We start from the raw sequence: 142,619 nt of genomic DNA, 5'->3' as shown, positions 1-142,619 counted from the left end.
TGTCCTGGCTGGTGGCCTGGTGGTGGCCTGGTGGTGGCCTGGTGGTGGCCTGGTGGTGGCCTGGTTGGTGGCCTGGTTGGTGGCCTGGGGGTGGCCTGGTTGGTGGCCTGGTTGGTGGCCTGGTGGTGGCCTGGTGGTGGCCTGGTTGGTGTCCTGGCTGGTGGCCTGGTGGTGGCCTGGGGGTGGCCTGGTTGGTGTCCTGGCTGGTGGCCTGGTGGTGGCCTGGTGGTGGCCTGGTTGGTGTCCTGGCTGGTGGCCTGGTGGTGGCCTGGTGGTGGCCTGGTTGGTGGCCTGGTGGTGGCCTGGTGGTGGCCTGGTGGTGGCCTGGTGGTGGCCTGGTGGTGGCCTGGTGGTGGCCTGGTGGTGGCCTGGTGGTGGCCTGGTTGGTGGCCTGGTTGGTGGCCTGGTGGTGGCCTGGTGGTGGCCTGGTTGGTGTCCTGGCTGGTGGCCTGGTGGTGGCCTGGTGGTGCTCAGTTGGTGGCCTGGTGGTGGCCTGGTGGTGGCCTGGTGGTGGCCTGGTGGTGGCCTGGTTGGTGGCCTGGTGGTGGCCTGGTGGTGGCCTGGTGGTGGCCTGGTTGGTGTCCTGGCTGGTGGCCTGGTGGTGGCCTGGTGGTGGCCTGGTGGTGGCCTGGTTGGTGGCCTGGTTGGTGGCCTGGTGGTGGCCTGGTGGTGGCCTGGTTGGTGTCCTGGCTGGTGGCCTGGTGGTGGCCTGGTGGTGGCCTGGTTGGTGGCCTGGTGGTGCTCAGTTGGTGGCCTGGTGGTGGCCTGGTGGTGGCCTGGTGGTGGCCTGGTGGTGGCCTGGTGGTGGCCTGGTTGGTGTCCTGGTGGTGGCCTGGTGGTGGCCTGGTGGTGGCCTGGTGGTGGCCTGGTGGTGGCCTGGTGGTGGCCTGGTTGGTGGCCTGGTTGGTGGCCTGGTGGTGGCCTGGCTGGTGGCCTGGTGGTGGCCTGGTGGTGGCCTGGTGGTGGCCTGGTGGTGGCCTGGTTGGTGGCCTGGTGGTGGCCTGGTGGTGGCCTGGTGGTGGCCTGGTTGGTGTCCTGGCTGGTGGCCTGGTGGTGGCCTGGTGGTGGCCTGGTGGTGGCCTGGTTGGTGGCCTGGTTGGTGGCCTGGTTGGTGGCCTGGTTGGTGTCCTGGCTGGTGGCCTGGTGGTGGCCTGGTGGTGGCCTGGTTGGTGGCCTGGTGGTGGCCTGGTTGGTGTCCTGGCTGGTGGCCTGGTGGTGGCCTGGTGGTGGCCTGGTGGTGGCCTGGTGGTGGCTTGGTGGTGGCCTGGTGGTGGCCTGGTGGTGGCCTGGTGGTGGCCTGGTTGGTGGCCTGGTGGTGGCCTGGTGGTGGCCTGGTGGTGGCCTGGTTGGTGGCCTGGTGGTGGCCTGGTTGGTGTCCTGGCTGGTGGCCTGGTGGTGGCCTGGTGGTGGCCTGGTGGTGGCCTGGCTGGTGGCCTGGCTGGTGGCCTGGTGGTGGCCTGGTGGTGGCCTGGTGGTGGCCTGGTGGTGGCCTGGTGGTGGCCTGGTTGGTGGCCTGGTTGGTGGCCTGGTTGGTGGCCTGGTGGTGGCCTGGTTGGTGGCCTGGTGGTGGCCTGGTGGTGGCCTGGTTGGTGGCCTGGTGGTGGCCTGGTGGTGGCCTGGTGGTGGCCTGGCTGGTGGCCTGGTGGTGGCCTGGTGGTGGCCTGGTGGTGGCCTGGTGGTGGCCTGGTGGTGGCCTGGTGGTGGCCTGGTTGGTGGCCTGGTGGTGTCCTGGCTGGTGGCCTGGTGGTGGCCTGGTGGTGGCCTGGCTGGTGGCCTGGTGGTGGCCTGGTTGGTGGCCTGGTGGTGGCCTGGTGGTGGCCTGGCTGGTGGCCTGGTGGTGGCCTGGTGGTGGCCTGGTGGTGGCCTGGTGGTGGCCTGGTTGGTGGCCTGGTGGTGGCCTGGTGGTGGCCTGGTGGTGGCCTGGTGGTGGCCTGGTTGGTGGCCTGGTGGTGGCCTGGTGGTGGCCTGGTGGTGGCCTGGCTGGTGGCCTGGTGGTGGCCTGGTGGTGGCTTGGTGGTGGCCTGGTGGTGGCCTGGTGGTGGCCTGGTGGTGGCCTGGTTGGTGGCCTGGTGGTGGCCTGGTGGTGGCCTGGTGGTGGCCTGGTTGGTGGCCTGGTGGTGGCCTGGTTGGTGTCCTGGCTGGTGGCCTGGTGGTGGCCTGGTGGTGGCCTGGTGGTGGCCTGGCTGGTGGCCTGGCTGGTGGCCTGGTGGTGGCCTGGTGGTGGCCTGGTGGTGGCCTGGTGGTGGCCTGGTGGTGGCCTGGTTGGTGGCCTGGTTGGTGGCCTGGTTGGTGGCCTGGTGGTGGCCTGGTTGGTGGCCTGGTGGTGGCCTGGTGGTGGCCTGGTTGGTGGCCTGGTGGTGGCTTGGTTGGTGGCCTGGTGGTGGCCTGGTTGGTGTCCTGGCTGGTGGCCTGGTGGTGGCCTGGTGGTGGCCTGGTGGTGGCCTGGTTGGTGGCCTGGTTGGTGGCCTGGTGGTGGCCTGGTGGTGGCCTGGTGGTGGCCTGGTGGTGGCCTGGTGGTGGCCTGGTGGTGGCCTGGTTGGTGTCCTGGCTGGTGGCCTGGTGGTGGCCTGGTGGTGGCCTGGTTGGTGGCCTGGTGGTGGCCTGGTGGTGGCCTGGTTGGTGTCCTGGCTGGTGGCCTGGTGGTGGCCTGGTGGTGGCCTGGTGGTGGCCTGGTGGTGGCCTGGTTGGTGGCCTGGTTGGTGGCCTGGGGGTGGCCTGGTTGGTGGCCTGGTTGGTGGCCTGGTGGTGGCCTGGTGGTGGCCTGGTTGGTGTCCTGGCTGGTGGCCTGGTGGTGGCCTGGGGGTGGCCTGGTTGGTGTCCTGGCTGGTGGCCTGGTGGTGGCCTGGTGGTGGCCTGGTTGGTGTCCTGGCTGGTGGCCTGGTGGTGGCCTGGTGGTGGCCTGGTTGGTGGCCTGGTGGTGGCCTGGTGGTGGCCTGGTGGTGGCCTGGTGGTGGCCTGGTGGTGGCCTGGTGGTGGCCTGGTGGTGGCCTGGTGGTGGCCTGGTTGGTGGCCTGGTTGGTGGCCTGGTGGTGGCCTGGTGGTGGCCTGGTTGGTGTCCTGGCTGGTGGCCTGGTGGTGGCCTGGTGGTGCTCAGTTGGTGGCCTGGTGGTGGCCTGGTGGTGGCCTGGTGGTGGCCTGGTGGTGGCCTGGTTGGTGGCCTGGTGGTGGCCTGGTGGTGGCCTGGTGGTGGCCTGGTTGGTGTCCTGGCTGGTGGCCTGGTGGTGGCCTGGTGGTGGCCTGGTGGTGGCCTGGTTGGTGGCCTGGTTGGTGGCCTGGTGGTGGCCTGGTGGTGGCCTGGTTGGTGTCCTGGCTGGTGGCCTGGTGGTGGCCTGGTGGTGGCCTGGTTGGTGGCCTGGTGGTGCTCAGTTGGTGGCCTGGTGGTGGCCTGGTGGTGGCCTGGTGGTGGCCTGGTGGTGGCCTGGTGGTGGCCTGGTTGGTGTCCTGGTGGTGGCCTGGTGGTGGCCTGGTGGTGGCCTGGTGGTGGCCTGGTGGTGGCCTGGTGGTGGCCTGGTTGGTGGCCTGGTTGGTGGCCTGGTGGTGGCCTGGCTGGTGGCCTGGTGGTGGCCTGGTGGTGGCCTGGTGGTGGCCTGGTGGTGGCCTGGTTGGTGGCCTGGTGGTGGCCTGGTGGTGGCCTGGTGGTGGCCTGGTTGGTGTCCTGGCTGGTGGCCTGGTGGTGGCCTGGTGGTGGCCTGGTGGTGGCCTGGTTGGTGGCCTGGTTGGTGGCCTGGTTGGTGGCCTGGTTGGTGTCCTGGCTGGTGGCCTGGTGGTGGCCTGGTGGTGGCCTGGTTGGTGGCCTGGTGGTGGCCTGGTTGGTGTCCTGGCTGGTGGCCTGGTGGTGGCCTGGTGGTGGCCTGGTGGTGGCCTGGTGGTGGCTTGGTGGTGGCCTGGTGGTGGCCTGGTGGTGGCCTGGTGGTGGCCTGGTTGGTGGCCTGGTGGTGGCCTGGTGGTGGCCTGGTGGTGGCCTGGTTGGTGGCCTGGTGGTGGCCTGGTTGGTGTCCTGGCTGGTGGCCTGGTGGTGGCCTGGTGGTGGCCTGGTGGTGGCCTGGCTGGTGGCCTGGCTGGTGGCCTGGTGGTGGCCTGGTGGTGGCCTGGTGGTGGCCTGGTGGTGGCCTGGTGGTGGCCTGGTTGGTGGCCTGGTTGGTGGCCTGGTTGGTGGCCTGGTGGTGGCCTGGTTGGTGGCCTGGTGGTGGCCTGGTGGTGGCCTGGTTGGTGGCCTGGTGGTGGCTTGGTTGGTGGCCTGGTGGTGGCCTGGTTGGTGTCCTGGCTGGTGGCCTGGTGGTGGCCTGGTGGTGGCCTGGTGGTGGCCTGGTTGGTGGCCTGGTTGGTGGCCTGGTGGTGGCCTGGTGGTGGCCTGGTGGTGGCCTGGTGGTGGCCTGGTGGTGGCCTGGTGGTGGCCTGGTTGGTGTCCTGGCTGGTGGCCTGGTGGTGGCCTGGTGGTGGCCTGGTTGGTGGCCTGGTGGTGGCCTGGTGGTGGCCTGGTTGGTGTCCTGGCTGGTGGCCTGGTGGTGGCCTGGTGGTGGCCTGGTGGTGGCCTGGTGGTGGCCTGGTTGGTGGCCTGGTTGGTGGCCTGGGGGTGGCCTGGTTGGTGGCCTGGTTGGTGGCCTGGTGGTGGCCTGGTGGTGGCCTGGTTGGTGTCCTGGCTGGTGGCCTGGTGGTGGCCTGGGGGTGGCCTGGTTGGTGTCCTGGCTGGTGGCCTGGTGGTGGCCTGGTGGTGGCCTGGTTGGTGTCCTGGCTGGTGGCCTGGTGGTGGCCTGGTGGTGGCCTGGTTGGTGGCCTGGTGGTGGCCTGGTGGTGGCCTGGTGGTGGCCTGGTGGTGGCCTGGTGGTGGCCTGGTGGTGGCCTGGTGGTGGCCTGGTGGTGGCCTGGTTGGTGGCCTGGTTGGTGGCCTGGTGGTGGCCTGGTGGTGGCCTGGTTGGTGTCCTGGCTGGTGGCCTGGTGGTGGCCTGGTGGTGCTCAGTTGGTGGCCTGGTGGTGGCCTGGTGGTGGCCTGGTGGTGGCCTGGTGGTGGCCTGGTTGGTGGCCTGGTGGTGGCCTGGTGGTGGCCTGGTGGTGGCCTGGTTGGTGTCCTGGCTGGTGGCCTGGTGGTGGCCTGGTGGTGGCCTGGTGGTGGCCTGGTTGGTGGCCTGGTTGGTGGCCTGGTGGTGGCCTGGTGGTGGCCTGGTTGGTGTCCTGGCTGGTGGCCTGGTGGTGGCCTGGTGGTGGCCTGGTTGGTGGCCTGGTGGTGCTCAGTTGGTGGCCTGGTGGTGGCCTGGTGGTGGCCTGGTGGTGGCCTGGTGGTGGCCTGGTGGTGGCCTGGTTGGTGTCCTGGTGGTGGCCTGGTGGTGGCCTGGTGGTGGCCTGGTGGTGGCCTGGTGGTGGCCTGGTGGTGGCCTGGTTGGTGGCCTGGTTGGTGGCCTGGTGGTGGCCTGGCTGGTGGCCTGGTGGTGGCCTGGTGGTGGCCTGGTGGTGGCCTGGTGGTGGCCTGGTTGGTGGCCTGGTGGTGGCCTGGTGGTGGCCTGGTGGTGGCCTGGTTGGTGTCCTGGCTGGTGGCCTGGTGGTGGCCTGGTGGTGGCCTGGCTGGTGGCCTGGTGGTGGCCTGGTTGGTGGCCTGGCTGGTGGCCTGGTGGTGGCCTGGTGGTGGCCTGGTGGTGGCCTGGCTGGTGGCCTGGTGGTGGCCTGGCTGGTGGCCTGGTGGTGGCCTGGTGGTGGCCTGGTGGTGGCCTGGTTGGTGTCCTGGCTGGTGGCCTGGTTGGTGGCCTGGCTGGTGGCCTGGCTGGTGGCCAGGTGGTGGCCAGTACCGGGGCTCGGCCGTGTGGATGTGTCAATTCAATTTCTTTCTTTATTATGCACCCTATACCCATCCCGTGGGCGGTGGTGTAAAGGGTTACAGAGACACATAATCGCTTTAGGAACTGAACCCTCTAGTTCGTTCAGCTAAGCAAATAACAATCTTTTGACGCTAGTTACACAATTATTAATGTTATATATATACAAGTACATATATTTACATGTGTGTGAAGTGTGTGTTTTACCCGTAGTGAGCGGTGTGTGTGTGTGTCGGCTCTCCCGGTATGTGTTTTTGTGGTGTGTGTGAGCGTGGGAGGACATATTGTGTTGCTCGGTGTCTGTGTGGCGGAGTTTGTGTAAATAATTAATGTGCTTCACGCGGCGCTACGCAGCCTCCCGTGCTATCTTGTCTTCTTGTAATGACTACTTAATGTATCTCATCATTGTACTGAGAACTACAGTTATTCCCCAGGTGTCCAATACACTTTGTTTCTGAATGTGTACTCACCTAGTTGTGCTTGCGGGGGTTGAGCTCTGGCTCTTTGGTCCCGCCTCTCAACCGTCAATCAACAGTTGTACAGATTTCTGAGCCTATTGGGCTCTATCAAATGTGTGTACTCGTGCCAGTGCTGGGAAGAGGTAGGTACGGAGGGTAAGACTGCTCGCGGCACCTTCAGGAAGCACCTGTCATCTGAGTGTCAGTTCGAACTGCGTTCATTTATTATGCACCCTATACCCGTGGCGTGGGCGGTGGTGAGCGAGACAACGGACTCTACACTTACACAACAAACTTACTCATCAGATGACTCCGCAAGATAATCTCATTATCTCTTGTCTTGACTGTTTAGTAACACAAGTATATCTCTTCACTACAGCTGAGGTGAGTATCTTTATATACACTTTATATATCCCTTATATGGTTGATATAGTGGTGTAGAGCAGTGTGGGCGTGATGGTGGTGTAGAGCAGTGTGGGCGTGATGGTGGTGTAGAGCAGTGTGGGCGTGATGGTGGTGTAGAGCAGTGTGGGCGTGATGGTGGTGTAGAGCAGTGTGGGCGTGATGGTGGTGTAGAGCAGTGTGGGCGTGATGGTGGTGTAGAGCAGTGTGGGCGTGATGGTGGTGTAGAGCAGTGTGGGCGTGATGGTGGTGTAGAGCAGTGTGGGCGTGATGGTGGTGTTGAGCAGTGTGGGCGTGATGGTGGTGTAGAGCAGTGTGGGCGTGATGGTGGTGTAGAGCAGTGTGGGCGTGATGGTGGTGTTGAGCAGTGTGGGCGTGATGGTGGTGTAGAGCAGTGTGGGCGTGATGGTGGTGTTGAGCAGTGTGGGCGTGATGGTGGTGTAGAGCAGTGTGGGCGTGATGGTGGTGTAGAGCAGTGTGGGCGTGATGGTGGTGTTGAGCAGTGTGGGCGTGATGGTGGTGTAGAGCAGTGTGGGCGTGATGGTGGTGTTGAGCAGTGTGGGCGTGATGGTGGTGTAGAGCAGTGTGGGCGTGATGGTGGTGTTGAGCAGTGTGGGCGTGATGGTGGTGTAGAGCAGTGTGGGCGTGATGGTGGTGTTGAGCAGTGTGGGCGTGATGGTGGTGTAGAGCAGTGTGGGCGTGATGGTGGTGTTGAGCAGTGTGGGCGTGATGGTGGTGTTGAGCAGTGTGGGCGTGATGGTGGTGTTGAGCAGTGTGGGCGTGATGGTGGTGTTGAGCAGTGTGGGCGTGATGGTGGTGTAGAGCAGTGTGGGCGTGGTGTTGAGCAGTGTGGGCGTGGTGTTGAGCAGTGTGGGCGTGATGGTGTTGAGCAGTGTGGGCGTGATGGTGGTGTTGAGCAGTGTGGGCGTGATGGTGGTGTAGAGCAGTGTGGGCGTGATGGTGGTGTAGAGCAGTGTGGGCGTGATGGTGGTGTAGAGCAGTGTGGGCGTGGTGTTGAGCAGTGTGGGCGTGGTGTTGAGCAGTGTGGGCGTGATGGTGTTGAGCAGTGTGGGCGTGATGGTGGTGTTGAGCAGTGTGGGCGTGATGGTGTTGTTGAGCAGTGTGGGCGTGGTGTTGAGCAGTGTGGGCGTGATGGTGGAGTAGAGCAGTGTGGGCGTGATGGTGGTGTTGAGCAGTGTGAGCGTGGTGTTGAGCAGTGTGGGCGTGGTGTTGAGCAGTGTGGGCGTGGTGTTGAGCAGTGTGGGCATGATGGTGGTGTTGAGCAGTGTGGGCGTGGTGTTGAGCAGTGTGGGCGTGGAGTTGAGCAGTGTGGGCGTGATGGTGGAGTAGAGCAGTGTGGGCGTGATGGTGGTGTTGAGCAGTGTGGGCGTGATGGTGGTGTTGAGCAGTGTGGGCGTGGTGTTGAGCAGTGTGGGCGTGATGGTGGTGTTGAGCAGTGTGGGCGTGGTGTTGAGCAGTGTGGGCGTGATGGTGGAGTAGAGCAGTGTGGGCGTGATGGTGGTGTTGAGCAGTGTGGGCGTGGTGTTGAGCAGTGTGGGCGTGGTGTTGAGCAGTGTGGGCGTGGTGTTGAGCAGTGTGGGCGTGGTGTTGAGCAGTGTGGGCGTGATGGTGGAGTAGAGCAGTGTGGGCGTGATGGTGGTGTTGAGCAGTGTGGGCGTGGTGTTGAGCAGTGTGGGCGTGGTGTTGAGCAGTGTGGGCGTGGTGTTGAGCAGTGTGGGCGTGGTGTTGAGCAGTGTGGGCGTGGTGTTGAGCAGTGTGGGCGTGGTGTTGAGCAGTGTGGGCGTGGTGTTGAGCAGTGTGGGCGTGGTGTTGAGCAGTGTGGGCGTGGTGTAGAGGAGTGGTATAACAGGGGTGTATGATAAGCGAGAGGATATGATGGGTTTAACACCTGCAGCCAACACCTCATAAAACACCCGCGTCGTAAACCATGATGAATGAAACACCCCCAAATGGGAGGTGGGTGGGTGGGCGTGTGGATGAGTGGGCGGGTGTAGGTGGGTGGGCGTGTGGATGTGAGTGGGCGGGTGTAGGTGGGTGGGCGTGTGGATGAGTGGGCGGGTGTAGGTGGGTGGGCGTGTGGATGTGAGTGGGCGGGTGTAGGTGGGTGGGCGTGTGGATGTTAGTGGGCGGGTGTAGGTGGGTGGGCGTGCGGATGTGAGTGGGCGGGTGTAGGTGGGTGGGCGTGTGGATGTGAGTGTGCGGGTGTAGGTGGGTGGGCGTGTGGATGTGAGTGGGCGGGTGTAAGTGGGTGGGCGTGTGGATGTGAGTGGGCGGATGTAGGTGGGTGGGCGTACGGATGTGAGTGGGCGGGTGTAGGTGGGTGGGCGTGTGGATGTGAGTGTGCGGGTGTAGGTGGGTGGGCGTGTGGATGTGAGTGGGCGGGTGTAGGTGGGTGGGCGTGTGGATGTTAGTGTGCGGGTGTAGGTGGGTGGGCCTGTGGATGTGAGTGGGCGGGTGTAGGTGGGTGGGCGTGTGGATGTGAGTGGGCGGGTGTAGGTGGGTGGGCGTGTGGATGAGTGGGCGGGTGTAGGTGGGTGGGCGTGTGGATGTGAGTTGGCGGGTGCAGGTGGGTGGGCGTGTGGATGTGAGTGGGCGGGTGTAGGTGGGTGGGCGTGTGGATGAGTGGGCGGGTGTAGGTGGGTGGGCGTGTGGATGTGAGTGGGCGGGTGTAGGTGGGTGGGCGTGTGGATGTTAGTGGGCGGGTGTAGGTGGGTGGGCGTGTGGATGTTAGTGGGCGGGTGTAGGTGGGTGGGCGTGTGGATGTTAGTGGGCGGGTGTAGGTGGGTGGGCGTGTGGATGAGTGGGCAGGTGTAGGTGGGTGGGCGTGTGGATGTGAGTGGGCGGGTGTAGGTGGGTGGGCGTGTGGATGTGAGTGGGCGGGTGTAGGTGGGTGGGCGTGTGGATGTGAGTGGGCGGGTGTAGGTGGGTGGGCGTGTGGATGTGAGTGGGCGGGTGTAGGTGGGTGGGCGTGTGGATGTGAGTGGGCGGGTGTAGGTGGGTGGGCGTGTGGATGTGAGTGGGCGGGTGTAGGTGGGTGGGCGTGTGGATGTGAGTGGGCGGGTGTAGGTGGGTGGGCGTGTGGATGAGTGGGCAGGTGTAGGTGGGTGGGCGTGTGGATGTGAGTGGGCGGGTGTAGGTGGGTGGGCGTGTGGATGTGAGTGGGCGGGTGTAGGTGGGTGGGCGTGTGGATGTGAGTGGGCGGGTGACGGTGGGTGGGCGTGTGGATGTGAGTGGGCGGGTGTAGGTGGGTGGGCGTGTGGATGTGAGTGGGCGGGTGTAGGTGGGTGGGCGTGTGGATGTGAGTGGGCGGGTGTAGGTGGGTGGGCGTGTGGATGTGAGTGGGCGGGTGTAGGTGGGTGGGCGTGTGGATGTGAGTGGGAAGGTGGAGAAGATGAATGCATAGAACTTAAAGGAAGATGGTGTGAACAAGCAACGTGATTGGCTACCCTCCTTATAGCAGCAAACAAACAAGCAACGTGATTGGCTACCCTCCTTATAGCAGCAGACAATCGAGCAACGTGATTGGTTAACCTCCTTATAGCAGCAAACAAACAAGCAACGTGATTGGCTAACCTTCTTATAGCAGCAAACAAACGAGGAACGTGATTGGTTAACCTCCTTATAGCAGCAAACAAACAAGCAACGTGATTGGCTAACCTTATAGCAGCAGACACTCGAGGGACGTAATTGGCTGGTGTGAATCATGCAGTTAACCTCACGGATAGGCTAGCGCCCAGCTCGGGTTATCCTCCTCGGCCAATTAAAATCGAGCATAGAGAGTGTGCTCGGGCGTGAGGCTAGGACACCTGATTGTCAATTACGCGAAACACGCGTTTCAGATATGTGTCAAAGGTATTGGAGACCTCAAGTAGTGAGACAACACTGTGTTGAACTCCCGGCCAATCAGCCCAGGAGCTGAGACCCGACAATGGTAGCTCATGTAATAATAATAATAATGATTATAATATTATTAATAATAATAACAATGGTAATTACAATAACACTGATATTAACACTAATAATATTGAGAAAATCCACTAGGGATAGCACCTCCAAAGGATACCTGATCAACCAGGCTGTGACTCATACGTCAGGCTGCGAGCAGCCGCGTCTAACAGCCTGGTTGATCAGTCCAGCAACCAGGAGGCCTGGTCGACGACCGGGCCGCGGGGACACTAAGCCCCGGAAGCACCTCAAGGTAGCCTCAAGGTAGGTAGGGCTATGAGGTGGGGCGCGAACCTGGGACCCAAGTATTGCCAGTCGCGTACGCTACCACTGGACCAACAGGAATCAATAGGAAACAAACCGGAGTCCTACTGAAATCACAGGAATGTTGTTGTTTAAGATTCGCTACTTGGAACAGAAAAGTTCCAAGTAGCACGGGCTATGGTGACCCCGTAGACAGGAAGTCTGGAGCCCCATACTGAAGTCAGTCCAGGTCTTGACGGATGACCCACATGTACGTATTACATCATGTCGTGGTGTAGTGGGGTAAGGCGTGTGCTTGCGAGTACCCAGAGCTCCGGGTGGGGATGTATAAGGTGTAGGGACACTTCCCCCCGAGCTCTGAATACTCTCATGCACACGCCTTACCCCATTACACCACGACATGGTCAAGAGCACTGTAACCTGCGATTATCTGATTCCTCTAGGGGTTCCCGAGGCTTCAACTGAAGCCAAAGGCATTGCGTTAAAAATCTAACAGCGCTTCAGTTGTTAAAGGGAAGGGAACTATCAACGGTAAAGCGCCAAGCCATTACGACTATATAGCACTTGGATGGGGTCAGGATAAGGATTTGGGATAGGACGGGCGGGAAGGAATGGTGCCCAACCATTTGGACGGTCGGGGATTGAACGCCGACCTGCATGAAGCGAGACCGTCGCTCTACCGTCCAGTCCAGTTTAAAAAATAAACTAGATCATTAAAATATGTTTCTGGATTCCTATTTCTGAGCGTAATTCAACGTTTGAATTGCATGTTTGAAAACATGTAAGTTTCAAACACACGTTTGAAGTTTTAATGTTAGTTTTTTTTAATAAAGAAATTTGGCCATAAGGAAAACCAGTGATTTTTCACATTTTACCCAAACTGACCTCCAGTTGGAAAAATAAGATAGATAGTTACAATATTATGTTTGACTTCTATTTTTGAGCATATTTAAAAGTGATTGCACGTATATGAAGCTTAAAATTTAGTCATTGATAAGGAAATTTGAACAGACGGAAAAAGTAAATTTTTTTAGCGTCATTCTAAAAGTGATTTCCCAATTTGAAGCTTAAAATTGAACCATTTATTGCACCTTTTTGATTGCCCCTTTCGACCTTAAGGGTCAACAACAGCAACTTTAAAGATACTTGCTTCTGACTATCGACAGTCGGAAAGACGTAGACCAGGAGCTAAAGTCCGGTCCTGCAGTTGTAAGTTCGAACTACGAGGAAGAGTTTGGGTTGTAGCAGCACATGTAGGTGAGCAGACAAGCACAGATCAAGAGGTCCCGCCCCCACCACACTTGGTTAGCTCGTTACTCTGGTCAAGGGGGGGGGGGGGAGGGGGAGGGGTGAGGGAAGGGGGGGAAGGGAGAGATGAGAGGGAGTGAGGGTAGGAAGGTGACAGGAAAGAGGGGAACAGAAGGGTCGGAGGGAATGAGAGGGGAGGTATGGAAAGTGATGAGGGAATGTGTGAGTAGGAGAGGATTTTTATAATAATAATAATACACAGAAAAATCCCACTAACGTGATATATATCAATCACAAAATCCCACTAACGTGATATACATCAACGAGATAATCCACTGGGGCTGTGAGGTGGGCTCGAACCTGCGACCAAGGCATTGTCAACCGCATACTCTCCCACTAAACCATCGCAACTCGCTAAAACTCATACAACCGAGATTCTACTGAAATCACAGGACGTGCAAGCCTGACTCGTGTGGCACATTAGGCCTAGCTCGTGAGGCAGGCAGTATAGACCTGACTCGTGAGGCAGGCAGTGTAGACCTGACTCGTGAGGCAGACAGTATAGACCTGACTCGTGAGGCAGGCAGTATAGACCTGACTCGTGAGGCAGACAGTGTAGACCTGACTCGTGAGGCAGACAGTGTAGACCTGACTCGTGAGGCAGGCAGTATAGACCTGACTCGTGAGGCAGGCAGTGTAGGCCTGACTCGTGAGGCAGACAGTATAGACCTGACTCATGAGGCAGACAGTATAGACCTGACTCATGAGGCAGACAGTATAGACCTGACTCATGAGGCAGACAGTATAGACCTGACTCGTGAGGCAGACAGTATAGACCTGACTCGTGAGGCAGACAGTGTAGACCTGACTCGTGAGGCAGACAGTATAGACCTGACTCGTGAGGCAGACAGTGTAGGCTTATCATCTGAGGCAGGCAGAGGCAGATAGAGGACCCGCAATTGAGAGGAAAGATAGACAGCGATAGACAAATAGAACAATATAATAAGGATAACAGGTAGCAGAATGAAATACGATGGTAGTAAATTAGACACTGGGATAGGTGATAGGGGACGTGAAAACATGCCTGGGTGACAGTCAAGTGGAATGAATTAACGAAGGCAGTTTAAGGTAACTGATCTCACAGGAACAGTCACTATACATCAAGTCCCTCATCTCACAGGGACGGTCACTACATCAAGTCCCTCATCTCACAGGGACAGTCACTATACATCAAGTCCCTCATCTCACAGGGACGGTCACTACATCAAGTCCTTCATCTCACAGGGACGGTCACTATACATCAAGTCCCTCATCTCACAGGGACAGTCACTATACATCAAGTCCCTCATCTCACAGGGACAGTCACTATACATCAAGTCCCTCATCTCACAGGGACAGTCACTATACATCAAGTCCCTCATCTCACAGGGACAGTCACTATACATCAAGTCCCTCAATAGGCTTCCGACAGTCACTATACATCAAGTCCCTCAATAGGCTTCCGGGACTTGAACCTCGTACCATGTTTAGCCAGGAACCTCCACATTACCGACGAATGCAACAAACACTAAAAGTAACGTTGTGACTACGTTGTATTTCTAACCCAAGCGCTATCTTCGTTATAAGAGAAATTCATATTAACAACTCAGCCACGCGCATCAAATCATACAAACAGAGATCTCACACTACTAAACAAACAACTTTAAACGACTCTCAAAACATCGCTTAATTGCAGAACCAGCCAAGCGGCCGTCCGTCAGCTGGGAGTCGACCAGACGGAGGTAGAGTCGCCCCCTTGTCTCGCCCAGAACAATGTGTCGTAGAGGCCTCCTCCCGCCACCCGGTAATAGACTCCGGGGATTATCTGACCTGATTGATACAAGTGTCAGGATCTAATACGATAAGTTAGGATCAGAACGTTTATATCCGATGCTCCTTTCCGGTCGCGGGAGGAGAAGAGAGTGCTACGCCTCCTGGGGTGCTCAAGAGCTGTTATCCTATCGCATAGGGGATGGTTATCGCCCTTAGAAGCCTGGAGGATAAGGGCTCTGATCCTCCCCTGACACACAGTGTGTGTGGCGGGGAGTGATTTAATAGTGGTGCCGGGGCGAGTGGTCAGCTTAGGTCGGAAATCACACAGGCGCAGACCCCAGCCTGAACCCTAATGAGATGAGGTGCTACGTCCATTTTATGTGGAAATCGATTACGAATGGGGATAAAGGAAAATGAAATCAAATATTCATTCCTTCTACACAATTGCACACATGTTCTGCCTCACCGCAGTGGTGAAGGCTGCCACCGTCAGTGTTGGTGGTCACCGTCAGTGTTGGTGGCCACCGTCAGTGTTGGCGGCCACCGTCAGTGTTGGTGGCCACCGTCAGTGTTGGTGGTCACCGTCAGTGTTGGTGGCTACCGTCAGTGTTGGTGGTCACCGTCAGTGTTGGTGGCCACCGTCAGTGTTGGTGGTCACCGTGTAACAAACTAGGCTGTTGTAAGAATTATCCAGAGTGGTTTATCGACAAAAGAGAATGGGAAGCTGAGCCGCATGGTGACCTGACCCCCAGGGGAATTCGCGGTGGAAATAACCAACGCTTTGTTCATAGCTGCGTATAATGAATCATCCTATAGTATTCAGTAATTTAGAGAAAATTAGCCTTTATTCATTTTGCATTAAAATTGTATTGTATAATAGTACTGGATACAATATCAAGAGTATTCTAATTATTGAGTTAAGTCACCATCAGTGACGTCACGAATCAGATCTAACTTTTAAGGCGGAGTGACCGGCGGTCATAGGTCAGCAGGGTTGACATGTCTAATATTTCTCAAAGTTTTAATAACCATTTTTGTGATCGGGAACAGCTTTGCCGTTAGATGTTTGTGTAATCTAATTAAAGTAAAATAATTCAACCAGTCTGGATCAATTCAGTACAAACAGAGGTTAATTGTTATAACTTAAACCTTGCTAGTAACTGGGTAGAACTTTGACTAGGCGGAAGGATACAATACTCTTGTCTGGGGTAGACCAGACAAGAGAGAGATCAGTGTGAATACGGGAGCAGCTGGGAGAGGTCAACCATCTTACCTCTCCCCAAGACCAGCACAACATCTTAGCTGGAAAATATAGAGGTATAGTTGCTATGGTTATGTATAGAAATAGTCTTCTCATTTGCCATTCAGGTCAAGTAGGGAGTGTTAAAGTGATAGGGAGTGAACACATTTAGATTTTGTTTTAGTTTTCTTTTAATAAATTAAATTTGTTATTAATTTGCATTTTATTGTTTCCATTTGGTTATGTGTAAACTTGTCCTGGTCACGTGGTCCACACGAGGCAGAGTTGCATTGGGCGCCGATTCTAACATCGGATCGGAATTCATCATCCCCATCTAATTAATTCCACACTCAAGTTTCCGAGGTTATAAACTACTAGTGGGGATCAAGCCCCAAGGTTGATTAATTAGCGTGATCGATCCAGACCTCGATCATTGCTCTGTAGAGCTGGTCTGGTGGTGGCAGCAGAGGTGACTCTAGGGTTTTGTTCAGAGCTTAGGTCACGTCATACTGGGTGTAGAATCCTAAGTCGGTCAATCGTCTTAGGACCACGTGGCGTGGAGTTGGCTTTGTTAAAAGTTTTGGAGTCCCTTGGTTTAGAAATAAAAGTAAGAATACGGGTAGAGGGAGTAGAAGGTAGGGAAGTAAAGAGAGAGAAACCCAAACCCGTGTTACAACCGTCAGTGTTGGCGGCCACCGTCAGTGTTGGTGGTCACCGTCAGTGTTGGCGGCCACCGTCAGTGTTGGTGGTCACCGTCAGTGTTGGCGGCCACCGTCAGTGTTGGTGGTCACCGTCAGTGTTGGTGGCCACCGTCAGTGTTGGTGGCCACCGTCAGTGTTGGTGGCCACCGTCAGTGTTGGCGGTCACCGTCAGTGTTGGTGGCCACCGTCAGTGTTGGTAGCCACCGTCAGTGTTGGTGGTCACCGTCAGTGTTGGTGGCCACCGTCAGTGTTGGTGGCCACCGTCAGTGTTGGCGGTCACCGTCAGTGTTGGTGGCCACCGTCAGTGTTGGTGGCCACCGTCAGTGTTGGTGGTCACCGTCAGTGTTGGTGGCCACCGTCAGTGTTGGTGGTCACCGTCAGTGTTGGCGGTCACCGTCAGTGTTGGTGGTCACCGTCAGTGTTGGCGGTCACCGTCAGTGTTGGTGGTCACCGTCAGTGTTGGCGGCCACCGTCAGTGTTGGTGGTCACCGTCAGTGTTGGTGGTCACCGTCAGTGTTGGTGGCCACCGTCAGTGTTGGCGGCCACCGTCAGTGTTGGTGGCCACCGTCAGTGTTGGTGGTCACCGTCAGTGTTGGCGGCCACCGTCAGTGTTGGTGGTCACCGTCAGTGTTGGCGGTCACCGTCAGTGTTGGCGGCCACCGTCAGTGTTGGTGGCCACCATCAGTGTTGGTGGTCACCATCAGTGTTGGCGGTCACCGTCAGTGTTGGCGGCCACCGTCAGTGTTGGCTGCCACCATCAGTGTTGGTGGTCACCGTCAGTGTTGGCGGTCACCGTCAGTGTTGGCGGCCACCGTCAGTGTTGGTGGCCACCGTCAGTGTTGGTGGCCACCGTCAGTGTTGGCTGCCACCGTCAGTGTTGGTGGCCACCGTCAGTGTTGGTGGCCACCGTCAGTGTTGGTGGTCACCGTCAGTGTTGGCGGCCACCGTCAGTGTTGGCGGCCACCATCAGTGTTGGCGGCCACCGTCAGTGTTTGTGGCCACCGTCAGTGTTGGCTGCCACCGTCAGTGTTGGCTGCCACCGTCAGTGTTGGCTGCCACCGTCAGTGTTGGCTGCCACCGTCAGTGTTGGCTGCCACCGTCAGTGTTGGTGGCCACCGTCAGTGTTGGTGGCCACCGTCAGTGTTGGTGGCCACCATCAGTGTTGGCTGCCACCGTCAGTGTTGGCTGCCACCGTCAGTGTTGGCGGCCACCGTCAGTGTTGGTGGCCACCGTCAGTGTTGGCTGCCACCGTCAGTGTTGGCTGCCACCGTCAGTGTTGGCGGCCACCGTCAGTGTTGGTGGCCACCGTCAGTGTTGGCGGCCACCGTCAGTGTTGGTGGCCACCATCAGTGTTGGTGGTCACCGTCAGTGTTGGTGGCCACCGTCAGTGTTGGTGGTCACCGTCAGTGTTGGTGGCCACCGTCAGTGTTGGTGGTCACCGTCAGTGTTGGCTGCCACCGTCAGTGTTGGCGGCCACCGTCAGTGTTGGTGGCCACCATCAGTGTTGGTGGTCACCGTCAGTGTTGGTGGCCACCGTCAGTGTTGGCGGCCACCGTCAGTGTTGGTGGCCACCATCAGTGTTGGTGGCCACCATCAGTGTTGGTGGCCACCGTCAGTGTTGGTGGCCACCATCAGTGTTGGCGGCCACCGTCAGTGTTCGCTGCCACCGTCAGTGTTGGTGGCCACCGTCAGGGTTTGGTGGCCACTGTCAGTGTTGGGGTTCCGTCAGTGTTGGCTGCCACCGTCAGTGTTGGCGGCCACCGTCAGTGTTGGCGGCCACCGTCAGTGTTGGCTGCCACCGTCAGTGTTGGCGGCCACCGTCAGTGTTGGTGGCCACCGTCAGTGTTGGTGGCCACCGTCAGTGTTGGTGGCCACCGTCAGTGTTGGTGGCCACCGTCAGTGTTGGTGGCCACCGTCAGTGTTGGTGGCCACCGTCAGTGTTGGTGGCCACCGTCAGTGTTGCCGGCCACCATCAGTGTTGGGGGCCACCGTCAGTGTTGGTGGCCACCGTCAGTGTTGGTGGCCACCGTCAGTGTTGATGGTGGCCACCGTCAGTGTTGGTGGTCACCGTCACCTCCACGTCTGGTGTCAGTATACGCCAGCTTCTGCTAACGTTCCTACCACTACCATTACCACTAATACTACAACCTTCGCTCTCACTACACTACACAGGCGGGAGAAAATGGTTCAACCTGTCCTCAGGGCGGAGACCCGCTCAAAGTAATGGATTGGGAACGATATCAATATTTGTACTATTATCTAATCGCTATCCATGGTTAGGTTAGGTTAAGGTTACTTTAAGTTAAGATTTGGTTAGGTTTAGTTTGGTTAAGTTAGGTTTCATTAAGTTTGGTCACGTTAATGTGGTGTATTATTGACGAGAATGAGAAATATGGAATTCGAAAACTATTTCAGAGAGACTGTGAGAGTGACTCTGTACAGAAAACCAAATTTTTCACAGAAAACGTTTTCAACATACACTTTTTTCAATTTTAAACCATCGCTTTATAGTACAACAAAGTTACAATTTGAGAATAATCTCTGTTTACAACAAAGTTTTACTTACCAATTTACATGTGGACTATTACTGGAACCCTAATATGCTTTCAGACTATCACATATATCTAAGATAACTATCCTGGTGGTTTAATGCGGGGGGGGGGGGGGGGGGGGGGGGGCTCATGGTAATAGATTTGCTCTGAGGCCGGTATGTTGTCATTGTTATTTGTTGTCACATCATTGTTGTTTAATTGTTACGTTTGTCTTTGTTATTTTATTGTCATATTTGTCTGTTATTTTATTGTCATATTCGTCTGTTATTTTATTGTCATATTTGTTTATTTTATTGTCATGTTTGTCTTTGTTTGTTGTTGTTGCATTTACCTTTCTCATTTTATTATTACATGTGTCTGTGATTTTATTGTTCTCGTGTGTCTGTTATTTGTTGGTACATCTTTGTTATTTAATTGTTATATCTGAAATATTTTCATCAGTTTTGTTCACATCATTTTGGGGCCTCGTAGCCTGGTGGATAGCGCGCAGGACTCGTAATTCTGTGGCGCGGGTTCGATTCCCGCACGAGGCAGAAACAAATGGGCAAAGTTTCTTTCACCCTGAATGCCCCTGTTACCTAGCAGTAAATAGGTACCTGGGAGTTAGTCAGCTGTCACGGGCTGCTTCCTGGGGGTGGAGGCCTGGTCTAGGACCGGGCCGCGGGGACACTAAAGCCCCGAAATCATCTCAAGATAACCTCAAGATAACCAGTGAGGATATGTGATAATATGTACAGTCACAGGAAATATAAGTAATAATATGGCATTATATACTTCAAAGTAAGGGTGGAAGCCAATATTATTCTACTATATACTGTCAGTTCAAGGAAAATGGGAACATAATAATGAACAGGAAGGATAGCTGCAAATATAGGAAGGATAGCTGCAAATAGAGGAAGGATAGCTGCAAATATAGGAAGGATAGCTGCAAATATAGGAAGGATAGCTGCAAATATAGGAAGGATAGCTGCAAATATAGGAAGGATAGCTGCAAATATAGGAAAGAGAGCTGCAAATACAGGAAGGATAGCTGCAAATATAGGAAGGATAGCTGCAAATAGAGGAAGGATAGCTGCAAATAGAGGAAGGATAACTGCATATATAGGAAGGATAGCTGCAAATATAGGAAGGATAGCTGCAAATATAGGAAGGATAGCTGCAAATATAGGAAGGATAGCTGCAAATATAGGAAGGATAGCTGCAAATATAGGAAGGATAGCTGCAAATATAGGAAAGAGAGCTGCAAATACAGGAAGGATAGCTGCAAATATAGGAAGGATAGCTGCAAATAGAGGAAGGATAGCTGCAAATAGAGGAAGGATAACTGCATATATAGGAAGGATAGCTGCAAATATAGGAAGGATAGCTGCAAATATAGGAAGGATAGCTGCAAATATAGGAAGGATAGCTGCAAATATAGGAAGGATAGCTGCAAATATAGGAAGGATAGCTGCAGCTATAGATTGATTGATGGTGAAGACTAAGCCACCCAGTGGTGGCATGGGCATGAGTAGCCCATAAAAAAAACAAATATAGGAAATATAGCTGCAATAAAAAAAATCACTGGGTCAAACCATGTTAATAAAAAAAAAAATAATATTACAAAATACAGCATTAGGATTTATGATACAACTCGCCCTCCTAATAGAACGTCGCATTTTGACGTACACCCCTAGGCCAAAACTCGTCATACTAGAAAATGGTAACGGCTGGCGGAAATTGACATACTGTCCCGTTTTCTGTTTTGGGTCCTCTGGTAGGTTAGGATAAGGGCACTTTAATACGACAGTTTCTTGACGTTGGGAAAACCTTTGGAGGACGGGCTGCATGATGCATTTATACAACCACTTATCAACATCTTTTCTCAATTATGGCGACTTTATTGATATTTAGTAAACAGTCTTCGAGCTTCTAAACGAGGCAGCCCGAGGTCATTATTGCTGTAAACAGCCTCGTACAGCATCGGGGGCTAATAAATATAAACAGATTAATATTACTAATTTATTATTGTTAATAAATATTAAAAAGAGTTTAACATTACTACTTTATTATTATTAATACATATTAAACAGAATTTAATATTACTAATTTATTATTATTGATAAATATTAAACAAAGTTTAATATTACTAATAATTATATTAGTAATATTATTAATTATTATTATTAATAAATATTAAAACAAAGTTAAATAAACAAAGCCACAATGACTGAGAAAAGATGTAAATGTTTCGTTAGTTGCTGCGTTAATGTTCGCTGAATCCTTTCAGCCAGGGAAGGGAGGGGGGGGGATATACAATTATATAACAGGAAATAACCCTAAATATCTTGGTAAAGGTTTACAAGTAAACCCTGGATCTCTATACACAGGTAAACCCTGGATCACTCTATACACAGGTAAACCTTGGATCTCTATACACAGGTAAACCTTGGATCTCTATACACAGGTAAACCTTGGATCTCTATACACAGGTAAACCCTGGATCTATCTATACACAGGTAAACCCTGGATCTCTATACACAGGTAAACCCCTGGATCTATCTATACACAGGTAAACCATGGATCTCTCTATACACAAGTAAACTCTGGATCTCTATACACTAGTAAACCCTGGATCTCTCTATACACAGGTAAACCTTGGATCTCTCGATACACAGGTAAACAGTGGATCTCTCTATACACAGGTAAACCCTGGATCTATACACAGGTAAATCCTGGATCTATACACAGGTAAACCCTGGATCTCTATACACACGTAAACCCTGGATCTCTACACAGGTAAACCCTGGATCTCTATACACAGGTAAACCCTGGATCTCTTTATACACAGGTAAACCCTGGATATATCTATACACAGGTAAACCCTGGATATATCTATACACAGGTAAACCCTGGATATATCTATACACAGGTAAACCCTGGATCTATCTATACATAGGTAAACCCTGGATCTATACACAGATAAACCCTGAATCTCTATATACACAGGTAAACCCTGTAACTCTATTCACAGGTAAACCCTGGCTCTATACACAGGTAAACCTTGTATCTCTATTCACAGGTAAACCCTGGCTCTATACACAGGTAAACCTTGGATCTCTATACACAGGTAAACCCTGGATCTCTCTATACACAGGTAAACCCTGGATCTCTCTATACACAGGTAAACCCTGGATCTCTCTATACACAGGTAAACCCTGGATCTCTCTATACACAGGTAAACCCTGGATCTCTATATACGCAAGGTAAACCCTGGATCTTTCTATACACAGGTAAACCCTGGATATTTATACAAAGGTAAACCCTGGATGTCTATATACACAGGTAAACCCTGGATCTCTATACACAGGTAAACCCTGGATCTCTATACACAGGTAAATCCTGGACCTCTCTATACACAGGTAAACCCTGGATCTCTATACACAGGTAAACCCTGGATCTCTATTCATAGGTAAACCCTGGATCTCAATACACAGGTAAACCCTTGATCTCTATTTACACAGGTAAACCCCAAATATTAGGCTACATCGTTAATACCAGCAAAATAGTTATTTTTAATGGGCTATAGCTAATTGATTAATTACAGCTGCTGCCTTGGTCTCAGTGTGTCACTCCGTCCAAAATTCAACTGTTTAGCCTTGTCAGAAGCGTACGAACCCAACCAACCCACCCAACGGGGACCGATGTATGGAATACGTCAATAATACGGTATACTTTAGCTTTTTCTCTCAGTAATACGTTGTATTTGTAACGATTTGATCGAATCCGTAGAAAATGGAAAAGCATTAAGAGGACTGATTGTTGAGAGGGTAGAGACAGTTATAGCAGTGAAATATATATTTATATATTACAGTCTAAGAGGCAACAGATGATGTAGATGTGTAAACTGTATATTAATCACTTACTAGGCACTTCTGAGCAGTGTAGCTGTGAGCCAAGTCTTCCACTGCTCGGCTCAATCAACCTCGGGTCCTAACAAGTCAACCAGCAAGTTTACTTCAGTCCTGAGAGCCTGGTAAACTAGCCTCTCGGTGTACACCTCTAGGAGTATACCCCCTAGCGTGTTAGGGGGGGTCCATTACTTGCTGGAGACGACCTGACCAACACTAGCGGCGGTCCCAGGGAGCCGCCATGCCTCGTCTGTTTACAAGTAGGCTCCAAAACCTGTGCTACACATGACACTTGTCACGTCATGCAAACCATATATATATAAATACAATATTTGCTCTCCTTTTGTAATATTTGGTTAAGTTAGGTTTGATGATGTATAGATGGGTTATATTTGGTTGGGTTAGGCTATGGTTAAGTGTGTTTAGAGACCAGCAATGACGTAAATGGATACGTATATTTCTCCGATTTTGAACCCTACACGCTCACGCGACACAACATATTCCAATACTTATTTTTCTAACATTTTCTAATATTTTATTTAACTATTTTATGATCTAAGATTCAGAATTAAAGAATAGCATTTTCTGTATTTATTTTACATTTTTTTCATCACAGGATGTCTTTATGTAAGTATAAATGTAATTTTCTGAAGCCTCGCGAGATATATACAAAACGGGTAAAACACACTACAGCTGCTGGAAATTTCAAGGACGAAAACTAAAAAAATTACCCCGCTTTTTTTTTTTACAATATATATATATATATATATATATATATATATATATATATATATATATATATATATATATATATATATATATATATATATATATTGGTAGAAATTTGTAAATGATTTATAGGGGTAAAACAAAGTGTCAACAATAGGGAGGAGGAGGTGCCAAGTGTCGCCGGAGAGCGAGCACCTGCATCGACAATATACTCCTGAAACGGTAAACAAAGTGGCTATTCTGTTCTGCTGCTTTGACACAAACATTCATAAAGGCGTTTCAGAAGCCATTCTTCGCGATCAGAATACAATGGGAGGTTTTAAAAGTTCCATGACGGCATTTCATTTACGCCGCTTGGGGGGAAGTGGGAGCAGGGGAAGGGGTAAACAAAGAAATATATAAAGGATTAAACCTCAACCCTCGGGTTCGACAGCTGAGGGTCACCCGCATTAAGCTAGATGGTATTTAATTCCAACCAGTTCATAAAGGGGGGATTGGATCCTCTCTTTATCGTCTCTGTCATGACCAGAGAGGCGGCTCTGAATACTAATGTGACGTCGCTGGTACAAGTGTTGGTAAACTCTTCCACTCCACGTCCGGGTGTTGAAGCTGACTTAATGACAGTTATGTTTTCTTTTATTCATCAATTAATCATATATTTATGTATAAGTTATTAGTATTAAACCCCCATAAGAGTGAATTGTGTTGCAGGTAACGGCTCTCCTCTTGAGTAAGGTAGAAATAGCCTAAGAAACTCTATCCTTTTGAGATAGTTTCTTTTCTCAATAAACTTACTTGAACTTAAAGTACTGATGCTCGTGAACACTTTGGGACACTAGTCTCAAGGCGTCTATATTCTTCGCCACTGTTGTACCACAGTAGGCTGCGTTCTAGGCTTACAATCGAGGGACTTGTCAGACTCAGGTACGACAGAAATGGTTATGTTTCTTTTCACCTGATGCCTCGGTTCACTTAGCAGGAAAATAGGAGTTAGGCAACTGTTGTGGGGCTGCATCTTTAGAAAGGTCAGTAGACAGTATTGGGGAGAGAAGGTGAGATAAGCCCTAACTATAGGCTTTCTGTCCTCGATAACGGGAAATTATATAAATCAAGTTAGTCTTCAATCAAAAATGTTTTATATAAAATACATATATGGGTATTTATTGTATGTATATAAGTTTAACGTGTCGTAAATAATTGTCAATAAACAACAAAAAATCAATTCTACTAATTCTTCTAAATTTGTATCAAAGCTACAATTCTACTAAATTCTCATATTTTTAATTCTACTAAACTTGTATCAAAGCTCAGGAGATAAGGCACAGTCTTTACCCTTATACTGAAGGTGTTTTCATTGATATATTTAAATGGGAAATCTTCATGTTACAAGTCTGAAGGGTTACGTGTTGATGTGACACACGACCCAAGTTGAGGGTCGTGTTGATGTGACACACGACCCAAGTTGAGGGTCGTGTTGGTCAAGACATAACCAAGCACTATAATACGCAGTTAGCCTGCCGTAGGCTGCTGATCATGTCCACTAATACACAATCTTGGTGACGCAACTATGTCTTGATAAAATACATGTCCATGGTATTTCGTTGTTCTCTCTTTCTCCTCTCTCCTTCCCTCTCTGTCTCTCTTCCCTTTCCCTCTCTGTCCCTCTCCCTTCCCCTCCCCCCAACCCTCGGGGCCGACAGTCACTCCTAAACTTTAACCTAAACTTCTGTCAGACTGTTGAAGGCTTCCTTAAAACTCCCAAGTCCTTAAGAACTCTAAAGGCTTTTGTCTGTTTATTCAAAGTAGAAAAATTATTGAAACAAAAGAGTAACTGAGAGAGAAAGAGATAGAAAGAGAGAGAGAGAGAGAGAGAGAGAGAGAGAGAGAGAGAGAGAGAGAGAGAGAGAGAGAGAGAGAGAGACAGAGAGAGACAGAGAGAGACAGAGAGAGACAGAGAGAGACAGAGAGAGAGAGAGAGAGAGAGAGAGAGAGAGAGAGAGAGAGAGAGAGACTAACAGAGAGAAACAGACAGACAAACAAAGACGTAAGGTAATTATCAGGAAGTCGGGGTCCAAGAGCTAATAACTCGATCCTGCAGGCAAAAATAATAAATGCAGACACACACACACACACACACACACACACACACACACACTGACGTGGGAAGACGGGACACCACGAGCGTAGCTCTCATCCTGTAACTACACTTAAGTAATTACACACACACACGTATAGTCTAGTAGTCTCGAGGAGAGACTACGGGAATTTAACCTCACGTCGCTGGAAGACCGAAGTGTTAGGTGGGACATTATCACCACATACAAGATTCTCAAAGGCATCGATAGGGTAGATAAAGACAGGCTATTTAACTCAAGGGCCACACGCACTAGGGGACACAGGTAGAAATTGAGTGCCTGAATGACCCATAGAGTCATTAGAAATAATTTTTTTAGTGTCAGAGTGGTTGACAAATGGAATGCATTAGGAACTGAAGTGGTGGAGGCTGACTCCATACACAGTTTTAAGTGTAGATATGATAGAGCCCAGTAGGCTCAGGAACCTGTACATCAGTTGATTGACAGTTGAGAGGCGGGAGCAAAGAGCCAAAGCTCAACCCTCGCAATCACAACTAGGTGAGTACAATGAGGTGAGTACAAACACACACACAGAATGAGAGCTAAACTTCTAGTCATGGGGGACCTAAACCATGGAGAGATTGACTGGGATACCAGAAATCCTCATGGGGAAAAAACGTGGGGACCGAAATTAGTAAAAGTTGTGGAAAGAAACTTCTTAACATATAAAGGAGAACACAAGAGAAAGGGGAGGAGATACACCAAGTCTACTGGACTTGATCTTCACCCAGCATGAGGAAGACATTGAGAACTTAGAGCATGAAATACCACCAGGAGCAAGTGACCATTGTGTCCTGGTGCTCCACTACATGATGGATCTCACAACAGTGCCCATAAGACAAGGAGTCAGGGAAGGGAGAGCAGACTATACACAAGGAGACCACATGAAAGTAAGAGAGTATCTGGGAAGTGTGTAATGAGAGGAGGAACTAAGAGGGAAGACGGTCCAGGAAATGATGGACCAAGTAAAACTGAGGTGCAAAGAGCCAGAAGAGAGATTCATGCCACCATTAAGGGCAAAAAGTAGGAGGACATATAATAACCCGGGGTTCAATAGACAGTGTCAGGAAGCAAAATAAAAAAGCAGGAGGGAGTGGAGGAAATACAGACGACAAAGGACATAGGTAAACCGGAATAGATGCAACAGGGTCAAGAATGACTACATAAACATAAGAAAATTGTCAAAAAGAAACTATGAAAATTGTATTGCCTCCAAAGCAAAGAGCCAACCGGAACCCCAACAAAGCCATACAAGAAGGAAAATGACAGTGAATGACCAAGTGACCAGGATACGTAAAAGGGGGGAGGACAGTATACAGAAAATGATTAAGAAATTTGTGAGGGCTCAATTTCAGCTTTCATGGAGTGTTCACTACTGAGCCTGAACAGCTCCCAGAGCTAGATGAGGAAGCAGCCTCTGATGAGAAACTTCTAAATATTGAGGTAACAGCAGAGGAAGTAAGACTACAGGTAGCATCACTGGATGTAACTAAAGCTACCGGGCCTGGTAGAGTATTACCATGGCTGATAAAAGAAGCAGCACAGGCCCTCAGCATACCTCTAGCGATAATCTTTAATGAGTCACTTACACATGGGGTATTGCCCAGCAGCTGGAAGAAGGTCAATGTGGTGCCAATCAACAAGAAAAGAGATAGAGAAGAGGCACTTAACTACAGACCAGTGTCACTCACAAGCATCCCTTGCAAGGTACTTGAAAAAATTATAAGTTAAGACTAGTTACACAATTAGAAAGAATTGGGTTTTTAAATAAACAACAACATGGCTTTAAAGAAGGAAAGTCATGCCTGACGAATATCCTGGAGTTTTATGATAAGGTAACGAAAAATATGGCAAGACAGAGAAGGATAGGCAGATTGCATATTTCTGGACTGCCAAAAAGTCTTTGATACAGTACCACACAGGAGGTTACTATACAAACTTGAGAGACAGGCGGGAGTAGGCGGTAACGCATTAACATGGGTAAGGAATTACCTGACAGACAGGTGTCAGAGAGTGACAGGGAGGGTCGAGGAGTCGGACTGGCGTAGAGTAACAAGCGGGGTGTCTCAAGGATCACTCCTGGGTCCCATACTTTTCCTCAGTTATGTAAACGACTTGACTGCAGGAGTTGAGTCTTATATGTCAACGTTTGCATATGGTATAAAACTAATGAGGAGGATTGATGATGATAGTAAGATTCTCCAGGATGACTTGAACAGGTTGCAGAGCTGGTCCGAGAAATGGCTGCAAGAGTTCAACACCATTAAGAGTAAGGTGATGGAAATGGGATCAGGAGCCAGAAGACCGAAAGCCAATACATGATGAAGGGAAACTACCTCCCTATAACAACTAGAGAAAAGGATCTGGGAGTGGATATAACACCGAACCTGACTCCAGAGGCTCATATAAATAGAATAACATCAGCGGCATACTCTACTCTGGCAAAAGTCAGAACATCCTTCAGGAACCTGAATAAGGAGGCTTTTAGATCACTGTATACCGCCTGTGTGAGGCCAGTCTTAGAGTATGCCGCCTCATCTTGGAGCCCTCATCTAAAAAAAAGATGAATTGATAGTGGTAGATTAAGACAATTTAACACAAAGGGACGCAGGTCGAAACTGAGTATCCAGATGAGCCATAGAGATATTAGAAAGAATTTGTTTAGGGTCAGAATAGTTAACAAATGGAATGCATTAAACAGTGATGTGGTGGAGGCTGACTCCATACACAGTTTCAAATGTAGATATGATAGAGCCTAATAAGCTCAGGAATGTGTACACCAGTTGTTTGACAGTTGAGAGGCGGGACCAAAGAGCCGGAACTCAACCCCCGCAAGCACAACTAGGTGAGTACACACACACAATTTATCACAAAACGTTCATTGCTGCCAAACCGCAGCTCATGAGTAACGAGTCTCAACCATGACGTCCAAAGGTCTAAAAATAGGTGCCACCCAGAGTCCCGGATGAGCGCATAGTGTTCAAGTACATAATTTGTCCCGTCAGTGGGGCGGGGGGAGGGGGTGTGTGGGGAGGAGGTGTGGGGGAGAGTGTTTAGGGGGGAGGAAATGGTGAGGGGAGAGGAAAGGGAGTGGGGAGAGTTTTTTTTTGGGGCAGGGATATTCTGCGGGTGACGGGGGGGGGGGGGGGGTCCATATGAGGTAGGGGCCCCCCTGGTGAAAGGGGCCTCCGGGGTGAAGGAGTGCTCCCACTTGAGGGGAGGGGGCCCCCAGGTGATGAAGGGGGCCCCCAGGTGATGAAGGGGGGCCCAGGTGAGGGGAGGAGGGCCCAGGTGAGGGGAGGGGCCCCCAGATGAGGAGCCCCAGGTGAGGGGAGGGGCCCCCAGATGAGGAGCCCCAGGTGATGGGAGGGGCCCCCAGATGAGGAGCCCCAGGTGTTGGGAGGGGCCCCCCAGATGAGGAGCCCCAGGTGAGGGGAGGGGCCCCCCAGATGATGAGCCCCAGGTGAGGGGAGGGGCCCCCCAGATGAGGAGCCCCAGGTGAGGGGAGGGGCCCCCCAAATGAGGAGCCCCAGGTGAGGGGAAGGGCCCCCAGGTGAGGGAGGGGCCCCCAGGTGAGGGGAGGGGCCCCCAGATGAGGAGCCCCAGGTGAGGGGAGGGGCCCCCAGATGAGGAGCCCCAGGTGATGGGAGGGGCCCCCAGATGAGGAGCCCCAGGTGTGGGGAGGGGCCCCCCAGATGAGGAGCCCCAGGTGAGGGGAGGGGCCCCCCAGATGATGAGCCCCAGGTGAGGGGAGGGGCCCCCCAGATGAGGAGCCCCAGGTGAGGGGAGGGGCCCCCCAGATGAGGAGCCCCAGGTGAGGGGAAGGGCCCCCAGGTGAGGGAGGGGCCCCCAGGTGAGGGGAGGGGACCCCAGGTGAGGGGAGGGGACCCCAGGTGAGGGGAGGGGGCCCCAGGTGAGGGAGGGGGCCCCAGGTGAAGAGAGGGGTCCCAGATGAGGGGAGGGGGCCCCCAGGTGAGGGGAGGGGCCCCAGGTGAGGGGAGGGGCCCCCAGGTGAGGGAAGGGCTCCCAGGTGAGGGAGGGGCCCCCAGGTGAGGGGAGGGGACCCCAGGTGAGGGGAGGGGGCCCCCAGGTGAGGGGAGGGGCCCCAGGTGAGGGGAGGGGCCCCCAGGTGAGGGTAGGGGCCCCCAGGTGAGGGGAGGGAGCCCCAGGTGAGGGGAGGGGCCCCAGGTGAGGGGAGGGGCCCCAGGTGAGGGGAGGGGCCCCAGGTGAGGGGAGGGGCCCCCAGGTGAGGGTAGGGTCCCCCCAGGTGAGGGGAGGGGGCCCCAGGTGAGGGGAGGGGGGCCCAGGTGAGGGGAGGGGCCCCAGGTGAGGGGAAGGGCCCCAGGTGAGGGGAAGGGGCTTAGCTCAAGTGGTGATCACCGTCCACCTTCTGTCACCCACAGAGACTTGACAGGATTTACACACTCGACAGTTGCCCTCACGAGACACTCAGCGGGTCGTCTCGAGGCCCTCTCAGGCTTAGCTTCCTTCACCTCTCACTATATACCACCAAAAAACTTCCTGTTCATATACACTAAGCTATCTTGGGTTTGCCATAAACCAAGTTATCTTTACGTCCGTATATAACCAGCTACAGTATCTTTACGTCCGTATATAACCAGCTACAGTATCTTTACGTCCGTATATAACCAGCTACAGTATCTTTACGTCCGTATATAACCAGCTACAGTCTCTTTACGTCCGTATAAACCAAGCCTCTTTGAGATTCGTATATACAAAACCGACCCGACGTTTGTATATCGCGATGTAACTTGAAGTTGGTCTATGCCTGCTCCTGAGTTACGGAACAACCACGTCTGCCAAAGTTTGCCAACACACTGAGGGGCTCCCGCTGGCCATCTCTAAGTTGTATCATAAAGTCTCTCCCGGAGATACGAGATGTTTGGCCGGCAGACAGATAGGCAGCAAATATCGCTCCCTTGTCCCCTCTACTCAGCTTCGGGATAGGAATCTATCCAAATATTTACGTGTTCACATATGAAACCAGAACACCTATCCTCATTCATGACGGCTTAGTCTAATTTTTAACCGGTTTACCGGCTTGGGAGCTTCACAGGCCGATATTATTGGTGTTATAGAAGTCGTCATTCCGGTCCTCCGGTCCTAGACTGTTCAATATAAATGTAGGAATCAAACCCCAGCGATTAAATAAAGATGTACAGACTTCGTAAGTATAGGCAGGTAAATGCTTGATATATTGTGGCCCCCTGAAGACCGTTACTTTGTGTTCATATCCCAGCTCCTTGTCCTCATATCCCAGCTGCTTGTCCTCATATCCCAGTTTCTTGTCCTCATATCCCAGTTTCTTGTTCTCATATCCCAGCTCCTTGTCCTCATATCATAGCTCCTTGTCCTCATATCCCAGCTCCTTGTCCTCATATCTCAGCTTCTTGTCCTCATATCCCAGCTCCTTGTCCTCATATCCCAGCTCCTTGTCCTCATATCCCAGCTCCTTGTCCTCATATCCCAGCTCCTTGTCCTCACATCCTAGCTTCTTGTCCTCATATCCCAGTTTCTTGTCCTCATATCCCAGCTCCTTGTCCCCACATCCTAGCTTCTTGTCCTCATATCCCAGCTTCTTGTCTTCATATCCCAGCTCCTTGTCCTCGTATCCCAGCTCCTTGTCCTCACATCCCAGCTCCTTGTCCTCACATCCCTTCCAAGTGCTACATAGTCATACAGGCTGAGACACTTCCTCGTCACAATGCCTCATCTTTACCTCACACAAAGGGGGTAACTGCATGCCGTTACTGGTTATAGAAAACGAAGAACAATAAACACATTAGTGACTTGTCTCAACAAACTAGTCCCCCCCCCCCTGCAGACGCCGGAAGTAATAGTCGAGAACAAGGGGGTACAAGACTAGTGGAGGCCCTCGTACCCACGTGCCCACGCCAAGGAAAACACCTGATGCCCACCTCCTCCCTAATTGCCCTCTCCAAGCCCTCGTTCAACGCCCCCTTAACCCTCAACGTCATATGAAGGGGAAATTAATCCCTAATCTGCTCCGCGTTGCACTTGCGAGGGTCATCCATTGCAAATATATTGCAAGTACCGTTGATAGAACTCTTGCCGTCCCCGTGAGCATCGTTCAGGCCCTAGGTGACTGTGGCCCCACATGAACGTAACATTCTGAAACGTACGCTGAATGCCCGACCAAAGTCCAGTCTCGGGAAACACTTAGAAAATATATTTAGATAATTTTCGCACTGAGAGTAAATATTGGGAGGAGGTGTGTGGACCTGTGGCCCCCAGGAGGCTGTGTTTGGCCAGCTCTGGCGCCCCCCTCGTCTGGGCACCCAGGGGCGTGCGCCCCCCTCGTCTGGGCACCCAGGGGCGTGCGCCCCCCTCGTCTGGGCACCCAGGGGCGTGTGCCCCCCTCGTCCGGGCACCTAGGGGCGTGTGCCCCCCTCGTCTGGGCACCCAGGGGCGTGCGCCCCCCTCGTCTGGGCACCCAGGGGCGTGTGCCCCCCTCGTCTGGGCACCCAGGGGCGTGCGCCCCCCTCGTCTGGGCACCCAGGGGCGTGTGCCCCCCTCGTCTGGGCACCCAGGGGCGTGCGCCCCCCTCGTCTGGGCACCCAGGGGCGTGTGCCCCCCTCGTCTGGGCACCCAGGGGCGTGCGCCCCCCCTCGTCCGGGCACCGAGAAGAGGGGGTAAAAGGGCTGCTAAGGAAACGGGGGGAAAAAATGGGTTATAAATGAGAGTGGTGGCGAGCGAAGGGGAATTATATCATATATACCCAGTTATGTCATTATGTTGAGTAGATCAGGTATATCCACTGACCTTGGGAGAGGGCGAAGTTCGAAGTATTATTTTCGTTATATGAATTCCGCATTTTTTTATTTTAAAATTATACGTTTAATGATACACAAAAGTATATGTTTGTTAAGGACTCGGCTTTTTTATATACATCTGATGGATTTTTTGGTTTTGTTTTTCAAGATTTCAAATGTTTTGAACCGATGGTCAATTTTTCTTGAATACAAGACTTTCGAGAATGGAAGATGAATGTGAGAGAGAAGGAAGGGGGGGGGGGAGATGGGATGGAGGGAGGAAGGGGAGAGGTGGGGAGGATGAAGGTGAGGGGAGAGAGAGAGAGAAAACTACATATCTGGGCTCATTGGACCCCCTCTTAACTAGGTACTTAACCCGCACGCGCGTGACCCCGGGAGAGAGGCTGGGGTCGCGCGTGACCCCGGGAGAGAGGCTGGGGTCGCGCGTGACCCCGGGAGGGAGGCTGGGGTCGCGCGTGACCCCGGGAGAGAGGCTGGGGTCGCGCGTGACCCTGGGAGGGAGGCTGGGGTCGCGCGTGACCCCGGGAGAGAGGCTGGGGTCGCGCGTGACCCCGGGAGGGAGGCTGGGGTCGCGCGTGACCCCGGGAGAGAGGCTGGGGTCGCGCGTGACCCTGGGAGGGAGGCTGGGGTCGCGCGTGACCCCGGGAGGGAGGCTGGGGTCGCGTGCTGTGTGTCGTGGTTAAGATGCTGACTCTTCTCCTGGCCTGCCAGCATCCAAGGGGAAGAATGATCCATAGTTACCTTGCACTCCAGAGGTACAGGAATGCTTCTCCAGCCGTGTGTGTGTGTGTGTGTGTGTGTGTGTATGTGTGTGTGTGTGTGTGTGTGTGTGTGTGTGTGTGTGTGTGTGTGTGTGTGTGTGTGTGTGTGTGTGTGTGTGTGTGTGTGTGTGTGTGTGTGACTTTCCTTACCTTGGTGTGCTTGCAGGCTTTGAACCTTAGCTTCTGACGGGTTTAGGACCATTAGAAGTTCACTTTTCCCCTCTTTGTATTCCTTCGTCCTGGTCCCACTCCTTCTGTTCCCTCGCCCACGTTTGAACCATCTTGTCAGTATCACCGAGAATCTTGTATGTAGTAATCATATGCATTTATTCTTTCAGCGGTTTTTAAGTGCAATTCAAGTCTTCGCTCTTCTGATAATTTAGTGGTGAGACTGATCTTGTGGTGTTTGTCCTCTCCTTTATTCATTTTCCTCCCTTCTCTGTTCCTTCTCTCTCTCTCTCTCTTCTTCTCATCCTCACTCCTTATTTTTCTCTGCCCGAGCCGGTCTCTCCCGTCTCCTCTTCCCCTTGTCGTTTTTCATTACCATCCTCCCTCTCTCCCTCCCTCTCCCCCTCTCTCCCTCCCTCTCCCCCTCTCTCCCTCCCTCTCTCCCTCCCTCCCTCTCCCCCTCCCTCTCTCCCTCCCTCCCTCCCTCCCTCCCTCCCTCCCTCCCTCTCTCCCTCTCTCTCTCTCCCTCCCTCCCTCTCTCCCTCCCTCCCTCTCTCCCTCTCCGCGAACATCGTCATCGTGCTCTCATCAACAAGCTCCAACACCAATAACACCACCTTTAAAGGGGTTTCCCACGGCATTACCCCTTCCCATTACCCCTGACCCCTCAGAGCAGCACGTGACTTACCCCTGCAGGCCGCCAGGGGGCGTGTGGCCCCTGGGGGGGGGGAGGGTGTTTGATCACACACCAACCTTACACCTCTCAAACGGTGGTGTGCTGAGAGCAGTGTTTTGATACGTCTCCCTGTGTGTGTGTGCGTGTGTGTGTGTGTGTGTGTGTGTGTGTGTGTGTGTGTGTGTGTGTGTGTGTGTGTGTGTGTGTGTGTGTGTGTGTGTGTGTGTGTACTCACCTAGTTGTACTCACCTAGTTGTGCTTGCGGGGGTTGAGCTCTGGCTCTTTGGTCCCGCCTCTCAACCGTCAATCAACAGGTGTACAGGTTCCTGAGCCTATTGGGCTCTATCATATCTACACTTGAAACTGTGTATGGAGTCAGCCTCCACCACATTGCTTCCTAATGCATTCCATTTGTCAACCACTCTGACACTAAAAAAGTTCTTTCTAATATCTCTGTGGCTCATTTGGGCACTCAGTTTCCACCTGTGTCCCCTAGTGCGTGTGCCCCTTGTGTTAAATAGCCTGTCTTTATCAACCCTGTCAATTCCCTTGAGGATCTTGAATGTGGTGATCATGTCCCCCTAACTCTTCTGTCTTCCAACGAAGTGAGGTTCAATTCCCGTAGTCTCTCCTCGTAGCTCATACCTCTCAGCTCGGGTACTAGTCTGGTGGCAAACCTTTGAACCTTTTCCAGTTTAGTCTTATGCTTGACTAGATATGGACTCCATGCTGGAGCCGCATACTCCAGGATTGGTCTGACATATGTGGTATATAATGTTCTGAAAGATTCCTTACACAAGTTTCTAAAGACCGTTCTTATGTTAGCCAACCTGGCATATGCTGCTGATGTTATCCTCTTGATATGAGCTTCAGGGGACAGGTCTGGCGTGATATCAACCCCCAGGTCTTTCTCTCTCTCTGACTCTTAAAGTATTTCATCTCCCAAGTGATACCTTGTATCTGGTCTCCTGCTTCCTACCCCTATCTTCATTACATTACATTTGCTTGGGTTAAACTCTAACATCCATTTGTTCGACCATTCCTGCAGCTTGTCCAGGTCTTCTTGAAGCCTCAAGCTGTCCTCCTCTGTCTTAATCCTTCTCATAATTTTGGCGTCGTCAGCAAACATTGAGAGGAATGAGTCTATACCCTCTGGGAGATCATTTACGTATATCAGAAACAGGATAGGTCCAAGCACAGAGCCCTGTGGGACTCCACTGGTGACTTCACGCCATTCTGAGGTCTCACCCCTCACTATAACTCTCTGCTTCCTATTGCTTAGGTACTCCCTTATCCACTGGAGCGCCCTACCAGTTACTCCTGCCTGTTTCTCCAGCTTATGCATCAACCTTTTATGGGGTACTGTGTCAAAGGCTTTCCGACAGTCCAAAAAAATGCAGTCCGCCCATCCTTCTCTTTCTTGCTTAATCTTTGTCACCTGATCATAGAATTCTATCAAGCCTGTAAGGCAAGATTTACCCTCCCTGAACCCATGTTGATGGGTTGTCACGAAGTCTCTTCTTTCCAGATGTGTTACTAGGTTTTTTCTCACAATCTTCTCCATCACCTTGCATGGTATACAAGTTAAGGACACTGGCCTGTAGTTCAGTGCCTCTTGTCTGTCACCCTTTTTAAATATTGGTACTACATTAGCAGTCTTCCATACTTCTGGTAGGTCTCCCGTTTTCAGTGACCTACTATACACTATGGAGAGTGGCAAGCAAAGTGCTCCTGCACACTCTTTCAATACCCATGGTGAGATTCCATCCAGCGAAACAGCTTTTCTCACATCCAGCTCCAATAGGTGCTTCTTGACCTCATCTCTTGTAATTTCGAACCTTTCCAAGGTCACATGGTTTGCTGCCACCTCTCCTATCGCCGTGACTTCTCCCTGTTCTATTGTAAAGACCTCCTGGAACCTTTTGTTGAGTTCTTCACACACCTCTTTGTCATTCTCTGTGTACCTGTCCTCGCCCACCCTAAGTTTTATCACCTGTTCCTTCACTGTTGTCTTCCTCCTGATGTGACTGTGTAGTAGCTTTGGTTCGGTCTTGGCTTTATTAGCTATATCATTTTCATACCTTTTCTCAGCTGCTCTTCTCACACTAACATACTCGTTCCTGGTTCTCTGGTATCTCTCTCTACTTTCTGGTGTTCTGTTATTACGGAAGTTCCTCCATGCCCTTTTGTTCAGCTCCTTTGCTTTCATACATTCCCTATTAAACTACGGATTCTTCCTTTGCTTCTCTGTTTTTTCCTGTTGGGCTGGGACAAACCTGCTTACAGCCTCCTGACATTTTTGGGTGACATAGTCCATCATGTCTTGTACGGACTTGGTTCCGAGTTCTGTGTCTCAATGTATATCCCATAGGAATTTATTCATCTCCATTTTTCCAGCTTCGTCTTGTGCTTGACAAGGTACGGGCTCCATGCTGGGGCCGCATACTCCTGGATTGGTCTTACATATGTGGTATACAAGATTCTGAATGATTCCTTACACAGGTTCCTGAAGGCTGTTCTGATGTTCAACTCCTAGATCTTTCTCTCTGTCCGTTTCATTAAGTACTTCATCTCCTATTCTGTATCCTGTGTCTGGCCTCCTGTTTCCACTGCCTAGTTTCATTACTTTGCATTTACTCGGTTTGAACTTCAACAGCCATTTGTTGGACCATTCACTCAGTCTGTCTAGGTCATCCTGTAGCCTCCTACTATCATCCTCTGTTTCAATCCTCCTCATAAGTTTTGCATCATCAGCAAACATTGAGAGAAACGAGTTTATACTCTCTGGGAGATCATTTACATATACCAGAAACAGTATAGGTCCAAGGACTAACCCCTGCGGGACTCCACTTGTAACGTCTCGCCAATCTGAGACCTCACCCCTCACACTGACTCGTTGTCTCCTGTTGCTTAGGTACTCCTTCTCTCTTCCTGAAGAGAGATCCTTTTCTCTTTCTGATTCCTGCAGCTGCCTTCCCCCATATGCTGCAGCTGCCCTCCCCTTATGCTGTAGCTGCCTTCCCCTTATGCTGCAGCTGCCTTCCCCTTATGCTGTAGCTGCCTTCCCCTTATGCTGTAGCTGCCTTCCCCATATGCTGCAGCTGCCTTCCCACTTATGCTGCAGCTGCCTTCCCCTTATGCTGTAGCTGCCTTCCCCTTATGCTGTAGCTGCCTTCCCCTTATGCTGTAGCTGCCTTCCCCTTATGATGTAGCTGCCTTCCCCTTATGCTGTAGCTGCCCCTCCCCTTATGCTGTAGCAGCCTTCCCCTTATGCTGTAGCAGCCTTCCCCTTATGCTGTAGCTGCCTTCCCCTTATGCTGTAGCTGCCTTCCCCCATTTTCTGCAGCTGCCCTCCCCTTATGCTGTAGCTGCCTTCCCTTTATGCTGTAGCTGCCTTCCCCTTATGCTGTAGCTGCCTTCCCCTTATGCTGTAGCTGCCTTCCCCTTATGCTGTAACTGCCTTCCCCTTATGCTGTAGCTGCCTTCCCCCATATGCTGCAGCTGCCTTCCCCTTATGCTGCAGCTGCCTTCCCCCTTATGTTGTAGCTGCCTTCCCCTTATGCTGTAGCTGCCTTCTCTTTATGCTGTAGCTGCTTTCCCCTTATGCTGTAGCTGCCTTCCCCTTATGCTGTAGCTGCCTTCTCTTTATGCTGTAGCTGCCTTCCCCTTATGCTGTAGCTGCCTTCCCCTTATGCTGTAGCTGCCTTTCCCCTTATGCTGCAGCTGCCTTTCCCCATATGCTGCAACTGCCTTCCCCTTATGCTGTAGCTGCCTTCCCCTTATGCTGTAGCTGCCTTCCCCTTATGCTGCAGCTGCCTTCCCCCATATGCTGCAGCTGCCTTCCCTTTATGCTGCAGCTGCCTTCCCCCTTATGTTGTAGCTGCCTTCCCCTTATGCTGTAGCTGCCTTCTCTTTATGCTGTAGCTGCTTTCCCCTTATGCTGCAGCTGCCTTCCCCTTATGCTGTAGCTGCCTTCTCTTTATGCTGTAGCTGCCTTCCCCTTATGCTGTAGCTGCCTTCCCCTTATGCTGCAGCTGCCTTCCCACTTATGCTGCAGCTGCCTTCCCCTTATGCTGCAGCTGCCTTCCCCTTATCCTGCAGCTGCCTCTGGTCTCCTCTCTGTTTTTCCCATCATCATTACCTTACACTTGGTGGTATTGAATTCCAGCAACCATTCGCTTGGCCACTCCTGAAGCTCATCTAGGTCCTTGCACTCACCGGATGATGAACACCGTGCAAATATAGCGTATAGGCGCTCCGACGCTGCTTCCTCCGCGCCGCCCCGGAGCCGGCAGTATCGTCACTACGCCAGCACGACAAGACACGCGTCTTGGACTTTCTTGGGAAAACCTTTGCGTCACGGCCCGGACGCACGTCGGTGTAAGCATCCGGAGGAGCGGGTGTAGCCTGTCAGTCCGTCTCCTTCTCCCGTCTCCTGAGCACTGCTCTAGTTCTGTCCTCGACCGTCGACTGTGGCATACAGTGATCCGTGCAGTCACTCGCAGTGATTCACAGTGATCCACAATAGCCCTCCCCTGGTGGCCTGCTGTCACTTACAGTGACGTATAGTGACTGAGAGAACCTTCAGAGATCAGCTGGGGAATCGCAAGATAAAAAAATTGAAAAGGGACAGTGACACCAACAGTGACACCTGGGTGACGCAAGTGACACCGACAGTGACGTCTGGGTGACGCAAGTGACACCGACAGTGACGTCTGGGTGACAAGTGACACCGACAGTGACGTCTGGGTGACAAGTGACACCGAGGAAGACAAGAGTGAAGGTGCCACAGGAAGTATGAAGGTGACCCGACCTTTGACCTTCCTCACTCTACTGGTCATTCCTCGCCACACGTCTGCACAAGGTAATGATAATGATGATGCAATTAATACTATACTAATGATTACAATATTAATAAAATATAATGACACGTAATGATAATAATATTGGTAGGATTATTAATGAGATGCAGGTGTGTACTCATGAGGCAGGTGTGTACTCATAAGGCAGGTCTGTACTCATAAGGCAGGTCTGTACTCATGAGGCAGGTGTGTACTCATAAGGTAGGTGTGTACTCATAAGGCAGGTCTGTACTCATGAGGCAGGTGTGTACTCATAAGGCAGGTCTGTACTCATGAGGCAGGTGTGTACTCATGAGGCAGGTGTGTACGGATGAGGCAGGTGTGTACTCATGAGGCAGGTGTGTACTCATGAGGCAGGTGTGTACTCATGAGGCAGGTCTGTACTCATAAGGCAGGTCTGTACTCATGAGGCAGGTGTGTACTCATAAGGTAGGTGTGTACTCATAAGGCAGGTCTGTACTCATGAGGCAGGTGTGTACTCATAAGGCAGGTCTGTACTCATGAGGCAGGTGTGTACTCATGAGGCAGGTGTGTACGGATGAGGCAGGTGTGTACTCATGAGGCAGGTGTGTACTCATGAGGCAGGTGTGTACTCATGAGGCAGATGTGTACTCATGAGGCAGGTCTGTACTCATGAGGCAGGTGTGTACTCATGAGGCAGGTGTGTACTCATGAGGCAGATGTGTACTCATGAGGCAGGTCTGTACTCATGAGGCAGGTGTGTACTCATGAGGCAGGTGTGTACTCATGAGGCAGGTGTGTACTCATGAGGTAGGTGTGTACTCATGAGGCAGGTGTGTACTCATGAGGCAGGTGTGTACTCATGAGGCAGGTCTGTACTCATGAGGCAGGTGTGTACTCATGAGGCAGATGTGTACTCATGAGGCAGGTCTGTACTCATGAGGCAGGTGTGTACTCATGAGGCAGGTGTGTACTCATGAGGCAGGTGTGTACTCATGAGGTAGGTGTGTACTCATGAGGCAGGTCTGTACTCATGAGGCAGGTGTGTACTCATGAGGCAGGTCTGTACTCATGAGGCAGGTGTGTACTCATGAGGCAGATGTGTACTCATGAGGCAGGTCTGTACTCATGAGGCAGGTGTGTACTCATGAGGCAGGTGTGTACTCATGAGGCAGGTGTGTACTCATGAGGCAGGTCTGTACTCATGATGCAGGTGTGTACTCATGAGGCAGGTGTGTACTCATGAGGTAGGTGTGTACTCATGAGGCAGGTCTGTACTCATGAGGCAGGTGTGTACTCATGAGGCAGGTGTGTACTCATGAGGCAGGTCTGTACTCATGATGCAGGTGTGTACTCATGAGGCAGGTGTGTACTCATGAGGCAGGTGTGTACTCATGAGGCAGGTCTGTACTCATGAGGCAGGTGTGTACTCATGAGGCAGGTGTGTACTCATGAGGCAGGTCTGTACTCATAAGGTAGGTGTGTACTCATGAGGCAGGTCTGTACTCATAAGGTAGGTGTGTACTCATGAGGCAGGTCTGTACTCATAAGGTAGGTGTGTACTCATAAGGCAGGTCTGTACTCATGAGGCAGGTCTGTACTCATAAGGCAGGTCTGTACTCATGAGGCAGGTGTGTACTCATGAGGCAGGTCTGTACTCATGAGGAAGGTGTGTGTGTATATTAGGCAGCCAATCAGAGCCGTCCTCTTCACACCCTTGGTGAACTGCAGCCAATCAGAGCCCTTGGACTCATACGGCTGAATGTTTGGAAGGAAAATACTTAGGAAGGTGTAATGTAAATATTACTTTGTGACAATGATGGTGACAATAATGATGGTGATGACGACTTTGGCGATGATGAATGTTACGGCCTCTTCAAGCCAGTAGTAACCGGGGGGGGGGGGGGCAGATTCACGAAAGCACTTACGAACCTGTACATCTTTTCTCAATCTTTGGCGGCTTTGTTTCCGTTAAACAGTTAAACATTAATCAGTTAATGAGCTCCGCAGCACCAGGAGGCTGTTTGTAACAATAACAACGGACTCCTGGTTCAACCTTGACGCCAAGCGGACGTCTGGACTCCTCCTCCGCCTGGCAGCCGCCGGATCACGTCCTGTTTTCGCGTTTTGGCTTTGCTACTGCTGTTTGGCATCCCTCTTCAGCGGTCTGATTGTACGACGCCTGGCGCACTTATCGCCTTGGGTCACGGGATTGTTGATAGATTTTTTTTTGGCGTGTTCTGGCTGGTTCTCCCGACGGGGTGACGGTGTTCGGGGGGCCGGCTTGGCCGAGAGGTGCCGGGGGTTGGCGGGTCTTGGTGGGCTCCTGGTGTGCCCTCAGCCGTGGTGGGCGGCCGGCTTCTGCTCTGCCGGGGAACACTGGAGGACTTTTTGCGTTTTAGTTGGGGCCGAGTTTTTGGTTTTACTACGTGGTGTTCTCTGTGTGGGGCGGGTGTTCTCTCCACACAGAGAACACCACGTAGCAAAACCAAAAACTCGGCCCCAACTAAAACGCAAAAAGTCCTCCAGTGTTCCCCGGCAGAGCAGAAGCCGGCCGCCCACCACGGCTGAGGGCACACCAGGAGCCCACCAAGACCCGCCAACCCCCGGCACCTCTCGGCCAAGCCCGCCCCCCGAACACCGTCACCCCGCCGGGAGAACCAGTCAGAACACGTAAAAAAAAAAAAGCTATCAACAACCTGGTGACCCAAGGCAATATGTGAACCAGGCGTCGTACAAACCGAACCGTTGAAGAGGAATGCCAAACGAAAGTATCAAATCCAAAATCGCAAAACCGAACGTGAACCGGCGGCTCGCCAACCTGTCCTCTTAAAAATAACGTCGCTTTTCGCTCGTATGCGCGCTATGGCCAAAAATAGACGTAATATGAAATGAAATCGGCTCACAAAAGTGATGTAGTGTCCCGTTTTCTGTTTGAGTCCTCTGGCTTACTCGGAAAGGTTAGGAGAGGAAACTTTCAATTAACATTCTTCATGACGTTTTAAAATTTAAGGCGAATTTCCTGCCCACCTAACCTACCAGAGGACCCTTAACTTACTGTTTTGGAAAAAAGAGTATATTTTCAATTTTTCTTTTCATTTTCAAATTACGTCCATTTTCGGCCATACGGCAAACGACCAATTCAGCCGTAATTTGTAAGAAGACAAGTCCCTTCGTTGTCGTCGACCCACCTCCGAAACGAATTGTGGTCGGTAGTGCTCCACAGATGGCGTGAATACCGTCACAGTGATGATGTTGTTGATGGTGACAATAGCGATGGTGATGATGGTGACTCTAATAATAATAAGATCATTCTCTTAACAATAGATGCCCAATATGTTCCCATCTTGCAGGTACGCATGAGGTCGAGACCCACAGCGGATGTTACCTGCCCCTGGAGCTCTTCGAGAGCCGCGAGGTCACACTGAGGCCCAGCGTGACCTCTGTCACCATGGCAGAGGTCACGCTGACCGCTCAGGTCAACCTCACTAACAGCGCCCTCGCCCTCGCAATGAAGGTAACTCATTAAAGATGAGTTGTGTAGTTGGTTTTAGAAGTTGGTTTAAACCGGAGGGGATGTATCTCATAGGACGGACTTGGGCAATTGTGGTCGTAGCGGATCAGACTCAGCTCCTGGGCCCGCCTCTTAATCTACGGAATCTACCGCATGTTAAGTTTAGTTTGTTAATGGAATGAAGTAGACAGGAAATAGATGGCAGGATCCTTCCACCTATTTCAAGGTAGATAGGATAAAATAGAGGTCAGGAGCCATAGCAGTAGACGAATGGCGGCTGCTGCATGAACAGTCGGGGTCCAAGAGCTGGAACTCAATACTGTGAGCACAAATAGTCAAGAACATACTTTTCTCTTAACACACCTCCATTATATCTAACCCTGCCTTCATAAACCTCAATGTAGACACAACCCCAATCACCACTAACCCAATCACCACCTAACCCAATCACCACTAACCCAGTCACTACCTAATCCAATCACCGCCTAACCCAGTCACCACCTAACCCAATCACCGCCTAACCCAGTCACCACCTAACCCAGTCACCGCCTAACCCAGTCACCGCCTAACCCAATCACCACCTAACCCAGTCACCGCCTAACCCAATCACCACCTAACCCAGTCACCACCTAACCCAATCACCGCCTAACCCAGTCACCGCCTAACCCAATCACCACCTAACCCAATCACCACCTAACCCAATCACCACTAACCCAGTCACCACCTAATCCAATCACCGCCTAACCCAGTCACCACCTAACCCAATCACCGCCTAACCCAGTCACCACCTAACCCAATCACCGCCTAACCCAGTCACCGCCTAACCCAATCACCACCTAACCCAGTCACCACCTAACCCAGTCACCACCTAACCCAATCACCGCCTAACCCAATCACCACCTAACCCAGTCACCACCTAACCCAATCACCGCCTAACCCAGTCACCGCCTAACCCAATCACCACCTAACCCAATCACCACCTAACCCAGTCACCGCCTAACCCAGTCACCGCCTAACCCAATCACCGCCTAACCCAGTCACCACCTAACCCAATCACCGCCTAACCCAGTCACCACCTAACCCAATCACCGCCTAACCCAGTCACCGCCTAACCCAATCACCACCTAATCCAGTCACCAACTAACCCAATCACCGCCTAACCCAGTCACCGCCTAACCCAATCACCACCTAACCCAGTCACCACCTAACCCAATCACCGTCTAACCCAGTCACCGCCTAACCCAATCACCACCTAACCCAATCACCACCTAACCCAGTCACCGCCTAACCCAGTCACCGCCTAACCCAGTCACCAGCTAACCCAATCACCGCCTAACCCAGTCACCGCCTAACCCAGTCACCAGCTAACCTAATCACCAGCTAACATACCACGCTCTTCACCTAAGCCAACAGTGTGACGCTGGCCAATAACAAGGGCGCACACTAACACTCTCAGTGTTCCAGAACGCAGCGGTGGTGACGGGGCCGCTTGGGAACGCGGTCACGGCCAAGTTTAACTCTGCCAGCATCCGCACGGGCCCCAGCACCACCTGGACGGTCAACACTCCCCAGAACCTGTCAGGTAGGCAAGCCTTCCCTACCTGCTGGGTACCAACATGGGAGGGGGCCCAGAGTGCCCTACCTGCTTGGTACCAACGTGGTACCAACAAGGTAGGGCAAAACTATTAAATTGGTAAACTATTAAAATTTAATATTTTTAACAATAATTTGTGTAAATATTGGGGTGAGAGTGAGTGAACCTTCGGTGTTCCCCAGGGAGCAGCTGCCAGGAGGACTCTACACAATCCAGGGAGTTTGCTTCAATCAGACACACAGGGGACAAGGGACTCACGAAGTCCCTAGTGGTCCTGGTGACCCTGCTGGTGGTCTCCGGGGTCATCAACCTCGGCCTCCTTACATACGTCTTCGTCCTCCGGGTGGAGAAGGCTCGTCTTAAGAAGAAGACAGGTAATCTCATCTTATTTTGTTCTCATATCTCATGTTTTTTCGCATTTTACCAAAGTCGCCACGAGGCTATGTCTGGATTTCCTCAGAATGCAAACCACAACAGTTACCTAACTCCCGAGTACCTATTTATCCCTTGGTGAACATGTTTATCGGGTGAAAGGAAACGTGCAGAAACGTCTCTGTCCTGCCTACATTGATCAATCTGCGACCATTCTAGTGTGAGCCGACCGCGCTGGCTACTGTGCTACGGGTCCCCGTGCACACAAGTCTTTTAGAGATCTTGACTCGACCAATTGGTTGAGTCACCGACGGCCTCAACCTCTTACTACTCAGCGTTCGATCCCCGAAGGTCCAAGTGGTTGGTCACCGTTCCTTCCGTCCGTCGCATCCCAGCTCCCTGTCCTCAAATCCCACCTTTATGTCCTCATATACAGCTCCTTGTCCTAATATCCCAGTTCATTGTCTTCATATCCCAGCTCCTTGTGCTATATAGTCGTAATTATCTTACCTGATAAAGGTAAGGTAATTACCTTTATCAGGTAAATCCTTGTCAGCAAAGTGGATGTGGAAAGGAATACTGTCCTCTATGAACTATTATCTAAGCAGTTTTCAATCCTATATAATTTCCTCTGAATCTTGATCCCTTTTCAAAAAATTAAAATCCATAAGAGATGATTGATGCATAGCCAATATTTTGCTTTGTTAATCATTTAAGATGTATCACTTCCTTAAGATGCAATGCAGCAAAGAATTAAAATATGCGACAAATATTCGATTTCAATTTAATTCAGAATCACTGAAATAGGGTACACATATATCTATTGAGATGTTGAAGTGTGTTTAGAGTCCACCTTTCATTTCCCAGCTTTATTAAGATCACAACAGGAGATAACCAGCCCAGAGCCGTGGGTGCTCCCCATGCAGGGGACATTGGTATTAATCATGTTTGCAACAGGCACACGTCCTCAGTTCTCCCCCCCCCCCTGAGCCTCTTCATTACAGTAGCTCTACACATTGTTGCTTTTCTCAGAGACTGATTACAGGTGTACATGCTAGAAGTTCGTAGCTGACCAATATGGACGCGCCACTTGTCTCCCACATGTGACCGCAGCAGATTCCAGCATAAAATTTAAAGCGTAATGGTTTTATAATTCAATGTAAGACGTTTCAATGTTATTTTAATGTTTCATGTTTCAGAACTATTCCATGGTATCCAATCTGAGGCACACGCACGCCCCTCAACCCATGGCACCAGGCAGCCCTCAACCCATGGCACCAGGCACCCCTCAACCCATGGCACACAGGGAAATGGCATCATTCGACAACACAGTCTACTATGATAAGTCACGTGAGAGCGACAAGTATGACAACACCAGGGTTGATTCTGTTCTCTATGACGATATCACCACTCTCAAGATGGTGTAGTGGATATCATGATGAGTTGAAATGCGATCCCTTAGTGTGTTGGTTGAGATGAGCCCTCATCTCTAAGTTGCAGAATGATCCCGCAATGTACGATCTCTTCGATTTCATAAAACTTGCACAGAGGGTTGGGGTTACAGGCTATCTTTCTTAAAGCATATAATTTAGGCTTACCCCGACTTGCCTATGTCCGTCCCATACCACAGACCATTCCCCCTACAAGCCTCCAAATTCAGACAAACAAAACGTTCTCTTTTAAAGGTAAAGAGGTGAAACCTAGTGAGGCTCGTGGGAATATTTCTATCAAATATTGCTTTAAAAGTTTATTCATTTTATTTGCATGATTTATCATTGTTTATTTAATAATTATTATTGTTGTTTGATTAGTGTAAATAAATTATCAGCTAAACTTGCAGTATTTCTATCCCTGTCAATTTTCCCCAACATGATATGACCAAAATATTTTGTATAATTATATGGGGAACAGATAAGAAGATAAGAATCAAGAAATCTGCAGAAGACCTTCTGGCCTTCGAGGAAGCAGTTATTTCTAGCCACACAAACTCATTCATATAATGTCTAACCTACGCTTAAACAATCCATCACAACAACATCAGAGAAGATTTAGAGCTCCAATCTCAAATACCAAGAGTGAGAAAGTCTCAGACTTGAAGGGATTGAGTTTCATGGCCTGAGGATCTATACATAACGTTGGCGGGAAGAAGACACTGAGGCGACGCCTGGCGGCCAGACACACAGGTGAGTCACAGGACGGTCCCTCCTAGTGAGCAATTACAACGTCACTAAATTGTTGTACTAAAGTTCCCGAACCTTTCCAACCCGAGGATCCGCGAACAGAAATCGACACCACGTCAATTGTTTTCGCGAACCTCTACCATTTTTTTTTTGTACATCAGTTTTTGGCTTCATGTAACGTATACGTCAAAATACAACGTGCTATTAAGAGAGGGATTGCACAAGGATGTGGGGTGAGCCACAGTAGGAGGGTAAACACATCTTGAGTGTAAGGCCAGTCAATAAGGGGGAACGAACAAGGGAAAATTATCGTGATCGCTGAACCCGGGTTCATTTCGAACACAGCTGTAACTCTGGTGCCTCAGGAACCGTCACTACCACCGTGTAATTCCCTACACCAGAACCCTTGAGGTGTACCTCTAGGTTTATACAGGAACGCAATGAAAGAACACATGGAAGGTAATTAAAGGCCGTCGGGTTTTTCCAATTTAATTACATCAATATACTCTGATAATAATTAACACATTAATCTACTTTCTCTGGTTAAATCAGCTTCCCATACACATAACCCCACTGAACCTTCCTGGTCACCACCTGGACTGAGGTGGTGACCAGAGTCCGCCGCCAGAGTCCCCTAATACCTGGTTGACACCTGGTTGATGGGGTTCTGGGAGTTCTTCTACTCCCCAAGCCCGGCCCGAGGCCAGGCTTGACTTGTGAGAGTTTGGTCTACCAGGCTGTTGCTTGGAGCGGCCCACAGGCCCACATACCCACCACAGCCCGGTTGGTCCGGCACTCCTTGGAGGAATAAATCTAGTTTCCTCTTGAAAAATGTCCACGGTTATTCCGGCAATATTTCTTATGCTTGCTGGGAGGACGTTGAACAACCGCGGACCTCTGATGTTTATACAGTGTTCTCTGATTGTGCCTATGGCACCTCTGCTCTTCACTGGTTCTATTCTACATTTTCTTCCATATCGTTTACTCCAGTACGTTGTTATTTTACTGTGTAGATTTGGTACTTGGCCCTCCAGTATCTTCCAGGTGTATATTATTTGATATCTCTCTCGTCTTCTTTCTAGTGAGTACATTTGGAGGGCTTTGAGACGATCCCAATAATTTAGGTGCTTTATTGCGTCTATGCGTGCCGTATATGTTCTCTGTATTCCCTCTATTTCAGCAATCTCTCCTGCTCTGAAGGGGGAAGTGAGTACTGAGCAGTAATCAAGACGGGACAACACAAGTGACTTGAAGAGTACAACCATTGTGATGGGATCCCTGGATTTGAAAGTTCTCGTAATCCATCCTATCATTTTTCTGGCTGTCGCAATATTTGCTTGGTTATGCTCCTTAAACGTTAGGTCGTCAGACATTATTATCCCCAAATCCTTTACATGTTGTTTTCCTACTATGGGCACATTTGATTGTATTTTGTACTCTGTATTATGTTTAAGGTCCTCATTTTTACCGTACCTGAGTACCTGGAATTTATCACTATTAAACATCATGTTATTTTCTGATGCCCAGTCGAAAACTTTATTTATATCAGCTTGAAGTTTTTCAATGTCCTCAGCCGAGGTAATTTTCATACTGATTTTTGTGTCATCTGCAAAGGATGACACGAAGCTGTGACTTGTATTTTTGTCTATATCTGATATGAGAATAAGGAAAAGCAGCGGTGCAAGGACTGTACCCTGAGGTACAGAGCTTTTCACTGCACTTGGATTAGATTTTATATGGTTGACAGTTACTCGCTGAGTCCTGTTTGACAGAAAACTGAGTATCCAGCGTCCTATTTTACCGGTTATTCCCATTGACTTCATTTTGTGTGCTATCACGCCATGGTCACATTTATCGAAAGCCTTTGCGAAGTCCGTGTATATCACATCAGCATTCTGTTTCTCTTCTAATGCCTCAGTGACTTTGTCGTAGTGCTCAAGTAGCTGTGAGAGGCACGATCCTCCCGCTCGAAATCCATGTTGGCCTGGGTTGTGAAGGTCATTGGTCTCCATGAAATTGGTGACCTGACTCCTAATCACTCTCTCAAATACTTTTATGATGTGCGATGTTAGTGCAACTGGTCTATAATTTTTTGCCAATGCTTTGCTCCCTCCCTTGTGTAGAGGGGCTATGTCTGCTACTTTAAGTGCATCTGGTATCTCCCCTGTGTCCAAGCTCTTCCTCCACACTATACTGAGTGCCTGTGCTACCGGCACTTTGCATTTCTTTATAAATATTGAATTCCATGAGTCTGGACCTGGGGCCGAGTGCATGGGCATGTTTTCAATTTCTTTTTCAAAATTTAGTGCGCTCGTGTTTATATCAGTTATATTTACAGGGGTTTGTATATCCCGCATAAAGAAATTGTCTGGATCTTCCACCTTCATGTTGTTTATTGGAGTGCTAAACATGTCCTCATACTGCTTTTTTAGGATTTCACTAATTTCTTTGTCATCCTCCGTGTATGAACCTTCACTTGTACGAATAGGTCCAATACTGGCAGTGGTTTTTGCTTTTGATTTCGCATATGAGAAGAAATATTTTGGAATTTTCTTTAGTTCCTGAATGGCTTTCTGTTCTAACTGCCTTTCTTCAGTTTCATATGAGTGTTTCAATTTCCGCTCGATTTCTTCAATCTCCCTATTTAAATTATTCCTTCTTTGACGGGAAATTCGTGTCTGCATAAGCAGTTCCGTTATTTTTTTCCTGCGTTTATAGTGTCGCCTGCGTTCTCTTTCTACGTTAGATCTCTTTCTGGCTTTCCTCAAAGGAACATGTTTCAGACAGACTTGATACGCTTCTGAAGTCAGTTTTTCTATTCCTTCTGTAGGACTTGTATTACTTAGAACAGTTCCCCATGGAATGTTTGTAAGTTCCCTGTTTATTATCTCCCAGTCTATCCTTTTATTATTAAAATTGAATTTACTGAATAGCCCCTCTCGCTTTATCAACGTTTTTGGTCTATTCTGAGTATTGATGGTCGTTTGCACTTCAATGAGCTTGTGATCTGAATATGTGGTATCTGATATCGTAATGTCTCTGATAATGTCTTCATTGTTCGTAAAGACCAGATCTAGAATATTTTCATTTCTCGTTGGCTCCGATATCTGCTGATTGAGTGAAAATTTGTCACAGAATCTAAGTAGTTCTCTAATCTGTGGTTGGTTAGGTCCTGATAGATTTCCTGGTATAATATTATTGTTTGTTATTTTCCACCTGAGACTAGGCAAGTTGAAGTCACCTAGGAAGATAATATCAGGTATCGGGTTCTCCAAATTAACAAGGCTATTCTCTATTTTGTTTATCTGTTCTGTGAATTCCTCAGCCGTTTCATCTGGCGGTTTGTATATTAGTATAATCACTAAATTTATTTTCTCTATTTTTAATCCCAGTACCTCTACCACCTCATTTGTAACGTTTAGGAGCTCCGAGCATACAAGGTCTTCCCTAATATACAGACCCACTCCTCCATGTGACCTAATTTTCCTATCACACCTGTATAGGTTATATCCTGGAATCCAGATCTCACTGTCCAACAATTCCCCTGCATGGGTTTCTGTGAAAGCTCCAAATACTGCATTTGACTCCGTGAGGAGGCCATTTATGAACCCTATTTTGTTGTTTGTTCTTGTTTTCAGTCCTTGTATGTTGGCAAAGATGAATGAGGTTACTCTATTAGCGATAGTTTGAATGGGAGACTTTTTCGGCAAGTCCATTATTCGTGGACATAATGAGTTTGTTCTGACCAGTACTGATTGTTGTAGGGCAGTTTTCTGTCGTAGTTGTAGTTCCTTTTCGGTGGGTAATTGTATCTGTAATTCTGGAATGCAAGTGGATCTGGCATCCAGTTCCATACACTCTCCATGCTGCTCCTTTTGAATTCTCTGCCGGTCTGGTATAAAAAATTTATAGAGTTTCCTCCAAATTCATTATCCTGCTTGCCACTCTTTATGTAGCGTTCCGTGCCTTTCACGGGAAAGTGTGGGCAGCTGAGGTCATAGCATTTTCTGTCCTCCAGTGAGGTTTGGCACATGTCAGGATGGAAAAACCTACATATTGATCCAAATCGACACTCACCTTTCCTAAGCATATTTAAACATTTTTTGGGATGTTGGTAACTGCATTCTAATCCTTTCTTATTACCAGCATATCTATGTCTGCATATGCCCTTTGCATAAAATTTGCATAAGTCTGTCCTTCTGTTCTGAATTGCTCTATCGAGAACCGTCGTAGTGTCTGTACCTATCGAGCTGTCAGTGCTGTCTGGTACACTTTCTAGTTTACTGTCATCTACATCCTGGCCTACTGAGTCAGAGTTTACAACTTCCTGAGTTTCAGCCTCAGTTTCATCCCTGACTATAGCCTCCGCCCCTTGTATATTAGAATTGTTGTTCCTTTCCCACTCCTTCTGGATGGCTGGTAGGCTTCCAATGAATGTTTTCCGATCATGCGTCATGTTATCTAGAAGGTTTTTTAGGATATTCCAAGCTGGCAGGTCATTTTTACACACCCAGAGCAAGTGGCCAGCTCTCAATGCCGTAGTGTTACTCACTCCTGTACAAGCCGAATGGAATCTAGTCTTACAGATATAACATTCAATTCCCGTTACCTTCGTCTTTAAGGAGTTGTTACAGTGGCCACAAATTTGTTTATTTACTCCCATATTGCCTTGTTTTGTTGTATATATCTATATATTTATAATATTATATGTATATTGTATATTTGTAACAATATATATATATATATATTTATATGTTTAATATTTATAATATTATATGTATACCGTATATTTGTAATATTATGTATGTTATTTTGTTCAACTTTATGGCAGGTACTTAGCGTAGGTAGCGAGGCTGGTCCCCCGGTCAGTACAGGTGACCTCTTGTGGCCCAGGTTGATGTCACCAGTTTCCAGTTACCCGATTTATAACCACTGATGCCGCCTCTTGCCACTATTCTATATTTCTAGTATTCTATATTTATAATATTCACTTCCAACTTATATGTTGTTGTGATACCCGTTCCACATCACTGTTCCATGAATCACCGTTCACTATTTTTTTTGTTTTTTTTTCCTAATACACGCATGTACACAAAGCCTCGTTCACTGGCTCACACGCGGTCTCCCGTTTATTCTCTATTTAACACAAAGTTCTATTGTTAATGACTATTTTCAATTTTCCAGCGGGTCACTATGCACTTTCTTATGTCTGTAATCAGTAATCCACGGCAGTAGCCCTACGAATCCCTGTTAATGTCACGATTTTAACGGAGCGCGCACGGTACGTCTACCCCCTCCCTCGGCCCAAACACTATATACCTAATCATGACTATAACTCTCCACACCTCGTTAGTGGTCCATACAATACTCACACACTGCGGACTGGACTCGGTCACCAAGATCACTCAGCGGGTCCTAACATTTGGTCGGGTCCACTTCGTTGCTGCCACAGCCGGAGGTAAGGAGAGCTTGCTAGGACCGCTGCCACCATGAGACTGTCCACCAGCCGGTCTTAGCCTGAACCATTGTACCCAGCATCCCAAGGAGGGTGTAATCTGATTAACTGTAAATCTCCTTGTTCCCAGGAACTTAGAGGTCACCCTTTGTCATCTTGGCTGGTACATTGGTTTGTGTGAGCAACGGCTGTCTTAACCCCTTTGACCTGACCTTGATGTGTGACCAGTCTGAATACTTAAGATGTACTTCCACCCATCACTTGTTAACTGTTGTTGTGCTTGATTCACTAGCTAATATTCCCTGTTAACTTGTGGATTACAAAACAATAACAGAGGGGACATGTATCCATAGCAAATATAGCAAGAAAACAATGAGATCAGAATGACTTTCGACTCTTGCCATAAACGATCGACTACAAATTCGGGGCCCAAGAGCTGAAGCTTGGTTTGGCAATCTGTATTAGGTAAGTACACACACACACACACAACACAGGAAATGAGTTCCCTTTCTTTTCCTTAAAATCGCTTGATGATGCATTTATATAAAAAAAATAAAGTGTGAGCTGATAATTCAGTCCAGGATGCCAGTGATTAATCCGGCCAGAGGAGTGGCAGTATCCGGCCGGATTTACTCTAGAAGGCACTGTGAAGGAGGCAGCTGCGCTAGCAGGTCGTGGATCCCCTTCTGTGTTGTTACTGTCGCTGAACGACTCTGTCGCGCCTGGAGGCTGGTCGTCCCGTCAGCGACACGATGCTGGCAACACTTCCTCTGGTGGTGACGGCGCTGCTGGCCACCACGACCAGTGCTGCAGAGTCACCTGGTGAGAGCTGCTCCAGTTACTCTTCCTTAGGGTTCTACCCCACATGTGCTCATCTATATATGCATCCAGGGCAAGCGTCAGCTCTCGGGTCCCACCTTTCAGCTGCATGTCACTGATGGCTCCCTTTTTTCTTGGTTCTTATCATACTTTATTATGAAAATATTTTCAACCACTTCCTCGCCTAGGTGATGCATCTTAATCATCAGTGTTACACTGACGTGACTCCTCAGCATCCCTGCGGCATCTTGGGGTTTTGCTCTCCAAGTGTGGGTATGAAGGCCTCCCCAGCCCTCCCCCTTCCCTCCACCTGTTTTGCATCCTCCTCCTCCCCACTGCACCTTTATCCTTCTCTTTCCTCCTTTATCCTCCCGTCTTCACAATTATCCTGATCTCTCCCGCTCTATCTTTTTTTTTTCACTACGTTTATCCTTCTCGCTTCCCTGTATATTCCCCTCTCAAAGGTTATCCTCCCATCTCCATCTTTATCCTCCCCCTCTCCCCATAATTCTCCCTTTCTACCCTTAACCAGTCTTCTACCACTCCTTTACTTAGCTCAGCTGTCTCTCCCACAGGTCAGCCTCCGTGCCAGACCTATACCACCATTATCGGAGTCTGGATACCTGTACCAGAGGACCAGCATGAGCTGGACTTGTGGTTCAGTTTTCAGCAACGTGACAGTGAGGTGAACATCGCTGTTGTGACCACCAAGGGAGAACAGGCCTTATCCTTTATGCTTACCAGCAGGCGGGGACACCGCACACGTTCGAGACATAACAGTGACAGCTCCAGTAGCCACGATGAGGAGAATACCAGCTGGTGTAGAGTCCGGCTGACACAGGCAGTAGAGGTAGGTCAGTGTGACCTTCCCTCTCCTCTCTCTCACACCACCAGCGTCCCTACAGTCCTGGAGCCTCTTGGTCAACATTATCTTGCCTTAGAGTCACTAGATATTTATATATACACAATATTGACCCTCGTAGAGACTGGTGAAGAGGTCACACTGAGTGAATGTTAGTAACTTCTTGTAATGTTGTTGCAGGGAGTGAACAACTCCAGACTGTCAGCAGCGGGTCAGTGCGGGGACAACAGTAAGGAAAAGGAGTACACACGAGACGACGTGACGGCATTGTTGGTGAACATGAAATATGGCAACATTGACTTCACTGTGTGCCTCGTCCCACCACACCCAGGTCAGTATAACACTGTGACAGCCAAGTTCCACCACACCCAGGTCAGTATAACACTGTGACAGTCAAGTCCCACCACACCCAGGTCAGTATAACACTGTGACAGCCAAGTACCACCACACCCAGGTCAGTATAACACTGTGACAGCCAAGTCCCACCACACCCAGGTCAGTATAACACTGTGACAGCCAAGTACCACCACACCCAGGTCAGTATAACACTGTGACAGCCAAGTACCACCACACCCAGGTCAGTATAACACTGTAACAGTCAAGTACCACCACACCCAGGTCAGTATAACACTGTGACAGCCAAGTACCACCACACCCAGGTCAGTATAACACTGTAACAGCCAAGTCCCACCACACCCAGCGAGGTCGCTGCTTATTACTCTATGGTCTTATAGATGAAATCAAAGCAAAAACAGCAGAGCAAAAGTCTGGAAAACATCAGACAACAGGATGTGTTATATCCTATTTTCTGATGATTGTTATTGATTGTTACAGAATGTGTTGTACTGATTGTGTGATACTGGGAGCGGGTTGTCGGATACTGGGAGCGGGTTCTTGGGTATTCGGAAAGGGTAGATGGATTCTGGAAAAGAGTATAATGTAATGGATTTCAAGATGTGCTGTTGTAGCCATAAGTGACTATTACAGTTCCTCGTCTAAACTCTCAGTGTTAATATAACTTAATTCGATATTCTGTTAATAGTTCCCTGTTTTATATCCATGTTTCTGTGATTGCTATGATATTTATTGTTTCAGTGTACTCAGGAGTGCTTAAAACATCCATTTTATTTTAATTCTCCTTTAATTTGTGTAATATTTATTTAGGATTTTGTATAGACTTTTGTACCTCTCTGTAAATGAGAGAAGTTACAAAAGATAATAAAAGTGTTATAATTTTTTCTCCACTTGTGCTACACTTTCCAGGCTCAGTGGTCATGTTGACAGCTGTCCTCCGCCAGCACACAACTTGACCACTGACCTCTGTCAGTCTCACTACGTGGTGGTAATACACAAGAACCTTTGTAAAGTCTTTGGGTCTGTAATAATTCGCGACCATTATTGGAATTTTGTTAAATGTTATAAAGGAGCTAAAAATTGAATATCAAAATTACTGAAGAAAATATTTTAATTTCTAAAATTTGATAAGGCGTACTAAATTTTAGTGTAATACTTTTATGTAGCTAGAGATAACTAGTCTTGATGAGCTTTGCAAACAAGCAAATATGTTTGTTAATGGTGTAATTAACATTTCGAATATATTCAGTCTGTCCGACAGGAACTTGGAGGCCTCGGGGTAACTCCCGCCCTGTAGAACCACCTGTGTCCAACACCTCACAGTGTCCCACAGCTTGCCCTGAGCAGCAGGAGCTGCAGCAGGGGGTGACGGTGGTGTTGGGCGCTGTGCTGGCCGCCTGTCTGCTGGATGTCGTAGTAACTTCTGCTGTTCTCTGCGTCATCAGGCACATAACAGGTGACGATCTATGTTATGTGTCTGTCTGTGTGGTTGTGGGGTCTGCAAGTGACAGTTTGCATGTGACTGTCTAGAGTCACCTAGTTGTGCTTGCGGTGGTTGAGCTTTGACTCTTTGGTCCCGCCTCTCAACCGTCAATCAACTGGTGTACAGATTCCTGAGCCTACTGGGCTCTATCATATCTACATTTGAAACTGTATGGAGTCAGCCTCCACCACATCACTGCCTAATGCATTCCATTTGTTAACTACTCTGACACTGAAAAAATTCTTTCTAATGTCTCTTTGGCTCATTTGAGTACTATGTTTCCCCCTTGAGTCGCCTTGCTCGTGTTCTGCCCATGCTAAATAGTTTGTACCTATCAATTCCTGAGAATTTTGTAGGTGGTGATCATGTCCCCCCCCCCCCCCAACTCCTCTGTCTTCCAGGAATGTGTGGTTTAATTCCCGGAGCCTCTCTTCGTAACTCATACCTCTCAGTTCTGGGACTAGTCTAGTGGCATACCTCTGAATCTTCTCTAACTTGTTCCCGTTTTAAACTAGGTATGGACTACAGGCTGGAGCTGCACACCTCAGAATTGGTCTAAAATATGTGGTTCACAAGTTTCTAAAGGCAGTTCTTATGTTGGCCAATGTAACATACGCCGCTAATGATATCTGTTTGCTGGGCTTCTGGGGACAGGTTCGGTGTGATACCAAACACCCAGATGTTTCTCACTACTTGAATCTTGAAGGATTTCACCACTCAGATGGCACCTTGTGTTCGGCTCCCTTCACCTAGTTTCATTATTTTACACTTGAGATAAACTTTATTAGCCATTTTCTTGATCATTCCTCCAGTTTGTCCAAGTTGTCCTGTGGTCTCTGTCTATCTTGTTCTTAATAAGTTTGCTTCCTTACATGCCTTACTGAACCAAGTATTCTTCTGATGCTTTTCAGTTTTCTATTTTTGGACCGGAATAAACCTGTCTACAGCTTCCTGGCACTTCTGGGTGACGTAGTCGATCATATCTTGTACAGATGTTTCCTTGTTCTGTTTCCCATGGTATTCCCATTAGGAATTTTCTCATCTCATCATAGTTCCCTCTTTGCCAGCCATCCTTTTCCTTTCTGATACGTTCCTTAGACAGGTTTTCCCAACTGTCATTTTCCTAACATCTACATGACTCATCTGAGTTTCCAGCTTCAATCCCCTTGCCCCCTTGTTCCTTTGATATTCAGTGTGAACATTTCGTCTCTTTCCACTCTATCAATCCCTATGAGCATTTCATATGTCGCTATCATATCTCTCCGCTCCCTGCATTTTTTGTTAGCGTCGTCAAGTACAGTTCCTTCAGTCGCTCTTCATACCCAATTCCTCGCAATTCTAGGACGAGTCTTGTCGCAAACTTCTTAACCTTTCCCAGTTTCCTTATGTATTTCTTTAGGTAGGGGGCACCACGTTGGTGCGGCATACTCTAAGACTGGCCTCACGTAGGCAGTGTAAAGCGCCCTAAATGCCTCCTAACTTAAGTTTCTGAATGATGTTCTAACTTTTGCCAGTGTAGAGTTCGCTGTTGTCGTTATCCTAGTTATATGTGCCTCAGGAGTTAGATTAGGTCTTACGTCCACTCCCAAGTATGTCTGTCTGTGACTGTCTATCTGTGATTGTCTGTCTATTAATGTTTGACTGTGACTGTCTGTGGGTGACAACATGAGTCTCTCCGGGAGTGTGTGCTCCCTGCTCTTCAATACATCAGTTCCCATATTGTTCACCACACTATAACACTGTTCTTATATGTTCACCACACCATAACACTGTTGTTATATGTTCACCACACCATAACAACGTTGCCATATTGTTCACCACACCATAACAACGTAGCAACGACACCCCCCCTCACTCTCGGAACCTGTAGATTACCTTAAGTTGGTTTCAAGAGTTCCGATACTCACAAGTTTTGTGAAAACATTGTGTGATTATTTTTTCTGGTGATACTTTGATCGATCAGACTGTTGCTTGCAGCCGCTCGCAGGTCCACATATCCTATAAATTACATGCATAATAGAGATCTTCAATTTTTCCGCAGATTGATGTGACAGGAGAAACATCCGGCTCCAGCATCCGGCTCCAGCATCTGGCGTCAGCTTCTACAGTCACTTGGTGCCAGTCCTGGTGCCAGTCCTGGTGCCAGTCTTGGTGCCAGTCCTGGTGCCAGTCTTGGTGCCAGTCTTGGTGCCAGTCCTGGTGCCAGTCCTGGTGCCAGTCCTGGTGCCAGTCTTGGTGCCAGTCTTGATGCCAGTCCTGGTGCCAGTCCTGGTGCCAGTGTTGGTGCCAGTCCTGGTGCCAGTGTTGGTGCCAGTCCTGGTGCCAGTGTTGGTGCCAGTCCTGGTGCCATTGTTGGTGCCAGTCCTGGTGCCAGTGTTGGTGCCAGTCCTGGTGCCAGTGTTGGTGCCAGTCCTAGTGCCAGTGTTGGTGCCAGTCTTGGTGCCAGTCCTGGTGCCAGTCTTGGTGCCAGTCTTGGTGCCAGTCCTAGTGTCAGTGTTGGTGCCAGTCTTGGTGCCAGTCCTGGTGCCAGTCTTGGTGCCAGTCTTGGTGCCAGTCCTGGTGCCAGTCCTGGTGCCAGTGTTGGTGCCAGTTATGGTGCCAGTGTTGGTGCCAGTCCTGGTGCCAGTGTTGGTGCCAGTCCTGGTGCCAGTGTTGGTGCCAGTCCTGGTGCCAGTGTTGGTGCCAGTCCTGGTGCCAGTGTTAGTGCCAGTCCTGGTGCCAGTCTTGGTGCCAGTCCTGGTGCCAGTCTTGGTGCCAGTCCTGGTGCCAGTCTTGGTGCCAGTCTTGGTGCCAGTCCTGGTGCCAGTCCTGGTGTCAGCCAAAGTGCCAAATGTTACTATTAAAGCATTTAAAATAAATCATATTATATAACAATACTCTGCTTAAAAGTTAAACTACAGAGGGTTAGATTTGGAAGTCCTTTTACTATACTTGATAAACCCTTAAATGTTAAACCACAGAAGTTTAGATCTAGTAATTCTTTTTTATTCTTGTTAAAAAACTTTAAGTGTTAAACCACAGAGGTTTAAATCTGGGAATCCTTTCCCAGATTTCTAGCAGAAAGTTAGATCTGATAATGATCTTGTTATATTTGTTGAAACCTTAGATGGGGTATACCGAGAACTCGGTTGTCAGAGGTCAATTGCCACCCATGTTCACAACTGTTATGACATGGACAGAGCTAAATTATGTTCCAAACTGGTCCCATGATCTTGGGACAACAGTGAAGGAGTTTATCAGGAAAGTCAGGAGTAAATACAAGCCTGGCAATAAGCTTGTTGATTTATGAAACAAATTACTTGGTAACATAATAGACGATGGGTGGCAGGATTGTTTCAAGCGTAGGTTAGACATGTGAATGAGTAAGGCTGAATATGGAGCAGCCTTGTATAGGCCAAGAGTCCTGCAGTTACCTTAATTATTATAATCTTATGGGGTCTAAAATGGCTGAGTTTGAGAAAGATGTGTATTGTTGTAAATATGTGAAGAGAGGGAGGCGGGATCACTCCCAGGAAGGTTGCCAGTCTAGCATTATCTTCACTCTAATAAGACCTAATTGCATTCCTCAGATTAGGCAAAATTGTAATTAATTGTTGTTAGTGAAGATGTTAATAGTAATAAGTCTTCTGCTGGTTATTTGTGTCCGTCAAACTTAATATGTGGCGTCCCGATCCCTATATTTATGTCCCTATGTTTATGTGTAGCACTTATGCTAGTGTACATGTTAGGATAACAGTCAATGGGTTAGGATATCTTGTCTGTGGGGATATGTTATGCTATTCTGTAATGCTATAAACTACCAACTTGTCATATTGAAGGTTATAAGGAATCACTGGGCTAACCGCCTGACCCTTCCATTGTTCACTCCGCCACATAAACAGCTCCGTTTGGTAAAACTCACATTTCATATTTACGTCATAAACAAATGTCTAAACTGAATTGAGCAGACAGCTTGTTTCTTCTTGCATTAGTGGCATATTTATCCTCATTAAAACATTATAATAAAGAATATTACAAGTGGACTTGTAAGGGTTCTTGAAAATATCACTGCGCCACCAGACTCAGTGTGCTACGGCAACCCTCAGGGAGCAGACCTACTTCGCCGCGCTCCTAAGATTTCTCAAGTTTGCTTTTGACTCCCTGTTTAGTGAGTTGTGTCTAGTATTATATTCCTTCAGGGAGTTACAGGAGTTATTTTTTTTTAGTAATAATGCTTACTTTTCAAATATATTTTAAATGCCGGTTACTAAGTTCAAACTAGTCTTAATATTTGATTGTGGGAACCGACCTGTGAGATTTATATTTATTTAATTTATATGAATTTATATTTACGTTAATTTATATACTTCGATAGCAATTTGTATAATGATAAGTGGACTGTATTTCTGCAATAATCTCATAATCTCACAAATCGATCCTCTACACATTACGGGGGGTTTATATTAATTGTATATATATGCAGCCAATCAAACTACAGTATTAACTACACATTATTAAACATTGAAGAGGTTCCTTATCTTATTTGTACAGCAGGCCTTAGTCCACCAGGTATAACCAGGATGTAGACACCACATTTTCCCTCTTTGAGGTAGCTTCCATCACCCTGGTAACTGATGCACAAAGCATGCTTCCTCGTCTTGACCTGTCATCTCGTGCTCTAACCGGGTCACCATATCCACTGACATTAATGGCCATAAATGAAAGATAAATGGGTTTCGGAAGAACACTTAACTTGAATTTGTTGACAGCGTGTTGATGATGGTACACCTATGGTTTCCATAACACTTCGTCCAAGTAAAATTAACAGGAGCCGTATTTGCTCCCGTGAGCCTCTGGTCTTAGTACAAACAATGGCTGACCACTCCTCACCCTGACGCCACTGGCCTACATTGTCCAGATGACAGTAAGTGATAGAAGGGTCACATTTACTCTACTTTAATACTGATAATTAAGTTAATTTATATGAGATGTTTTTATGATGGTAAAGTCCAAAGACTAATGTATTTAAGAATAATTCCCACCATAATAGGTGGTGAACTTAAAATAGTATGTGGTAATGATATCCCGTTTTCTATAGACGGTAATTCCACTACAAGTTACGTTTTTCTATGGGTTAACTTGTTTATACAACACAGCTATTATCTGTCTGTATGATATTATTATTAAATGGTGTCGGATTTTCCGACATTGATGGTATATTTATGGGATCATTTGTTATATTTTATAGTACTATTTAGTATATTGGTATCCATATATGATATATATCTGATGAGGGATTTTTGTGATTGCATTCATAATGATATTTCTTAATCTTATTGTGATATTACTATGGAGTAATTTACTGTTAGTAAACTTTGCATGTGGGAGTTATTAATTGATTGTGATTAATGTAAGTGAATTTCAGCCCTACACTCTTGTCTGGTATATTTATCATTCCTGGTTTTCTTAAATATTAGCGAAATCAAATTTGTATAGTTAAATATAACTTGGTCCTTGTTAGTGAGTTTATTTGAGCCCTGTATTTTGTACCGCCAAGACACAGATTATTGTATGTCCACCATGATGGCACAGTTGTGGCACTCCCATGTGGCACTACTGACACTGAGTGTCGCCCACTACTGGCGACATCATTACCTATAATTTTGACACTATAGTACCACCAGTTGTTGAAAGATTGTGGGACTAACCAGGGTGCCAAGCCAGGTTGGCACCCTGGTTGGCACCCTGAGATATAGAAGGCCGGCAAGTTGAGATCTCTGAATGAGGAGATGTGGGTCACCTGCAGAGTGCCACATAGGTCAGTACTCTGACCTATCCTGTTTCTGATATATGTAAATGATCTTCCAGAGACAATAGATATATATCTTTTAATGACTAGATGCCATGATCAGAACAAACTAAAAGAACAGTCCAGCTAATGGCTACTAGAGTGTAATTCAAGAAAGTGCAAAGTAATGACACTACATATAGAAAACAGGAGACCGGACACAAGGTACCAAAATGGATATGAACTAAAGAACGACCTGGGGACTGGTAAAAAATGTACCATTAGGTACACTTGTCAATTAAGTTGGCCAACATAAGAATTACTTTCAGAAATCTACAAGGAGGCATTAAGGACCTTGTATATCACGTCAGAACAATCTTAGAATGTGAGACTCCAGCGTGGAGTCCATATAAAGTCAAACACAAGAGGAAGTTGGAGATAGTGCAGAAGTATGCCACCAGGCTGGCCAGGGAAGTAAGAGGTATGAGTGAAGAGGAAAGGCTACAAGACCATATCTAATATCACATCGGTGGAAGACAAAAATCTTAGGGGAGACATGATTGCTATATACAGAATTCTCAAAAGAATTGATAGGGCACGCAAGGACACTCTGTTTAACATAGTTGGTAGTCAAACAAGAAAATACATTTGAAAACTGAGTAGCCAAATGAGTCAGAGACAAATCAATGTTAGTGTTACCTTACCTTACGGTTACCTTGCGATGGTTTCGGGGTTCAACGTCCCCGCGGCCCGGTCCCCGACCAGGCCTCCTCGTTCCTGGACTGGTCAACCAAGCTGTTGGACGCGGCTGCTCGCAACCTGACGTATGAATCACAGCCTGGTTCACACAGGATAGTTAACAAATGGATGCACTTAAAAGTGACAGCGTAGTGGCAGACTCCATTCACAGTTTCAGATGTAAATATGACAGTCTAATGGGCTCAGGGACTTGTACACCAGTTGACTGACGGGACCAAAGAGCTGAACCTCAACCCTCGAAAGCACAGTTAGGTGAGTACACACTAACCTGGAACACGGAAAATATAAGACCAATCACGTTCATGCAGGCGTTCACGTTCATGTTGGCGTTCACGTTCATTTAGACGTTCACGTTCATGCAGGCGTTCACGTTCATGTTGGCGTTCACGTTCATTTAGACGTTCACGTTCATGCAAACGTTCATGTTCATGTTGGCGTTCACGTTCATGCAGGCGTTCACGTTCATGTTGGCGTTCACGTTCATGTAGACGTTCACGTTCATGTTGGCGTTCACGTTCATGTAGACGTTCACGTTCATGCAGACGTTCACGTTCATGTTGGCGTTCACGTTCAAGTAGACGTTCACGTTCATGTTGGCGTTCACGTTCATTTAGACGTTCACGTTCATGCAGACGTTCACGTTCATGTTGGCGTTCACGTTCATGTAGACGTTCACGTTCATGTTGGCGTTCACGTTCATTTAGACGTTCACGTTCATGCAGACGTTCACGTTCATGTAGACGTTCCCGTTCATGAAGACGTTCCCGTTCAAGTAGACGTTCCCGTTCATGAAGACGTTCCCGTTCATGAAGACGTTCCCGTTCATGCAGACGTTCACGTTCATGTAGACGTTCCCGTTCATGTAGACGTTCCCGTTCATGTAGACGTTCCCGTTCATGTAGACGTTCCCGTTCATGTAGACGTTCCCGTTCATGAAGACGTTCCCGTTCATGTAGACGTTCCCGTTCATGAAAACGTTCCCGTTCAAGTAGACGTTCCCGTTCATGAAGACGTTCCCGTTCATGTAGACGTTCCCGTTCATGTAGACGTTCCCGTTCATGAAGACGTTCACGTTCAAGTAGACGTTGCTGTTCATGAAGACGTTCCCGTTCATGTAGACGTTCCCGTTCATGAAAACGTTCCCGTTCAAGTAGACGTTCCCGTTCATGAAGACGTTCCCGTTCAAGTAGACGTTCCCGTTCATGAAGACGTTCCCGTTCATGAAGACGTTCCCGTTCATGAAGACGTTCCCGTTCATGTAGACGTTCCCGTTCATGAAGACGTTCCCGTTCATGTAGACGTTCCCGTTCATGAAGACGTTCCCGTTCAAGTAGACGTTCCCGTTCATGAAGACGTTCCCGTTCATGAAGACGTTCCCGTTCATGAAGACGTTCCCGTTCATGAAGACGTTCCCGTTCATGAAGACGTTCCCGTTCATGAAGACGTTCCCGTTCATGAAGACGTTCCCGTTCATGAAGACGTTCCCGTTCAAGTAGACGTTCCCGTTCATGAAGACGTTCCCGTTCATGAAGACGTTCCCGTTCATGAAGACGTTCCCGTTCATGTAGACGTTCCCGTTCATGAAGACGTTCCAGTTCATGAAGACGTTCCCGTTCATGAAGACGTTCCCGTTCATGAAGACGTTCCCGTTCATGTAGACGTTCCCGTTCATGAAGACGTTCCCGTTCATGAAGACGTTCCCGTTTATGAAGACGTTCCCGTCCAGGAAGACGTTCCCGTTCATGTAGACGTTCCCATTCATGAAGACGTTCCCGTTCATGAAGACGTTCCCGTTCATGAAGACGTTCCCGTTCAAGTAGACGTTCCCGTCCATGAAGACGTTCCCGTTCATGTAGACGTTCCCGTTCATGTAGACGTTCCCGTTCATGAAGACGTTCCCGTTCATGAAGACGTTCACGTTCATGTAGACGTACACGTTCATGTAGACGTACACGTTCATGTAGACGTTCACGTTCGTGTAGACGTTCACGTTCGTGTAGACGGACACGTTCATGAAGACGTTCACGTTCGTGTAGACGGACACGTTCATGTAGACGTACACATTCATGTAGACGTACACGTTCATGTAGGCGTTCAAGTTCATGTAGACGTTCACGTTCATGTAGACGTTCACGTTCATGTAGACGTTCACGTTCATGTAGACGTTCACGTTCATATAGACGTTCACGTTCATGTTGACGTTCACGTTCATGTAGATGTTCACGTTCATGTAGACGTTCACGTTCATGCAGACGTTCACGTTCATGCAGACGTTCACGTTCATGTAGGCGTTCACGTTCATGTAGGCGTTCATGTTCATGTAGACGTTCACGCTCATGTAAACGTTCACGTTCAAGTAGACGTTCCCGTTCATGAAGACGTTCCCGTTCATGAAGACGTTCCCGTTCATGAAGACGTTCCCGTTCATGTAGACGTTCCCGTTCATGAAGACGTTCCCGTTCATGAAGACGTTCCCGTTCATGAAGACGTTCCCGTTCATGAAGACGTTCCCGTTCATGAAGACGTTCACGTTCATGAAGACGTTCCCGTTCAAGTAGACGTTCCCGTTCATGAAGACGTTCCCGTTCATGAAGACGTTCCCGTTCATGAAGACGTTCCCGTTCAAGTAGACGTTCCCGTTCATGAAGACGTTCCCGTTCATGAAGACGTTCCCGTTCATGAAGACGTACCCGTTCATGTAGACGTTCCCGTTCATGAAGACGTTCCAGTTCATGAAGACGTTCCCGTTCATGAAGACGTTCCCGTTCATGAAGACGTTCCCGTTCATGAAGACGTTCCCGTTCATGAAGACGTTCCCGTTCATGTAGACGTTCCCGTCCATGAAGACGTTCCCGTTCATGTAGACGTTCCCGTTCATGAAGACGTTCCCGTTCATGAAGACGTTCCCGTTCATGAAGACGTTCCCGTTCAAGTAGACGTTCCCGTCCATGAAGACGTTCCCGTTCATGTAGACGTTCCCGTTCATGTAGACGTTCCCGTTCATGAAGACGTTCCCGTTCATGAAGACGTTCACGTTCATGTAGACGTACACGTTCATGTAGACGTACACGTTCATGTAGACGTTCACGTTCGTGTAGACGTTCACGTTCGTGTAGACGGACACGTTCATGAAGACGTTCACGTTCGTGTAGACGGACACGTTCATGTAGACGTACACGTTCATGTAGACGTACACGTTCATGTAGGCGTTCACGTTCATGTAGACGTTCACGTTCATGTAGACGTTCACGTTCATGTAGACGTTCACGTTCATGTAGACGTTCACGTTCATGTTGACGTTCACGTTCATGTAGATGTTCACGTTCATGTAGACGTTCACGTTCATGCAGACGTTCACGTTCATGCAGACGTTCACGTTCATGTAGGCGTTCACGTTCATGTAGGCGTTCACGTTCATGTAGACGTTCACGCTCATGTAAACGTTCACGTTCATGTAGATGTTCACGTTCATGAAGACGTTCACGTTCATGCAGACGTTCACGTTCATATAGACGTTCACAGTCATGAAGACGTTCACGTTCATGTAGATGTTCACGTTCATGTAGATGTTCACGTTCATGTAGACGTTCACGTTCATGTAGACGTTCACGGTCATGTAGACGTTCACGTTCATGTAGACGTTCACGTTCATGTAGACGTTCACGGTCATGTAGACGTTCACGTTCATGTAGACGTTCACGTTCATGTAGACGTTCTCGGTCATGTAGACGTTCACGGTCATGTCTACGTTCACGGTCATGAAGACGTACATATGTGTTGTGAATTTTATATTAGGATGTGTACCCTTCCTTTTGTGATAATGTTACCACACACACACACACACACACACACACACACACACACACACACACACACACACACACACACACACACACACACACACACACACACACACACACACACACACATCCTGGAGTATGCGGCCCCTGCATGGAGCCCGTACCTTGTCAAGCACAAGACGAAGCTGGAAAAAGTTCAAAGGTATGCTTTGAACTTAGATATGCTAAGGTATGCTTAGAACAAAATTCTAAGAGGAATCGACATGGTAGATAAAGATATTAACGCGGTGGTACGCGAACAAGGGGACACAGGTGGAAACTGGGTACCCACATGAGCCACAGGGACGTTAGAAAAAACTTTTTTAGTGTCAGAGTAGTTAACAGACGGAATGCATTAGGCAGTGATGTGGTGGAGGCTGACTCCATACACAGTTTCAAATGTAAATATGATAGAGCCCAGTAGGCTAAGGAATCTGTACACCAGTTGATTGACGATTGAGAGGCGGGGCCCAAGAGCCAGAGCTCAACCCCCGCAAGCACAACTAGGCAAGTACACATACACTTGGATGAAGGAAAATATATGCCCAATCTGTTAAGGCAAGAATACTTATCAGCGTAAAGTTTAGACTAAGACAGTTGATGACAGAGTGAGATCCTGCCGTGGCGGGACGTCCTGTCAGTGATAGTGCCAACCGCGACGGTTGGCAGTAACAACGCAGCCGTGGCACTGTCTGGCACACCCGGGTAGTTACTGGTGCCAGTAGTGTTGTCTGGTCCAGTGGTGGAATTATTCTCAGGACCAGTGTCAAGTGTCCGGACCAGAGTCTTCACAAGTACTCGGACCATTGCTACGACCAGTTCCAGGACCACATAGACCAGAGTCTTCACAAGTACTCGGACCATTGTTAAGACCAGTTCCAGGACCACATAGACCAGAGTCTTCACAAGTACTCCGACCATTGTTAAGACCAGTTCCAGGACCACATAGACCAGAGTCTTCACAAGTACTCGGACCATTGTTAAGACCAGTTCCAGGACCACATAGACCAGAGTCTTCACAAGTACTCGGACCATTGTTAAGACCAGTTCCAGGACCATTGGGTGGACCAGACAGGAGCATGAGGGCGACCATCACACTACTGGTGGTGGTGGTGGTGGTGGTGGTGGCGTCTCAGGAACCGTCTCCTGGTTAGTGGTGTCTTTGTATATCTATGTATACTCCCCGGAATGTTTTAACAGAGTAGGGTTAGCTCCTGGGCTCCGCCTTTGAGCTGGCGGTCGCATATTACAATGGCTCCCGACCCCCTTGTTTCATATCATTCCTGCTCGTGGAACTATATCAAGTTATATCGTAATATCAAGTTATCAGCTATATCAAGTTATATCGTAATATCAAGTTATCATCAACTACTTCCGCAATCACCTCATTCCACTTGTTCACTGTTCATGCTGAACCCTTAGGTTCTGTTCACTGTTTATGCTGAACCCTTAGGTTCTGTTCACTGTTTATGCTGAACCCTTAGGTTCTGTTCACTGTTTATGCTGAACCCTTAGGTTCTGTTCACTGTTTATGCTGAACCCTTAGGTTTTGTTTCTGTTTATGCTGAACCCTTAGGTACTGTTCACTGTTCATGCTGAACCCTTAGGAAATGTTCACTGCTCAATGCCTCTGCTGGCTGACAAGGTAACTGGTTGACTGGTTATATGTAATTTCATTACATATAATGTAATGGAATTGTTCTGTTTGAAAATTATCATGTTCTTGAATAGAAGGTCAAGTCCAAAGGTTAAGTCCAAAGAGACTGTGAGTTTTGGCAACGTCCAAACAGTCTCTCTCTGTGGTTCACTGCACAGTTAGTATACATCGGCCCTATGCACAGTTGGTATACACCGTCACTGTGCACAGTTGGTATACATCGTCCCAGTGCACAGTTGGTATACATCGTCACTGTGCACAGTTGGTATACAACGTCACTGTGCACAGTTGGTATACATCGTCCCTGTGCATAGTTGGTATACACCGTCACTGTGCACAGTTGGTATACATCGTCCCTGTGCACAGTTGGTATACAACGTCACTGTACACAGTTAGTATACATCGTCCCTGTGCACAGTTGGTATACACCGTCACTGTGCACAGTTGGTATACATCGTCCCTGTGCACAGTTGGTATACAACGTCACTGTGCACAGTTGGTATACATCGGTCCTGTGCACAGTTGGTATACATCGTCACTGTGCACAGTTGGTATACATCGTCCCTGTGCGCAGTTGGTATACATCGTCCCTGTGCACAGTTGGTATACATCGTCCCTGTGCACAGTTGGTATACATCGTCCCTGTGCACAGTTGGTATACATCGTCCCTGTGCATAGTTGGTATACACCATCACTGTGCACAGTTGGTATACATCGTCCCTGTGCACAGTTGGTATACATCGTCCCCGTGCACAGTTGGCATACATCGTCCTTGTGCACAGTTGGTATACACCGTCACTTTGCTCAGTTGGTATACACCGTCACTGTGCACAGTTGGTATACATCGTCCCTGTGCACAGTTGGTATACATCGTCCCTGTGCACAGTTGGTATACATCGTCCCTGTGCACAGTTGGTATACACCGTCCCTGTGCACAGTTGGTATACACCGTCACTGTGCACAGTTGGTATACACCGTCCCTGTGCACAGTTGGGATACATCGTCCCTGTGCACAGTTGGTATACACCGTCCCTGTACACAGTTGGTATACACCGTCCCTGTGCACAGTTGGTATACACCGTCCCTGTGCACAGTTGGTATACACCGTTCCTGAGCACAGTTGGGATACATCGTCCCTGTGCACAGTTGGTATACACCGGCACTGTGCACAGTTGGTATACATCGTTCCTGTGCTCAGTTGGTATACACCGTCCCTGTGCACAGTTGGTATACACCGTCCCTGTGCACAGTTGGTATACATCGTCCCTGTGCACAGTTGGTATACATCGTCCCTGTGCACAGTTGGTATACATCGTCCATGTGCACAGTTGGTATACACCGTCCCTGTGCACAGTTGGTATACATCGTCCCTGTGCACAGTTGGTATACACCGTCCCTGTACACAGTTGGTATACACCGTCCCTGTGCACAGTTGGTATACATCGTCCCTGTGCACAGTTGGTATACATCGTCCCTGTGCACAGTTGGTATACACCGTCCCTGTGCACAGTTGGTATACACCGTCCCTGTGCACAGTTGGTATACATCGTCCCTGTGCACAGTTGGTATACACCGTCCCTGTGCACAGTTGGTATACATCGTCCCTGTGCACAGTTGGTATACACCGTCCCTGTGCACAGTTGGTATACATCGTCCCTGTGCACAGTTGGTATACACCGTCCCTGTGCACAGTTGGTATACATCGTCCCTGTGCACAGTTGGTATACACCGTCCCTGTGCACAGTTGGTATACATCGTCCCTGTGCACAGTTGGTATATATCGTCCCTGTGCACAGTTGGTATACATCGTCCCTGTGCACAGTTGGTATACACCGGCACTGTGCACAGTTGGTATACATCGTTCCTGTGCACAGTTGGTATACACCGTCCCTGTGCACAGTTGGTATACACCGTCCCTGTGCACAGTTGGTATACACCGACACTGTGCACAGTTGGTATACACCGGCACTGTGCACAGTTGGTATACACCGGCACTGTGCACAGTTGGTATACATCGTCCCTGTGCACAGTTGGTATTAATAGATATACATGGTGTTTATGGAACAGGTATACATGGCGTATATTAAAAATATTCATGGTGCATATTGAATACTTATGCCCTTCTCTTCCCTTTATCCTTCTTAATCCTCCTCTCATCCCCTATATCCCTTTTTTCCTCTTTATTCTCCTATTGATTCTCCTTACTTTCCTATTTATCCTACCCTTTATTTTCCTTACTTCCCCTTTATCTTACCGTCTCACCATTATCCTCCCTTCCCACCTTTATCCTCCCTTCTACCACTCCTCTACTTAGCTCAGCTGTCTCTCCCACAGGTGAGCCTCCGTGCCGGGTCTATGCCGCCAATGATAATAAAGAAAAGATAACTGTACCAGACGACCAGAAAGAGCTGGAATTGTGGTTCAGCTTTCAGGAGCGTGAGAGTGAGGTGAACATCGCTGCTGTGACCACCAAGGGAGTATATTCCGATCCCTTGAGGGTTAACATCAAGCAGAGAACCGCCACACAGAAGGGACGTAACGGGTACAGCTCCAGGAGTGATGAGGAGAATACCAGCTGGTGTAGAGTCCGGCTGACACAGGGAGTAAAGGTAGGTCAGTGTGACCTTCCCTCTCCTCTCTCTCACACCACCAGCGTCCCTACAGTCCTGGAGCCTCTTGGTCAACATTATCTTGCCTTAGAGTCACTAGATATTTATATATATACACAATATTGACCCTCGTAGAGACTTGTGAAGAGGTCACACTGAGTGAATGTTAATGACTTGTTGTATTGTTGTTGCAGGGAGTGAACAACTCCAGACTAACAGCAGCGGGTCACTGCGGGGACAACATTAAGGAAAAGGAGTACACACGAGACGACGTGAGGGCATTGATTGTGAACATGAAATATGGCAAGATTGACTTCACTGTGTGCCTCGTCCCACCACACCCAGGTCAGTATAACACTGTGACAGCCAAGTCCCACCACACCCAGGTCAGTATAACACTGTAACAGCCAAGTCCCACCACACCCAGGTCAGTATAACACTGTAACAGCCAAGTCCCACCACACCCAGGTCAGTATAACACTATAACAGCCAAGTCCCACCACACCCAGGTCAGTATAACACTGTAACAGCCAAGTCCCACCACACCCAGGTCAGTATAACACTGTAACAGCCAAGTCCCACCACACCCAGGTCAGTATAACACTGTGACAGCCAACTCCCACCACACCCAGGTCAGTATAACACTGTAACAGCCAAGTCCCACCACACCCAGGTCAGTATAACACTGTAACAGCCAAGTCCCACCACACCCAGGTCAGTATAACACTGTAACAGCCAAGTCCCACCACACCCAGGTCAGTATAACACTGTAACAGTCAAGTACCACCACACCCAGGTCAGTATAACACTGTAACAGCCAAGTCCCACCACACCCAGATCAGTATAACACTGTAACAGTCAAGTACCACCACACCCAGGTCAGTATAACACTGTAACAGTCAAGTACCACCACACCCAGATCAGTATAACACTGTGACAGCCAAGTACCACCACACCCAGGTCAGTATAACACTGTGACAGCCAAGTACCACCACACCCAGGTCAGTATAACACTGTAACAGTCAAGTACCACCACACCCAGGTCAGTATAACACTGTGACAGCCAAGTACCACCACACCCAGGTCAGTATAACACTGTAACAGCCAAGTCCCACCACACCCAGCGAAGTCGCTGCTTATTACTCTATGGTCTTATAGATGAAATCAAAGCAAAAACAGCAGAGCAAAAGTCTGGAAAACATCAGATAACAGGATGTGTTATATCCTGTTTTCTGATGATTGTTATTGATTGTTACAGAATGTGTTATACTGATTGTGTGATACTGGGAGCGGGTTGTCGGATACTGGGAGCGGGTTCTTGGGTATTCGGAAAGGGTAGATGGATTCTGGAAAAGAGTATAATGTAATGGATTTCAAGATGTGCTGTTGTAGCCAAGTGACTATTCCAGTTCCTCGTCTAAACTCTCAGTGTTAATATAACTTAATTCGATATTCTGTTAATAGTTCCCTGTTTTATATCCATGTTTCTGTGATTGCTATGATATTTATTGTTTCAGTGTACTCAGGAGTGCTTAAAATATCCATTTTATTTTAATTCTCCTGTAATTTGTGTAATATTTATTTAGGATTTTGTGTAGACTTTTGTACCTCTCTGTAAATGAGAAAAGTTACAAAAGATAATAAAAGTGTTATAATTTTTTCTCCACTTGTGCTACACTTTCCAGGCTCAGTGGTCATGTTGACAGCTGTCCTCCGCCAGCACACAACTTGACCACTGACCTCTGTCAGTCTCACTACGTGGTGGTAATACACAAGAACCTTTGTAAAGTCTTTGGGTCTGTAATAATTCGCGACCATTATTGGAATTTTGTTATATGTTATAAAGGAGCTAAAAATTGAATATCAAAATTACTGAAGAAAATATTTTAATTTCTAAAATTTGATAAGGCGTACTAAATTTTAGTGTAATACTTTTATGTAGCTAGAGATAACTAGTCTTGATGAGCTTTGCAAACAAGCAAATATGTTTGTTAATGGTGTAATTAACATTTCGAATATATTCAGTCTGTCCGACAGGAACTTGGAGGCCTCGGGGTAACTCCCGCCCTGTAGAACCACCTGTGTCCAACACCTCACAGTGTCCCACAGCTTGTCCTGAGCAGCAGGAGCTGCAGCAGGGGGTGACGGTGGTGTTGGGCGCTGTGCTGGCCGCCTGTCTGCTGGATGTCGTAGTAACTTCTGCTGTTCTCTGCGTCATCAGGCACATAACAGGTGACGTTCTATGTTATGTGTCTGTCTGTGTGGTCTGCAAGTGACAGTTTGCATGTGACTGTCTGGACTCACCTAGTTGTGCTTGCGGGGGTTGAGCTTTGACTCTTTGGTCCCGCCTCTCAACCGTCAATCAACAGGTGTACAGATTCCTGAGGCTATTGGGCTCTATCATATCTACACTTGAAACCGTGTATGGAGTCAGCCTTCACCACATCACTGCCTAATGCATTCCATTTGTTAACTACTCTGACACTGAAAAAATTCTTTCTAATGTCTCTTTGGCTCATTTGAGTACTATGTTTCCCCCTTGAGTCGCCTTGCTCGTGTTCTGCCCATGCTAAATAGTTTGTACCTATCAATTCCTGAGAATTTTGTAGGTGGTGATCATGTCCCCCCCCCCCAACTCCTCTGTCTTCCAGGAATGTGTGGTTTAATTCCCGGAGCCTCTCTTCGTAACTCATACCTCTCAGTTCTGGGACTAGTCTGGTGGCATACCTCTGAATCTTCTCTAACTTGTTACCGTTTTAAACTAGGTATGGACTACAGGCCGGAGCTGCATACCTCAGAATTGGTCTAAAATATGTGGTTCACAAGTTTCTAAAGGCAGTTCTTATGTTGGCCAATGTAACATACGCCGCTAATGATATCTGTTTGCTGGGCTTCTGGGGACAGGTTCGGTGTGATACCAAACACCCAGATGTTTCTCACTACTTGAATCTTGAAGGATTTCACCACTCAGATGGCACCTTGTGTTCGGCTCCCTTCACCTAGTTTCATTACTTTACACTTGAGATAAACTTTATTAGCCATTTTCTTGATCATTCCTCCAGTTTGTCCAAGTTGTCCTGTGGTCTCTGTCTATCTTGTTCTTAATAAGTTTGCTTCCTTACATGCCTTACTGAACCAAGTATTCTTCTGATGCTTTTCAGTTTTCTATTTTTGGACCGGAATAAACCTGTCTACAGCTTCCTGGCACTTCTGGGTGACGTAGTCGATCATATCTTGTACAGATGTTTCCTTGTTCTGTTTCCCATGGTATTCCCATTAGGAATTTTCTCATCTCATCATAGTTCCCTCTTTGCCAGCCATCCTTTTCCTTTCTGATACGTTCCTTAGACAGGTTTTCCCAACTGTCATTTTCCTAACATCTACATGACTCATCTGAGTTTCCAGCTTCAACCCCCTTGCCCCCTTGTTCCTTTGATATTCAGTGTGAACATTTCATCTCTTTCCACTCTATCAATCCCTATGAGCATTTTATATGTCGCTATCATATCTCTCCGCTCCCTGCATTTTTTGTTAGCGTCGTCAAGTACAGTTTCTTCAGTCGCTCTTCATGCCCAATTCTTCGCAATTCTAGGACGAGTCTTGTCGCAAACTTCTTAACCTTTCCCAGTTTCCTTATGTATTTCTTCAGGTAGGAGGCACCACGCTGGGGCGGCATACTCTAAGACTGGCCTCACGTAGGCAGTGTAAAGCGCCCTAAATGCCTCCTAACTTAAGTTTCTGAATGATGTTCTAACTTTTGCCAGTGTAGAGTTCGCTGTTGTCGTTATCCTAGTTATATGTGCCTCAGGAGTTAGATTAGGTCTTACGTCCACTCCCAAGTATGTCTGTCTGTGACTGTCTATCTGTGATTGTCTGTCGGTTAATGTCTGACTGTGACTGTCTGTGGGTGACAACTTGAGTCTCTCCGGGAGAGTGTGCTTCCTGCTCTTCAATACATCAGTTCCCATATTGTTCACCACACCATAACACTGTTGTTATATGTTCACCACACCATAACACTGTTGTTATATGTTCACCACACCATAACACTGTTGTTATATGTTCACCACACCATAACACTGTTGTTATATGTTCACCACACCATAACACTGTTGTTATATGTTCACCACACCATAACACTGTTGTTATATTGTTCACCACACCATAACACTGTTGTTATATGTTCACCACACCATAACACTGTTGTTATATTGTTCACCACACCATAACACTGTTGTTATATGTTCACCACACCATAGCAACGTTGCCATATTGTTCACCACACCATAACAACGTAGCAACGACACCCCCCTCACTCTCGGAACCTGTAGATTACCTTAAGTTGGTTTCAAGAGTTCCGATACTCACAAGTTTTGTGAAAACATTGTGTGATTATTTTTTCTGGTGATACTTTGATCGATCAGACTGTTGCTTGCAGCCGCTCGCAGGTCCACATATCCTACAAATTACATGCATAATAGAGATCTTCAATTTTTCCGCAGATTGATAGAGATGTGACAGGAGAAACATCCGGCTCCAGCATCCGGCGTCAGCTTCTACAGTCACTTGATGCCAGTCTTGGTGCCAGTCCTGGTGCCAGTCTTGGTGCCAGTCCTGGTGCCAGTCCTGGTGCCAGTCCTGGTGCCAGTCCTGGTGCCAGTCTTGGTGCCAGTCCTGGTGCCAGTCCTGGTGCCAGTCTTGGTGTCAGCCAAAGTGCCAAATGTTACTATTAAAGCATTTAAAATAAATCATATTATATAACAATACTCTGCTTAAAAGTTAAACTACAGAGGGTTAGATTTGGAAGTCCTTTTACTATACTTGATAAACCCTTAAATGTTAAACCACAGAAGTTTAGATCTAGTAATTCTTTTTTATTCTTGTTAAAAAACTTTAAATGTTAAACCACAGAGGTTTAAATCTGGGAATCCTTTCCCAGATTTCTAGCAGAAAGTTAGATCTGATAATGGTCTTGTTATATTTGTTGAAACCTTAGATGGGGTATACCGAGAACTCGGTTGTCAGAGGTCAATTGCCACCCATGTTCACAACTGTTATGACATGGACAGAGCTAAATTATGTTCCAAACTGGTCCCATGATCTTGGGACAACAGTGAAGGAGTTTATCAAGAAAGTCAGGAGTAAATACAAGCCTGGTAATAAGCTTGTTGATTTATGAAACAAATTACTGGGTAACATAATAGACGATGGGTGGCAGGATTGTTTCAAGCGTAGGTTAGACATGTGAATGAGTAAGGCTGAATATGGAGCTGCCTTGTATAGGCCAAGAGTCCTGCAGTTACCTTAATTATTATAATCTTATGGGGTCTAAAATGGCTGAGTTTGAGAAAGATGTGTATTGTTGTAAATATGTGAAGAGAGGGAGGCGGGATCACTCCCAGGAAGGTTGCCAGTCTAGCATTATCCTCACTCTAATAAGACCTAATTGCATTCCTCAGATAAGGCAAAATTGTAATTAATTGTTGTTAGTGAAGATGTTAATAGTAATAAGTCTTCAGCTGGTTATGTGTGTCTGTTAAACTTAATAAGTGGAGCCTCGATCCTTATATTTATGTCCCTATGTTTATATGTAGCACTTATGCTAGTGTAGATGTTAGGATAACAGTCAATGGGTTAAGATATCTTGTCTGTGGGGATATCTTATGCTATTCTGTAATGCTATAAACTACCAACTTGTCATATTGATGACTACGAGGAATCACTGGGCTAACCGCCTGACCCTTCCATTGTTCACTCCGCCCCATAAACAGATCCGTTTGGTAAAACTCACATTTCATATTTACGTCATAAACAAATGTCTAAACTGAATTGAACACACAGCTTATGTTTCTTCTTGCATTAGTGGCATATTTATCCTCATTAAAACATTATAATAAAGAATATTACAAGTGGACTTGCGAGGGGTTCTTGAAAATATCACTGTGCTACCAGACTCAGTGTGCTACGGCAACCCTCAGGGAGCAGACCTACTTCGCCGCGCTCCTAAGATTTCTCAAGTTTGCTTTTGACTCCCTGTTTGGTGAGTTGTGTCTAGTATTATATTCCTTCAGGGAGTTACAGGAGTTATTTTTTTTAGTAATAATGCTTACTTTTCAAATATATTTTAAATGCCGGTTACTAAGTTCAAACTAGTCTTAATATTTGATGGTATATTTATGGGATCATTTGTTATATTTTATAGTACTATTTAGTATATTGGTATCCATATATGATATATATCTGATGAGGGATTTTTGTGATTGCATTCATAATGATATTTCTTAATCTTATTGTGATATTACTGGAGTAATTTACTGTTAGTAAACTTTGCATGTGGGAGTTATTAATTGATTGTGATTAATGTAAGTGAATTTCAGCCCTACACTCTTGCCTGATATATTTATCATTCCTGTTTTTCTTAAATATTAACGAAATCAAATTTGTATAGTTAAATATAACTTGGTCCTTGTTAGTGAGTTTATTTGAGCCCTGTATTTTGTACCGCCAAGACACTCATTATTGTATGTCTACCATGATGGCACAGTTGTGGCACTCCCATGTGGCACTCCTGTCACTGGGTGTCGCCCATTATTGGCGTATCATTAGCTATAATTATTGACACTATAGTTCCACCAGCTGTTGAGGGATTGTGGGACTAACCAACCAGGGTGCCAAACTTGGTTGGCTCTCTGGTTGGCTCTGAGAAATAGATGGTCGGCAAGGGGAGATCTTTGAATGACAAGATGCTGCGGGTCATCCGAGGAGTCCCGCATTGGTCAGTACTGAGACCTATCCTGTTTGATATATGTGAATGATCTTTTAGAGGAATTGGATATATTCTTTTTAATGACCAGAACAAACTAAAAGAACAATCCATCAAATGGCTACTAGAGTTTAACTCCAGAAAGTGAAAAGTAATGACAGTACATAGAGAGAACAGGGGACCGGACACAAGGTACCAAATAGGATATGAACTATAGAACGGCCTGGGGGCTGATATCAAAAGTGTACCATCAGTGGCGTCTATTTGGTTGACCAACATAAGAACTGCTTTTAGAAATCTCTAAGGAGGCATTGTCTATCATGTGTCGCCCACTACTGGCGACATCATTACCTATAATTTTGACACTATAGTACCACCAGTTGTTGAGATATTGTGGGACTAACCAGGGTGCCAAGCCAGGTTGGCACCCTTGTTGGCACCCTGGTTGGCACCCTTGTTGGCACTCTGGTTGGCACCCTTGTTGGCACCCTGGTTGGCACCCTGGTTGGCACTCTGGTTGGCACTCTGGTTGGTACCCTTGTTGGCACCCTTGTTGGCACTCTGGTTGGCACCCTGAGATATAGAAGGCCTGCAAGTTGAGATCTCTGAATCTTGAGATGTGGGTCACCTGCAGAGTGCCACATAGGTCAGTACTCTGACCTATCCTGTTTCTGATATATGTAAATGATCTTCCAGAGACAATAGATATATTCCTTTAAATGACTAGATGCCATGATCAGAACAAATTAACAGAACAGTCCAACTAATGGCTACTAGAGTGTAATTCAAGAAAGTGCAAAGTAATGACACTATATATAGAGAACAGGAGACCGGACACAAGGTACCAAAATGGATATGAACTAGAGAACTACTTGGGGTCTGGTAAAAAATGTACCATTAGGTACACTTGTCTATTAAGTTGGCCAACATAAGAATTACTTTCAGAAATCTACAAGGAGGCATTAAGGACCTTGTATATCACAAGTCAGCACAATCTTAGAATGTGAGACTCCAGCGTGGAGTCCATATTAAGTCAAACACAAGAGGAAGTTGGAGATAGTGCAGAAGTATGCCACCAGGCTGGCCAGGGAAGTAAGAGGTATGAGTGACGAGGAAAGGCTACAAGACCATATCTAATATCACATCGGTGGAAGACAAAAATCTTAGGGGAGACATGATTGCTATATACAAAATTCTCAAAAGAATTGATAGGGCACACAAGGACACACTGTTTAACATAGTTGGTAGTCAAACTAGAAACGCATTTGAAAACTGAGTAGCCAAATGAGTCAGAGACAAATCAATGTTAGTGTTACTTTACCTTACGGTTACCTTGTTATGGTTTCGGGGTTCAACGTCCACGCGGCCCGGTCCACAACCAGGCCTCCTCGTTGCTGAACTGGTCAACCAGGCTGTTGGACGCGGCTGCTCGCAACCTGACGTATGAATCACAGCCTGGTTCACACAGGGTAGTTAACAAATAAATGCACTTAAAAGTGACAGCGTAGTGGCAGACTCCACACACAGTTCCAAATGTAAATATGACAGTCTAATGGGCTCAGGGACTTGTACACCAGTTGACTGACGGGACCAAAGAGCTGAACCTCAACCCTCGAAAGCAGTTAGGTGAGTACACACTAACCTGGAACACGGAAAATATAAGACCAATGACGTTCATGTTGGCGTTCACGTTCATGTTGGCGTTCACGTTCATGTTGGCGTTCACGTTCATGTTGGCGTTCACGTTCATGTAGACGTTCACGTTCATGCAGACGTTCACGTTCATGAAGACGTTCACGTTCATGCAGACGTTCACGTTCATGCAGACGTTCATGTTCATGTAGACGTTCACGTTCATGCAGACGTTCACGTTCATGAAGACGTTCACGTTCATGCAGACGTTCACGTTCATGAAGACGTTCACGTTCATGCAGACGTTCACGTTCATGCAGACGTTCACGTTCATGTTGACGTTCACGTTCATGTAGACGTTCACGTTCATGCAGACGTTCACGTTCATGTTGACGTTCACGTTCATGTAGACGTTCACGTTCACGCAGACGTTCACGTTCATGTTGACGTTCACGTTCATGTAGACGTTCACGTTCATGCAGACGTTCACGTTCATGTTGACGTACACGTTCATGTAGACGTTCACGTTCATGTAGACGTTCACGTTCATGTAGACGTTCACGTTCATGTAGACGTTCACGTTCATGTTGACGTTCACGTTCATGTAGACGTTCACGTTCATGCAGACGTTCACGTTCATGTTGACGTTCACGTTCATGTAGACGTTCACGGTCATGCAGACGTTCACGTTCATGCAGACGTTCACGTTCATGTAGACGTTCACGTTCATGTAGACGTTCACGTTCATGCAGACGTTCACGTTCATGTAGACGTTCACGTTCATGTTGACGTTCACGTTCATGTAGACGTTCACGTTCATGGAGATGTTCACGTTCATGTAGATGTTCACGTTCATATAGACGTTCACGGTCATGTAGACGTTCACGTTCATGTAGATGTTCACGTTCATGTAGACGTTCACGTTCATGTAGACGTTCACGGTCATGCAGACGTTCACGTTCATGTAGACGTTCACGTTCATGTAGATGTTCACGTTCATGTAGACGTTCACGTTCATGTAGACGTTCACGTTCATGCAGACGTTCACGTTCATGTAGACGTTCACGTTCATGCAGACGTTCACGTTCATGTAGACGTTCACGTTCATGCAGACGTTCACGTTCATGCAGACGTTCACGTTCATGAAGACGTTCACGTTCATGAAGACGTTCACGTTCATGCAGACGTTCACGTTCATGAAGACGTTCACGTTCATGCAGACGTTCACGTTCATGCAGACGTTCATGTTCATGTAGACGTTCACGTTCATGCAGACGTTCACGTTTATGTAGACGTTCACGTTCATGCAGACGTTCACGTTCATGAAGACGTTCACGTTCATGCAGACGTTCACGTTCATGCAGACGTTCACGTTCATGTTGACGTTCACGTTCATGTAGACGTTCACGTTCATGCAGACGTTCACGTTCATGTTGACGTTCACGTTCATGTAGACGTTCACGTTCATGTTGACGTTCACGTTCATGTAGACGTTCACGTTCATGCAGACGTTCACGTTCATGTTGACGTTCACGTTCATGTAGACGTTCACGTTCATGTAGACGTTCACGTTCATGTAGACGTTCACGTTCATGCAGACGTTCACGTTCATGTTGACGTTCACGTTCATGTAGACGTTCACGTTCATGCAGACGTTCACGTTCATGTAGACGTTCACGTTCATGCAGACGTTCACGTTCATGTTGACGTTCACGTTCATGTAGACGTTCACGTTCATGTAGACGTTCACGTTCATGGAGATGTTCACGTTCATGTAGATGTTCACGTTCATGTAGACGTTCACGGTCATGTAGGCGTTCACGTTCATGTAGATGTTCACGTTCATGTAGACGTTCACGTTCATGCAGACGTTCACGGTCATGAAGACGTTCACGTTCACGTAGACGTTCACGTTCATGTAGACGTTCACGGTCATGCAGACGTTCACGTTCATGTAGACGTTCACGGTCATGTAGACGTTCACGTTCATGTAGACGTTCACGTTCATGCAGACGTTCACGATCATGAAGACGTTCACGTTTATGTAGACGTTCACGTTCATATAGACGTTCACGTTCATGCAGACGTTCACGATCATGAAGACGTTCACGTTCATGTAGGCGTTCACGTTCATGTAGACGTTCACGTTCATGTAGACGTTCACGTTCATGTAGATGTTCACGTTCATGTAGACGTTCACGTTCATGTAGGCGTTCACGTTCGTGTAGACGTTCACAGTCATGAAGATGTACATATGTGTTGTGAATTTTATATTAGGATGTGTACCCTTCCTTTTGTGATAATGTTACCACACACACACACACACACACACACACACACACACACACACACACACACACACACACACACACATTAGATATTAGAAAAAACGTTTTTAGTGTCAGAGTGGTTGACAGATGGAATGCATTAGGAAGTGATGTGGTGGAGGCTGATTCAATACACAGTTTCAAATATAGATATGATAGAGCCCAGTAGGCTCAGGAACCTGTACACCAGTTGATTGACGATTGAGAGGCGGGACCAAAGAGCTGAAGCTCAATCCCCGCAAGCACAACTAGGCAAGTACACATACACTTGGATCAAGGAAAATATATGCCCAATCTGTTAAGGCAAGAATACTTATCAGCGTAAAGTTTATACTAAGACAGTTGATGACAGAGCGAGATCCTGCCGTGGCGGGACGTCCTGGCAGTGATAGTGCCTACCGCGACGGTTGGCAGTAACAACGCAGCCGTGGCACTGTCTGGCACACCCGGTTAGTTACTGGTGCCAGTAGTGTTGTCTGGTCCAGTGGTGGAATTATTCTCAGGACCAGTGTCAAGTGTCCGGACCAGAGTCTTCACAAGTACTCGGACCATTGTTAAGACCAGTTCCAGGACCACATAGACCAGAGTCTTCACAAGTACTCGGACCATTGTTAACAGGACCACATAGACCAGAGTCTTCACAAGTACTCGGACCATTGTTAACAGGACCACATAGACCAGAGTCTTCACAAGTACTCGGACCATTGTTAAGACCAGTTCCAGGACCGTTGGGTGGACCAGACAGGAGCATGAGGGCGACCATCACACTATTGGTGGTGGTGGTGGTGGCGGTGGCGTCTCAGGAACCGTCTCCTGGTTAGTGGTGTCTTTGTATATCTATGTATGCTCCCCGGAATGTTTTAACAGAGCAGGGTTAGCTCCTGGGCTCCGCCTTTGAGCTGGCGGTCGCATATTACAATGGCTCCCGACCCCCTTGTTTCATATCATACCTGCTCTTGAAGCTATGTATCAAGGTATCATCAACTACCTCCGTTATCACCTCATTCCACTTGTTCACTGTTCTTGCTGAACCCTTAGGTACTGTAAAAAGGGAGCCGGTCGGCCGAGCGGACAGCACGCAGGACTTGTGATCCTGTGGTCCTGGGTTCGATCCCAGGCGCCGGCGAGAAACAATGGGCAGAGTTTCTTTCGCCCTATGTCTCTGTTACCTAGCAGTAAAATAGGTACCTGTGTGTTAGTCAGCTGTCACGGGCTGCTTCCTGGGGGTGGAGGCCTGGTCGAGGACCGGGCCGCGGGGACACTAAAAAAAAAGCCCCAAAATCATCTCAAGATAACCTCAAGATAACTGTTCATGTTGAACCCTTAGGTTCTGTTCACTGTTCATGTTGGACCCTTAGGTACTATTCACTGTTCATGTTGGACCCTTAGGTACTGTTCACTGTTCATGTTGGACCCTTAGGTACTGTTCACTGTTCATGTTGGACCCTTAGGTACTATTCACTGTTCATGTTGGACCCTTAGGTACTGTTCACTGTTCATGTTGGACCCTTAGGTACTGTTCACTGTTCATGCTGAACACTTAGGTACAGTTAACTGTTCATGTTGGACCCTTAGGTACTGTTCACTGTTCATGTTGGACCCTTAGGTACTGTTCACTGTTCATGCTGAACACTTAGGTACAGTTCACTGTTCATGCTGAACACTTAGGTACAGTTCACTGTTCAATGCCTCAGCTGGCTGACGAGGAATTATATGTAATTCCATTACATATAATGTAATGGAATTGTTCTCAATGTATATTATTATGTTCTTGGATAGAATGTCAAGTCCAAAGGTCAAGTCCAAATGTCAAGTCCAAAGGTCAAGTCCAAAGGGTTTGGCAACGCTCCACGAGTCTCCCTCTGTGGTTCAGTGCACAGTTGGTATACACCGTCACTGTGCACAGCTGGTATACATCGTCCCTGTGCACAGTTGGTATACACCGTCACTATGCACAGTTGGTATACACCATCACTGTGCACAGTTGGAATACACCGTCACTGTGCACAGCTGGTATACATCGTCCCTGTGCACAGTTGGTATACACCGTCACTATGCACAGTTGGTATACACCATCACTGTGCACAGTTGGTATACACCGGCACTGTGCACAGTTGGTATACATCGTCCCTGTGCACAGTTGGGATACATCGTCCCTGTGCACAGTTGGTATACATCGTCCCTGTACATAGTTGGTATACACCGTCCCTGTGCATAGTTGGTATACACCATCACTTTGCACAGTTGGGATACATCGTTCCTGTGCACAGTTGGTATACATCGTCCCTGTGCATAGTTGGTATACACTGTCCCTGTGCATAGTTGGTATACACCATCACTGTGCACAGCTGGTATACATCGTCCCTGTGCACAGTTGGTATACACCGTCACTGTGCACAGTTAGTATACATCGCCCCTGTGCACAGTTGGTATACATCGTCCCTGTGCACAGTTGGTATACACCGTCACTTTGCACAGTTGGTATACATCGTCCCTGTGCACAGTTGGTATACATCGTCCCTGTGCACAGTTGGTATACATCGTCCCTGTGCATAGTTGGTATACACCGTCCCTGTGCACAGTTGGTATACACCGTCACTTTGCACAGTTGGTATACACCGTCACTGTGCACAGTTGGTATACATCGTCCCTGTGCACAGTTGGTATACATCGTCCCTGTGCACAGTTGGTATACATCGTCCCTGTGCACAGTTGGTATACACCGTCACTGTGCACAGTTGGTATACACCGTCCCTGTGCACAGTTGGTATACATCGTCCCTGTGCATAGTTGGTATACACCGTCCCTGTGCACAGTTGGGATACATCGTTCCTGTGCACAGTTGGTATACACCGTCACTGTGCACAGTTGGTATACACCGGCACTGTGCACAGTTGGTATACACCGTCCCTGTGCACAGTTGGGATACATCGTCACTTTGCACAGTTGGTATACACCGTCACTGTGCACAGTTGGTATACATCGTCCCTGTGCACAGTTGGTATACATCGTCCCTGTGCACAGTTGGTATACATCGTCCCTGTGCACAGTTGGTATACACCGTCACTGTGCACAGTTGGTATACACCGTCCCTGTGCACAGTTGGTATACATCGTCCCTGTGCATAGTTGGTATACACCGTCCCTGTGCACAGTTGGGATACATCGTTCCTGTGCACAGTTGGTATACACCGTCACTGTGCACAGTTGGTATACACCGGCACTGTGCACAGTTGGTATACACCGTCCCTGTGCACAGTTGGTATACACCGTCCCTGTGCACAGTTGGGATACATCGTCCCTGTGCACAGTTGGTATACACCGTCCCTGTGCACAATTGGGATACATCGTCCCTGTGCACAATTGGTATACATCGTCCCTGTGCATAGTTGGTATTCACCGTCCCTGTGCACAGTTGGTATACATCGTCCCTGTGCACAGTTGGTATACACCGTCACTGTACACAATTGGTATACACCGTCACTGTGCACAGTTGGTATACATCGTCCCTGTGCACAGTTGGTATACACTGTCCCTGTGCACAGTTGGGATACATCGTCCCTGTGCACAGTTGGTATACACCGTCACTGTGCACAGTTGGTATACACCGGCACTGTGCACAGTTGGTATACATCGTCCCTGTGCTCAGTTGGTATTAATAGATATACATGGTGTTTATGGAACAGATATACATGGCGTATATTAAAAATATTCATGGTGCATATTGAATACTTATGCCCTTCTCTCCCCTTTATCCTTCTTAATCCTTCCCCTCTCATCTCTTATATCCCTTTTTTCCTCTTTATCCTCCTATTGATTCTCCTTACTTTCCTATTTATCCTACCCTTTATTTTCCTTACTTCCCCTTTATCTTAACGTCTCACCATTATCCTCCCTTCCCACCTTTATCCTCCCTTCTACCACTCCTCTACTTAGCTCAGCTGTCTCTCCCACAGGTGAGCCTCCGTGCCAGGTCTATGCCGCCAATGATAATGAAGAAATTATATCTGTACCAGACGACCAGAAAGAGCTGGACTTGTGGTTCAGCTTTCATGAACGTGAGAGTGGGGTGCAAATCGCTGTTGTGACCACCAAGGGAAAACAGGCCACACCCTTGAAGGTTAACATCAAGCAGAGAACCCCCACACAGAAGAGCCATTTCTGGGGCAGCTCCAGTAGCGATGATGAGGAGAATACCAGCTGGTGTAGAGTCCGGCTGACACAGGGAGTAAAGGTAGGTCAGTGTGACCTTCCCTCTCCTCTCTCTCACACCACCAGCGTCCCTACAGTCCTGGAGCCTCTTGGTCAACATTATCTTGCCTTAGTCATTATATATTTATATATACACAATATTGACTCTCGTAGAGACTGGTGAAGAGGTCACACTGAGTGAATGTTAGTAACTTCTTGTAATGTTGTTGCAGGGAGTGAACAACTCCAGACTAACAGCAGCGGGTCAGTGCGGGGACAACATTAAGGAGGAAGTGAAGTACACACATGACGACGTGACGGCATTGTTGTTGAAGACAAATGACAACATTAACTTCTATGTATGCCCTGTCCCACCACACCCAGGTCAGTATAACACTGTGACAGACAAGTCCCACCACCCCCAGGTCAGTATAACACTGTGACAGCCAAGTCCCACCACACCCAGGTCAGTATAACACTGTGACAGACAAGTCCCACCACCCCCTGGTCAGTATAACACTGTGACAGCCAAGTACCACCACACCCAGGTCAGTATAACACTGTGACAGACAAGTCCCACCACACCCAGGTCAGTATAACACTGTGACAGTCAAGTACCACCACACCCAGGTCAGTATAACACTGTGACAGTCAAGTCCCACAACACCCAGGTCAGTATAACACTGTGACAGCCAAGTCCCACCACACCCAAGTCAGTATAACACTGTGACAGCCAAGTACCACCACACCCAGGTCAGTATAACACTGTGACAGCCAAGTCCCACCACACCCAGGTCAGTATAACACTGTAACAGTCAAGTCCCACCACACCCAGGTCAGTATAACACTGTAACAGTCAAGTCCCACCACACCCAGGTCAGTATAACACTGTAACAGCCAAGTCCCACCACACCCAGCGAGGTCGCTGCTTATTACTCTATGGTCTTATAGATGAAATCAAAGCAAAAACAGCAGAGCAAAAGTCTGGAAAACATCAGATAACAGGATGTGTTATATCCTGTTTTCTGATGATTGTTATTGATTGTTACAGAATGTGTTGTACTGATTGTGTGATACTGGGAGCGGGTTGTCGGATACTGGGAGCGGGTTGTCGGATACTGGGAGCGGGTTCTTGGGTATTCGGAAAGGGTAGATGGATTCTGGAAAAGAGTATAATGTAATGGATTTCAAGATGTGCTGTTGTAGCCATAAGTGACTATTTCAGTTCCTCGTCTAAACTCTCAGTGTTAATATAACTTAATTCGATATTGTGTTAATAGTTCCCTGTTTTATATCCATGTTTCTGTGATTGCTATGATATTTATTGTTTCAGTGTACTCAGGAGTGCTTAAAATATCCATTTTATTTTAATTCTCCTGTAATTTGTGTAATATTTATTTAGGATTTTGTATAGACTTTTGTACCTCTCTGTAAATGAGAAAAGTTACAAAAGATAATAAAAGTGTTATAATTTTTTCTCCACTTGTGCTACACTTTCCAGGCTCAGTGGTCATGTTGACAGCTGTCCTCCGCCAGCACACAACTTGACCACTGACCTCTGTCAGTCTCACTACGTGGTGGTAATACACAAGCACCTTTGTAAAGTCTTTGGGTCTGTAATAATTCGCGACCATTATTGGAATTTTGTTATATATTATAAAGGAGCTAAAAATTGAATATCAAAATTACTGAAGAAAATATTTTAATTTTTAAAATTTGATAAGGCGTACTAAATTTTAGTGTAATACTTTTATGTAGCTAGAGATAACTAGTCTTGATGAGCTTTGCAAACAAGCAAATATGTTTGTTAATGGTGTAATTAACATTTCGAATATATTCAGACTATCCGACAGGAACTTGGAGGCCTCGGGGTAACTCCCGCCCTGTAGAACCACCTGTGTCCAACACCTCACAGTGTCCCACAGCTTGCCCTGAGCAGCAGGAGCTGCAGCAGGGGGTGACGGTGGTGTTGGGCGCTGTGCTGGCCGCCTGTCTGCTGGATGTCGTAGTAACTTCTGCTGTTCTCTGCGTCATCAGGCACATAACAGGTGACGTTCTATGTTATGTGTCTGTCTGTGTGGTTGTGGGGTCTGCAAGTGACAGTTTGCATGTGACTGTCTAGAGTCACCTAGTTGTGCTTGCGGTGGTTGAGCTTTGACTCTTTGGTCCCGCCTCTCAACCGTCAATCAACTGGTGTACAGATTCCTGAGCCTACTGGGCTCTATCATATCTACATTTGAAACTGTATGGAGTCAGCCTCCACCACATCACTGCCTAATGCATTCCATTTGTTAACTACTCTCACACTGAAAAAATTCTTTCTAATGTCTCTTTGGCTCATTTGAGTACTATGTTTCCCCCTTGAGTCGCCTTGCTCGTGTTCTGCCCATGCTAAATAGTTTGTACCTATCAATTCCTGAGAATTTTGTAGGTGGTGATCATGCCCCCCCCCCCCCAACTCCTCTGTCTTCCAGGAATGTGTGGTTTAATTCCCGGAGCCTCTCTTCGTAACTCATACCTCTCAGTTCTGGGACTAGTCTAGTGGCATACCTCTGAATCTTCTCTAACTTGTTCCCGTTTTAAACTAGGTATGGACTACAGGCTGGAGCTGCACACCTCAGAATTGGTCTAAAATATGTGGTTCACAAGTTTCTAAAGGCAGTTCTTATGTTGGCCAATGTAACATACGCCGCTAATGATATCTGTTTGATGGGCTTCTGGGGACAGGTTCGGTGTGATACCAAACACCCAGATGTTTCTCACTACTTGAATCTTGAAGGATTTTACCACTCAGATGGCACCTTGTGTTCGGCTGCCTTCACCTAGTTTCATTATTTTACACTTGAGATAAACTTTATTAGCCATTTTCTTGATCATTCCTCCAGTTTGTCCAAGTTGTCCTGTGGTCTCTGTCTATCTTGTTCTTAATAAGTTTGCTTCCTTACATGCCTTACTGAACCAAGTATTCTTCTGATGCTTTTCAGTTTTCTATTTTTGGACCGGAATAAACCTGTCTACAGCTTCCTGGCACTTCTGGGTGACGTAGTCGATCATATCTTGTACAGATGTTTCCTTGTTCTGTTTCCCATGGTATTCCCATTAGGAATTTTCTCATCTCATCATAGTTCCCTCTTTGCCAGCCATCCTTTTCCTTTCTGATACGTTCCTTAGACAGGTTTTCCCAACTGTCATTTTTCTAACATCTACATGACTCATCTGAGTTTCCAGCTTCAACCCCCTTGCCCCCTTGTTCCTTTGATATTCAGTGTGAACATTTCGTCTCTTTCCACTCTATCAATCCCTATGAGCATTTTATATGTCGCTATCATATCTCTCCGCTCCCTGCATTTTTTGTTAGCGTCGTCAAGTACAGTTCCTTCAGTCGCTCTTCATGCCCAATTCCTCGCAATTCTAGGACGAGCCTTGTCGCAAACTTCTTAACCTTTCCCAGTTTCCTTATGTATTTCTTCAGGTAGGGGGCATCACGTTGGTGCGGCATACTCTAAGACTGGCCTCACGTAGGCAGTGTAAAGCGCCCTAAATGCCTCCTAACTTAAGTTTCTGAATGATGTTCTAACTTTTGCCAGTGTAGAGTTCGCTGTTGTCGTTATCCTAGTTATATGTGCCTCAGGAGTTAGATTAGGTCTTACGTCCACTCCCAAGTATGTCTGTCTGTGACTGTCTATCTGTGATTGTCTGTCTATTAATGTTTGACTGTGACTGTCTGTGGGTGACAACATGAGTCTCTCCGGGAGTGTGTGCTCCCTGCTCTTCAATACATCAGTTCCCATATTGTTCACCACACTATAACACTGTTCTTATATGTTCACCACACCATAACACTGTTGTTATATGTTCACCACACCATAACAACGTTGCCATATTGTTCACCACACCATAACAACGTAGCAACGACACCCCCCTCACTCTCGGAACCTGTAGATTACCTTAAGTTGGTTTCAAGAGTTCCGATACTCACAAGTTTTGTGAAAACATTGTGTGATTATTTTTTCTGGTGATACTTTGATCGATCAGACTGTTACTTGCAGCCGCTCGCAGGTCCACATATCCTACAAATTACATGCGTAATAGAGATCTTCAATTTTTCCGCAGATTGATAGAGATGTGACAGGAGAAACATCCGGCTCCAGCATCCGGCTCCAGCATCTGGCGTCAGCTTCTACAGTCACTTGGTGCCAGTCTTGGTGCCAGTCTTGGTGCCAGTCTTGGTGCCAGTCCTGGTGCCAGTCTTGGTGCCAGTCTTGGTGCCAGTCTTGGTGCCAGTCCTGGTGCCAGTCTTGGTGCCAGTCTTGGTGCCAGTCCTGGTGCCAGTCTTGGTGCCAGTTTTGGTGCCAGTCTTGGTGCCAGTCCTGGTGCCAGTCCTGGTGCCAGTCTTGGTGCCAGTGTTGGTGCCAGTCTTGGTGCCAGTCTTGGTGCCAGTCCTGGTGCCAGTCTTGGTGCCAGTCCTGGTGTCAGTCCTGGTGCCAGTCTTGGTGCCAGTCTTGGTGCCAGTCTTGGTGCCAGTCCTGGTGCCAGTCCTGGTGCCAGTCTTGGTGCCAGTCTTGGTGCCAGTCTTGGTGCCAGTCCTGGTGCCAGTCCTGGTGTCAGCCAAAGTGCCAAATGTTACTATTAAAGCATTTAAAATAAATCATATTATATAACAATACTCTGCTTAAAAGTTAAACTACAGAGGGTTAGATTTGGAAGTCTTTTTACTATACTTGTTAAACCCTTAAATGTTAAACCACAGAAGTTTAGATCTAGTAAACCTTTTTTATTCTTGTTAAAAAACTTTAAATGTTAAACCACAGAGGTTTAAATCTGGGAATCCTGTCCCAGATTTCTAGCAGAAAGTTAGATCTGATAATGGTCTTGTTATATTTGTTTTAAACCTTAGATGGAGTATACCAAGAACTCGGTTGTCAAGAGGTCAATTGCCACCCATGTTCACAACTGTTATGACATGGACAGAGCTAAATTATGTTCCAAACTGGTCCCATGATCTTGGGACAACAGTGAAGGAGTTTATCAGGAAAGTCAGGAGTAAATACAAGCCTGGCAATAAGCTTGTTGATTTATGAAACAAATTACTTGGTAACATAATAGACGATGGGTGGCAGGATTGTTTCAAGCGTAGGTTAGACATGTGAATGAGTAAGGCTGAATATGGAGCAGCCTTGTATAGGCCAAGAGTCCTGCAGTTACCTTAATTATTATAATCTTATGGGGTCTAAAATGGCTGAGTTTGAGAAAGATGTGTATTGTTGTAAATATGTGAAGAGAGGGAGGCGGGATCACTCCCAGGAAGGTTGCCAGTCTAGCATTATCTTCACTCTAATAGGACCTAATTGCATTCCTCAGATTAGGCAAAATTGTAATTAATTGTTGTTAGTGAAGATGTTAATAGTAATAAGTCTTCTGCTGGTTATTTGTGTCTGTTAAACTTAATATGTGGAGCCTCGATCCTTATATTTCACACCGTGGTCCCTATGTTTATGTGTAGCACTTATGCTAGTGTAGATGTTAGGATAACAGTCAATGGGTTAGGATATCTTGTCTGTGGGAATATGTTATGATATTCTGTAATGCTATAAACTAACAACTTGTCATATTGATGACTACGAGGAATCACTGGGCTAACCGCCTGACCATTGTTCACTCCGCCCCATAAACAGATCCGTTTGGTAAAACTCACATTTCATATTTACGTCATAAACAAATGTCTAAACTGAATTGAACAGACAGTTTGTTTCTTCTTGCATTAGTGGCATATTTATCCTCATTAAAACATTATAATAAAGAATATTACAAGTGGACTTGCGAGGGTTCTTGAAAATATCACTGCGCCACCAGACTCAGTGTGCTACGGCAACCCTCAGGGAGCAGACCTACTTCGCCGCGCTCCTAAGATTTCTCAAGTTTGCTTTTGACTCCCTGTTTGGTGAGTTGTGTCTAGCATTATATTCCTTCAGGGAGTTACAGGAGTTATTTTTTTTAGCAATAATGCTTACTTTTCAAATATATTTTAAATGCCGGTTACAAAGTTCAAACTAGTCTTAATATTTGATGGTATATTTATCGGATCATTTGTTATATTTTATAGTACTATTTAGTATATTGGTATCCATATATGATATATATCTGATGAGGGATTTTTGTGATTGCATTCATAATGATATTTCTTATTCTTATTGTGGTATTACTGGAGTAATTTACTGTTAGTAAACTTTGCATGTGGGCGTTATTAATTGATTGTGATTAATGTAAGTGAATTTCAGCCCTACACTCTTGCCTGATATATTTATCATTCCTGGTTTTCTTAAATATTAGCGAAAACAAATTTGTATAGTTAAATATAACTTGGTCCTTGTTAGTGAGTTTATTTGAGCCCTGTATTTTGTACCGCCAAGACACAGATTATTGTATGTCCACCATGATGGCACAGTTGTGGCACTCCCGTGTGGCACTACTGACACTGGGTGTCGCCCATTATTGGCGTATCATTAGCTATAATTATTGACACTATAGTTCCACCAGCTGTTGAGGGATTGTGGGACTAACCAACCAGGGTGCCAAACTTGGTTGGCACTCTGGTTGGCTCTGAGAAATAGATGGTCGGCAAGGGGAGATCTTTGAATGACAAGATGCTGCGGGTCACCCGAGGAGTCCCGCATTGGTCAGTACTGAGACCTATCCTGTTTGATATATGTCAATGATCTTTTAGAGGAATTGGATATATTCTTTTTAATGACCAGAACAAACTAAAAGAACAATCCATCAAATGGCTACTAGAGTTTAACTCCAGAAAGTGAAAAGTAATGACAGTACATAGAGAGAACAGGAGACCGGACACAAGGTACCAAATAGGATATGAACTAAAGAACGACCTGGGGACTGATAAAAAATGTACCATTAGGTACACTTGTCTATTAAGTTGGCCAACATAAGAATTACTTTCAGAAATCTACAAGGAGGCATTAAGCACCTTGTATATCACGTCAGAACAATCTTAGAATGTGAGACTCCAGCGTGGAGTCCATATTAAGTCAAACACAAGAGGAAGTTGGAGATAGTGCAGAAGTATGCCACCAGGCTGGCCAGGGAAGTAAGAGGTATGAGTGACGAGGAAAGGCTACAAGACCATATCTAATATCACATCGGTGGAAGACAAAAATCTTAGGGGAGACATGATTGCTATATACAGAATTCTCAAAAGAATTGACAGGGAACGCAAGGACACTGTTTAACATAGTTGGTAGTCAAACTAGAAACGCATTTGAAAATTGAGTAACCAAATGAGTCAGAGACAAATCAATGTTAGTGCTACCTTACCTTACGGTTACCTTGCGATGGTTTCGGGGTTCAACGTCCCCGCGGCCCGGTCCCCGACCAGGCCTCCTCGTTGCTGGACTGGTCAACCACGCTGTTGGACGCGGCTGCTCGCAGCCTGACGTATGAATCACAGCCTGGTTCACACACGGTAGTTAACAAATGGATGCACTTAAAAGTGACAGCGTAGTGGCAGACTCCACACACAGTTTCAGATGTAAATATGACAATCTAATATGCTCATGGACTTGTACACCAGTTGATTGACGGGACCAAAGAGCTGAACCTCAACCCTCGAAAGCACAGTTAGGTGAGTACACACTAACCTGGAACACGGAAAATATAAGACCAATCACGTTCATGTAGACGTTCACGTTCATGCAGATGTTCACGTTCATGTAGACGTTCACGTTCATGTAACGGACACGATCATGTAGACGTTCACGTTCGTGTAACGGACACGTTCATGAAGACGTTCACGTTCATGTAGACGTTCACGTTCATGAAAACGTTCATGTTCGTGTAGACGTTCACGTTCATGAAGACGTTCTGGTTCATGTAGGCGTTCACGTTCATGTAGACGTTCCCCTTTCATGTAGACGTTCCGTTCATGAAGACGTTCACGTTCATGTAGACGTCCACGTTCATGAAGACGTTCACGTTCGTGTAGACGTTCACGTTCATGAAGACGTTCTGGTTCATGTAGGCGTTCCCGTTCATGAAGACGTTCCCGTTCATGAAGACGTTCACGTTCATGAAGACGTTCCCGTTCATGAAGACGTTCATGTTCATGAAGACGTTCACGTTCATGTAGACGTTCACGGTCATGAAGACGTTCCCGTTCATGAAGACGTTCCCGTTCATGAAGACGTTCACGTTCATGAAGACGTTCACGTTCATGTAGACGTTCACGTTCATGTAGACGTTCACGTTCATGTAGATGTTCACGTTCATGTAGACGTTCACGTTCATGTAGACGTTCACGTTCATGTAGACGTTCACGTTCATGTAGACGTTCACGTTCATGTAGATGTTCACGTTCATGTAGACGTTCACGTTCATGTAGATGTTCACGTTCATGTAGACGTTCACGATCATGTAGACGTTCACGATCATGTAGACGTTCACGCTCATGTAGATGTTCATGTTCATGTAGACGTTCACGTTCATGTAGACGTTCACGTTCATGTAGACGTTTACGGTCATGTAGACGTTCACGTTCATGTAGACGTTCACGTTCATGTAGACGTTCACGTTCATGTAGACGTTCACAGTCATGAAGACGTACATATGTGTTGTGAATTTTATATTAGGATGTGTTCCCTTGCTTTTGTGATAATGTTACCACACACACACACACACACACACACACACACACACACACACACACACACACACACACACACACACACACACACACACACACATACATACATACATCCTGGAGTATGCGGCCCCAGCATGGAGCCCGTACCTTGTCAAGCACAAGACGAAGCTGGAAAAAGTTAGTTCAAAGGTATGCTTTAAACTTAGATATGCTAATGTATGCTTAGAACAAAATTCAAAGAGGAATCGACAGGGTAGATAAAGATAAACTGTTTAACACTGGTGGTACGCGAACAAGGGGACACAGGTGGAAACTGAGTACCCACATGAGCCACAGGGACGTTAGAAAGAACTTTTCAGTGTCAGAGTAGTTAACAAAAGGAATGCATTAGGCAGTGATGTGGTGGAGGCTGACTCCATACACAGTTTCAAATGTAGATATGATAGAGCCCAGTAGGCTCAGGAATCTGTACACCAGTTGACTGACGGTTGAGAGATGGGGCCCAAGAGCTGAAGCTCAACCCCCGCAAGCACAACTAGGTAAGTACAATTAGGTGAGTACACATACACTTGGATCAAGGAAAATATATGCCCAATCTGTTAAGGCAAGAATACTTATCAGCGTAAAGTTTAGACTAAGACAGTTGATGACAGAGTGAGATCCTGCCGTGGCGGGACGTCCTGTCAGTGATAGTGCCGACCGCGACGGTTGGCAGTAACAACGCAGCCGTGGCACTGTCTGGCACACCCGGGTAGTTACTGGTGCCAGTAGTGTTGTCTGGTCCAGTGGTGGAATTATTCTCAGGACCAGTGTCAAGTGTCCGGACCAGAGTCTTCACACGTACTCGGACCATTGTTAAGACCAGTTCCAGGACCACATAGACCAGAGTCTTCACAAGTACTCGGACCATTGTTAAGACCAGTTCCAGGACCGTTGTGTGGACCAGACAGGAGCATGAGGGCGACCATCACACTACTGGTGGTGGTGGTGGTGGCGTCTCAGGAACCGTCTCCTGGTTAGTGGTGTCTTTGTATATCTATGTATACTCCCCGGAATGTTTTAACAGAGCAGGGTTAGCTCCTGGGCTCCGCCTTTCAGCTGGCGGTCGCATATTACAATGGCTCCCGACCCCCTTGTTTCATATCATACCTGCTCTTGAAGCTATGTATCAAGTTATATCGTAATATCAAGTTATCATCAACTACTTCCGCAATCACCTCATTCCACTTGTTCACTGTTCATGCTGAACCCTTAGGTTCTGTTCACTGTTCATGCTGAACCCTTAGGTACTGTTCACTGTTCATGTTGAACCCTTAGGTTCTGTTCACTGTTCATGCTGAACCCTTAGGAAATGTTCACTGCTCAATGCCTCTGCTGGCTGACAAGGTAACTGGTTGACTGGTTATATGTAATTTCATTACATATAATGTAATGGAATTGTTCTGTTTGAAAATTAACATGTTCTTGAATAGAAGGTCAAGTCCAAAGGTTAAGTCCAAAGAGACTGTGAGTTCTGGCAACGTCCAAACAGTCTCTCTCTGTGGTTCAGTGCACAGTTAGTATACATCGGCCCTATGCACAGTTGGTATACATCGTCCCTGTGCACAGTTGGTATACATCGTCCCTGTGCACAGTTAGTATATATCTTCCCTGTGCACAGTTGGTATACATCGTCACTGTGCACAGTTGGTATGCATCGTCACTGTGCACAGTTGGTATACATAGTCCCTGTGCACAGTTGGAATACATCGTCCCTGTACACAGTTGGTATACATCGTCCCTGTGCACAGTTGGTATACATCGTCACTGTGCACAGTTGGTATACAAGTCACTGCGCACAGTTGGTATACATCGTCCCTGTACACAGTTGGTATACATCGTCCCTGTACACAGTTGGTATACATCGTCACTGTGCACAGTTGGTATACATCGTCACTGTGCACAGTTGGTATACATCGTCACTGTGCACAGTTGGTATACATCGTTCCTGTGCACAGTTGGTATACACCGGCACTGTGCACAGTTGGTATACATCGTCACTGTGCACAGTTGGTATATATCGTCACTGTGCACAGTTGGTATACATCGTCCCTGTGCACAGTTGGTATACATCGTCCCTGTGCACAATTGGTATACATCGTCCCTGTGCGCAGTTGGTATACATAGTCCCTGTGCACAGTTGGTATACATCGTCACTGTGCACAGTTGGTATACATCGTCACTGTGCACAGTTGGTATACATCGTCCCTGTGCACAGTTGGTATACATAGTCCCTGTGCACAGTTGGTATACATCGTCACTGTGCACAGTTGGTATACATCGTCACTGTGCACAGTTGGTATACATCGTCACTGTGCACAGTTGGTATACATCGTCCCTGTGCGCAGTTGGTATACATCTTCCATGTGCACAATTGGTATACATGTCACTGTGCACAGTTGGTATACATCGTCACTGTGCACAGTTGGTATACATGTCACTGCACAGTTGGTATACATCGTCACTGTGCACAGTTGGTATACATCGTCCCTGTACACAGTTGGTATACAAGTCACTGTGCACAGTTGGTATACATCGTCCCCGTGCACAGTTGGTATACATCGTCACTGTACACAGTTGGTATACATCGTCACTGTGCACAGTTGGTATACAGCGTCCCTGTGCGCAGTTGGTATACATCTTCCATGTGCACAATTGGTATACATGTCACTGTGCACAGTTGGTATACATCGCCACTGTGCACAGTTGGTATACATGTCACTGCACAGTTGGTATACATCGTCACTGTGCACAGTTGGTATACATCGTCACTGTACACAGTTGGTATACATCGTCCCTGTGCACAGTTGGTATACATCGTCACTGTACACAGTTGGTATACATCGTCCCCGTGCACAGTTGGTATACATCGTCACTGTACACAGTTGGTATACATCGTCACTGTGCACAGTTGGTATACAGCGTCCCTGTGCACAGTTGGTATACATCGTCACTGTACACAGTTGGTATACATCGTCACTGTGCACAGTTGGCATACATCGTCCCCGTGCACAGTTGGTATACAAGTCACTGTGCACAGTTGGTATACATCGTCCCCGTGCACAGTTGATATACATCGTCACTGTACACAGTTGGTATACATCGTCCCTGTGCACAGTTGGTATACATCGTCACTGTACACAGTTGGTATACATCGTCCCCGTGCACAGTTGGTATACATCGTCACTGTACACAGTTGGTATACATCGTCACTGTGCACAGTTGGTATACAGCGTCCCTGTGCACAGTTGGTATACATCGTCACTGTACACAGTTGGTATACATCGTCACTGTGCACAGTTGGTATACATCGTCCCCGTGCACAGTTGGTATACATCGTCACTGTACACAGTTGGTATACATCGTCACTGTGCACAGTTGGTATACATCTTCCATGTGCACAATTGGTATACATGTCACTGTGCACAGTTGGTATATATCGTCACTGTGCACAGTTGGTATACATGTCACTGTGCACAGTTGGTATACACCATCACTGTGCACAGTTGGTATACATCGTCACTGTGCACAGTTGATATACATCGTCACTGTGCACAGTTGGTATACATCGTCCCTGTACACAGTTGGTATACATCGTCACTGTGCACAGTTGGTATACATCGACCATTACCATAGTTCCCCAGACCTTAGACAAACAGCTTCAGGTCAGGTGTTGGTACAATCCCTAACAGTATGGTGTTGCCATAACAGTATGGAACAGATATACATGTTGTTTATTATTAAACAAGTATTTATTGTGTATATGAAAATATTCATGGTGCATATTGAACACTTATGCCCTTCTCTCTCTCTCCCCTTTATCCTTCTCTCTTCCTTCTTAATCCTTTCATCCCCTCCCCCTTTCCTCTATATTCTCCTGTCTTCCCCTTTATCTTAACGTCTCCTTATTATCCTCCCTTCTACCACTCCTCTACTTAGCTCAGCTGTCTCTCCCACAGGTCAGCCTCCGTGCCAGGCCTATACCACCAGGGATACAAAAAGAATACCTGTACCAGAGGACCTGAAAGAGCTGGACTTGTGGTTCAGCTTTCAGGAACGTGAGTGTAAGGTGAACATCGCTGTTGTGACCACCAAGGGAGAACAGGCCACACACTTTGTGGTTACCAGCAGGCAGGAATACTCCAAACAGCCGAACCATTTCTTACGCAGCTCCAGTAGCCACAAGGAGGACAATACCAGCTGGTGTAGAGTCCGGCTGACACAGGCAGTAGAGGTAGGTCTGTGTGACCTTCCCTCTCCTCTCTCTCACACCACCAGCGTCCCTACAGTCCTGGAGCCCCTTGGTCAACATTATCTTGCCTTAGTCATTATATATTTATATATACACAATATTGACCCTCGTAGAGACTTGTGAAGAGGTCACACTGAGTGAATGTTAGTAACTTGTTGTAATGTTGTTGCAGGGAGTGAAGAACTCCAGACTGTCAGCAGCGGGTCATTGCGGGGACAACAGTAAGGAAGTGGAGTACACACATGACGACGTGAGGGCATTGTTGTTGAAGACAAATGACAACATTAACTTCTATGTATGTCCTGTCCCACCACCCCCAGGTCAGTATAACACTGTGACAGACAAGTCCCACCACCCCCAGGTCAGTATAACACTGTGACAGACAAGTCCCACCACCCCCAGGTCAGTATAACACTGTGACAGACAAGTCCCACCACCCCCAGGTCAGTATAACACTGTGACAGACAAGTCCCACCACCACCAGGTCAGTATAACACTGTGACAGACAAGTCTCACCACCCCCAGGTCAGTATAACACTGTGACAGACAAGTCCCACCACCCCCAGGTCAGTATAACACTGTGACAGACAAGTCCCACCACCCCCAGGTCAGTATAACACTGTGACAGACAAGTCCCACCACCCCCAGGTCAGTATAACACTGTGACAGACAAGTCCCACCACCCGCAGGTCAGTATAACACTGTGACAGACAAGTCCCACCACCCCCAGGTCAGTATAACACTGTGACAGACAAGTCCCACCACACCCAGGTCAGTATAACACTGTAACAGTCAAGTACCACCACACCCTGGTCAGTATAACACTGTGACAGCCAAGTACCACCACACCCAGGTCAGTATAACACTGTGACAGACAAGTCCCACCACACCCAGGTCAGTATAACACTGTGACAGCCAAGTACCACCACATCCAGGTCAGTATAACACTGTAACAGACAAGACCCACCACACCCAGGTCAGTATAACACTGTAACAGCCAAGTCCCACCACACCCAGGTCAGTATAACACTGTGACAGCCAAGTCCCACCACACCCAGGTCAGTATAACACTGTGAGAGCCAAGTCCCACCACACCCAGGTCAGTATAACACTGTGACAGTCAAGTCCCACCACACCCAGGTCAGTATAACACTGTGACAGCCAAGTACCACCACACCCAGGTCAGTATAACACTGTGACAGACAAGTCCCACCACACCCAGGTCAGTATAACACTGTGAGAGCCAAGTCCCACCACACCCAGGTCAGTATAACACTGTGACAGCCAACTCCCACCACACCCAGGTCAGTATAACACTGTGAGAGCCAAGTCCCACCACACCCAGGTCAGTATAACACTGTGAGAGCCAAGTCCCACCACACCCAGGTCAGTATAACACTGTGACAGACAAGTCCCACCACACCCTGGTCAGTATAACACTGTGACAGACAAGTCCCACCACACCCTGGTCAGTATAACACTGTGACAGCCAAATGCATGTCAAAGATGAAGCAGCCAGCCAGTAAAGGGGCTGACCAGCCTCCACCTTCCCTCAGTACACGACAGACAGTTTTATTATTATTATTATTATTATTATTATTATTTTCTACCACAGACGTGGCCACACATTTACAATGCTAACCAGCATATATACATTTTCTTGTGTCCTCCATGGACAGGGTTAGAGAAGTGTTAAGCATAGAGTTCAAGGGTTTATTGAACACTCAACCACAGAAGGTGATTCGGTGCTTTTAAAATGCTAAGCTAACCTACATACGTAAATACATAGATACACAAATTTACGTATGGCCTACATAAAGTGTTAGATGTGGAGACGCCAGGCAGCTCCCACCACCCACCGATCACTGCTTATTACTCTGTGATCTTATACATGAAAGCCTAAACAGGGGTAGAGTCATTATGCATTTATACATTCGCTTACGAATCATTTACATTTTCAACAATCATGGCGGGTTTGTTTACATTTATTAAACACTTTATTGCTTCGAAACTTTACAATCTATGGTTATTATTGATGTAAATGTAAGCCGTCATGGTTGAGGAAAGATGAACAGGTTTCGTTATTGGTTGCATAAATGGTTGATTATTCTTGGGCCTGGCAGGACAGCAAGATCTTGTTTAAAACCATAATAAAATAGGTTGTGTTATCATGCTGGGTGTTAGGTGCTGGGAGCAGGATAGCGGATCCTGGAAAGTAGAGTATAAGGTAAAGGACATGTTGTAGTGGTGTGGTAGGCCAAAGTTACTATTCAGATTCCTCGTCTAAATTGTCTAAAAACCCTCGTCTAAAAACAAAATTAGTGTTTTTATCCCCCCTTAATTCAATATTAATTCAATTCAATATTATGTGAATAGTATCCTGTTTTCTATAACAATCTATATTTTGTGATGGCTATAATATATATTGTTTCAGTGTACTCGGGAGTGATTAAAATATCCATTTTATTCCTAATTCTCCTGTAATTTCTGTAATATTCAAATATGAAGAATATAATATAATTTCTTTACTCTGATAATGTATTAAATTTGCTTGTAATAATTTTATGTAGCCAGAGATAACTAGTCTTGATGAACTTAGCAAGCAGGCAAATATGTTTATGTTAATGGTGTAATTAACATTTCGAACATATTCAGTCTGCCCGACAGGAGCTCCGACGAATCGGGGTAACTCCCACTCTGAAGAAACACCTAAGTGTAACCCCCAACAGTGTCGCACAGTTTGTCCTGACCTGCCACCTGAGTCAGACATCCCAAATTGTTCCACAGCTTGCCCTGACCAACAGCAGCAGCAGCAGCAGCAGCAGCAGGGGGCCACGGTGGTGCTGGGCGTCCTGCTGGGCGTCTGTCTGCTGGCCTGTGTGGCCCTCGCTACTGCTCACTGCTACAACAAAGGTGATCTCCTCTACTCTTGTCTGCCTGTCTGTCTGTCTGTCTGTCTCTGCCTGTCTCTCTAACTGATGGTTTGTCTGACTTCAGGGTGAATGGTTGCACACCACAGCATATCAGATAACACATCCGTCACACACCACGACACAACCGTAACACACAACGACACATCCATAGCACACCATGACACATCTGTAAAACACCATGACACATCCGTAACACACCATGACACATCCGTAGCACACCATGACACATCTGTAAAACACCATGACACATCCGTAACACACCATGACACATCCGTAACACATCATGACACATCCGTAACACACCATAACACATCCGTAACACACCATGACACATCCATAACACACCATGACACATCCGTAACACACCATGACACATCCGTAACACACCATGACACATCCGTAACACACCATGACACATCCGTAACACACCATAACACATCCGTAACACACCATGACACATCCGTAACACACCATGACACATCCATAACACACCATGACACATCCGTAACACACCATGACACATCCGTAACACACCATAACACATCCGTAACACACCATGACACATCCATAACACACCATGACACATCCGTAACACACCATGACACATTCGTAACACACCATGACACATCCGTAACACACCATGACACATCCGTAACACACCATGACACATCCATAACACACCATGACACATCCGTAACAAACCACGACACATCCGTAACAAACCACGACACATCCGTAACACATCATGACACATCCGTAACACAATGTGACACATCTGTAACACACCATGACATCCGTAACACACCATGACACATCTGTAACACACCATAACACATCCGTAGCACACCATGACACATCCGTAACACATCATGACACATCCGTAACACAATGTGACACATCTGTACCACATCATGACATCCGTAACACACCATGACACATCCGTAACACATCATGACACATCCCTAACACAATGTGACACATCTGTAACACACCATGACATCCGTAACACACCATGACACAACCGTAACACACCATGACACATCCGTAACAAACCACGACACATCCGTAACACAATATGACACATCCGTAACACACCATAACACATCCGTTACACACCACGACACACCCGTCACACTCCACGACACATCCGTAGCACACCATGACATCCGTAACACCCCATGACACATCCGTAACACACCATGACACATCCGTAACACACCATAACACATCCGTAACACACCATGACACATCCGTAACACACCATGACACATCCATAACACACCATGACACATCCGTAACACACCATGACACATCCGTAACACACCATAACACATCCGTAACACACCATGACACATCCGTAACACACCATAACACATCCGTAACACACCATGACACATCCGTAACACACCATGACACATCCATAACACACCATGACACATCCGTAACAAACCACGACACATCCGTAACAAACCACGACACATCCGTAACACAATATGACACATCCGTAACACACCATAACACATCCGTAACACACCACAACACATCCGTAACACCCCATGACACATCCGTAACACACCATGACACATCTATGACACATCTGTAACACACCATGACACATCTGTAACACCCCATGACACATCTGTAACACCCCATGACACATCTGTAACACACCATGACACATCCGTAACACACCATGACAGATCTGTAACACACCATGACACATCCGTAACACACCATGACACATCCGTAACACACCATGACACATCCGTAACAAAACCACGACACATCCGTAACACACCATGACACATCCGTAACACACCACGACACATCGGTAACACATCATGACACATCCGTAACAAACCACGACACCTCCGTAACACACCATAACACATCCGTAACACACCACGACACATCCGTAACACAATATGACACATCCGTAACACACCATGACACACCACGACACATCCGTAACACACCATGACACATCTGTAACACACCACGACACATCCGTAACACACCATGACACATCCGTAACACACCACGACACATCCGTCACACACCACGACAAATCCGTCACACACCATAACACATCCGTAACACACCACGACACATCCGTAACACACCACGACACATCCGTAACACATCATGACACTTTCCTAACACATCACGACACATCCGTAACACACCACGACTCATCCGTAACACATCACGACACATCCGTAACACACCACGACTCATCCGTAACACATCACGACACATCCGTAACACACCACGGCACATCCGTCACACACCATAACACATCCGTAACACGTCCCTCTTCCCTTTATTTCCAGCTTCCTTCAGAGACATGATGGCTCGGTCACCCTTCCAGTTGAGCACCAGCAAGCAGTTCCTTTGGCCATCACGAGGCACTAACAATCAGAGTGCCAATCAGGATGCCACTCAGGGTGCCAATCGGGATGCCACTCAGGGTGCCAATCAGGGTGCCAATCAGGATGCCAATCAGGGTGCCAACCACGATGCCAATCAGGGTGCCACTCAGGATGCCACTCAGGGTGCCAATCAGGGTGCCAGGCCTGGAGGTCGGGCCTCGGCACACGACAGCGAGAACAGCCTCTACGGTGCCACCATCGATCGTCAGTGACGCTGTTGGAGATGAAGAGGGAACGATTGTTTGTGGGCCCCTCCCCCCCTCACTGTAGGTTGGTGAGGGGCCCTCACTCTCACTGTAGGATGGTGAGGGGCCCTCCCCCTCACTGTAGGATGGTGAGGGGCCCTCCCCCCTCACTATAGGATGGTGAGGGGCCCTCCTCCCTCACTGTAGGATGGTGAGGGCCCCTCCCCCCTCACTGTAGGACGGTGAGGGCCCCTCTCCCCCTCACTGTAGGTAGGTGAGGGGCCCTCCCCCTCACTGTAGGTTGGTGAGGGGCCCTCCCCTCACTGTAGGTTGGTGAGGGGCCCTCCCCCTCACTGTAGGATGGTGAGGGCCCCTCCCCCCTCACTGTAGGATGGTGAGGGCCCCTCCCCTCCCTCACTGTAGGTTGGTGAGGGGCCCTCCCCTCACTGTAGGTTGGTGAGGGGCCCTCCCCCTCACTGTAGGATGGTGAGGGGCCCTCCCCCCTCACTATAGGATGGTGAGGGGCCCTCCTCCCTCACTGTAGGATGGTGAGGGCCCCTCCCCCCTCACTGTAGGACGGTGAGGGCCCCTCCCCCCCTCACTGTAGGTTGGTGAGGGGCCCTCCCCCTCACTGTAGGTTGGTGAGGGGCCCTCCCCTCACTGTAGGTTGGTGAGGGGCCCTCCCCCTCACTGTAGGATGGTGAGGGCCCCTCCCCCCTCACTGTAGGATGGTGAGGGCCCCTCCCCTCCCTCACTGTAGGTTGGTGAGGGGCCCTCCCCTCACTGTAGGTTGGTGAGGGGCCCTCCCCCTCACTGTAGGATGGTGAGGGGCCCTCCCCCGTCACTGTAGGATGGCGAGGGGCCCTCCCACCCACTGTAGGATGGTGAGGGGCCCTCCCCCTCACTGTAGGATGGTGAGGGGCCCTCCCCCTCACTGTAGGATGGTGAGGGCCCCTCCCCTCCCTCACTGTAGGTTGGTGAGGGGCCCTCCCCCTCACTGTAGGATGGTGAGGGGCTCTCCCCCTCACTGTAGGATGGTGAGGGCCCCTCCCCCCTCACTGTAGGATGGTGAGGGCCCCTCCCCTCCCTCACTGTAGGATGGTGAGGGGCCCTCCCCCTCACTGTAGGATGGTGAGGGGCTCTCCCCCTCACTGTAGGATGGTGAGGGCCCCTCCCCCCTCACTGTAGGATGTTGAGGGCCCCTCCCCTCCCTCACTGTAGGATGGTGAGGGGCCCTCCCCCTCACTGTAGGATGGTGAGGGCCCCTCCCCCCTCACTGTAGGATGGTGAGGGCCCCTCCCCTCCTTCACTGTAGGTTGGTGAGGGGCCCTCCCCCTCACTGTAGGTTGGTGAGGGGCCCTCCCCTCACTGTAGGATGGTGAGGGGCCCTCCCCCTCACTGTAGGTTGGTGAGGGGCCCTCCCCCTCACTGTAGGATGGTGAGGGGCCCTCCCCCGTCACTGTAGGATGGCGAGGGGCCCTCCCCCCACTGTTGGATGGTGAGGGGCCCTCCCCCTCACTGTAGGATGGTGAGGGGCCCACCCCCTCACTGTAGGTTGGTGAGGGGCCCTCCCCCCTCACTGTAGGATGGTGAGGGGCCCTCCCCGTCACTGTAGGATGGCGAGGGGCCCTCCCCCTCACTGTAGGATGGTGAGGGGCCCTCCCCCTCACTGTAGGATGGCGAGGGGCCCTCCCTCTCACTGTAGATTAGTGAGGGCCCTCCCCTCTCACTGTAGATTAGTGAGGGCCCTCCCTCATCACTATAGATGAGTGAGGGCCCTCCCTCATCACTGTAAATTAGTGAGGGCCCTCCCTCATCACTGTAGATTAATGAGGGCCCTCCCTCATCACTGTAGATTAATGAGGGCCCTCCCTCATCACTGTAGATTAGTGAGGGCCCTCCCTCTCACTGTAGATTAGTGAGGGCCCTCCCTCTCACTGTAGATTAGTGAGGGCCCTCCCTCATCACTGTAGATTAGTGAGGGCCCTCCCTCATCACTGTAGATTAGTGAGGGCCCTCCCTCATCACTATAGATTAGTGAGGGCCCTCCCTCATCACTGTAGATTAGTGAGGGCCCTTCCTCATCACTGTAGATTAGTGAGGGCCCTCCCTCATCACTGTAGATTAGTGAGGGCCCTCCCTCATCACTGTAGATTAGTGAGGGCCCTCCCTCATCACTGTAGATTAGTGAGGGCCCTCCCTCATCACTGTAGATTAGTGAGGCCACTTGTCAACACTTTCTAAGAATAAGGACACTTATCAACACTTTATATTAGTAAGAGCATAGTATTCATCACGCTTTTACCCATCACCTTACGAAACCTGTACATCTTACACCCATCATGCCGGCCTTGTTTACATATACTGCACAGTTTACGAGTCTCAACACTTCACAACCCAAGGTTATTGTTGTTATAAACAACCTCGTGGCGCCACCGAGCTCATATATTGTTTAATAAATGTAAACAAGGCCGCCATGATTGTGGAAAGATGGACAGGTTTCGCTGGTGGGTGAATCCTGCTCCAGAATTCTTTGAAAATATTAAGTTTGTTTTTATTGTGATATAATTCATTGATTGTAACTGTAGCATGATATTTAATATTAATAAAGATTGCTTTATTGTTGCTTGTCTGTTGCCTTGATGGACACGTTCGTGTTGACGGACACGTTCGTGTAGACGGACACGTTCGTGTAGACGGACACGTTCGTGTAGACGGACACGTTCGTGTAGACGGACACGTTCGTGTAGACGGACATATGATGTGTTGTGAACTTTACATTAGGATGTGTTCCCTTCCTGTTGGGATAATGTTATCACGACATGCGCGCGCGCGCGCACACGCGCACACGCACACGCACACACACACACACACACACACGCACACACATACACACACACACACACACACCTCGTAGCCTGGTGGATAGCGCGCAGGACTCGTAATTCTGTGGCGCGGGTTCGATTCCCGCACGAGGCAGAAACAAATGGGCAAAGTTTCTTTCACCCTAAGTGCCCCTGTTACCTAGCAGTAAATAGGTACCTGGGAGTTAGTCAGCTGTCACGGGCTGCTTCCTGGGGTGGGTGTGTGTGTGTGTGTGTGGTGTGGGGAAAAAAAAAAAAGTAGTTAGTAAACAGTTGATTGACAGTTGAGAGGCGGGCCGAAAGAGCAAAGCTCAACCCCCGCAAAACACAACTAGTAAACACACACACATACACACACACACACACACATACACACACACACACACACACACACACATACATACACACACACACACACACACCATGGTTTAATCAGAGATGTAAGCTAGCTAAGGAGCTAAGTACAAGGGCGAGGGTAACTAGAGAAATAAGAGGACGCTAGAGAGCAGAGAAGGATACCAAAGTGCCAGGAATGAATAAGTTAGGGTGAGAAGAGAGACAGTTGCACTAACGTCCCACATAATAAAAGTATTTGAGAGAGTGATCAGGAGTCAGGTCACTAGATTCATGGAAACCAATGACCTCCACAACCCAGGCCAACATGGATTTAGAGCAGGAAGATCATGCCTCTCACAGCTACTTGACCATTATGACAAAATCACTGAGACATTAGAAGAAAAACATAATGCAGATGTTGTATACACAGATTTTGCAAAGGCATTCGATAAATGTGACCATGGAGTGATTGCACACAAAATGAGGTCATTGGGTATAACTGATAAAGTAGGGCGCTGGATACTCAATTTCCTGTCGAACAGAACACAGAGTAACAGTCAATCAAGTAAAATCGAGTCCAAGCGCAGTTAAAAGCTCTGTACCTCAAGGTACAGTCCTTGCACCACTGCTGTTCCTTATTCTCATATCAGATGTAGACAAAAATACAAGTCACACCTTCGTGTCATCCTTTGCAGATGATACAAAAATCAGCATAAAAATTACCTCTGCTAAAGACATTGAAAAACTACAAACAGACGTTAACAACGTTTTCGATTGGGCAGCAGAAAATAACATGATATTTAACGGTGATAAATTCCAGGTACTCAGATACGGCAAAAATGAGGATCTGAAACATAATACAGGGTAAAAACACAATCGAATATGCCCATAGTAGGAAAACAGCATGTCAAGGATCTGGGAATAATGATGTCCGACGACCTAACGTTTAGGGAGCATAACCAAGCAAATATTGCGACAGCCAGAAAAATAATAAGATGGATTACGAGAACCTTCAATTCCAGAGATCCCATCACAATGGTTGTACTCTTCAAGTCACTTGTGTTGTTCCGTCTTGAGTACTGCTCAGTACTCACTTCCCCCTTCAGAGAAGGAGAGATTGCTGAAATAGAGAGAATACAGAGAACATATACGGCACGCATAGACGAGATAAAGCACCTAAATTATTGGTATCGTCTCAAAGCTCTCCAAATGTACTTCCTAGAAAGGAGACGAGATACCAAATAATATACACATGGAAAATACTGGAGGGACAGGTCCCAAATCTGCACAGTAAAATAACACCTTGCTGGAGTGAACGATATGGAAGAAAATGCAGAATAGAACCAGTGAAGAGCAGAGGTGCCATAGGCACAATCAGAGAACACTGTATAAACATCAGAGGTCCGCGGTTGTTCAACACCCTTCCAGCGAGCATAAGAAATATTGCCGGAACAACCGTGGACATCTTCAAGAGAAAACTAGATTGTTTTCTTCAAGAAGTGCCGGACCAACCGGTCTGTGATTGGTATGTGGGCCTGCGAGCCGCTGCAAGCAACAGCCTGGTGGACCAAACTCTCACAAGTCAAGCCTGGAACTCGGGCCGGGCTTGGGGAGTAGAAGAACTCCCAGAACCCCATCAAGCAGGTATCAAGCAAAAGGGCAAAATGAAAATGACATATCATGCACATATCATGCATATCATGCAAGGCAAAGACTCAACCTAAATTGCTGCACAGCCACATCAGGAGGAAAACAACAGTGAAGGAACAAGGTAATGAATCTGAGGATAGGGGCAGAAGGATTCACTACAAACGAAAAGGAAGTGTGTGAGGAACTCGATAAGAAATATCAGGAGCGAAAGAACCTTGTAACACAACATCAGAATGACTTGTCATCATTCAGGGATGACAAGTCATTCCTCACAGGAGTAATTGAATTCTACGACCAGGCAACAAAAATCAGGCAAGAAAGAGCAGGGTAGGCAGACTGCATATTTTTGGATTGCAAGAAACCCTTCGACACAGTACCACACGAGAGACTAGTGCACAAGTTGGAGATGCAGGCAGAAATAAAAGGGAAAGTACTCCGTTGGATAAGGGAGTAGCTAAGCAACAGAAGACAGCGAGTCACTGTGAGGGGTGAGGTCTCAGATTGGCGGGACTTCACCAGTGGGGTCCCACAGGGTTCAGTCCTTAGACCTATACTATTTCTGATATATGTAAATGATCTCTCAGAGGGAATAGACTCGTTGCTCTCATTGTTTGATGATGAAGTCAAAATTATGAGGAGTAAGACAGAGGAAGACAGCGTGAGGCTACAAGATGACCTAGACAGACTGCATGAATGGTTCAACAAATGGCTACTACAGTTCAACCCGAGTAAATGTAAGGTAATGAAACTAGGCAGTGGAAACAGGAGGCCAGACACTGGATACAGAATGGGAGATGAAGTCCTTCATGAAATGGACAGAGAGAAAGATCCAGAAGTTATCACACCAAACCTGTCTCCTGAAGCCCACATAAAAAGAATAACATCTGCGGCATATGCGAGGCTGGCTAACATCAGAACAGCCTTCAGGAACGTGTGTAAGGAACCATTCAGAATCTTGTACACCACATATGTAAGACCAATCCTGGAGTATGCGGCCCCAGCATGGAGCCCGTACCTTGTCAAGCACAAGACGAAGCTGGAAAAAGTTCAGAGGGATGCCACTAGGCTAGTCCCAGAACTAAGAGGCATTAGACACATTTTTTTTATTTATCAGGGGGAAAGCGCCAAGCCATTACGAGTTTATAGCACTGGGAAGGGGTCAGGATAAGGATTTGGGATAGGACGAGGGGAAAGGAATGCTGCCCAACTACTTGGACGGTCGGGGATTGAACGCCGACCTGCATGACGCGAGACCGTTGCTCTAATCTTCTTGTTTGAGGAGCTGTTCACTTGAGACAGTTAAGCAAGTCCCAGCTGTGTCTGGGTACAAGTGATAGGAAGAACAACCCAGCGGGTTTTCTTCCTATTGGGGAGTGTTGTACATTCTGCTATGGCGGTATGTTCACTCATAAGATGAGTGGCGCTGCCCAATAAACTCGCCCCTCGGGGCAAAATTTAAAAAAATAACCGTTGCTCTACCGTCTACTCAAAGTGGCTGGGTGTTAGTTACGAAGAAAGGCTGAATGAAATGCACCCAACGTGTATTTGTTTTGCATAACAGCTCAATAAGAATGTTCCCCCCCCCTCCTCCAAGTGCTATATAGTCGTAATGGCTTGGCACTTTCTTCTGATAATTAAATTTCCTTCCCTTCCCCCTTCCATCTCCATGACAGCCACGACAAATTCAAAATGAATTGAGCATGATAGAAATGATATTTTTATTGGCTTGTCCTAAAATGTTGCATAGTACAAGTTTTTTTTTAAGTTTTGGGGGTTTAGAAATATATTTGTGATGATTTGATGATTTCAGTTAAATTTGACCTTTAAATCCAAGCTGGTCGCCGATATTTAGTTGGGAACATGTGATTTTTTGAAATTGTAACACAGCTTTCATACGAGATTTAAATCACAGCGCTGTTTGTGTAGAGCTGAATTATGAACAGTAAAAATACAACAGAATTTGTCTCGTAAGACAAAAGGTTCCATTTTGACGTTAATGGCACACAAACAGTAGCTCTCAACGGCCACACAAGTACTAGAAAACACTGAAGAAAACCGGTACATTACGCTCGAACATTGTGCTTTCCTTAATATAAAGTTTAAATTATTTAACATAAATAACTTCCAAACAAGACACATCCAGCGAGGAAGGAACCTTCCTTCGCAACGGTCACACATCCACCGAGGAAGGAACCTTCCTTCGCAACGGTCACACATCCACCGAGGAAGGAACCTTCCTTCGCAACGGTCACACATCCACCGAGGAAGGAACCTTCCTTCGCAACGGTCACACATCCACCGAGGAAGGAACCTTCCTTCGCAACGGTCACACATCCACCGAGGAAGGAACCTTCCTTCGCAACGGTCACACATCCACCGAGGAAGGAACCTTCCTTCGCAACGGTCACACATCCACCGAGGAAGGAACCTTCCTTCGCAACGGTCACACATCCACCGAGGAAGGAACCTTCCTTCGCAACGGTCACACATCCACCGAGGAAGGAACCTTCCTTCGCAACGGTCACACATCCACCGAGGAAGGAACCTTCCTTCGCAACGGTCACACATCCACCGAGGAAGGAACCTTCCTTCGCAACGGTCACACATCCACCGAGGAAGGAACCTTCCTTCGCAACGGTCACACATCCACCGAGGAAGGAACCTTCCTTCGCAACGGTCACACATCCACCGAGGAAGGAACCTTCCTTCGCAACGGTCACACATCCACCGAGGAAGGAACCTTCCTTCGCAACGGTCACACATCCACCGAGGAAGGAACCTTCCTTCGCAACGGTCACACATCCAGCGAGGAAGGAACCTTCCTTCGCAACGGTCACACATCCAGCGAGGAAGGAACCTTCCTTCGCAACGGTCACACATCCACCGAGGAAGGAACCTTCCTTCGCAACGGTCACACATCCACCGAGGAAGGAACCTTCCTTCGCAACGGTCACACATCCACCGAGGAAGGAACCTTCCTTCGCAACGGTCACACATCCACCGAGGAAGGAACCTTCCTTCGCAACGGTCACACATCCACCGAGGAAGGAACCTTCCTTCGCAACGGTCACACATCCACCGAGGAAGGAACCTTCCTTCGCAACGGTCACACATCCACCGAGGAAGGAACCTTCCTTCGCAACGGTCACACATCCACCGAGGAAGGAACCTTCCTTCGCAACGGTCACACATCCACCGAGGAAGGAACCTTCCTTCGCAACGGTCACACATCCACCGAGGAAGGAACCTTCCTTCGCAACGGTCACACATCCACCGAGGAAGGAACCTTCCTTCGCAACGGTCACACATCCACCGAGGAAGGAACCTTCCTTCGCAACGGTCACACATCCACCGAGGAAGGAACCTTCCTTCGCAACGGTCACACATACGCCGAGGAAGGAACCTTCCTTCGCAACGGTCACACATCCACCGAGGAAGGAACCTTCCTTCGCAACGGTCACACATACGCCGAGGAAGGAACCTTCCTTCGCAACGGTCACACATACGCCGAGGAAGGAACCTTCCTTCGCAACGGTCACACATACGCCGAGGAAGGAACCTTCCTTCGCAACGGTCACACATCCGCCGAGGAAGGAACCTTCCTTCGCAACGGTCACACATCCACCGAGGAAGGAACCTTCCTTCGCAACGGTCACACATCCACCGAGGAAGGAACCTTCCTTCGCAACGGTCACGGAAGGACCGAGGAAGGAACCTTCCTTCGCAACGGTCACGGAAGGACCGAGGAAGGAACCTTCCTTCGCAACGGTCACGGAAGGACCGAGGAAGGAACCTTCCTTCGCAACGGTCACGGAAGGACCGAGGAAGGAACCTTCCTTCGCAACGGTCACGGAAGGACCGAGGAAGGAACCTTCCTTCGCAACGGTCACGGAAGGACCGAGGAAGGAACCTTCCTTCGCAACGGTCACGGAAGGACCGAGGAAGGAACCTTCCTTCGCAACGGTCACGGAAGGACCGAGGAAGGAACCTTCCTTCGCAACGGTCACGGAAGGACCGAGGAAGGAACCTTCCTTCGCAACGGTCACGGAAGGACCGAGGAAGGAACCTTCCTTCGCAACGGTCACGGAAGGACCGAGGAAGGAACCTTCCTTCGCAACGGTCACGGAAGGACCGAGGAAGGAACCTTCCTTCGCAACGGTCACGGAAGGACCGAGGAAGGAACCTTCCTTCGCAACGGTCACGGAAGGACCGAGGAAGGAACCTTCCTTCGCAACGGTCACGGAAGGACCGAGGAAGGAACCTTCCTTCGCAACGGTCACGGAAGGACCGAGGAAGGAACCTTCCTTCGCAACGGTCACGGAAGGACCGAGGAAGGAACCTTCCTTCGCAACGGTCACGGAAGGACCGAGGAAGGAACCTTCCTTCGCAACGGTCACGGAAGGACCGAGGAAGGAACCTTCCTTCGCAACGGTCACGGAAGGACCGAGGAAGGAACCTTCCTTCGCAACGGTCACGGAAGGACCGAGGAAGGAACCTTCCTTCGCAACGGTCACGGAAGGACCGAGGAAGGAACCTTCCTTCGCAACGGTCACGGAAGGACCGAGGAAGGAACCTTCCTTCGCAACGGTCACGGAAGGACCGAGGAAGGAACCTTCCTTCGCAACGGTCACGGAAGGACCGAGGAAGGAACCTTCCTTCGCAACGGTCACGGAAGGACCGAGGAAGGAACCTTCCTTCGCAACGGTCACGGAAGGACCGAGGAAGGAACCTTCCTTCGCAACGGTCACGGAAGGACCGAGGAAGGAACCTTCCTTCGCAACGGTCACGGAAGGACCGAGGAAGGAACCTTCCTTCGCAACGGTCACGGAAGGACCGAGGAAGGAACCTTCCTTCGCAACGGTCACGGAAGGACCGAGGAAGGAACCTTCCTTCGCAACGGTCACGGAAGGACTGAAAATGACCTCAACTAATATTTCTCTCTAACACACACGCATCCTGAGGAGGTGTGTGTGTTAGTAGATATGATAGAGGAAGACAGGTCAGTACATTAGACAGCGGGCAGGTAGAAAGGCGGGGTCCTAGCAGTCCTGCAGGCACACATAGCAAAAACACACACACTCATATAATTAAGAGTCGGGACCAAAGAGCAGAAGCTCAACCCCCCGCATGCTCAACTAGGTGAGTACACAAGTGGTTGTATGGTGCCTGTATCTTATCAAGAAACAAATCAACAAATTTGTAAAGGTGCAAAGACATGCAACTAAATGGCTCCCGAAACTGAAAAATAAGAGCTTCGAGGAGAGGCTAGAGGCATTAAATAATCAAAACTAGAAGATAGAGGGAAGAGAGACGATATGATCACTACGTACAAAATAGTAACGGGAATCGACAGAGTTGATAAGGAAGAATTCCTGAGACCTGGTACTTCAAGAGCAAGAGGTCATAGATTTAAGCTAACAAAGCTGCCGAAGAAATATAAGAAAATTAACTTTCAGAGAGTGGTAGACAGTTGGAACAAGTTAAGTGAGAAGGTGGTGAAGGCTAAAAGCGTCACTAATTTTAAAGCGTTATATGACAAAGAGTACTGGGAAGACGGGACACCACGAGCGTAGCTCTCATCCTGTAACTACTCATAGGTAGTTACATTTAGGTAATTACACACAGTTTGCTAACATTTAGCCAAATAAGTTACGAAGACAACAAAACTGGATTTTCATCCCTTATCATGGAAATTTAAGACGAAAGTGTAGGCGTAAATCCACCACCAGGCTAAATGTCTTGGCTAAGGAGGAATTAATATACACCAAGCAAATTGATAAATGATAATGACGAAGGCTACAGCGAGAGGAGACGAGCAACAAAGAAGAAGTACTAAACTACTCTTGTTGTTGAACCGATGACGTGTTGTTGTAGCCTAATACACTCATTTGCTCACCGTCGAGTCCAAAACCTGAGAAAAGTTTTGGCCTGTCTACGTCATCACTCTTAATTAACCTATCCTCGTACAAACCAAATTTAACCTAACCCAACCTATCCCAATCCAGCATAAAACTAAACTAACCCAATGTCATCTAACTTATTAACCTAACGAAAATAAGAGATCAAATGTAGTATATTATATTTATATATATATATATATATATGTCGTACCTAGTAGCCAGAACTCACTTCTCAGCCTACTATTCAAGGCCCGATTTGCCTAATAAGCCAAGTTTTCCTGAATTAATATATTTACTATAATTTTTTTCTTATGAAATGATAAAGCAACCCTTTTCTCTATGTGTGAGGTCAATTTTTTTTTATTGGAGTTAAAATTAACGTAGATATATGACCGAACCTAACCAACCCTACCTAACCTAACCTAACTTATATTTATAGGTAAGGTTAGGTTAGGTAGCCAAAAAAAGCTAGGTTAGGTTAGGTTAGGTAGGTTAGGTAGACGAAAAAACATTAATTCATGAAAACTTGGCTTATTAGGCAAATCGGGCCTTGAATAGTAGGCTGAGAAGTGCGTTCTGGCTATTATGTACGACATATATATATATATATATATATATATATATATATATATATATATATATATATATATATATATATATATATGTCGTACCTAATAGCCAGAACTCACTTCTCAGCCTACTATGCAAGGCCCGATTTGCCTAATAAGCCAAGTTTTCCTGAATTAATATATTTTTTCTAATTTTTTTCTTATGAAATGATAAAGCTACCCATTTCATTATGTATGAGGTCAATTTTTTTTTATTGGAGTTAAAACTAACGTAGATATATGACCGAACCTAACCAACCCTACCTAACCTAACCTAACCTATCTTTATTGGTTAGGTTAGGTTATGTAGCCTAAAAAGTTAGGTTAGGTTAGGTTAGGTAGGTTAGGTTGCCGAAAAACAATTAATTCATGAAAACTTGGCTTATTAGGCAAATCGGGCCTTGCATAGTAGGCTCAGAAGTGCGTTCTGGCTACTAGGTACGACATATATATATATATATGGTATTTACTAGGGTTGTGACATCACTATGACGTCATCATTTCAATACCTGTGCAGGTTTTGGATACCAAAGCTCCCGCCTTCCCGGGAGGACCAAGTGATTCTGTCAATCGTGATTCTGTCAATTTATGTGTATTAACTCGCCCAACAGAGCCTTTACTGGGACGACAGTGTTAACGAGTGACTAGTGCAGTGAAAACCATCGTTAAAGCGAAATGGCTGCGTGAATTCAAGAGTACAGAGCTCTCTTTTTAGTTTAAAAATTCTCAGGTGATCAGCTGACTTTGTTTACATGGTGGCGCGCGGCCAGTAGTGCCATATGATGGGCTCCTGTATAACCGGCACTCTCACGTAGATAAATATGAATAATTACATGATAATGTGGTTAATTACGAGTGAGTGGAAAGAAGGAAGTGAGATAAATAGTTAAAGAAATAAAAGAGCAAAAGTAGACGTGTTATACTAATTATAGATCACCAGAGAGCAACACTTTATATGCAGTCAGGTGGTAAGAAGGCACTCACATGCACTCTGACACACTCACACATGCACTCACATGCAGTCTGACACACTCACACATGCACTCTGACACACTCACACACACACTCACATGCACTCTGACACACACTCACACGCACTCTGACACACTCACACGCACTCTGACACACTAACACACACATTCTCGCACACCCACTCGAAATGGTCCGAAGGTATGTAACGTGACTTGTTCCTGACCTAGAGGGATTAAGCTATGAGGAAAATCTGAGAGAACTGAACACTAACACATTGGAGGATAGAGGGGACATGATAACAACATACAAAATTCTAATGGAAATTGACAGGGTAGACAAAGCAGCATTCTTCAAAGCCAGGAACAGCAGAACGAGGGGTCAAAGATATAAACTCGAGATGCATTAAATGAGTCAATGCATTAATTTGGAAGGCGGGGCTGTCAGCCTAGCTCGATCCTGCAAGCACGGATAGGTGTGTACATCTAGGTGAGTACATCTAGGTGAGTACATCTAGGTGTGTACATCTAGGTGAGTACATCTAGGTGAGTGCATCTAGGTGAGTACATCTAGGTGAGTACATCTAGGTGAGTATATAGGTAATTACACAGGAAATTACACACGAACTCTGACACACATGCACTCACACATATGGGGTCTGGTAGCTGAGTGGACAGCGCGCAGGGCTCGTAATCCTGTGGCCCGGGTTCGATTCCCGGACTAGGCAGAGACAAATGGGCAGAGTTTCTTTCACCCTGATGTTCCTGTTACCTACTAGTAAATAGGTACCTGGGAGTTAGACAGCTGTTACGGGTTGCTTCCTGGGTGTGTGTGTGAAAAAAATTAGTAGTTGGTAACAGTTGATTGATTGACAGTTGAGAGGCGGGCTGAAAGAGCAGAGCTCAACCCCCGCAAGCACAACTAAGTGAATACACACACTCACATGGAACGAACTAGGAAGTGATGTGGTGGAGGCTGACTCCATACACAGTTTTAAATGTAGATATGACAGAGCCCAGTAGGCTCAGGAATCTGTACACCAGTTGATTGACAGTTGAGAGGCGGGACTAAAGAGCCAAAGCTCAACCCCCGCAAGCACAAATAGGTGAATACAAATAGGTGAGTACACACACACTCACATACATACGTACTCACGCACACGTACTCTCACACACGCCCTCTGTGATATTCGCACGCACTCTCTCGCACACACGAACTCACACTCACGTACTCAGACACACACTCACATGGACAAGCACTCATACATACAAGCACTCTAATACACCACACTCAGACGCACTCTCCCACACACACGCTCACTCACACACACAAAACACTCAGGGGTCTTAGTTCTATGGGCCCGGGTTCGGTTTCCGGCTGAGCCAGAAACAAATGCGCAGAGTTTCACCTTATGCTCCTGTTCACCTTACAGAAAATAGGTACGTGGGAGTTAGACAGCTGCTATGGGCTACATCCTGGGGCTGTGTACTCACCTAGTTGCGCTAGCGGGGGTTGAGCTCTGGCTCTTTGGTCCCGCCTCTCAATTGTCAATTAACTGGTGTGTGTGCGTTAGAAATATACATATTAGTAAAAAGGCCGAAAATTAGTACAGTAGACAACCGACGGTTTGTAAGGCGGGGTCCAAGAGCTATCAGCTCGATCCTGCAATCACACAGTAAACACTTATAAACATGCAAGAACACACACGTTTCTTGAAAAGAAAATTCAAGAAAATTCACTTTCAAGGAGTAGTAGACGGTTGGAACAAGTTAGGTGAGAAGGTGGTGGAGGCTAAAACTGTCAATAGTTTAGATACGACAAAGAGTACTGGGAAGACGGGACACCACGAGCGTAGCTCTCATCCTGTAACTACACTTAGGTAATTACACACACACATTCAATCTTTTTATATGAAAGTGTAGGAGCCAATGGTGAGTGGCTATTGACCCATGATGTGGCAGTGATTTGACCTGTGACAGAGAGAGAGAGAGAGAGAGAGGACATGGTAGTGAACTTCGAGGACATCACCACCGTCCCCTTCACCTGCATGGAGGACATCCCAGGACATCCCGCCACAGGTGGACATCCCAGGACATCCCGCCACAGGAGGAACTCTCCAGTAACCGGTGAGTGACACGGTCTGGGAGTGTGTGAGGGTCTTATATATGAGTGCCAACTAGGGTTCCAGTTGTGCCAGTTGGTGGCAGTGTGTTGGAGGGCAAAAGGGTCATTGTTGTTATCTTGAGGTTATCTTGAGATGATTTCGGGGCTTTAGTGTCCCCGCGGCCCGGTCCTCGACCAGGCCTCCACCCCCAGGAAGCAGCCCGTGACAGCTGACTAACATCCAGGCACCTATTTTACTGATAGGTAACAGGGGCATAGGGGTGAAAGAAATTCTGCCCATTGTTTCTCGCCGGCGCCTGGGATCGAACCCAGGACCACAGGATCACAAGTCCAGCGTGCTCTCCGCTCGGCCGACCGGCTCCCTAAAGCGTAGCTCTCATCCTGTAACTACACTTAGGTAATTACACACACTTTCAATCTTTTTATATGAAAGTGTACGAGACAATGGTGTAGTATCAGAAACAAAACTATCTGTTCAATATGTAGGTAGGTATATATAACCTATGTAGGTAGGTATATATAACCTATGTACGTAGGTATATATAACCTATGTAGGTAGATATACCTATCTATCAGGGTTAGGTAGATAGGTAATAGGTAATTATTAGTCGTTTTCGTTCTTCAAAAAAGGTATATTGCCGCAGAGTTTTAAATAATGGAAAACCTTAACATAAATATATCTTCATTTATGTTCATATTGAAAACAATGACAAAACTTAACTTTTGGAAATATGAATTTGCACGAATCCCGGTGAAGAAAATGGCGATGAACTGTGAACTTTGTTCTCAGGATGAACTGCTTCCTGTTGACAAGTGAACCAAAATAGACACAGATAACTGTGTAGAACCCTCAGACTGGTCTGGCTGCTTCTACATGAACACCACCAAGAACACCACCAAGCACTACGGGCTCACCATAGCCCGTGCTACTTGGAACTGCTTAATGTTCCAAGTAGCGAATCTTTAACAACAACCACAACCACCAAGCAGCCGGGACCAACCATGACCTCAGTATGGCTACTAAGCCAAGGAGCTGACCCTCTTAAGTTGGAAAGTGGACTACCAGAAAGCTAGAAGACGGCCAACACACTCTGACATTAGGCAAAAATGTATCCCACAGGAGACTCTAGTTACAAGGTCGAGAAGCAGGTGAAATATTTTGATTATGGAGTACCTAACCAACAGAAGCCAGAGAGTGACCCTGAGGGTAGAGTCCCTAGCCCAAGCGGGTCAGTAAGGTCAACAGCCTTAGGTCAGGCTCGGGGTTAACCACTCGGGGAAAATCTGCACAAGTTTCCCCCTAGGAGTGAGAACCCAAACATCCCTTCTAACCTGTCGAGGTCATTGCATAGAAAACGACACTATTACGGTACTTTAATTTGTATTAATACTAGGAATTTTTAATAGTTTGGTCTATTGCGTACATTATACGATGTATTAGGTCTGAGGACGGGTTAAGAAACAAAAAAGACCACTTTTCTTTCTAAAAATACAAATACCAAACTTATATAAGACTCTCTACATAAAAAAAGCTTATGTTTCACACCTTTTTAATCCTCCACAAAAATCAAATATATTCTAAATAGTTACTCTCTACCCCGTCTAGTTTCTCGACCTCCATAAAAGCACATATAATAGTTTTATTTACACCTTAACTAGCGACCGTTTCATCCTCCACAAAAGCGCTTCACGAATGTCTTTTTTTTTTTCCTCCCCCTAAGTTGCGTTCAGAAAATCGCTAATGAAATGGTGACGTTAATTAAACAATTATCGCCAGTTTCAACCGTGCTCAAATGGCCTGTGTCTATCGCTTCACGATATGGTATTAAGCGAGTTATATCTTGGTTAACAGGCATATATATATACGTGGTTATATAAGCCGTGGATATATCTTTAGTAGACATAGATACTTATGGTTAGCAGGCATATATACGTGGTTATACAAGCCATGGATATATATTTAGTAGACATAGATACTTATGGTTAGCAGGCATATATACGTGGTTATACAAGCCGTGGATATATATTTAGTAGACATAGATACTTATGGTTAGCAGGCATGGATATGCCTTTAGTGGGCATGGATATACTTGGTTATTAGGCATGGATATACGTGGCTAGTAAGTATGTATACCTGGGTACAGACTTAGAGACAGATTGACAGATGGAGAAACTGTCAAACACAGACAGACAGACAGGTAAGTGAGGTGGAACCCCCCACCCCCCACACAACCAGGATCATGCCCCAAGCCTTCACCAACAGATCGATGTATCGTGCAAGGAGACCTAAATAATAAGCCAAATGAAAGCCCTTCCGACCTCTCGCCTCATTTCAATATACGCATAAAATTTCTCAAGCGTATTAATTAGCGTATATAACGCGGGCTGGCATCCGTGTGTGTGTGTGTGTGTGTGTGTGTGTGTGTGTGTGTGTGTGTGTGTGTAGGAAGGAAGGAAGGGAGGAGGTGTTAGGGGTGCAGGTAAACATTTCACCCCTATGGCCCTGTGCCTCAAGGCTCATTTCACCGTCCCTTCTCGCCCTCGCCTTGTTTTGCTCACCAACAGTCGCTCGTCTAACTCATTACTTTGTTTGTGGCTGTCCTGGAGGATGGGAGGGGGGGAGAAGGGGTAGAGGAGGGGGGGGGATGGGGTGGGGGGGGGGGGGAGAAGGGGAGGGAAAGGGGGGCACCGCAAAACTACGACAATAGTGACAATTTTTAATTCTCTACGTCGGCGGATATATTTCCGCCCCAGTGACCCTGCTTAGGCGATGGTGTAATTAGTATGATAACTGGTGGTGGATATGGTGGGTATGGTGGGGGGGGGGGTATGGTGCCGTGGTGGTGGGTATGGTAGAGCCATGGTGGTGGGTATGGTGGTGCCATGGTGGTGGGTATGGTGGTGCCATGGTGGTGGGTATGGTGGTGGGTATGGTGGTGCCATGGTGGTGGGTATGGTGGTGGGTATGGTGGTGCCATGGTGGTGGGTATGGTGGGGGGGGGTATGGTGCCGTGGTGGTGGGTATGGTAGAGCCATGGTGGTGGGTATGGTGGTGCCATGGTGGTGGGTATGGTGGTGGGTATGGTGGTGCCATGGTGGTGGGTATGGTGGTGGGCATGGTGGTGCCATGGTGGTGGGTATGGTGGTGCCATGGGGGGGATATGTGTGTTTTTAGATAAATATAGATATAGTGGTGTTTTTATATAGTTTTACTTGGATTAGACTGAAGATATTTATTGGTCATTGTACTTGCATTATAGATCAGTAGTGGGTTATGGTAGAGTTATGGTGGGCTGGTGTTGCTGTGGTGGGCTGGTGTTGCTGTGGTGGGCTGGTGTTGCTGTGGTGGGCTGGTGTTGCTGTGGTGGGCTGGTGCTGCTGTGGTGGGCTGGTGTTGCTGTGGTGGGCTGGTGTTGCTGTGGTGGGCTGGTGTTGCTGTGGTGGGCTGGTGTTGCTGTGGTGGGCTGGTGTTGCTGTTGTGGGCTGGTGTTGCTGTGGTGGGCTGGTGCTGCTGTGGTGGGCTGGTGCTGCTGTGGTGGGCTGGTGTTGCTGTGGTGGGCTGGTGTTGCTGTGGTGGGCTGGTGTTGCTGTGGTGGGCTGGTGTTGCTGTGGTGGGCTGGTGTTGCTGTGGTGGGCTGGTGTTGCTGTGGTGGGCTGGTGTTGCTGTGGTGGGCTGGTGTTGCTATATAGTGGGCTATAGTATACGTTTAGTGACAAGAGTTATATGCCAAATAAAGTAAAATAGAGATATTAACGAAATAGTTTAATCCGACTGTGTACAAAACTCAAAACCACCTCTACTTATGTGTGGGTATTCTCTTACCTATGAATACTCCCCTGCTTATGTATCATATGTATGTATATTGTATGAATTAAAGGTATTGTGATTATCTTAGCGTCATGTACGTTATGAAATTGAATTCTAAACCCAAGGTGACATTTGTGGTTTAAATATGGTTAGAATGGAACAAGTGTTCATGATGGGGCCCTCATCACAATGCTCCACGCCCTCGGGTTCAGTCTCCGGGGAAGACAGGAATGTATTGGGCACGTTCCTATTTTTTCCGGTTCCATCTGGATTGTAAAATAGGTAGCCGGGAGTTAGGGAGCTGTCGTGGTTAGCATCCTGGGGGAAGGTCAGTAAGGAAAGCCTAGAAGGGCTACCTACTAACCTAGGAAACTATTATGTGAGGATTAAAATTATATATATATATATATATATATATATATATATATGTATATATATATATATATATATATGTATATATATATATATATATATATATATATATATATATATATATATATATATATTAGCCCGTCCTCCAAAAATGGGGTGGTAAATGTAAGAAGACAAATAAGTGCAATTATGTACTATTCATAGCAGTTAGGAATTGTACTTATTTTGAGTCACAGCCTGGTTGATCAGGTATCCTTTGGAGGTGCTTATCCAGTTCTCTCTTGAACACTGTGAGGGGTCGGCCAGTTATGCCCCTTATGTGTAGTGGAAGCGTGTTGAACAGTCTCGGGCCTCTGATGTTGATAGAGTTCTCTCTCAGAGTACCTGTTGCACCTCTGCTTTTCAACGGGGGTATTCTGCACATCCTGCCATGTCTTCTGGTCTCATGTGACGTTATTTCTGTGTGCAGGTTTGGGACCAGCCCCTCAATTATTTTCCACGTGTAAATTATTATGTATCTCTCCCGCCTGCGCTCAAGGGAGTACAGTTTTAGGCTCTTTAGTCGGTCCCAATAGTTTAGATGTTTACTGAGTGGATTCTAGCAGTAAAGGATCTCTGCACGCTCTCCAGGTCAGCAATTTCTCCAGCTTTGAAAGGGGCTGTCATTGTGCAGCAGTACTCCACTCTAGAGAGCACAAGCGTCTTGAAAAGTATCATCATCGGTATAGCATCTCTAGTGTGAAAAGTTCTTGTTATCCAACCTGTCATTTTTCTTGCAGTTGTGACGGCTACTTTATTGTGTTCTTTAAAGGTAAGGTCTTCCGACATGAGTACACCCAGATCCTTTACATTGCCTTTTCGTTCTATTCAGACAGGAATACGATAGAAACAACTTGGCCACCATCAATATAATAGAGAGAGCAGCTTCTGTGGCTAGCAGGAACGGATCCAGACTACTAATCATGGGAGACTTCAACCATGGGAAGATAGATTGGGGGAACAGAGACCCACATGGAGGCCCAGACACATGGAGAGCTAAGCTGCTGGATGTGGCAACAAGAAACTTTCTAAGTCAACACGTCAAGGGACCGACAAGAATGAGAGGAGAGGATGAACCAGCCTTGCTTGATCTAATATTTACCCTAAATGAGTCGGATATAAGGGAAGTTAAGTTGGAAGCCCCCTTGGGAGTGAGTGATCATAGTGTATTGAGCTTTGAGTACCTGGTTGAGCTGGGAATTATCACCCCCAAAAAAGAACTGGGGAACAAAGGGCTGGCGTACCGAAAGGGAAACTATGAGGAGATGAATAAATTCCTATGGGATATACATTGGGACACAGAACTCGGAACCAAGTCCGTACAAGACATGATGGACTATGTCACCCAAAAATGTCAGGAGGCTGTAAGCAGGTTTGTCCCAGCCCGACAGGAAAAAACAGAGAAGCAAAGGAAGAATCCGTGGTTTAATAGGGAATGTATGAAAGCAAATGAGCTGAACAAAGGGGCATGGAGGAACTTCCGTAATAACAGAACACCAGAAAGTAGAGAGAGATACCAGAGAACCAGGAACGAGTATATTAGTGTGAGAAGAGCAGCTGAGAAAAGGTATGAAAATAATATAGCTAATAAAGCCAAGACCGAACCAAAGCTACTACACAGTCACATCAGGAGGAAGACAACAGTGAAGGAACAGGTGATGAAACTTAGGGTGGGCGAGGACAGGTACACAGAGAATGACAAAGAGGTGTGTGAAGAACTCAACAAAAGGTTCCAGGAGGTCTTTACAATAGAACAGGAAGAAGTCACGGCGCTAGGAGAGGTGGCAGCAAACCAGGTGACCTTGGATAGGTTCGAAATTACAAGAGATGAGGTCAAGAAGCACCTATTGGAGCTGGATGTGAGAAAAGCTGTTGGGCCGGACGGAATCTCACCATGGGTATTGAAAGAGTGTGCAGGAGCACTTTGCTTGCCACTCTCCATAGTGTATAGTAGGTCACTGGAAACAGGAGACCTACCAGAAATATGGAAGGCGGCGAATGTGGTCCCAATATACAAAAAGGGTGACAGACAAGAGGCACTGAATTACAGGCCAATGTTCTTAACTTGTATACCATGCAAGGTGATGGAGAAGATTGTGAGAAAAAACCTAGTAACACATCTGGAGAGAAGAGACTTCGTGACAACCCATCAACATGGGTTCAGGGAGGGTAAATCTTGCCTTACAGGCTAGGTAGCATTCTACGATCAGGTGACAAAGATTAAGCAAGAAAGAGAAGGATGGGCGGACGGCATTTTTTTGGACTGTCGGAAAGCCTTTGACACAGTACCCCATAAAAGGTTGATGCATAAGCTGGAGAAACAGGCAGGAGTAACTGGTAGGGCGCTCCAATGGATAAGGGAGTACCTAAGCAATAGGAAGCAGAGAGTTACAGTGAGGGGGTGAGACCTCAGAATGGCGTGAAGTCACCAGTGGAGTCCCACAGGGCTCTGTGCTTGAACCTATCCTGTTTCTGATATACGTAAATGATCTCCCAGAGGGTATAGACTCATTCCTTTCAATGTTTGCTGACGACGCCAAAATGATGAGAAGGATTAAGACAGAGGAGGACAGCTTGAGGCTTCAAGAAGACCTGGATAAATTGCAGGAATGGTCGAACAAATGGCTGTTAGAGTTTAACCCAAGCAAATGTAATGTAATGAAGATAGGGGTAGGAAGCAGGAGACCAGATACAAGGTATCACTTGGGAGATGAAATACTTCAAGAGTCAGAGAGAGAGAAAGACCTGGGGGTTGATATCACGCCAGACCTGTCCCCTGAAGCTCATATCAAGAGGATAACATCAGCAGCATATGCCAGGTTGGCTAACATAAGAACGGCCTTTAAAAACTTGTGTAAGGAATCTTTCAGAACGTTATATACCACATATGTCAGACCAATCCTGGAGTATGCGGCTCCAGCATGGAGTCCATATCTAGTCAAGTATAAGACTAAACTGGAAAAGGTTCAAAGGTTTGCCACCAGACTAGTACCCGAGCTGAGAGGTATGAGCTACGAGGAGAGACTACGGGAATTAAACCTCACTTCGTTGGAAGACAGGAGAGTTAGGGGGGACATGATCACCACATTCAAGATTCTCAAGGGAATCGACAAGGTTGATAAAGACAGTCTATTTAACACAAGGGGCACACGCACTAGGGGACACAGGCGGAAACTGAGTGCCCAAATGAGCCACAGAGATATTAGAAAGAACTTTTTTAGTGTCAGAGTGGTTGACAAATGGAATGCTTTAGGAAGTGATGTGGTGGAGGCTGACTCCATACACAGTTTCAAGAGTAAGTATGATAGAGCCCAATAGGCTCAAGAACCTGTACACCTGTTGATTGACGGTTGAGAAGCGTGGCCAAAGAGCCAGAGCTCAACCCCCGCAAACACAACTAGGTGAGTACATTAGCTTTAGTTCTTTAGTTCCACCATTCCTGCAATTTGTCCAGGTCATCTTGAAGCCTCAAGCTGTCCTCCTCTGTCTTAATCCTTCTCATAATTGTATGTGTGTGTGTGTGTGTGTGTGTGTGTGTGTGTGTGTGAAACATGTTGACTGAGTGACATTTGTGAGGCGGGCCGAAAGAGCCAGAGTTCAACCCCTGCAACCACAACTAGATGAAAACAACTAGGTGAATACTCTCTCCCCCCCCCCTCCCATGTGGCAACACTTACACTTCCCGCCACACATCAGACCGTGAAATGGAAAGTTGGGGGTTAAGAGTGTGCTAGGCCACAGCGCTGGTCAGGGCTGGTGTTCCCTGCGCCTTACACGGATGACTGACCCTTATGTGCTTGGGTGGGGGCTGTGTCCCCTTACCCCCAGCCCCACTAATCATTAGGTGTGAGTAATAGCACTACTGCAGTCGTCTCGTCTCTCCCCCCCTCCCCACCCCCTCCGTAACCCCCCCCCCTTTCCCTCAACACCTCTTCCCCTCCCCCCACATTCCTCCACACCCCCAACCCCCCGACCTCCACCATCCACCCCCCCCCTCTCCATGTTTCACAATGTTAAGTGAATCATTTTTTACTTTATGCCAAGATATATATATCTATCTATCTATCTATCTATCTATCTATCTATATATATATATATATATATATATATATATATATATATATATATATATATATATATATATATATATAACCAAAACCATAACCTTCCCATAACCTTCCCACAACCAAACCATCGCCAGAGAAATCCTAGTAAACAACACAGAAATCATCGATAGATACAGCGATAGCAGGCGGCTTGACGTTTGCGAGGCACTACACATCAAGAAGTCAACACCAGCAATCAACAGCCAATTATTGCACAACTATATTCTACCCACCTCAAGACTCCGCTCCAATATAGAAGCATCAAGAAATATGGACCAATAGGCTTTCTACAAACACTTCTATTCAATACCCATTGTTTCTGTTCTGTCTTGTGTTGATACTTTTAATACCCTATTAATATCCCCTCATGTTCTGTCTTGTGTTAATGCCACGTCACTATATGCCACATCATCCCTCCCACCTCACTCAAATGTAGATATAATAGCAGAGATTCGTAAGTTCTAATCAGTTGTGTATTTGTGAAGTCTTTGAAAATGTAATAAGTTTTACGAAACGCGCCCGTGTCGCGTCAGACTAGAATTAAAAATGAATTTTGGAGAAGTGATTTTTGATTTACCTCCAACAGTGAAGCGTAATGTACGAAAGATTGAGAAAATTCGTGTTAGAATTATTAATCTTACTTTTTCGGTCATATTTAATAATATATGTCTACAGGAAAGACTGCTACCAAAATATACTAATATATATATATATATATATATATATATATATATATATATATATATATATATATATATATATATATATATATATATATATATATATATATATAAAATGTTGTTGAATATGACAGAAAGGGTAAGATTAATAATTCTAATACGAATTTTCTCAATATTTCTTGGTTTCTTCTTCACTGTCGAGGGTAATTGATATATTAACTCTCCAAATTTGATTCTTTTATTTCTGGTCTAACGCCTGAACGCGTTTCGTAATGCTTGTTACATTTTCAAAGACTTAGTTTACACACAAAATACATCATACTTATACTAGTTTTGGGTGAGGTGACAGAGCATATGCTAGAACACTAAACAATGGGTATAAATTGGATATGAAAACATAAGAATGGAAGTAACTGCAGAAGGCCTATTGGCCCATACTTCCTCTTGCTGCTTCTATGTTGGTTCGGGGTCTTGAAGTGGGTAGAATATAGTTGTGCATTAATTGGCTGTTGATTGCTGGTGTTGACTTTTTGATGTGTAGTGCCTCACTGATGTCGAGTCTCCTGCTATCGCTGTACCTATCGATGATTTTTGTGATGCTTGTTAAGATTTCTCTGGTGATGGTCTGGTTGTGTGAGGAGATTATATATTCCTTGATGGAACCCTGCTGTTTGTGCTTTGTTAATCGCCTAGAGAGAGATGTTGTTGTCTTGCCTATATACTGAGATCTTTGGGGCTTACAGTCCCCAAGTGGGCATGTGAAGGCATAGACGACGTTGGTTTCTTTCAGGGAGTTCTGTTTGGTGTCTGGGGAGTTCTTCATGAGTAGGTTGGCCGTTTTTTTGTTTTTGTAGTAAATTATCAATTGTATTTACTGATTTTTTGTCTGTAGGGATAACGTTCCTATTAATTGTGTCTTTCAGGACCTTTCCTCCGTTTTATGAGCATCGCCAGAGAAATGTTAGCAGGCAAGATGGGGGGCCTTGGGGGGGGGGTCGTTGGGGGCGTGGGGGTGGTCGTGGGGTGGTCGTGGGGTTCGTGGGGGGGGGGGTCATCTAGGTCGTGGTGTGGTCGTGGGGGTGGTGTGGTCGTGGGGGTGGGAGGGGGGTCGTGGGAGCGAGAGTGTGTGGAGCCTCGGGCCCTGGCTGGCCAAATATTGACAATGTCGTGTAAATGTTGTCCTCCCGTGTGTGTGTGTGTCTGTGTATTCCTGTGTGTATGTCTGTATGCCTGTGTATACGTGTTTGTGTATGCCTGTGTGTGTGTGTCTGTATCCCTGTGTATATGTGTTTGTGTGTGCTTTTTTATATCTGTGTGTGTGTGTCTGTATGTTAGTGTATAGGTGTGTGTGTGTATATATGTTGCTGTGTGTATCTTTTTATGTGCCCATATGTAAGTGTGTGTACTCACCTAGGTGTACTCACCTAGACGTGCGTGTAGGGTCGAGCTAGGCTCCAAGTCCCGCCTTCTGAACGTTCTTATACTAATGCAATGACTCAGTTCTCACGCTCTTTTCATATTTATATTTAAAACTTTGAATAGAATTAGCTTTGACGACTTCTGCATCTAAGCTATTGCACCTGTTGACAGTTCTAACACTGAAACAGTGCTAGAAACAGTGTTCGTCTGGTCGTCTCTCTGATTCATTTGCGTCTCTAGTTTCCCCTCTATGACCCCTTGTTCTACTGTTCCTAACCTTGACCAATGCTGTTTTGTCTACTTTGTTAATTTTCCTTACAATTTTATATGTCGTTATCATGTCCCTCTAATCTGGCTTTTCTCCAGTGTGGAAAGGGTTCTCTCAGTCTTTCCTTATAACTGAATCCCTTCAGCTCAGCAACGAGTCTTGTTACATATCTTTGGATCATTCTGAGTTTTTCCTTGTCCTTACTCAGGTAAGGGTTCCATGCCGGGGCTGCATATTCAAGAGTGGGGTCTCACTCTTGCTGAATATTAAGGCCCGGAAGACCCCCATTGTTAAGTTTTCTGATGGGGTTCAGGTTCACTATGCCATGGGCAGCTGTCGTTAATCTGCTAGTGTGGGCTTCTGGCCTCAGATTATGGGTTTTGTCCACTCACAGTTCTTTCTCCTTTTCTGAGTGAAGAACCTATGTTCCCCTCACCCTGTACCACTGTGTGTCTGCGCCCACCTACACACTCACAAGGTTGGGCTTGTCCTTGCGGCTAGTTTGGCCTACAGAAAAAATGTAATTAAAAATCTGATTAAGGAATACTTCTGGCGTTTGTATACTTCATATCAGACCAATTATGCAGCGCTAGCGTACCGTCCTCTGCTAGTCAAACATAAGAAAAAGAATCGACTTGAGAATGGTCCAGGACGGACCGAAACGTCGTCGTCCCTTCAATTTCTAGTGTGTGGTCTGGTCAACATACTTCAGCCACGTTATTGTGACTCATCGCCTGCATAAAAAAAAGGTTAGTTTCTCACCATAGTAAGTCCCGGACCTGAAAGGTATGAGTTACGAGGAAAACTGAAGGAGTTAAAACTAACGTCTGGATAACACAAACTTCACGGGAGACATTAACACATAAAATGTTCTTAGAAATTGACAAACTGATAAAAACATATTTTTTGTAGTGAGAGGTTAACGATCTGGGGGACACAGGTGGAATCTAACTCTCCGAACGAGGCACAGGGATACAGTGGTTAAGACACAGTGTACAGCTCAACCGTAAATGTCATAGGTCCCAATAGGTTATGTCATCGACACATCAGCCGAATGACAGTTGAGAGGTGGGACCAAACAGCTGAAGATCAACCTCCACAAGGACAATTAGGTGAACACAATCAGGTGATTACGAACAAATACTCTACAATAAGCGACCGAAAGTTAATTGGGATGCTAAGAGCTAAAGCGCGATCCCTGCAAGCACAACTAGGTGAGCACACACACACACACACACACACACACACACACACACACACACACGCACACACACGCACACACACTTATTGAAACTTAGAACAGGCGAGGACAGGTATACAGAGAATGACAGAGAGGTGTGTGAGGAACTCAACAAGAGGTTCCAGGAGGTCTTCACAATAGAACAGGGTGAGGTCACTGTGCTAGGAGAAAGGGAGGTAAACCAGGCGGCCTTGGAGGAGTTCGAAATTACGAGAGAGGAGGTCAAGAGACACCTGCTGGATCTGGATGTTAGAAAGGCGGTTGGTCCAGCTGGGATCTCACCATGGGTACTGAAAGAGTGTGCAGAGGCACTTTGCTTGCCACTCTCCATAGTGTATAGTAAATCACTAGAGACGGGAGACCTACCAGAAATATGGAAGACGGCGAATGTGTTCCCAATATACAAAAAGGGCGACAGACAAGAGGCACTGAACTACAGGCCAGTGTCCTTGACTTGTATACCATGCAAGGTGATGGAGAAGATCGTGAGAAAAAACCTGGTAACACATCTGGAGAGAAGGGACTTCGTGACAAATCGCCAACATGGATTCAGGGAGGGTAAATCTTGCCTTACAGGCTTGATAGAATTCTACGATCAGGTGACACAGATTAAGCAAGAAAGAGAGGGCTGGGCGGACTGCATTTTCTTGGATTGTCGGAAAGCCTTTGACACAGTACCGCATAAGAGGCTGGTACATAAGCTGGAGAGACAGGCAGGTGTAGCTGGTAAGGTGCTCCAGTGGATAAGGGAGTATCTAAGCAATAGGAAGCAGAGAGTTACGGTGAGGGGTGAGACCTCCGATTGGCGTGAAGTCACCAGTGGAGTCCCACAGGGCTCTGTACTCGGTCCTATCTTGTTTCTGATATATGTAAATGATCTCCCGGAGGGTATCGATTCATTTCTCTCAATGTTTGCGGACGATGCTAAAATTATGAGAAGGATTAAAACAGAAGAGGACTGTTTGAGGCTTCAAGAAGACCTAGACAAGCTGAAGAAATGGTCGAACAAATGGTTGTTAGAGTTTAACCCAACCAAATGTAATGTAATGAAGATAGGTGTAGGGAGCAGGAGGCCAGATACAAGGTATCATCTGGGAGAGGAAATTCTTCAGGAGTCAGAGAAGGAAAAAGACTTGGGGGTTGATATCACGCCAGACCTGTCTCCTGCAGCACATATCAAGCGGATAACATCAGCGGCATATGCCAGGCTGGCCAACATACGAACGGCATTCAGAAACTTGTGTAAAGAATCATTCAGAACTTTGTATACCACATATGTCAGGCCAATCCTGGAGTATGCAGCCCCAGCATGGAGTCCATATCTAGTCAAGGATAAGACTAAACTGGAAAAGGTTCAAAGGTTTGCCACCAGACTAGTACCCGAGCTGAGAGGTATAAGCTACGAGGAGAGACTACGGGAATTAAACCTCACTTCGCTGGAAGACAGAAGAGTTAGGGGGGACATGATCACCACATTCAAGATTCTGAAGGGGATTGATAGGGTAGATAAAGACAGTCTATTTAACACAAGGGGAACACGCACAAGGGGACACAGGTGGAAACTGAGTGCCCAAATGAGCCACAGAGATATTAGAAAGAACTTTTTTAGTGTCAGAGTAGTTGACAAATGGAATGCACTAGGAAGTGATGGGGTGGAGGCTGACTCCATACACAGTTTCAAGTGTAGATATGACAGAGCCCGATAGGCTCATGAATCTGTACACCTGTTGATTGACGGTTGAGAGGCGGGACCAAAGAGCCAGAGCTCAACCCCCGCAAACACAACTAGGTGAGTACAACTAGGTGAGTACACACACACACACACGCACACACACACACACACACACACCCTGTGGGTAAGGTTGCATTATAGCAATGACTAGGTCAGGAAGGGCGTCTAGGTCCAGCAGTATTATGATTGAGGAAGAAGATAGGTTTGTGGAGAAGATGATTGGGAAATTTGTAGAGAAGAGGGATGTTTGGATAGGTGATCTAATCCAGGGGATTAAAAGTGAAGTCTTTAATAAGATACAGGGCGAGGTTCAAAGACTCAAACAAGAGTTTATGGATTATATTCAAGAGGAAATCAGGAAGAGCAGGGTAGAATGGCAAGGAGAAATATCTAGGCTTACTAATGAATTTGGCAGGAATAAGGGAAGCTTGGCAGGGGAAGGGGAAGTAGTAGTAGTAGGTGGAGTAGCGGGTGTAGGAGGGGTGGGGGTCAGCCAGGGAGAGGGCCACCAGCATGACCCTGAACTGAGAAAGAGGACAATCATAATCCATGGATTACTTGAAGCCAGGGCACCATCGAGGCAGGAAAGGATGGAGATTGAGGATTTGGAACTACAGGGGATCTTGAGAGACATGAGAGCCCAGATGGCAGGGAATGAGGTGCAAGTCCACCGACGCATTGGACCATACAACTGTAACAGGAAACGACCTGTCCTGGTACAGTTCACTAACGAAGAGGCAGTGGATTACATACTGCATCACAAACACCTACTCAGAGGTAGCGAAAATTACTACAACGTATTTATTGACAAATTCATGACGAAGGAGGAACAGATTGCCCACAGAGCAAGCAAACAACAATACGACTCTTCCCATTTGAGCGCAGCTACACACCCCAGTGCTAATCCACCCCATGCTAACCAGCTCACACGTGCTTCTCAGGTCACCCCTTTCCCAAATCAGCCGCCCCTGCTTATCTCCCCAGCACATCCCTTGACCCCTCTGACCCCACTGGAGTCAAATTCATCCCACATTCCAAGGACCCCCTCATCACCTCAACCCCCAAAACCCGTCCAGCCCTCGTCCCCTCAACCCCCAAAACCCACCCAGCTCTCATCTCCTCAACCCCCAAATCCCATCCAGACCTCATCCCCTCAACCCCAAGAACCCACCCAGACCTCATCCCCTCAACACCCAAAGCCTACCCTGCCCTCACCCCTCCTCATCCCCTCTCCTTCCATGTGACCCCCCACCCTTGCGAGGGAGGTGGGAGGTCCCCCCCACCCCCTCTATCCATCCCCCTCCCAACCTCTCAACCTCTATCTGTCTCCCAACCTTACGCCATCTCCCAACCCCTCTATGCCCTCCCTAATCTTCAGACCCAGTATGCCCTTCCTACTCCAGACCTACCTACCCAGGCCCTACCCCAGACCCTCCTACCTACCTTCCTAGAAGCCCAGCCCCCAGTAGCCCCCCAAGCACCCCTCCTGAACTCTTTCACCCCCCATACACCCCCCGGACCCCCCCAGACACCCCCTGGATCCCCCCGGACATCCCCCGGACCCTCCCCGCCCCCAGTCATCCCCCAGACACCCCCCAGATCCCCCAGATCCCCTCTGCCCCCAGTCACCCCCCAGACATCCCCCAGATCCCCCCAGACCCCCAGAGAAAGGGAGAACTCTGGTACAAGAGTTTCCATGAAGAATCTCAAGGTTTGGTACACCAATGCTGATGGGGTATCTAATAAAGCAGAAGAGATAAAAGAAAGAGTGAGTGAAGCAGATCCTGACATAGTTGCAATTGTGGAAACTAAAATTAATGACATGATCTCAGATGCTATCTTTCCTGAAGGGTACCAGGTGATACGAAAAGAGAGGACACAGAGACAGGGAGGGGGAGTAGCACTCCTAATAAAGCGGAAATGGAAGTTTGAAGACCTGGGAAATCGAGTTACCAATGAGTGCACAAGCTTCATACATGGAACTCTGACAGTAGATGGGAGGAAGATTGTGATCATGGTAATCTACAATCCCCCACCAAACAGTAGAAGACCCAGGCAGGAGTATGATGACAACAACAAAGCATGTATTGATGAACTGCAGAAGGCAGCAACACTAGCCCACAGAATGAGAGCGAAGCTGCTGATCATGGGGGACCTAAATCATGGAGAGATAAATTGGGAATCAAGGAATCCCCATGGAGGGGATGAAACGTGGGGAGCAAAATTAGTAGATGTTATAGACAGGAATTTCCTGACACAACATGTGAAGGAAGACACAAGGGAAAGAGGAGGAGATGCACCGAGCCTATTAGACCTGATTTTCACCCAGAACGTAGAAGATATCGAGAATTTAGAGCATGAAATACCTCTAGGGGCCAGTGACCATTGTGTCCTAGTCTTTGACTACATGATGGAATTCAAAATTATGACCATGGGACAAGAGATCTGGGAAAGGAGAGCTGACTACAGGAAAGGGGACTATATGAGGATAAGGGACTATCTGGGTGAAGTGCAGTGGGAGGAAGAAATTAGAGGAAAAACAGTCCAAGATATGATGGACCTAGTCATACAGAAATGCCAGGAGGCCGAAGAGAGATTTATACCAACGGTAAAGGGAAAAAATAAGAAGGAATATAATAACCCATGGTTTAATAGACAGTGTCAGGAAGCAAAAATGGCCAGCAGGCGGGAGTGGAGGAAGTACAGAAGACAAAGAACAGAGGACAACAGAAGCAGATACAACAGAGCTAGGAACGATTACATTAACATAAGACGAACATCGGAAAGGGACTATGAGAACGATATTGCAATCAAAGCGAAAAAACAACCTAAGTTACTACACAGTCATATAAGAAGAAAAATGTCGGTGAACGACCAAGTGACAAGACTAAGGAAGACAGAGGGGGCATATACTGAAAGTGACAAGGAAATCTGCGAGGCACTGAATGCCAGTTTCCATGGAGTGTTCACTACCGAGCCTGAGCAGCTCCCATTGTTGGAAGGGGTTACCCTAGATGAAAGACTATCAGATATAGAGGTGACAGCAGAGGAGGTAATGAAACAGTTGACAACTCTAGATGCAACTAAAGCAGTTGGACCAGACAAAGTATCACCGTGGATACTAAAAGAAGCAGCACAGGCCCTCAGCGTGCCTCTGGCAATGATCTTTAATGAGTCACTTATGTCAGGAGAATTGCCCAGTTGCTGGAAGAAGGCAAATGTCGTGCCGATCTTCAAGAAAGGAGATAGGGAGGAGGCACTTAACTACAGACCTGTATCACTGACAAGCATCCCCTGTAAAATACTGGAAAGAATAATTAGGCTACGACTGGTTGCACACCTGGAGAACATTAGGTTTGTGAACAAACATCAACATGGGTTCTGGACAGGGAAATCGTGCCTAACAAACCTTCTGGAATTCTATGATAAAATAACGAGGATAAGACAGGACAGAGATGGTTGGGCAGACTGCATATTTCTGGACTGCCAAAAAGCCTTTGATACAGTACCGCACATGAGACTGCTGTTCAAGCTCGAGAGGCAGGCGGGGGTGGGGGGAAAGGTCCTAGAATGGATAAGGAACTACCTAACAGGAAGGAGCCAAAGAGTTACGGTAAGGGGCGAGAAGTCGGACTGGCGAACAGTAACAAGTGGAGTACCACAAGGATCGGTGCTGGGACCAATTCTATTTCTTGTGTATGTTAACGACATGTTTACAGGCGTAGAGTCCTACATGTCGATGTTTGCGGATGATGCAAAGTTGATGAGAAGAGTTGTGACAGATGAGGATTGCAGGATCCTCCAAGAGGACCTGAACAGATTGCAGAGATGGTCAGAGAAATGGCTACTAGAATTCAACACGAGCAAATGTAAAGTTATGGAAATGGGACTAGGAGATAGGAGACCAAAGGGACAGTACACAATGAAGGGGAACAGCCTACCTGTAACGACGCGTGAAAGAGACCTGGGGGTGGACGTAACACCTAATCTATCTCCTGAGGCACATATTAATAGGATAACGACAGCAGCGTACTCTACACTGGCAAAAGTTAGAACATCATTCAGAAACCTAAGTAAGGAGGCATTTAGGGCGCTTTACACTGCCTACGTAAGGCCAGTCTTAGAGTATGCCGCCTCATCATGGAGTCCCCATCTGAAGAAGCATATAATGAAACTGGAAAAGGTTCAGAGGTTTGCAACGAGACTCGTCCCAGAGCTACGAGGGATGGGGTATGAAGAGCGCCTGAGGGAACTGTGCCTTACGACACTAGAAAGAAGAAGGGAGAGGGGGGACATGATAGGAACGTATAAGATACTCAGAGGAATTGACAGAGTGGACATAGACGAAATGTTCACACGGAATAGTAACAGAACGAGAGGACATGGATGGAAGCTTGAAACTCAGATGAGTCACAGAGATGTAAGGAAGTTTTCTTTTAGCGTGAGAGTAGTGGGGAAATGGAATGCACTTCAGGAACAGGTTGTGGAAGCAAATACTATTCATAATTTTAAAACCAGGTATGATAGGGAAATGGGACAGGAGTCATTGCTGTAAACAACCGATGCTCGAAAGGCGGGATCCAAGAGTCAATGCTCGATCCTGCAAGCACATATAGGTGAGTATAGGTGAGTACACACACACACACACACACACACACACACACACACACACACACACACACACACACACACGGTAAAACACAAGCATACGCGAACATAAAAAAAAAACATACAGAACACGTTCAAAGAAAACCTTTAGCACACTTTCTTGGAAGACAGTGATGGGATATCCTGTTTCCGAAGCTGCTGCACCCACAAACGTTCAAACCTCCGCTGCAGCTCCCCTGTTACCACCACACACACACACACACACACCCCTCCCGTATCCTCCATGTTCCCCCTATCTCCTTAACCCACACCCTAAATGTCCCCCCTTCCATGAAACCCCCACCCCTCACCCCAAACTCCCCTGAAACCCTGCAAACCACCTCACAGATCATCTCACCCACTGAAAAGCTTCCCACACCAGCAGAATGCTCGCCAAGAAAGGGACAAGAAAATGAACTGAAGAAAGTGAGCTTTAAGGCAATGTACACTAACATAGATGGAATTACAAATAAAACAAGTGAACTCGGAGAATGGGCACTAGACGAAAACCCAGACATAATAGCACACACAGAAACAAAGCTAACAAACACCATAACAAACGCAGTGTTTCCACAGGGCTACTATGTAGTGAGGAAAGAGAGAGAAGGGAGAGGAGGAGGTGGTGTAGCTTTGCTACTAAGAGAAGGTTGGAGTTTCGAAGAGATGGTAATTCAGAACTGTGAAGGTTTCAGTGACTACATATCAGGCACCATAGCAACTGGAGGACAGAAAATTATAGTAGTAGTCATATATAACCCCCCACCGAATGTCAGAAGACAGGAATATGATAGAAACAACTTGGCCACCATCAATATAATAGAGAGAGCAGCTTCTGTGGCTAGCAGGAACGGATCCAGGCTACTAATCATGGGAGACTTCAACCATGGAAAGATAGATTGGGGGAACAGAGACCCACATGGAGGCCCAGACACATGGAGAGCTAAGCTGCTGGATGTGGCAACAAGAAACTTTCTAAGTCAACACGTCAAGGGACCGACAAGAATGAGAGGAGAGGATGAACCAGCCTTGCTTGAACTGATATTTACCCTAAATGAGTCGGATATAAGGGAAGTTAAGTTGGAAGCCCCCTTGGGAATGAGTGATCACTGTGTATTGAGATTTGAGTACCTGGTTGAGCTAGGAATTATCACCCCCCAAAAAAGAACTGGGAAACAAAGGGCTGGCGTACCGAAAGGGAAACTATGAGGAGATGAATAAATTCCTATGGGATATACATTGGGACACAGAACTCGGAACCAAGTCCGTACAAGACATGATGGACTATGTCACCCAAAAATGTCAGGAGGCTGTAAGCAGGTTTGTCCCAGCCCGACAGGAAAAAACAGAGAAGCGAAGGAAGAATCCGTGGTTTAATAGGGAATGTATGAAAGCAAATGAGCTGAACAAAGGGCATGGAGGAACTTCCGTAATAACAGAACACCAGAAAGTAGAGAGAGATACCAGAGAACCAGGAACGAGTACGTCAGTGTGAGAAGAGCAGCTGAGAAAAGGTATGAAAATGATATAGCTAATAAAGCCAAGACCGAACCAAAGCTACTACACAGTCACATCAGGAGGAAGACAACAGTGAAGGAACAGGTGATGAAACTTAGGGTGGGCGAGGACAGGTACACAGAGAATGACAAAGAGGTGTGTGAAGAACTCAACAAAAGGTTCCAGGAGGTCTTTACAATAGAACAGGGAGATGTCGCGGTGCTAGAAGAGGTGGCAGCAAACCAGGTGACCTTGGATAGGTTCGAAATTACAAGAGATGAGGTCAAGAAGCACCTATTGGAGCTGGATGTGAGAAAAGCTGTTGGGCCGGATGGAATCTCGCCATGGGTATTGAAAGAGTGTGCAGGAGCACTTTGCCTACCACTCTCCATAGTGTATAGTAGGTCACTGGAAACGGGGGACCTACCAGAAATATGGAAGACTGCTAATGTAGTACCAATATACAAAAAGGGTGACAGACAAGAGGCACTGAACTACAGGCCAGTGTTCTTAACTTGTATACCATGCAAGGTGATGGAGAAGATTGTGAGAAAAAACCTAGTAACACATCTGGAGAGAAGAGACTTCGTGACAACCCATCAACATGGGTTCAGGGAGGGTAAATCTTGCCTTACAGGCTTGATAGAATTCTACGATCAGGTGACAAAGATTAAACAAGAAAGAGAAGGATGGGCGGACTGCATTTTTTTGGACTGTCGGAAAGCCTTTGACACAGTACCCCATAAAAGGTTGATGCATAAGCTGGAGAAACAGGCAGGAGTAACTGGTAGGGCGCTCCAGTGGATAAGGGAGTACCTAAGCAATAGGAAGCAGAGAGTTATAGTGAGGGGTGAGACCTCAGAATGGCGTGAAGTCACCAGTGGAGTCCCACAGGGCTCTGTGCTTGGACCTATCCTGTTTCTGATATACGTAAATGATCTCCCAGAGGGTATAGACTCATTCCTCTCAATGTTTGCTGACGACGCTAAAATGATGAGAAGGATTAAGACAGAGGAGGACAGCTTGAGGCTTCAAGAAGACCTGGACAAGCTGCAGGAATGGTCGAACAAATGGATGTTAGAGTTTAACCAAAGCAAATGTAATGTAATGAAGATAGGGGTAGGAAGCAGGAGACCAGATACAAGGTATCACTTGGGAGATGAAATACTTCAAGAGTCAGAGAGAGCGAAAGACCTGGGGGTTGATATCACGCCAGACCTGTCCCCTGAAGCTCATATCAAGAGGATAACAGCAGCAGCATATGCCAGGTTGGCTAACATAAGAACGGCATTTAGAAACTTGTGTAAGGAATCTTTCAGAACATTATATACCACATATGTCAGACCAATCCTTTTTTAGAAGAACTTTTTTAGTGTCAGAGTGGTTGACAAATGGAATGCATTAGGAAGTGATGTGGTGGAGGCTGACTCCATACACAGTTTCAAGTGAGGGGGCACCTGTGAGGGGGCACCTGTGATGGGGCACCTGTGAGGGGGGCACCTGTGAGGGGGCACCTGTGAGGGCGGCACCTGTGAGGGGGCACCTGTGAGGGCGGCACCTGTGAGGGGGTACTTGTGAGGGGGGCACCTGTGAGGGGGGCACCTGTACTCACCTAGCTGTACTCACCTAGTTGTGCGTGCGGGGGTTGAGCTGTGGCTCTTTGGTCTCGCCTCTCAACCGTCAATCAACAGGTGTACAGGTTCCTGAGCCTGTTGATTGACGGTTGAGAGGCGAGACCAAAGAGCCACAGCTCAACCCCCGCACGCACAACTAGGTGAGTACAGCTAGGTGAGTACAGGTGCCCCCTCACAGGTGCCCCCCTCACAAGTACCCCCTCACAGGTGCCCCCTCACAGGTGCCGCCCTCACAGGTGCCCCCTCACAGGAGCCCCCCTCACAGGTGCCCCATCACAGGTGCCCCCTCACAGGTGCCCCCTCACAGGTACCCCTCCTCACAGGTGCCCCCTCACAGGTGCCCCCTCACAGGTGCCCCCTCACAGGTGCCCCCTCACAGGTACCCCCTCACAGGTGCCCCCTCACAGGTACCCCCCCTCACAGGTGCCCCCTCACAGGTACCCCCCCTCACAGGTGCCCCCTCACAGGTGCCCCCTCACAGGTACCCCCTCACAGGTGCCCCCTCACAGGTGCCCCCTCACAGGTGCCCCCTCACAAGTACCCCCCTCACAGGTGCCCCCCTCACAGGTGCCCCCTCACAGGTGCCCCCTCACAGGTGCCCCCCTCACAGGTGCCCCCTCACAGGTACCCCCTCACATGTGCCCCCCTCACAGGTGCCCCCTCACAGGTGCCCCCCTCACAGGTGCCCCCTCACAGGTGCCCCCTCACAAGTACCCCCCTCACAGGTGCCCCCCCTCACAGGTGCCCCCTCACAGGTGCCCCTTCACAGGTGCCCCCCTCACAGGTGCCCCCTCACAGGTACCCCCTCACAGGTGCCCCCCTCACAGGTGCCCCCTCACAGGTGCCCCCTCACAGGTGCCCCCTCACAGGTGCCCCCTCACAGGTGCCCCCTCACAGGTGCCCCCCTCACAGGTGCCTCCTCACAGGTGCCCCCTCACAGGTGCCCCCCTCACAGGTGCCCCCTCACAGGTGCCCCCTCACAGGTGCCCCCTTGACAGGTGCCCCCTCACAGGTGCCCCCTCACAGGTGCCCCCTCACAGGTGCCCCCCTCACAGGTGCCCCCTCACAGGTGCCCCCTTACAGGTGCCCCCTCACAGGTGCCCCCTCACAGGTGCCCCCTCACAGGTGCCCCCCTCACAGGTGCCCCCTCACAGGTGCCCCCTCACAGGTACCCCCCCTCACAGGTGCCCCCTCACAGGTGCCCCCTCACAAGTACCCCCCTCACAGGTGCCCCCTCACAGGTGCCCCCCTCACACGTGCCCCTCACAGGTGCCCCCTCACAGGTGCCCCCTCACAAGTACCCCCTCACAGGTGCCCCCTCTCACAGGTGCCCCCTCACAGGTGCCCCCTCTCACAGGTGCCCCCTCACAGGTGCCCCCTCACAGGTACCCCCCCTCACAGGTGCCCCCTCACAGGTGCCCCCTTACAGGTGCCCCCTCACAGGTGCCCCCTCACAGGTGCCCCCTCACAGGTGCCCCCCTCACAGGTGCCCCCTCACAGGTGCCCCCTCACAGGTACCCCCCCTCACAGGTGCCCCCTCACAGGTGCCCCCTCACAAGTACCCCCCTCACAGGTGCCCCCTCACAGGTGCCCCCCTCACACGTGCCCCTCACAGGTGCCCCCTCACAGGTGCCCCCTCACAAGTACCCCCTCACAGGTGCCCCCTCTCACAGGTGCCCCCTCACAGGTGCCCCCTCTCACAGGTGCCCCCTCACAGGTGCCCCCTCACAGGTACCCCCCCTCACAGGTGCCCCCTCACAGGTGCCCCCCCCTTACAGGTGCCCCCTCACAGGTACCCCCCCTTACAGGTGCCCCCTCACAGGTGCCCCCCTCACAGGTGCCCCCTTACAGGTACCCCCCCTCACAGGTGCCCCCCTCACAGGTGCCCCCTCACAGGTACCCCCCTCACAGGTGCCCCCTCACAGGTGCCCCCCTCACAGGTGCCCCCCTCACAGGTGCCCTCTCACAGGTGCCCCCTCACAGGTGCCCCCCTCACAGGTGCCCCCTCACAGGTGCCCCCCTCACAGGTGCCCCCTCACAGGTGCCCCCTCTCACAGGTACCCCCCTCACAGGTGTCCCCCTCACAGGTGCCCCCTCACAGGTGCCCCCTCATAGGTGCCCCCTCTCACAGGTACCCCCCCTCACAGATGCCCCCTCACAGGTGCCCCCCTCACAGGTGCCCCCCTCACAGGTGACCCCTCTCACAGGTACCCCTCCTCACAGGTTCCCCCTCACAGGTGCCCCCCTCACAGGTGCCCCCTCACAGGTGCCCCCTCTCACAGGTGCCCCCTCTCACAGGTACCCCCCTCACAGGTGCCCCCTCACAGGTGCCCCCCTCACAGGTGCCCCCTCACAGGTGCCCCCTCACAGGTGCCTCACAGGTGCCCCCTCTCACAGGTGCCCCCTCTCACAGGTACCCCCCTCACAGGTGCCCCCTCACAGGTGCCCCCCTCACAGGTACCCCCACACAGGTGCCCCCTCACAGGTACCCCCTCACAGGTGCCCCCTCACAGGTGCCCCCTCACAGGTGCCCCCTCACAGGTGCCCCCCTCACAGGTGCCCCCTCACAGGTGCCCCCTCACAGGTGCCCCTCACAGGTGCCCCCTCACAGGTGCCCCTCACAGGTGCCCCCTCACAGGTGCCCCCTCACAGGTACCCCCCCTCACAGGTGCCCCCCTCACAGGTGCCCCCTCACAGGTGCCCCCCTCACAGGTGCCCCCTCACAGGTGCCCCATCACAGGTGCCCTCCTCACAGGTGCCCCCTCGCAGGTGCCCCCTCACAGGTGCCCCCTCACAGGTACCCCCTCACAGGTGCCCCCTCACAGGTGCCCCCTCACAGGTGCCCCCCTCACAGGTGCCCCCTCACAGGTGCCCCCTCACAGGTGCCCCTCACAGGTGCCCCCTCACAGGTGCCCCCCTCACAGGTGCCCCCTCACAGGTGCCCCCTTGACAGGTGCCCCCCTCACAGGTGCCCCCTCACAGGTGCCCCCTTGACAGGTGCCCCCTCACAGGTGGCCCCTCACAGGTGGTCCCCTCACAGGTGCCCCCTTTACAGGTGCCCCCCTGACAGGTGCCCCCTGACAGGTGCCCCCCTGACAGGTGCCCCCCTCGCAGGTACCCCCTCACAGGTACCCCCCTCACAGGTCCCCCCTCACAGGTACCCCCCTCACAGGTACCCCCCTCACAGGTGCTCCCCTCACAGGTGCCCCCTCACAGGTGCCCCCTCACAGGTACCCCCTCACAGGTGCCCCCTCACAGGTACCCCCTCACAGGTGCCCCCTCACAGGTGCCACCTCACAGGTGCCCCCTCACAGGTGCCCCCCTCACAGGTGCCCCCTCACAGGTGCCCCCTCACAGGTGCCCCTCACAGGTGCCCCCTCACAGGTGCCCCCCTCACAGGTGCCCCCTCACAGGTGCCCCCTTGACAGGTGCCCCCTCACAGGTGCCCCCTCACAGGTGCCCCCTTGACAGGTGCCCCCTCACAGGTGCCCCCTCACAGGTGGCCCCCCTAACAGGTGCCCCCTCACAGGTGGCCCCCTCACAGGTGCCCCCTTTACAGGTGCCCCCCTGACAGGTGCCCCCTGACATGTGCCCCCCTCACAGGTGCCCCCC

General features: G+C 48.1%; 9 protein-coding genes across 13 annotated transcripts; 7 read left to right on the top strand and 2 right to left on the bottom strand.

Annotated features, from left to right (window-relative positions):
• The first annotated feature begins 8,615 nt into the window (after positions 1–8,615).
• Positions 8,616–13,090, top strand: LOC138366787 (uncharacterized). Its single transcript, XM_069328069.1, has 2 exons — positions 8,616–8,641; positions 12,595–13,090. The coding sequence occupies exons 1-2, from the start codon at positions 8,616–8,618 to the stop codon at positions 13,088–13,090; spliced, it is 522 nt and encodes a 173-aa protein (XP_069184170.1).
• Positions 13,091–37,931: 24,841 nt separating this feature from the next.
• Positions 37,932–45,757, top strand: LOC123755363 (uncharacterized). Of its 2 annotated transcripts, XM_045737917.2 has the most exons (6): positions 37,932–38,485; positions 41,798–41,862; positions 41,905–41,961; positions 43,423–43,540; positions 43,735–43,926; positions 45,124–45,757. In XM_045737917.2, the coding sequence occupies exons 1-6, from the start codon at positions 38,419–38,421 to the stop codon at positions 45,264–45,266; spliced, it is 642 nt and encodes a 213-aa protein (XP_045593873.2). In that variant the 5' UTR covers positions 37,932–38,418; the 3' UTR covers positions 45,267–45,757. The 2 variants fall into 2 exon arrangements, with proteins under 2 accessions (XP_045593873.2, XP_045593871.2); XM_045737915.2 differs by having other exon boundaries at positions 37,939–38,485; positions 41,798–41,961.
• Positions 45,758–52,171: 6,414 nt separating this feature from the next.
• Positions 52,172–57,347, top strand: LOC123751860 (uncharacterized). Of its 3 annotated transcripts, none has more exons than XM_069327822.1 (5): positions 52,172–52,381; positions 52,954–53,228; positions 53,421–53,571; positions 54,856–55,050; positions 57,119–57,347. In XM_069327822.1, the coding sequence occupies exons 1-5, from the start codon at positions 52,312–52,314 to the stop codon at positions 57,121–57,123; spliced, it is 696 nt and encodes a 231-aa protein (XP_069183923.1). In that variant the 5' UTR covers positions 52,172–52,311; the 3' UTR covers positions 57,124–57,347. The 3 variants fall into 3 exon arrangements, with proteins under 3 accessions (XP_069183923.1, XP_069183922.1, XP_069183924.1); XM_069327821.1 differs by having other exon boundaries at positions 54,844–55,050; positions 57,119–57,331; XM_069327823.1 differs by lacking the exon at positions 54,856–55,050 and having other exon boundaries at positions 57,119–57,339.
• An 8,755-nt stretch (positions 57,348–66,102) lies between these two features.
• Positions 66,103–90,477, top strand: LOC123751862 (uncharacterized). Of its 2 annotated transcripts, XM_069327826.1 has the most exons (6): positions 66,103–66,504; positions 81,059–81,246; positions 84,386–84,663; positions 84,854–85,004; positions 86,462–86,668; positions 88,734–90,477. In XM_069327826.1, the coding sequence occupies exons 2-6, from the start codon at positions 81,180–81,182 to the stop codon at positions 88,736–88,738; spliced, it is 708 nt and encodes a 235-aa protein (XP_069183927.1). In that variant the 5' UTR covers positions 66,103–66,504; positions 81,059–81,179; the 3' UTR covers positions 88,739–90,477. The 2 variants fall into 2 exon arrangements, with proteins under 2 accessions (XP_069183927.1, XP_069183926.1); XM_069327825.1 differs by lacking the exon at positions 66,103–66,504 and having other exon boundaries at positions 80,833–81,246.
• LOC138366641 (uncharacterized) lies at positions 66,464–76,177 on the top strand. Its single transcript, XM_069327824.1, has 5 exons — positions 66,464–66,591; positions 69,434–69,708; positions 69,903–70,053; positions 71,734–71,940; positions 74,211–76,177. Exons 1-5 carry the CDS (start codon positions 66,522–66,524, stop codon positions 74,213–74,215), a joined length of 708 nt encoding a protein of 235 aa, XP_069183925.1. The 5' UTR covers positions 66,464–66,521; the 3' UTR covers positions 74,216–76,177.
• On the bottom strand, positions 74,271–79,121 carry LOC138366786 (uncharacterized). The gene is made up of 3 exons (XM_069328068.1): positions 78,528–79,121; positions 76,876–77,044; positions 74,271–74,434 (listed from the first exon to the last, which is right to left on the bottom strand). The coding sequence occupies exons 1-3, from the start codon at positions 79,119–79,121 to the stop codon at positions 74,271–74,273; spliced, it is 927 nt and encodes a 308-aa protein (XP_069184169.1).
• On the bottom strand, positions 88,807–89,721 carry LOC138366785 (putative per-hexamer repeat protein 5). The gene is made up of 2 exons (XM_069328067.1): positions 89,712–89,721; positions 88,807–89,246 (listed from the first exon to the last, which is right to left on the bottom strand). Exons 1-2 carry the CDS (start codon positions 89,719–89,721, stop codon positions 88,807–88,809), a joined length of 450 nt encoding a protein of 149 aa, XP_069184168.1.
• LOC123751861 (uncharacterized) lies at positions 89,856–105,738 on the top strand. Its single transcript, XM_045733939.2, has 6 exons — positions 89,856–89,886; positions 90,433–90,561; positions 97,275–97,549; positions 97,740–97,887; positions 100,223–100,480; positions 102,834–105,738. Exons 1-6 carry the CDS (start codon positions 89,856–89,858, stop codon positions 103,142–103,144), a joined length of 1,152 nt encoding a protein of 383 aa, XP_045589895.2. The 3' UTR covers positions 103,145–105,738.
• A 2,259-nt stretch (positions 105,739–107,997) lies between these two features.
• On the top strand, positions 107,998–112,898 carry LOC138366784 (hornerin-like). Its single transcript, XM_069328065.1, has 2 exons — positions 107,998–108,088; positions 110,101–112,898. The coding sequence occupies exons 1-2, from the start codon at positions 107,998–108,000 to the stop codon at positions 112,896–112,898; spliced, it is 2,889 nt and encodes a 962-aa protein (XP_069184166.1).
• Positions 112,899–142,619: the final 29,721 nt, after the last annotated feature.

Source organism: Procambarus clarkii, chromosome 20 (assembly GCF_040958095.1).
Source record: "Procambarus clarkii isolate CNS0578487 chromosome 20, FALCON_Pclarkii_2.0, whole genome shotgun sequence".
In the NCBI taxonomy this organism is placed as follows: Eukaryota; Metazoa; Arthropoda; class Malacostraca; order Decapoda; family Cambaridae; genus Procambarus; species Procambarus clarkii.
Note: the sequence above shows the minus strand (reverse complement) of the source record. Positions and strands in the feature narration are given on the sequence as shown.

What these genes read in the sequence shown, in the direction of transcription:
- LOC123751862 (XM_069327826.1), top strand. Translation starts at nt 81,180, where the DNA reads ATGAGGGCGACCATCACACTATTGGTGGTGGTGGTGGTGGCGGTGGCG. An exon ending in GTCTCAGGAACCGTCTCCTG is followed by an intron (nt 81,247 to 84,385) that starts GTTAGTGGTGTC and finishes TCTCTCCCACAG; the next exon opens with GTGAGCCTCCGTGCCAGGTC. An exon ending in CCCTGTCCCACCACACCCAG is followed by an intron (nt 85,005 to 86,461) that starts GTCAGTATAACA and finishes GAATATATTCAG; the next exon opens with ACTATCCGACAGGAACTTGG.
- LOC138366784 (XM_069328065.1), top strand. Translation starts at nt 107,998, where the DNA reads ATGCACATATCATGCATATCATGCAAGGCAAAGACTCAACCTAAATTG. An exon ending in AACAACAGTGAAGGAACAAG is followed by an intron (nt 108,089 to 110,100) that starts GTAATGAATCTG and finishes CTTCCAAACAAG; the next exon opens with ACACATCCAGCGAGGAAGGA.
- LOC123755363 (XM_045737915.2), top strand. Translation starts at nt 38,419, where the DNA reads ATGAAGGTGACCCGACCTTTGACCTTCCTCACTCTACTGGTCATTCCT. An exon ending in CCCTCGCCCTCGCAATGAAG is followed by an intron (nt 41,962 to 43,422) that starts GTAACTCATTAA and finishes TCAGTGTTCCAG; the next exon opens with AACGCAGCGGTGGTGACGGG. An exon ending in TCGTCTTAAGAAGAAGACAG is followed by an intron (nt 43,927 to 45,123) that starts GTAATCTCATCT and finishes TTCATGTTTCAG; the next exon opens with AACTATTCCATGGTATCCAA.
- LOC123751861 (XM_045733939.2), top strand. Translation starts at nt 89,856, where the DNA reads ATGGCTGAGTTTGAGAAAGATGTGTATTGTT. An exon ending in TCCTGTCCCACCACCCCCAG is followed by an intron (nt 97,888 to 100,222) that starts GTCAGTATAACA and finishes GAACATATTCAG; the next exon opens with TCTGCCCGACAGGAGCTCCG. An exon ending in TGCTCACTGCTACAACAAAG is followed by an intron (nt 100,481 to 102,833) that starts GTGATCTCCTCT and finishes CTTTATTTCCAG; the next exon opens with CTTCCTTCAGAGACATGATG.
- LOC123751860 (XM_069327821.1), top strand. Translation starts at nt 52,312, where the DNA reads ATGCTGGCAACACTTCCTCTGGTGGTGACGGCGCTGCTGGCCACCACG. An exon ending in GGCTGACACAGGCAGTAGAG is followed by an intron (nt 53,229 to 53,420) that starts GTAGGTCAGTGT and finishes ATGTTGTTGCAG; the next exon opens with GGAGTGAACAACTCCAGACT. An exon ending in CCTCGTCCCACCACACCCAG is followed by an intron (nt 53,572 to 54,843) that starts GTCAGTATAACA and finishes GAATATATTCAG; the next exon opens with TCTGTCCGACAGGAACTTGG.
- LOC138366786 (XM_069328068.1), bottom strand. Translation starts at nt 79,121, where the DNA reads ATGAACGTGAACGTCTACATGAACGTGAACATCTACATGAACGTGAAC. An exon ending in ACATGAACGTGAACGTCTGC is followed by an intron (nt 77,045 to 78,527) that starts GTGAACGTGAAC and finishes TCTATATCTCAG; the next exon opens with GGTGCCAACCAGAGTGCCAA. An exon ending in CAACCTGGCTTGGCACCCTG is followed by an intron (nt 74,435 to 76,875) that starts GTTAGTCCCACA and finishes ATGCTTTAATAG; the next exon opens with TAACATTTGGCACTTTGGCT.
- LOC138366641 (XM_069327824.1), top strand. Translation starts at nt 66,522, where the DNA reads ATGAGGGCGACCATCACACTACTGGTGGTGGTGGTGGTGGTGGTGGTG. An exon ending in GTCTCAGGAACCGTCTCCTG is followed by an intron (nt 66,592 to 69,433) that starts GTTAGTGGTGTC and finishes TCTCTCCCACAG; the next exon opens with GTGAGCCTCCGTGCCGGGTC. An exon ending in GGCTGACACAGGGAGTAAAG is followed by an intron (nt 69,709 to 69,902) that starts GTAGGTCAGTGT and finishes TTGTTGTTGCAG; the next exon opens with GGAGTGAACAACTCCAGACT.
- LOC138366787 (XM_069328069.1), top strand. Translation starts at nt 8,616, where the DNA reads ATGAATGAAACACCCCCAAATGGGAG. An exon ending in GAAACACCCCCAAATGGGAG is followed by an intron (nt 8,642 to 12,594) that starts GTGGGTGGGTGG and finishes CTGAAATCACAG; the next exon opens with GACGTGCAAGCCTGACTCGT.